Here is a 144,179-nt window from a genome sequence, read left to right as displayed (position 1 = left end):
AGGGTTTACTCAAAGAATATCCAGCTCTAGGCACATTTGGATTCAATAGCTTAAAAATATTTAAACTACTTAAGTGAGATCTTTAAGTACTTACCATTTAGATTCCAAGTGGTAGACACTGCACTGCTTTGTTTTGGGTTGTCATAAGCAGGACCAATGTTACTAAGATCCTGGAAGAAAAAACACCCAATTAAAATGAGGCTACATATGTCAACCTGGCTATGCTCATAAATAGGAGAAATTCTAATAGAATGGGAACTGAAACTGACAATTCTTTTCTTTCTTTTTTTTTTTTTTTGAGACGAGTCTCACTATGTTGCCCTCAGTAGAGTGCCATAATGTCATAGCTCACAGCAACCTCAAACTCTTAGGCTTAAGAGATTCTCTTGCCTCAGCTTCCTAAGTAGCTGGGACTACAGGTGCCTGCCACAATGCCCAGCTATTTTTTGTTGTTGTTGTAGTTGTCATTGTTGTTTACCAGGCCTGGGCCAGGTTGGAACCCATCAGCCCCAGTGTACATGGCTGATGCCCTAACCACTGAGCTACAGGTTGCTGAGCTCCTGAAACTGATGATCCTAAAGGAGTCCCAAACTTGGACGCTTCAGAGATGAGCAAGCATCCTTACTGGCACATGTGAGGCAGGCCAAGTGTAAGGATCAGAACAGTTTAAGAACAGCAATGACTGGTAACCAACCAATCACCAGGGTAAAGGGGGTGGAGGGTGCACAGCAAACTGGAGATCAGGAGCAGTGTAGTCAGACATCAACACAGTACAAGAGACAGAGTCTATATTTCTATGTGAAATCCTGAATTTTCAAAGCTAACAAATCACATATTTTAAGACACAGCCGAGGACCAGGCCTGGTGGCTCACACCTATAATCCTATCACTCTGGGAGGCTGAAGAGGGAGGATCCCTTGAGCTCAGGAGTTTGAGACCAGCCTGAGTAAGAGCAAGACCTCATCTCCACCAAAAATAGAAAAACTAGCTGGGTGCTGTGGTGGGCACCTGTAGTTCCAGGCACTTGGGAGGCTGAGGCTAGAAGACTTCTTGAGTCCTGGAGTTTGAGCCATGATGCCACAGCATTCTACCCACAGTGACAGAGTGAGAGTCAGTCTGAAAAAAGAGAGAGAGAGAGGGAGAGAGAGAGTTGCCTGTGTCTCAAGGGAGTAGGGCGCCGGCCCCATATGCCAGAGGTGGTGGGTTCAAACCCAGCCCTGGCCAAAAAAAAAAAAAAAAAAAGACACAGCTCAAAGATTTGACTTTTTGAGTTGCCAAAGTGATCTGTGTTGAATAGAGTAGAAATTTTCTTTCTCCTGTTATGTTAGATATGCAACACCAATACTTCACAGTAAATTTTTCTTTGCAACAAAGAATGTTTTCAAGTGCAAAATTTGAGATAATGGGAAGATTAGAAAAAGTTTGGTATGGCATTTTTACATGTCACTAAGTGAGGAAATTAAAGGTAAAAATATAAAAGTGAGTTGATTTGTATAAAGTTGTAACATTTAGGGGAAGACCCAGAACTAAACACTAGTCCCCTGCTTCAAGGTGAGTACTCTTTCTACAAGTCATCAATAACCATTTATTTGGAGTCCATCATGTGATGGACACATAATGCCAGTATGTTATGTGGCAGTTATACAAATGTAAATAAAACCTGATTCCCTATCCCCTTGAGGCTTAAAAATCACAAGGAAATATTAAGTGTAGTAACATACCTGATCCAAAAGTCCAAATTTGGGGTAATCTTCTTCTGGGTCTTTGCTCCCAGGATCTGGGTGTTCCTTTACCAAAAATACATCTCTTTCTTTACTCTAAAGAGTCTAAAAGGAAGGAGTGTTTCAGTGTTAATAAAATTTTATACTTAAAATGAACCGCATGTGGTGGCTCTTGCTTCAATCCTACTAGCGCTCTAGCCGGGCGTGTGGTGGGTACCTGTAGTTTCATTTAAGGCAAGAGAATCATTTAAGCCCAAGAGTGGGAGGTTGTTGTGAGCTGTGATACCATGGAACTCTACCCAGGGTGACAGCTTGAGACTGTCTCAAAAAAAAAAAATCCTACTAGGGAGAAGAATCACTTGAGGCCAATAGTTCAAGACTAGCCTAGGCAAAATGGCAAGGCCTGGTCTCTACAAAAAAAAAAAAAAAAAAAAAAAAGGAGAAAAGAATGAATCATCAACCACCAATTCCAAAAGTCAATTACTCTTGCTAGACACTTGGGGAGTTAATTATAACAACAACAACAACAACAAAAACGTCAATTCCTACATATAAGTCTCCAATAAAGACAGCATTGTTTTTCCCTCTGATTAGAAGATTAACACATGATGATCAAAAAATTCAAACAACAGATAAAGAGAGCCCAAGTCTTTCATAATCCTCACCTACCCATACATGCACATCACAGAAATAAGCATGTGAACAATTTGCTGTTGACTTCTTGCCAGGTATTCTAATTCTAAAGACAACATTGTTTAAAACAAGGATTTTTTTAAAACAAAAAACTTAAAGAAAAACAAAAGGTCACCAATTCCAATATAAAATAGTACTTGCAAAAGTGCAGTGGAAAAAAATTTCAGTCCATAAAACTACTGTGAGCATAGGAGATGCTCACTTAAGACAATACAGTCTTAAGTGATACAGGCCAGGTGCGATGGCTCATGCCTATAATCCCAGCACTCTAGGAGGCTGAGGTGGGTAGATTGCTTGAGCTCATGAGTTTGAAACCAGCCTGAACTAAAGCAAGACCCCCATCTCTGCTAAAAACAGAACACCTGAAGCAAGAGGATCACTTGAACCCAAGACTTGGAGGTTGCTATGAGCTATGATGCCACGGCATTCTACCCTGGGTGATGGCTTGAGACAGTCTCAAAAAAAAAAAAAGTGCTGAAAGATAATTAGCAACTCCCTGATTTAGTTTGTGAAAACTATAAAAATTTACAATTAGCCATATGTCATACTCAAAGATTTAATACTGGTCAGGCACACTGCCTCAAGTTTATAATTGTAGCACATTGGAAGGCTGAAGAGGGAGTATCTCTTAAGCCCTGGATTTTGAGATCAGCCTGACCCAGACTTTAAAAAAAATAAAAAAAAATTAGCCAGGCATGATGGCACACACCTGTAGTTCCAACTACTTTGGAGGCTGAGGCAGGTGGATTACTTGAGCTCAGGAGTTTGAGTTTGCAGTGAGTTATGATGATGCCACTGCACTCAAGCCCAGGAAAGAGAGAAACCATCTTCCATTACCATGCAAAAGGATAAAAAGATTTAATATTAAATTGTTCTCATTTTTTTCTTTTTTCTTTTTTTTTTTTTTTTTTAATTGAGACAGAGTCTCACTTTGTCACTTTTGGTAGAGTGCTCCGGTGTCATAGCTCACAGCAACCTCAAACTCTTGGGCTTGTCATAGCTCACAGCAACCTCAAACTCAAGCGATTAACTTGCCTCAGCCTCCCTAAGTATCTAGGACTACAGGCACCTGCTACAACGCCTGGCTATTTTTTTGTTGTTGTTTGGTTTAGCAGGCCCAGGCAGGGTTCAAATTTACCAGCCCCAGAGCATGTGGCCAGCACCCTAAACACTGAGCTACAGGCACCCAGCCTTCTTTCTTTCTCTCGCTCTGTTCCTCTCTCTCTCTCTTTGTACCCCTCAGTAGAGTGCCATGGCAGTCATAGTTCGCATCAACTTTAACCTCTTGGACTCAAGGACTCTCTTGCCTCAGCCTCCCGAGTAGCTGGGACTACAGGCACTCACCACACACATGACTTTTTACAGACGAAGTCTCACTCTGTCTGGAGCTCAGGCAATCCACCTGCCTCAGCCTCTTAAGTAGTAGGATTACAGGAATGAACTTTGTAGCAGTATTAAGGCAAAGAGAAGCAAGAGCTAGGCTCGGAACAATCTGTAAGCATGAGAAACACCTGTGACCTTGGTGATTACTCTCCTTAACGCAAGAACAGGAGAGCCTGAGAGACACACACTATACTAGTAGCACAAGCAGTGTCCACACCTGGGGCATACAGAGCCACTGGACGAGCGTATCAGTGCTGGGGGGAAGGCGGCCGCGGGTTCTGCTGCGACTCCGCCTCCAGCTCCTCCCCTTGGCTCTGCTTCCAGCTTGGAGGACGCCTGTTTGGCGTTCCCCTCCTGAGGAGACTGCTGTGCGTTAGGGGCTTGGGCATCTCGGGTTCCTTCTACAAAGACTCTCTCTCTCTCCCTCTCTCTTGCTTCCTCCCACTGTCGCTCGCTCTCCCTGCCTGAGACAGCAGCACAGTAGTCCATGTCTGGACAGTAGATTAGCCGCCGAAGACAGGCCAGTCCTGGTGTTTACGGCTCTGGCAAGTGGTGGCCCAGATGGGACTGTAGACAGCCACCAGCACAACTTCTTTTTTAAAAGATTGGGCATAGCAGTCTTAATGAGTAGATTTTTAGTTTAGATACTACCATCAACTATTACTTGTAAGTTATTGTACAACTTCTATTATATTTTAGATAACATATATAAACATAAATAGAACTTCTGTTATATTTTAGATAACAGAAGTACATTATTTTCACAATTCAGTAATTGTCCTCTCCTTTTTATGACAGGCAACTCTGAGTACCTTGAAATAGGCTCACAGAGCAAAGAACATAATGAATAAGCCTGAAGTTAATCAGAAACTCACCAAAAAACTCTTATTAAGGTAATTGTGAATTTTTGTGAAGCAATGCAACCTTTGACAAATATGAAAATAAAGAACTGAAACACATAATTGGTTTTTTATTCTTTGTGGTTTTTTTTTTTTTTTGCCCTTGGTGGTGTGCTGTGGTGTCATAGCTCACAGTAACCTCAAACTTTTGGTCTGAAGTGATTGTCTTGCCTGAGCCTCCCAAGTAGCTGGGACTACAGGCACCTGCCACAAAGCCCAGCTATTTTTTGAGACGAGGTCTCTCTCTGACTCAGGCTGGTCTTGAACTTGTGAGCTCAGGCAATCCACCTGCCTTGGCCTCCCAGAGTGTTAGGATCACAGGCATGAGCCACCTTGCCCAGCAACTCCTATTATTAAATAGGATTTGTTAAATTGCCTGTGAAAGGCTTTTTTATTTTTTTTTCAGTTTTTGGCTGGGGCTGGGTTTGAACCCGCAACCTCCAGTATATGGGGCTGGTGCCCTAATCCTTTGAGCCACAGGAATCAATGTCAAACATTTTAGATGTGATAGTGGTCTTAAATGCTCTTAACTCTAAAGAATATATGCTGAAGTGAACAGACAAAATGATATGGGATTTGCTTCCAAATAATCCTGAGTCTGAGGAAGAAGTGGCCAATCTTTTATTATTATTATTAAATCATAGCTGTGTACATTAATGCACTTATGGGGTACAACATGCTGGGTTTATATACAATTTGAAATACTTTCAAACTGGTTAACAAAGCCTTCACTGCACTTTCTTTCTTTTTTTTTTGTAGAGACAGTCTCACTTTACTGCCCTCAGTAGAGTGCTGTGGCGTTACACGGCTCACAGCAACCTCCAGCTCTTGGGCTTATGTGATTCTCTTGCCTCAGCCTCCCGAGCAGCTGGGACTACAGGTGCCCGCCACAATGCCCGGCTATTTGCACTTTCTTAATTATTGTGTTTAGGCATTTATACTCTACACTTAGTAGATTTGACATGTACCTTTGTAAAATGCACCATAGGTGTGGTCACACCAATTGCTCTCCTGCCACCCATCCTCACCCCTCCCTACTCACTTTCCCCTTCATCTTGGGCTGTAGTTGGGTTATAGCTTTCATATGGAAGTGTGTTTGCTTACATATTGGTTTCATAGTAGAGCTGAGTACATTGGATACTTTTTCTTCCATTCATGAGATACTTTACTGAGAAGAATATATTCCAGCTCCATCCATGTAAACATAAAAGAGGTAAAATCTCCATCATTTTTAAGGCTGCATAATATTCCATGGAATATATATACCACAATTTATTAATCCATATGTAGGTTGATGGACACTTATGCTTCTTCCATGACTTAGCACTTATGAATTGGGCTGCAATAAACATTCTGTTGCAAATATCTTTGTTATAAAGTGATTTTTGTCCTCTTGATATATATCTAGTAGCGAATCTGTTTTTGTTTGTACCCTATGTGTTGGCAAATGTGCTGGGTAAAACAAGGGGCAGATTATACTGTTCTCTTTATTTATTTTTTAAGAGACAGAGTCTCACTATGTCACCCTTGGTTGAGTGCCGAGGCAACATAGCTCACAGCAACCTCTAGGTCCTGGGCTTAAGTGATTGTCTTATCTCAGCCTCCCAAGTAGCTGAGACTACAGGTGCCTACCACAATGCCAGGCTATTTTCTCTTGCAGCTGTCATTGTTGTTTAGCTGGCCTGGGTTGGGTTCGAACCCACCAGGCTTGGTGTATGTGGCTGGCACCATAACCACTGTGCTATGGGCACTGAACCACCCAGCTATGTTTTCTTGCACTTGTCATGTTTACCTGGTCCTGGCAGGGTTCGAACCTGCCAGCCTCAGTGTATAAGGCTGGCGCCATAACCATTGGGCTATGCACACTCAGCCTCTCTTTACTTTTGTATGTGTTTTAAAAAATTTTATTAAGGAAAATTTTAAGGTAAGGAAAAATGATTTTTTTTTTTTTTGAGATAGTGAGATGGATGCTGGCGGCCTCACAGCAGCCTCAGACCACCACCCATAAGACCAGGGGGCTGGGTAGGAGGGAGGGGAAAAAGAGGTAAATGAAATGATGTCAAGCACTATCACTCTAGATCGGGCCAGAACAAAGCAAAGATAAGAGTTAACAAGCCTAAGTGCTATGACAAATTGTTTTACTTATCTGCAAGTTGCCAGATCTGCTTTATGTTACCTTTATGTTATCTATCTGCTAAATTGCAAGGTCTGCTTCTGTAAAAAGGGTTATCATGGTCCCACACTTGCTTCTTGCTTCTTTTGCCAACTTTCAGCCCACCTTTTTGCTTCCTTTGCCAATTTTCAGACTATCAAAACCCCAATTTCAGGCCCTTCAGCGCTCTCTCACTTAGTCTGCCTTAGACTTTGCTGAGACAGCCCTGCAGCTAATAAAAGAGTCCTTTTTGAACTCCAAATTTGAGTCAGTGGTCTTTATCTTGCACCATAACAATAGAGTCTCACTATGTCACCCTCAGTAGAGTGCTATGTTGTCACAGCTCACCGCAACCTCAAACTCTTGGGCCTAAGTGATTCTCTTGCCTCAGCCTCCCTAGTAGCTGGGACTACAGGCACCCACCACAACGTCCAGCTATTTTTTGGTTGTAGATGTCATTGTTGTTTGACAGACCCGGTGTATGTGGCTGGCACCCTAGCTGCTGAGCTATAGGCATTGAGCCCCTGAAACAACCTGTTGACTGTATTTTGACTATGACCTGTCACATGAGGTCACATGTAGAATTTTCTACTTATGGTATCATGTTATTACTTAAAAAGTTTTAGGTTTTTGGAACATTTTTGATTTCACATTTTTGGGGTAGGGAGGCTCAGCCTATACCTACCCAGGTGTATAGTTCTTGTAGGAAAGGCAGGGCATATACTTGATTAATTTCTTTTATTTGTGAATTATGAGAGTGATTAAGTGTTTTTCTAGTTTTTTTTAGTGTCTTTATTACCTCAAGATTTAAAGTCTTTGTTTAATCTCTTGCCATTATTATCCTTGTTGATACCCAAGTTGTCTGCTGTTTGACTAATGGTTACCTCTTCAAGTAGGTTCTTGAGTCATTTTCCAACTAGCCTGGTAGGCTTTGTTTGCTTCCTTCCTATCGTGTTTGACAAAATGACCCAGGTTCTTGTTGAATACTTCTTGCCCTAGGGGTAGCATCAGACACTTCTTCTTTTTTATTTTCCTTTTTCTTTTCTTTTCTTTTATTAAATCATAGCTGTGTACATTAATGTAATCATAGGGCACCATACACTAGTTTCATAGACCATTTCACACATTTTCATCACACTGGTTAACATAGCCTTCCTGGCATTTTCTTAGTTATTGTGCTAAGACATTTACATTCCACATTTACTAAGTTTCACATATACCCTTGCAAGATGCACCACAGGTGTAATCTCACCAATCCCCCTCCCTCTGCCCACCTTCCCTGTACTACCCCTCCCTTTCCCCCTTCCCCCTATTCTTAGGTTGTAACTGGGTTATAGCTTTCATGTGAAAGCCATAAATTAGTTTCATAGTAGGGCTGAGTATATTGGATACTTTTTCTTCCATTCTTGAGATACTTTACTAAGAAGAATATGTTCCAGCTCCATCCATGTAAACATGAAAGAGGTAAAGTCTCCATCGTTCTTTAAGGCTGCATAATATTCCATGGTGTACAAATAACACAATTTATTAATCCATTTGTGGATCGATGGGCACTTGGGCTTTTTCCATGATTTAGCAATTATGAATAGAGCTGCAGTAAACATTCTGGTACAAATATCTTTGTTATAATGTGATTTTTGGTCCTGTGGGTATATGTCTAGTAGAGGAGTTATAGGATTGAATGGCAGCTCTATTTTTAGAACTCTAAGTGTTCTCCATATACCTTTCCAAAAGGAATGTATTAATTTGCATTCCCACCAGCAGTGTAGAAGTGTTCCCTTTTCTCCACATCCATGCCAACATCTCTGGTCTTGGGATTTTGTGATATAGGCTAATCTTACTGGAGTTAGATGAATCTCAAAGTAGTTTTGATTTGCATTTCTCTGATGATGAGCATTTTTTCATATGTCTGTAGGCAACACGCCGGTCTTCTTCAGAGAAGTTTCTCTTCAAATCCCTTGCCCAGCCTGCAATGGGATCCCTTGTTCTTTTCTTGCTAATGCGTTTGAATTCTCTGTGGATTCTGGTTATTAAACCTTTGTCAAAGACATAACCTGCAAATATCTTCTCCCATTCTGAGGGCTGTTTGCTTGCTTTACTTACTGTGTTCTTGGCTGTGCAGAAGCTTTTTAGTTTGATCAGGTGCCAGTAGTGGATTTTTGAATCTGCTTCAATTGCCTGGGGGGTCCTCCTCATAAAATAATTCCCCAGACCGATTTCTTCAAGGGTTTTCCCTGCACTTTCTTCTAGTATTTTTATAGTTTCATGTCTTAAGTTTAAATCATTAATCCAGTGAGAGTCTATCTTAGTTAATGGTGAAAGGTGTGGGTCCAGTTTCAGTCTTCTACAGGTTGCCAGCCAGTTCACCCGGCACCATTTGTTAAATAGGGAATCTTTTTCCCACTGAATGTTTTTAATTGGCTTGTCAAAGATTAAATACCGGTAAGTAGCTGGATTCATCTCTTGGTTCTCTATTCTGTTCCAGACATCTACTTCTCTGTTTTTGTGCCAGTACAATGCTGTTTTGATCACTATCGATTTGTAGTATAGTCTGAGGTTTGGTACCGTGATTCCTCTTGCTTTGTTTTTATTTCTGAGTAATGTCTTGGCTATTCGAGGTTTTTTCTGATTCCATATAAAACGAAGTATTGTTTTTTCAAGATCTTTAAAGTATGACAGTGGAGCTTTAATAGGGATTGCGTTAAAATTATATATTGCTTTGGGTAGTATGGACATTTTAACAATGTTCGTTCTTCCCAGCCATGAGCATGGTATATTTTTCCATTTGTTAACATTTTCAACTATTTATTTTCTTAAAGTTTCATAGTTCTCTTTATAGAGATCTTTCACGTCTTTTGTTAGATAAACTCCCAAATATTTCATCTTCTTTGGCACTACTGTGAATGGAATAGAGTCCCTAACTGATTTTTCAACTTGACTATTTTTGGTATATATAAAGGCTACCAATTTATGAATGTTGATTTTGTAACTTGAAACGCTGCTGTATTCCTTGATCACTTCTAAAGGTTTTTTAGTAGAATCTCTGGTGTTTTCCAGATATACAATCATATCATCTGCGAAGAGCAAAAGTTTGATCTCTTCTGACCCTATAGGGATACCCTTGATCACTTTTTCTTCCCTAATTGCGGTGGCTAAAACTTCCATTACAATGTTAAAGAGCAATGGAGATAATGGGCAGCCTTGTCTGGTTCCTGATCTGAGCGGAAATGATTTCAATTTAACTCCATTCAGTACGATATTTGCTGTGGGTTAGCTATAGATGGCTTCTATCAGTTTAAGAAATGTCCCTTCTATACCAATTTTCTTAAGTGTTCTGATCATGAAGGGATGCTAGATACTATCAAAAGCTTTCTCTGCATCGATTGAGAGAATCATATGGTCTTTGTTTTTTAATTTGTTTATGTGCTGTATTATACTTATAGATTTACAGATATTGAACCAGCCTTAAGACCCTGGGATAAAACTGACTTGGTCATGATGCATAATTTGTTTGATGTGTTGCTGGATTCTGTTTGTTAGGATCTTGTTGAATATTTTTGCATCTATATTCATTAGTGATATCAGTCTATAGTTTTCTTTTCATGTTGGGTCTTTTCCTGGTTTGGGGATCAGGGTGATGTTTGCTTCATAGAACATATTAGGTAGTCTTTCTTTTTCTACCTTTTGGAACAGGTTGAGTAATATAGGTACTAATTCCTCTTTAAAGGCTTGGTAGAGTTGTGACATGAAACCATCTGGTCCCGGGCTTTTCTTTTTAGGGAGATTTTGTATGGTTGATGTTATTTCAGAACTTGATATGGGGCTGTTCAACATTTCCACTTGATTTTGGCTAAGTTTTGGAAGGTGATGTGCTTCCAGGTGTCTGTCAATTTCCTTCAGATTTTCATATTTCTGAGAATAAAGTTTCTTGTAATATTCATTAAGGATTTTTTGAATTTCTGAGGAGTCTGTTGTTATTTCGGTTTTGTTGTTTCTGATTGATGAGAATTTTACTCTTTTTTTCCTGATTAGGTTTGCCAAAGGTTTATCTATTTTATTGACCTTTTCAAAAAACCAACTTTTTGATTTATTGATCTGTTGTATAATTCTTTTGTTTTTGATTTCATTTAATTCTGCTCTGATTTTGGTTGTTTCCTTTCTTCTACTGGGTTTGTGGTTGGAATGTTCTTCCTTTTCCAGTTGCTCGAGATGTTCCATTAAGTTGTTAACTTCTTCTCTTTCCATTCTATTGAGGAAGGCTTGCAGTCCTATAAATTTCCTTCTTAGGACTGCCTTTGTGGTATCCCAGAGGTTCTGATAATTCGTGTCTTCATTGTCGTTTTGTTTCAAAAATTTGGCAATTTCCTTCTTGATCTCATCTGTAACCCAGCTGTCATTCAGCATAAGGTTATTTAACTTCCACGTTTTTGTTTGAGTATGTAGATTCCCATTGTTACTGAGTTCAACTTTTATTTCATGGTGGTCTGAGAAGATGCAAAGAATAATTTCTATTCCTTTAAATTGACTGATGTTAGAATTGTGACCTAAGATGTGATCAATTTTGGAGTAAATTCCCTGGGCTGATGAGAAGTATGTGTATTCAGTTTTGTTGGGATGAAATGTTCTGTAGATGTCTGCTAAATCCAAAAGTTGGATGATTAGTTTTAAATGGAAAATTTCTTTGCTCAGCTTCTTATTGGAGGATCGATCCAACACTGCCAAAGGAGTGTTGAAATCTCTGACTATTATGGAGCTGGAGGAAATCAAGTTGCTCATGTCTGTTAGAGTTTCTCTTATAAATTGAGGTGCATTCTGGGTGGGTGCATAGATATTAATAATTGAAATCTCATCATATTGAGTATTACCCTTAACAGATATGAAGTGACCATTCTTATCCTTCCTTACTTTTGTTGGTTTAAAGCCTATTGTATCTGCAAATAAAATTGCAACACCTGCTTTTTTCTGATTACCATTTGCCTGAAATATGGATGACCATCCTTTCACTCTGAGTCAATATTTGTCTTTTTTTTTTTTTTTTTGTGGAGACAGAGTTTGACTTTATTGCCCTCGGTAGAGTGCCCTGGCGTCACACAGCTCACAGCAACCTCCAACTCCTTCAGCTTAGGCGATTCTCCTTCCTCATCCTCCCGAGTAGCTGGGACTACAGGTGCCCGCCCCAATGCCTGGCTATTTTTTTGTTGCAGTTTGGCCAGGGCTGGGTTGAACGTGCCACCCTCGGTATATGGGGCCAGCGCCCTGCTCACTGAGCCACAGGCATTGCCCTCTATATTTGTCTTCTAAGTTAAGATATAATTCTTGTATGCAACAAATATCTCGCCTGAATTTTTGTATCCAGTCCGCTAACCTATGGCTCTTTAGGGGACAGTTTAAGCCGTTCACATTAATGGAGAATATTGATAAGTCTGGTAATATTTTGGGTATTGAGTTTTTCAAATGTCCAGTGGACATTTTTAATCCTTTCACCAGTGTGGAAGTTGGAGTTTGATCAGCAGTTTCTGAGTGAGTTTGCTTTTGTGGTAGAGGATTGGGTTGGTCATTATGGATTATATGTCTGAGGATTTCCTGAAGAGCTGGTTTGGTTATGGCAAATTTCTTCAACGTATGAATGTCATTGAAGTATTTAATTTCTCCATCATAAATGAAACTCAGTTTAGTTGGATACAGGATCCGGGGTTGAAAGTTATTTTGCTTTCGGAGATTAAAAGTCGATGACCACCCTCTCTGGCTTGAAAAGTTTCATCAGAGAGATCTGCAGGCATTTTAATATTCTTCCCATTGTAGGTAGTGGCTTTCTTACGTCTGGCTTCTTTGAGAATCTTCTCTTTCATATTAACTTTAGTGAAGTTAATTATGATATGCCTGGGGGATGTCTTATTGGGGTTGAGTCGTGCTGGGGTTCTGAACCTGTCTGCTATCTGAATTTCAGAATCTCTAGGCATGTCTGGAAAATTCTCTTTCATTATTTCATGGAGAAGGACCTCTGTGCCTAGCGAGGCTACTTCATTGTTTTCAGGGATTCCAATCAGTCAGATATTAGACTCCTTTGAATTATCCCAGAGCTCTCTGAGAGAATCATCCATTTTTGCTCTCCATTTCTCTTCCTCTTTGAGAGTTTGGTAGCATTCAAAGGCTTTGTCTTCAATGTCAGAAATCCTTTCTTCTGCTTGCTCCACTCTTTTACTGAGGGATTCTACTGTATTTTTCATATCTTTGAAGGCTGCAAATTCTTGCTTCAGTGTGTCTAAGTCTTAGGTGGTTTCATCTTTAAATTCGTTAAATTCTTGAGACAACTTTTGAATTTCTTCTCGAATTCCTAATTCCCCATTTTATTAATCTTGTTTGCAATCCAAATTCTGAATTAGATTTCTGACATCTCAGCCACTTGTTTGTGATTGGGATCTTCAATTATATCTGCCATATATTTCCTTGGGGGCGTTGATCTATTCTTGTTATTCATGTTACCAGAGTTTTTCCACTGATTCTGCCCCATGATTGTTTAAATCCCTTTGATTTTTCCCCTGGAGCTTTGTCAAGGACCTGTACAGTGCTGTGGCCTTAGAAACTGGGGCCCTGTTTGGTGTGGTGGGGCTAATTGTTTCTGTATTGTTTTTGGTGGGTTTCTGTTTGACCCTAGTGAAACAGTTACTCTGGGTTGAAGTCTCAGCTGTGGAGAAATACCAGCAATTAAGTCACCTCGTGCAACACAGGCAACAATTGGAAAAGGACAATCAAACCTTCCTACAACCACACACCCAGGGCACCACCTGAATAGACCTCATATGATTGGCTCAGTTCAAAATGTCCAAGTTAATTGTCTCAGTCAGCACCTGTCTTGGGTGGGAGAGTTTAAGAGGTCTCTGGGAACTGGATCACAGGGGTCTGGTGACTACTTTGATAATGGCTTGCTCCAGTGCTTTGTGGAGTCAGGAGGAGCCACCCAGCAAATAGATCAGTTTGGGAAGGTTGATACCTCCTTCCCTACCCCCTCTGTCACACCCAGTCACTGCTAGCCCCACAGGGCTTTGACCCGGTCAGTTGTCTGCAGTGAGCAGATACTCCAGATGTTTGGACCTGCCTAAATCATAGGGAAGTCTGTATCTGCTCGTCTAGGCCACTGCTCTCTGCCTCTATCCAGCAGTGTGTGGTGAGGCCTGTCAACCTTGGGCACTTGATGGAGGCTGGGGGTGTTCACTCAGTTCCAACCCACTCTTAGTTTATGTTACTGGCAGAACAGAACAACTCTGTGGTAGTTTGTTTCTGACCCTGCTAAATTCCTCTGCAGAGGAGAGGCTGATTTGAGTTCCCAGAACCTGTGCCTTATGCCCTGTCTTTACTCTTGCAGGTTTGTATTTGCAGCACGATTAGTTGTCAGCTGTGGCCTCTTGGTCTCCTTTGTCTATAGGCTGATGTTCCCCTGAGGGCTGGGTGCGTATTAGGCTCAGTAAAATGGTCCTTTGCATCAGCCCCACCCTGGTAGTTTCCTGCTCTGCATGTGAGTTTTCTAGTCCCCATGTTCCACCCATGCCAGTACCACCTCAGGCAAACCCTTTAGTCACGGGGCCTGTGTTTCAGTCCCAGGTCTGTTCCATTGTGTTTGCCATCTGAGAAGATGCCCGGCCTCATCTGGTTGCCCAGGGAGACAGTAGAAATGGCTACGGGATATCTGGGAGTGGGCTTTGTTATTGTTAAAGACAGCTGCTGCTCTGCACCTCGAGGCAATGCCACTCCAACATGATTCCCTCTTAGCCGACCGTCATCTCCTCACTCCTGTGCTGCAGAATAAGCACTCTCCAGCTTCAGTCCAGGTCCTTTCTACACCTCTCGAGAAATCACCCAAGAATCTGGACTCCTGGGGGGCAGTCTTCCAGACCTCAGAGTGAGAGTGGAGTGGTGTGCTGGGAGCTCAGAGTTGAAGGTAGTAACACCAAGCTCATTGAGAGCAAATGAGCAAATAAACAGATACAAAGCCTACTAGACACAAGCTCATAGATACAGAAAGAGACAGAGGCACATAGACATACAGTGAACACCCATGACAAAAGCAACATTAAAACAACTGCAATAAAAATTGAGCAAATAAACAGATACAAAGTCTACTAGACACAAGCCCATAGATACAGAAAGAGACAGAGGCACATAGACAGACAGACAACACCCATGACAAAAGCAACATTAAAACAACTGCAATAAAAATAGAGCAAATAAACAGATACAAAGGCTACTAGACACAAGCCCATAGATACAGAAAGAGACAGAGGCACATAGACAGACAGACAACACCCATGACAAAAGCAACATTAAAACAACTGCAATAAAAATAGTGATAATGGGTGAGTCTGGGGAGATAGGACTCCAGGCGTCTCTGGCTGGTGGGAACTGCCTATCATCACTCCTATGAGGATACAGGGAGTCAGCGAGAGACTTCTGGACCCCAAGAGGAGGACTAAAACAGTGGAAAACCGGCAAGTGGTCGCGTGTGTTCAACCCGTCTAAACCCGCCCACAACTTCCACAGGCACAAGAACTTAAAGAGCAAGAGGAAGTGAAAGGAAAATTAGGGCAAGGAAACAGATAAAAGAAATCACTCATGAGGAAGAATCAGCAGAAAACTCCAGGCAACATGAAGAACCAGTCCAGAACAACCCCGCCAAGGGACCATGAGGTAGCTACTGCAGAGGATTCCACCTATACAGAAATGTTAGGAATGACAGAAAGGGAATTTAGAATACACATGTTGAAAACAATGAAAGAAATGATGGAAACAATGAAGGAAACTGCTAATAAAGTGGAAAATAACCAAAAGGAAATCCAAAAACAGAATCAAATCAGAGATGAACGATATGAAGAATATAAAAAGGATATAGCAGAGCTGAAGGAAATGAAACAGTCAATCAGGGAACTTAAAGATGCAATGGAAAGTATCAGCAACAGGTTAGACCATGCAGAAGAAAGAATTTCAGAGGTAGAAGACAAAGTTTTTGAGATAACTCAGATAGTAAAAGAGGCAGAAAAGAAGAGAGAGAAAGCAGAACGTTCACTGTCAGAATTATGGGACTTTATGAAACGTTCCAACATACGAGTTATAGGAATTCCAGAAGGGGAAGAAGAATGCCCCAGAGGAATGGAAGCCATACTAGAGAATATTATAAAAGAAAATTTCCCAAACATCACCAAAGATTCTGACACACTGCTTTCAGAGGGCTATCGGACCCCAGGTCGCCTCAACTCTAACCGAGCTTCTCCAAGACACATTGTGATGAACCTGTCCAAAGTCAAGACAAAAGAAAAGATTCTGCAAGCTGCCAGGAGTAAGCGCCAGTTGACCTACAGGGGCAAATCCATCAGAGTGACCTCAGACTTCTCTAATGAAACTTTCCAAGCAAGAAGACAATGGTCATCTACCTTTAATCTACTTAAACAGAACAATTTTCAGCCCAGAATTCTGTACCCTGCTAAGCTAAGCTTCAAAATTGATGGAGAAATCAAATCATTTACGGATATACAAACATTGAGGAAATTCACCACAACAAGACCAGCTCTACAGGGAATACTTCAACCTGTTCTGCACACTGACCACCACAATGGATCAGCAGCAAAGTAAGAACTCAGAAATCAAAGGACAGAACCTAACCTCCACACTGATGCAAAAGATAAAACTAAGCAATGGACTCTCACCAAATAAGACGAATAGAATACTACCACACTTATCAATTATCTCCATAAATGTTAATGGCTTGAATTCCCCACTGAAGAGACATAGATTGGCTGACTGGATTAAAAAACACAAGCCATCCATTTGCTGTCTGCAAGAAACACACCTGGCTTCAAAAGACAAATTAAAGCTCCGAGTAAAGGGTTGGAAGACAATTTTTCAGGCAAATGGAATTCAGAAGAAAAGAGGAGTTGCAATCTTATTTTCAGATACATGTGGATTTAAAGCAACTAAAGTCAAAAAAGACAAAGATGGTCACTTTATATTGGTCAAGGGAAAACTACAACAAGAAGACATTTCAATTCTAAATATCTATGCACCAAATTTAAATGCTCCCAGATTCTTGAAACAGACCTTACTCAGTCTGAGCGATATGATATCTGATAATACCATCATAACAGGGGACTTTAACACACCTCTTACAGAGCTGGACAGATCCTCTAAACAGAAATTAAACAAAGATATAAGAGATTTAAATGAGACCCTAGAACAATTATGCTTGATAGACGCATATAGAACACTCCACCCCAAAGATAAAGAATATACATTCTTCTCATCACCCCATGGAACATTCTCCAAAATTGATCATATCCTGGGACACAAAACAAATATCAACAGAATCAAAAGAATTGAAATTTTCCCTTGTATCTTTTCAGACCATAAGGCACTAAAGGTGGAACTCAACTCTAACAAAAATGCTCGACCCCATCCAAAGGCATGGAAATTAAACAATCTTCTGTTGAATAACAGATGGGTGCAGGAAGAAATCAAACAGGAAATCACTAACTTCCTTAAGCATAACAACAATGAAGACACAAGCTACCAAAACCTGTGGGATACTGCAAAAGCAGTTTTGAGAGGAAAATTCATCGCTTTAGATGCCTACATTCGAAAAACAGACAGAGAGCACATCAACAATCTCACAAGAGACCTTATGGAATTGGAAAAAGAAGAACAATCTAAGCCTAAACTCAGTAGAAGAAAAGAAATCTCCAAAATCAAATCAGAGATCAATGAAATTGAAAACAAAAGAATCATTCAGAATATTAATGAAACAAGGAGTTGGTTTTTTGAAAAAATAAATAAAATAGATAAACCATTGGCCAGACTAACTAGAAATAGAAAAGTAAAATCTCTAGTAACCTCAATCAGAAATGATAAAGGGGAAATAACAACTGATCCCACAGAGATACAAGAGATCATCTCTGAATACTACCAGAAACTGTATGCCCAGAAATTTGACAATGTGAAGGAAATGGATCAATATTTGGAATCACACCCTCTCTCTAGACTTGGCCAGGAAGAAATAGAGCTCCTCAACAGACCAATTTCAAGCACTGAGATCAAAGAAACAATAAAAAAGCTTCCAACTAAAAAATGCCCTGGTCCAGATGGCTTCACTCCAGAATTCTATCAAACCTTCAAGGAAGAGCTTATTCCTGTACTGCAGAAATTATTCCAAAAAATTGAGGAAGAAGGAATCTTCCCCAACACATTCTATGAAGCAAACATCACCCTGATACCAAAACCAGGAAAAGACCCAAACAAAAAGGAGAATTTCAGACCAATCTCACTCATGAATATAGATGGAAAAATTCTCAACAAAATCCTAGCCAATAGATTACAGCTTATCATCAAAAAAGTCATTCATCATGATCAAGCAGGCTTCATCCCAGGGATGCAAGGCTGGTTCAACATACGCAAGTCCATAAACGTTATCCACCATATTAACAGAGGCAAAAATAAAGATCACATGATCCTCTCAATAGATGCAGAAAAAGCATTTGATAAAATCCAGCATCCTTTTCTAATTAGAACACTGAAGAGTATAGGCATAGGTGGCACATTTCTAAAACTGATTGAAGCTATCTATGACAAACCCACAGCCAATATTTTACTGAATGGAGTAAAACTGAAAGCTTTTCCTCTTAGAACTGGAACCAGACAAGGTTGTCCTCTGTCACCTTTACTATTCAACATAGTGCTGGAAGTTCTAGCCAATACAATTAGGCAAGACAAGGAAATAAAGGGAATCCAAATGGGAGCAGAGGAGGTCAAACTCTCCCTCTTTGCTGACGACATGATCTTATACTTAGAGAACCCCAAAGACTCAACCACAAGACTCCTAGAAGTCATCAAAAAATACAGTAATGTTTCAGGATATAAAATCAATGTCCACAAGTCAGTAGCCTTTGTATACACCAATAACAGTCAAGAGGAGAAGCTAATTAAGGACACAACTCCCTTCACCATAGTTTCAAAGAAAATGAAATACCTAGGAATATACCTAACGAAGGAGGGGAAGGGCCTCTATAAAGAAAACTATGAACTCCTCAGAAAGGAAATAGCAGAGGATATTAACAAATGGAAGAACATACCATGCTCATGGATGGGAAGAATCAACATTGTTAAAATGTCTATACTTCCCAAAGCAATCTACCTATTCAATGCCATTCCTATCAAAGTACCTACATCGTACTTTCAAGATTTGGAAAAAATGATTCTGCGTTTTGTATGGAACCGGAAAAAACCCCGTATAGCTAAGGCAGTTCTCAGTAACAAAAATAAAGCTGGGGGCATCAGCATACCAGATTTTAGTCTGTACTACAAAGCCATAGTGCTCAAGACAGCATGGTACTGGCACAAAAACAGAGACATAGACACTTGGAATCGAATTGAACACCAAGAAATGAAACTAACATCTTACAACCACCTAATCTTCGATAAACCAAACAAGAACTTACCTTGGGGGAAAGACTCCCTATTCAATAAATGGTGTTGGGAGAATTGGATGTCTGCGTGTAAAAGACTGAAACTGGACCCACACCTTTCCCCACTCACAAAAATTGACTCAAGATGGATAAAGGACTTAAATTTAAGGCACGAAACAATAAAAATCCTCAAAGAAAGCATAGGAAAAACACTGGAAGATATTGGCCTGGGGGAAGACTTCATGAAGAAGACTGCCATGGCAATTGCAACAACAACAAAAATAAACAAATGGGACTTCATTAAACTGAAAAGCTTCTGTACAGCTAAGGTGACGATAACCAAAGCAAAGAGACAACCCACACAATGGGAAAGGATATTTGCATATTTTCAATCAGACAAAAGCTTGATAACCAGGATCTATAGAGAACTCAAATTAATCCACACGAAAAAAGCCAACAATCCCTTATATCAATGGGCAAGTGACATGAATAGAACTTTCTCTAAAGACGACAGACGAATGGCTAACAAACACATGAAAAAATGTTCATCATCTCTATATATTAGAGAAATGCAAATCAAAACATCCCTGAGATATCATCTAACCCCAGTGAGAATGGCCCACATCACAAAATCTCAAAACTGCAGATGCTGGCGTGGATGTGGAGAGAAGGGAACACTTTTACACTGCTGGTGGGACTGCAAACTAGTACAACCTTTCTGGAAGGAAGTATGGAGAAACCTCAAAGCACTCAACCTAGACCTCCCATTTGATCCTGCAATCCCATTACTGGGCATCTACCCAGAAGGAAAAAAATCCTTTTATCATAAGGACACTTGTACTAGACTGTTTATTGCAGCTCAATTTACAATCGCCAAAATGTGGAAACAGCCTAAATGCCCACCAACCCAGGAATGGATTAACAAGCTGTGGTATATGTATACCATGGAATACTATTCAGCCATTAAAAAAAATGGAGACTTTACATCCTTCGTATTAACCTGGATGGAAGTGGAAGACATTATTCTTAGTAAAGCATCACAAGAATGGAGAAGCATGAATCCTATGTACTCAATCTTGATATGAGGACAATTAATGACAATTAAGGTTATGGGGGGGGAAGCAGAAAGAGAGAGGGAGGGAGGGGGGTGGGGCCTTAGTGTGTGTCACACTTTATGGGGGCAAGACATGATTGCAAGAGGGACTTTACCTAACAATTGCAATCAGTGTAACTGGCTTATTGTACCCTCAATGAATCCCCAACAATAAAAAAAAAAGAAAAAAAAAAAAAAAAAAAAAAAAAAAATCAAGTTATATAACCTAAATACATACAATTTTTATTTGTCAAGTATACATCAATAAAGCTTGAGAAAATTCAAAAAAAAAAAAAAAAAAAAAAAATAGTGATAATGATAAAATAATTGAAAAAAAGAAAAAGAAAAAAACTGGTGTTCATAGAAAAGTTAAAAGAGAAGAAAGGAGCAATTAAAAATAGAAAAAAGAGAAATAAAAAATATATCTATATGAAAAGCATTAATAAAAAATTAACAAAAGCTCCTGAAAGAAAATGGTGAGGAAAAAACAGAACAAAAGAAAAAAAAAAAAAAAGAAAGAAAAAAAGAAAAAAAAAGGCACCAACCACAAAAATATTATTCTCGTATGTAGAAATATACATCTATATGTATGATGTAGGGATCATCTTTCGAAGGAATATATTCATACTTTCTGGACACCCGGTGTCACTGTGAGTGGTTTCCAGGCTTATACCCAATTCACAGTTTAGCCCATCGCCATTTGGGAGTTTCTGTAAAAGTTTGTCACCTAAGTATTGTGTAACCTTGGCTGTTCTTCTCCAGACAGCACTTGCGACCAACCTTCCCACTCAGTGCAGGAGTCCACGCTTCTCAAATCTTTCCACTCTGCTCCCGGGTTCTCCTGCAAACTGGCAACTGCAATCGGCTGTGGGTGAGGGTGCTGCTGGGTTCGCGCGGTTGCGGCGGTCCTGTGGTTGTAGCTGGTTCCCACGGCTGGAGCACTCGGGGACCTTATTCTGAGTTTTATGGTTCAGAGTTTCCCTTTTGGATCAGGACCTGCCAGTTCACCGTGCAGCCTGAACTGCCAACCCCCTCCAACATTCTTCACCAGAAATGCTTCAGTCTATTCAGGTCTGGGGGAAGGTTCCCGCCCTTTTGGGTAGTTCAAAATGTCTGTTTCTTGGGTGGGATCACTTCCCTTCAATTTTACATCAGGCTACCCAGCTCCCCGTGGTTTTGAGTGGCTCTCCTTTTGGATGCCTCCCTCAGTTCAGGAATAAATATTCATCAATTGGGTTTTGTCAGCATTTGCAAGCTGCTGTCCTCCATAAGGGAGGGGCCTGCTGGCCAGCACGGCCAAGCAGGGAAGAATCTCTAAAACAGAGTCTGTGGTTTTAAATTATCCCTCATATATAGCAATCTGCCAATTCACTGGACATCTCCAGCTGTCCATCCACACCAATAATCCACACATGGGGAAGGTCCAGACCCCCTTTCCTCTCACCTGATGGCTTGGGAGAGGTGGGCTACATGTCCGTCCTGTCTACCATCATGCTCCGCCTCCGCATCAGACACTTCTCTAAGGAATCTTGGCTCCTTTTAGTGTGAAATGCTCCAAGCTTGGTATGGTTGTTGTGTTTTTTCTTGAGAAGCCTGTATTTTCACAATGAGTGCATTTAAAGGAGTTTGAAAGCCATCAAAAGACTTTATTTCTAAATAATTTAATGTTGATTTGAAAAATATAGTTATAACTTATCATACTTCTTTGTGTTTTAGAAAACATAAAAACACTAACTTATGTTTTATTTGTTGTATATCCTTCTCAAACTGAATGAAAAGTACTAAATTGACATCTACCTCATTCTTCTTGTGTTAGAGTGCCTGAAGAGAGATGTTGCTGCAGTCCATGAGAAAAATGGAGGGTACATTTCTGAAAAAATTTTTAGGTAACTTCTTGCTATAGAGTTAATTTCCAAGAATAGGCATTCTTCGCAGTTTTTCTCAATGGTTGCCTCTTTTTTTTTTTTTTGAGATAGTCTCATTTTATCACCCTCCATAGAGTGCCATGGCATCACATGACATTTAGAAATTCCTGTGCTCCAGTGATACTCCTGCTCAGCCTCCTGATTAGCTGAGGGTAGAGGTGTCTGTCTTGATGCCCGGCTATTTTTTTTTTTTTTTAGTAGTTTTGCTTAGCTCAGGCTGGTTTTTTTTTTTTATTGTTGGGGATTCATTGAGGGTACAAGAAACCAGGTTACACTGATTGCATTTGTTAGGTAAAGTCCCTCTTACAATCATGTCTTGCCCCCAAAAGGTGTGGCACACACGTGTCCACCCCCCTCTCTTTTTCCCTCTCTCTACTCTTGCTTTCCCTACCCCTCCCTCCTTCTTTCTCTCTCTGCTCTCCCCTTCCCCCACCCCCACTGTGTCCTTAATTGTCCTCATATCAAAATTGAGTACCTAGACAAAGATGATCACTTTATATTTGTCAAGGGAAAAATAGAACAATAAGACATTTCTTTTTTTTTTTTTTTTGTAGAGACAGAGTTTCACTTTATTGCCCTCGGTAGAGTGCCGTGGCATCACATAGATCACAGCAACCTCCAACTCCTGGGCTTAGGCGATTCTCCTGCCTCAGCCTCCCGAGTAGCTGGGACTACAGGTGTCCGCCACAATGCCTGGCTATTTTTTTGTTGCAGTTTGGCCGGGGCTGGGTTTGAACCCACCACCCTCTGTATATGGGGCCAGCACCCTGCTCACTGAGCCACAGGTGCTGCCCCAAGAAGACATTCCAATTCTAAGTATTTATGCACCCAATTTCAATGCTCCCAGATTTTTGAAACAGACCTTACTCAGTCAGAGCAATATGATATCCTATAATATCATGGTAACAGGGGACACCAATAACAGTCAAGATGAGAGGCTAATTAAGGACACAACTCCCCTTACCATAGCTTCAATGAAAATGAAATACCTAGGAATATACCTAACAAAGGAGGTGAAGGACCTCTATAAAGAAAATTATAAAACCCTAAGAAAGGAAGTAGCAGAGGATATTAATAAATGGAAGAACATACTATGCTCATGGCTGGGAAGAATCAACATTGTTAAAATGTCTATACTTCCCAAAGCAATCTACCTATTCAATACCATTCCTATTAAAATACCAACATTGTTCTTTCAAGATTTGGAAAAAATGATTCTGCGTTTAGTATGGAACCAGAAAAAAACCTGTATAGCTAAGGCAGTTCTTGGTAATAAAAATTAAGCTGGGGGCCATCACCATACCAGATTTTAGGCTGTACTACAAAGCCATAGTGGTCAAGACAGGGTGCTATTGGCGCAAAATAGAGACATAGACATTTAGAATCAAATAGAAAACCAGGAAATGAAACTAATATCTTACAACCACCTAATCTTCAATAAACCTAACAAGATCATACCTTGAGGGAAAGATTCCCTATTCAATAAATGGTGCTGGGAGAACTGGATATCCACATGTAAAAGACTGAAACTGGACCCACACCTTTCTCCACTCCTAAAAATTGGTTCAAGTTGGATAAAGGACTTAAATTTAAGGTGTTCAAATATTCGAGTGATAGGTATCCCAGAAGGGGAAGAAGAATGCCCCAGGGAAATGGAAGCAATACTAGAGAATATTATAAATTAAAATTTCCCAAATATCACCAAAGATTCTGACACAATCCTTTCAGAGGGATATCAGACCCCAGTCAACTCAACTCTAAACAAGCTTCTCCAAGACACATTGTGATGAACCTGTCTAAAGTCAAGAAAAAAGAAAAGATTCTTCAAGCTGCCAGGAGGAAGCACCAGTTGACCGACAGGGGCAAAGCCATCTGGGTGACTGCAGTCTTCTCTAATGAAACTTTCCAAGCAAGACGACAATGTTCATCTCCCTTTAATCTACTTAAACAGAACAATTTCCATCACAGAACTCAGCAATTAAAGGACAGAACCTAGCTTCCACAGTGATGCAAAAGATAAAACTAAACAATGGTCTCTCACAAAATAAGATGAATAGAATACTACCATACTTATCAATTATCTCAATAAATGTTAATGGCTTGAATTTCCCACTGAAGAGGCATAGATTGGCTGACTAGATTAAAAAACACAGCCCATCCATTTGCTATCTGCAGGAAACATACCTAGCTTCAAAAGACAACTTGAAACTCTGAGTTAAGGGTTGGAAGACAATTTTTCAGGCAAACAGAATTCAGAAGAAAAGAGGAGTTGCAATCTTATTTGGAGTCCATTGCTTAGTTTTATCTTTTGCACCAGTGTGGAAGCTAGGTTCTGTCCTTTAATTACTGAATTCTTACTTTGCTGTTGATCCATTGTAATGGTAAGTGTGTAGAACAGGCTGAAGTATTTCCTGTAGAGCTGGTCTTCTGGTGATTTCCTCAATGTTTGTATATCAGTAAATGATTTGATTTTTCTGTGAATTTTATTTATTTTTTTTAATTTTTTTTTAATTTTTATTAAATCATAGCTGTGTACCTTAATATGATCATGGGGCACCATACACTTGGTTCATAGATCATTTGACACATTTTCATCACACTAGTTAACATAGCTTTCATAGCATTTTCTTATTTTGCTAAGATCTTTACATTCCACATTTACTAGGATTCACATATACCCTTGTAAGATGCACCGCAGGTGTAATCCCATTAATCCCCCTCCTTCCACCTCTCTCCCCCCTCCCTCCCCTCCCTTTCCCCCTTCTCCCTATTCTTAGGTTGTAACTGGGTTATAGCTTTCATGTGAAGGTCCTACATTAGTTTCATAATAAGGGTGAGTACATTGGGTACTTTTTCTTACATTCTTGAGACTTTACTAAGAAGAATATGTTCCAGCTCCATCCATGTAAACATGAAAGAGGTAAAGTCTTCATCTTTTTTTAAGGCTGCATAGTATTCCATGGCGTACATATACCACAATTTGTTAATCCATTCGTGGATCTATGGGAACTTGGGCTTTTTCCATGACTTAGCAATTATAAATTGGGCTGCAATAAAAATTCTGGTACAAATATCTTTGTTATGGTGTGATTTTTGGTCTTCTGGGTACATGCCCAGTAGAGGGATTACAGGATTGAATGGCAGATCTATTTTTAGATCTCTAAGTGTTCTCCATATCTCTTTCCAAAAGGAATGTATTAATTTGCATTCCCACCAGCAGTGGAAGTGTTCCCTTTTCTCCACATCCACGCCAACATCTGTGGTCTTGGGATTTTGTGATGTAGGCTAGTCTCACTGGAGTTAGATGATATCTCAAAGTAGTTTCGATTTGCATTTCTCTGATGATTAAAGATGATGAGCATTTTTTCATATGTCTGAAGGCCGTGCACCTGTCTTCTTCAGAGAAGTTTCTTTTCAAGTCCCTTGCCCAGCCTGCGATGGGATCCCTTGTTCTTTTCTTGCTAATGACTTTGAGTTCTCTATGGATTCTGGTTATTAAACCTTTGTCGGAGACATAACCTGCAAATATCTGCTCCAATTCTGAGGGCTGTTTGCTTGCTTTATTTACTGTGTTCTTGACTGTGCAGAAGCTTTCTAGTTTGATCAAGTCCCAATATGTATTTTTGAAGCAGCTTCAATTGCCCGGGGGGTCCTTCTCATAAAAAACTCGCCCAGACCGATTTATTCAAGGGTTTTCCCTGCACTCTCTTCTAGTATTTTTATAATTTCATGTCTTAGGTTTAAATCTTTAATCCAGTGAGAGTCTATCTTAGTTAATGGTGAGAGGTGTGTGTCCACTTTCAGTCTTCTACAGGTTGCCAGCAGGTTCACCCAGCACCATCTGTTAAATAGGGAATCTTCCCCACTGAATGTTTTTAATTGGCTTGTCAAAGATTAAATACCAGTAAGTAGCTGGATTCATCTCTTGGTTCTCTAATCTGTTCCAGACATCTACTTCTCTGTTTTTGTGCCAGTACCATGCTGTTTTGATAACTATTGATTTGTAGTATAGTCTGAGGTCTGGTAGCATGATTCCTCCTGCTTCGTTTTTATTCTTGAGTAATGTCTTGGCTATTCGAGGTTTTTTCTGATTCCATATAAAATGAAGTATTGTTTTTTCAAGATCTTTAAAGTATGACAGTGGAGCTTTAATGGGGATTGCATTGAAATTATATATTCCTTTGTGTAGTATGGACATTTTAACAATGTTGATTCTTCCCAACCATGAACATGGTATATTTTTCTATTTGTTAACATTCTCAGCTATCTCTTTTCTTAGAGTTTCATAGTTCTCTTTATATAGATCTTTCACATCCTTTGTTAGATAAACTCCCAAGTATTTCATCTTCTTTGGCACTACTGTGAATGCAATAGAGTCCATAATTGTTTTTTCAACTTGATTGTTTTTGGTATACATAAAGGCTACCGATTTATGAATGTTGATTTTGTAAACTGAGACACTGCTGTATTCCTTGATCACTTCTAAGAGTTTTTTATAGAGTCCCTAGTATTTTCCAGATATACAATCATATCATCTGCGAATAGCGAAAGTTTGATCTCTTCTGACCCTATGTGGATACCCTTGATCGCCTTTTCTTCCGTAATTGCTGTGGCTAAAACTTCCATTGCAATGTTAAAGAGCAATGGAGACAATGGGCAGCCTTGTCTGGTTCCTGATCTGAGTGGAAATGATTCCAATTTAACTCCATTCAATATGATATTGGCTGTGGGTTTGCTGTAGATGGCTTCTATCAGTTTAAGAAATGTCCCTTCTATACCAATTTTCTTAAGTGTTCTGATCATGAATGGATGTTGGATGTTATCAAAAGCTTTTTCTGCATCAATTGAGAGAATCATATGATCTTTGTTTTTTAATTTGTTTATGTGCTGAATTACATTCATAGATTTACGTATATTGAACCAGCCTTGAGACCCTGGGATAAAACCTACTTGGTCATGATGTATGATTTGTTTGATATGTTGCTGCATTCTGTTTGTTAGAATCTTGTTGAATATTTTTGTATCTATATACATTAGTGATATTCGTCTGTAATTTTCTTTTCTTGATGGGTCTTTTCCTGGTTTGGGGATCAGGGTGATGTTTGCTTCATAGAACGTGTTGGGTAGTCTTCTTTTTCTACCTTTTGTAACTGGTTGAGTAATATAGGTACTAATTCCTCTTTAAAGGTTTGGTAGAATTCTGACGTAAAACCATCTGGTCCCGGGCTTTTCTTTTTGGGGAGATTTTGTATGGTTGATGTTATTTCAGAACTTGATATGGGCCTGTTCAACATTTCCACTTGATTTTGGTTAAGTCTTGGAAGGTGATGTGCTTCCAATTAATGGTCAGTTTCCTTCAGATTTTCGTATTTCTGAGAGTAAAGTTTCTTGTAATAGTCATTAAGGATTTTTTGGATTTCTGAGGAGTCTGTTGTTATTTTGTCTTTGTTATTTCTGATTGACGAGATTAGAGATATTACTCTTTTTTTCCTGATTAGGTTGGCCAAAGGTTTATCTATTTTGTTGACCTTTTTAAAGAAAAAGGTTTTTGATTTTATTAATCTGTTGTATAATTCTTTGTTTTCAATTTCATTTAGTTCTGCTCTGATTTTGGTTATTTCTTTTCTTCTACTGGATTTGGGGTTGGAGTGTTCTTCCATTTCCAGTCTCTTGAGATGTCCCATTAAGTTGCTTACTTCCTCTCTTTCCGTTCTCCTGAAGAAGGCTTGCAATGATATAAATTTCCCTCTTAGAACTGCCTTTGCGGTGTCCCAGAGGTTCTGATAGTTCGTGTCTTCAATGTCGTTTTGTTCAAGAAATTTGGCAATTTCCTTCTTGATCTCATCTCTGACCCCGCTATCATTCAACATAAGGTATTTAACTTCCATGTTTTTGTATGTGTATGCAGATTCCTGTTCTTACTCATCTCAAGTTTTATTCCATGATGGTCCGAGAAGATGCATGGAATAATTTCTATTCCTTTAAATTTACTGAGATTAGACTTGTGACCTAAGGTGTGATCGATTCTGGAGTAAGTTCCGTGGGCTGATGAGTAGTATGTGTATTCAGTTTTGTTGGGATGAAATGTTCTGTAGATGTCTCCTAAATCTAAATGCTGGATGGTTAGATTTAAATATAGAATTTCTTTACTCAGCTTTTTGTTGGAGGATCGATCCATCACTGCCACAGGAGTGTTAAAATCTCCGAATATTATAGAGTTGGAGGAAATCAAGTTGTTCATGTCTGTTAGAGTTTCTCTTATAAATTGAGGTGCATTCTGGTTGGGTGCATAGATATTCATAATTGAAATCTCATCATATTGAGTCTTACCCTTAACAAATATGAAGTGACCATTTTTGTCCTTCCTTACTTTTGTTGGTTTAAAGCCTATTGTATCCGCAAATAAAATTGCAACTCCTGCTTTTTTCTGGTTACCATTTGCCTGAAATATGGATGACCATCCTTTCACCCTGAGTCTGTATTTGTCTTTTAAGTTAAGATGTGACTCTTGTATGCAACAAATGTCTGGCCTGAGTTTTTGTATCCAGTCAGCTAACCTATGTCTCTTTAGAGGGCAGATTAAGCCATTCACATTTATGGAGTGTATTGATAAGTTTGGTGAAATTTGCAGTATTTAGTTTTTCAAAAGTCCAGTGGGTATTTTTATCCTTTTGCCATTGTGGAAGTTGGAGTTTGATCCGAAGTTTCTGAGTGAGTTTAGTTTTGTTGTAGAGGATTGTGTTGGTTATTATGGAGTATAGGTCTGAGAATATCCTGAAGAGCTGGTTTGCTTATGGCAAATTTCTTTAGCATATGTATGTCATTAACCTATTTAATTTCTCTGTCATAAATGTAACTCAGTTTACCTGGGTACAAGATCTGGGGTTGAAAGTTATTTTGCTTGAGGAGATTAAACATTGATGACAACCCTCTTCTGGCTTGAAAAGTTTCAGCAGAGAGATCTGCAGTCATTCTAATGTTCTTACCTTTAGGTAATAGATTTCTTTCACCTGGCCGCTTTGAGAATTTTCTCCTTCATATTAACTTTAGTGAAGTTAATTATGATATGCCTGGGGAATGTCTTATTGGGGTTGAGTCGTGCTGGGGTTCTGAAGCTATCTGCTATCTGAATTTCAGGTTCTCTAGGCATGTCTGGAAAATTCTCTTTCATAATTTCATGCAGAAGGGCCTCTGCGCCCATTGAGGCCACTTCATCTGTTTCAGGAATTCCTATGAGACAGATATTTGCCTTCTTCGAGTTATCCCAGAGCTCTCTGAGAGAGTGATCCATTTTTGCTCTCCATTTCTCTTCCTCTTTGAGAGTTTGGGAGCGTTCAAAGGCTTTATCTTCAATGTCGGAGATCCTTTCTTCTGCTTGGTCCATTCTGTTGCTAAGGGATTTTACTGTATTTTTCATATCTTTGAGGGCTGCAAATTCTTGTTTCAGTGTGTCTAAGTCTGTGGTGGTTTTGTCTTTAAATTCGTTAAATTCTTGAGACGGCTTTTGAATTTCTCCAAGAATTCCTAATTCCATTTTGTTAATCTTGTTTGCCATCCAAATTCTGAATTCGATTTCTGACATCTCAGCCAGTTGTTTGTGAATGGGATCTTCAATTACATCTGCCGTATCTTTCCTTGGGGGGGTTGATCTATTCTGGTTATTCATGTTACCAGGGTTTTTCCACTGATTCTGCCCCATGATTGTTTTACTGGCTTTGATTTTCCTCTGGTGTTTTGTTAAGGACCCGTACAGTGCTGTGGCCTTAGAAACTGGGGCCCTGTTTGGTGTAGAGGTGCTAAGTGGTTGTGTCTTGTTTTCAGCTGGTTTCTATGTGACCCTGGTGAAACAGTTACTCTGCGTTCAAGTCTCAGCTGTGGATAAATACCAGCAATTAAGTCACCCCACCCATCATAGGCAACAAATGGAAAAGGAAAATCAAACCTTCCTACAACCACACACCCAGGGCACCACCTGGATAGTCCCCAGGTGAGTGACTCAGTTCAAAATGTGCAAGTCAATTGTCTCAGTCAGCAGCTGCCTTGGGTGGGAGAGTTCAAGAGGTCCCTGGGAACTAGATCACAGGGGTCTGGTGACTGCTCTAAAATGGCTTGCTCCAGTGCTGCGTGGAGTCAGGAAGAGCCACCAGTAACTAGATCAGTCTGGGAAGATTGATGCCTCCTTCCCCACCTTGCAGCTCTGTCACACCCAGTCGCTGCTAGCCCCACAGGGCTGTGACCCAGTGAGTTGTCTGCAGTAAGCAGATATCCAGGCGTTTGCACCTGCCTAAGTCACAGTGTAGTCTGTGTCTGCTCGACTAGGCCACTATTTCTGTCTTTTTCCAGCAGGGGGTGGTTTGGCCTGTCAACCTCGCGCACTTGATGGAGGCTAGAGGTGTTCACTCAGTTCCAGCCCCATCCTTAGTTTATGTTACTGGGTGAAGGGAAGAACCCTGTGGGAGTTTGTTTCTGAACTTGCCAGATTCCTCTGCAGAGGAGAGGCTATTCGAGTTCCCAGACCCTGTGCCTTAGGCCCTGTCTTTAGTCCTGCGGGTTTGTATTCGCAGCACAATCAGTTGTTGGCTGTAGCCTCTTGGCCTCCTTTGTCTATAGGCTGGTGATCCCCTAAGGGCCAGGTGCGTCTTAGGCTCAGTAGAGCAGTCCTCTGTATCAGCCCCACCCTGGGAATTTTCCGGCTCTGTGGGTGTGTTTTCTAGTCCCCGTGTTCCACCCAGGTCTGTACTGTCTCCTGAAAACCCTTTACTCACGGGGCCTGTGTTTCAGTCCCAGGTCTGTTCCATGGTGGTTGCCATCTGAGAAGATGCTCGGCCTCACCTGGTTGCCCAGGAAGACAGGAGGAGAGGCTATGGGTTATCTGGGGGTGGGCCTTGTTATTGCTGAAGATGGCTGTTGCTCTGCACCTCGGGGCACCACCGCTCCAGTGTAATTCCCTATCAGCCGACCATCATCTTCTCACTCCTTTGCTACAGAGTCAGCACTGGCCATCTGCAGTCCAGGTCCTGTCTGCACCTCTTGAGAGTTCACCTAAGAATCTGGACTCTTGGGGAGGCAGGTCTCCAGATCACAGAGTGAGAGTGGAGGGGAGTGTTAGGAGCTCAGTGTTTCAGGTCGTAACACCAAGCTCATTGAGACCAAATGAACAAATAAACAGATACCAAGGTTACCAGGCACATGGGCCCATAGATACAGAGACAGACAGGACACATAGACATACAGGCAACAGCCATGACCACAGCAATATCAGAACAACTGCAATAAAAATAGTGATAATCATAAAATAATTGAAAGAAAGGAAAAAAAGAGAGAAAAAAGTGGTGTTAGAAGGAATGTTAAATGAGAAGAAAGAAGAAATTAAAATTAGAAGACATATAAATAAAAGATATAGCTATATAAAAAGTAATAATAAAAAATTATTGAAATCTCCTCTAAGAAAATGGTGAGGAAAAAACAGACAAAAACAAAACAAAACAAAACAAAAAACCCCACAAAAACCAAAACCAAACCAAAACAAAACAAAAAAAAGGCACCAACTATAAAAATATTCTTGTGTGTAGAAATATACCTATAAATATCTATATGTCTGCTGTAGGGATCAACTTTCATAGGAATATATTCATACTGCGATATACTTTCTTGACACCAAGTGGCACTGTGAGTGGTTCCGAGACTTATACCTGATTTACAGTTTATACATTAAGATGGTAACCACCTTCCATGGCCGATAGCCATTTTGGAGTTTCTGTAAAAGATTGTCACCTAAGAATTGTGCAACCTCAGCTGTTCTTTTCCAGACAGTACTTGCGACCAACTTTCCCACTCAGTGCAGGTGTCCACGCTTCCTAATTCCCTCCACTCTGTTCCCAGGTTCCCCTGCAAACTGGCGACTGCTATCGGCCATAAGGGGAGCAGTGCTGAGTTAGCGCTTTCCTTGGTGGGCTCCTGGCTCTATCTCCTGTAATTGGTTCCCGCGGTTTCAGCAGCCAAAGCCGGTCCTCAGCTTCAGTAGCTTCGCGGCTCCAGAAGCCAAAGCTGGGTCCTAGGCATCAAGCCGGTTCCTGTGGTTGGAGCGCTCGGGGGATTTATTCTGAGTTTTATGGATCAGAGTTTCCCTTTTCAATGGGCGCCTGCCAGTTCGCCACACAGCCTGAACCGCCAGCCCCCTCCAACTCCTGGGGGAAAGGTGCCCGCCCTTTTGGGTAGTTCAGAATGTCTGTTTCCCGGGCAGGATCCCTTCCCTTCAATTGTCCAACAGTTTGCCCAGCTCCCCTTGGTTTTGAGTGGCTCTCCTTTCAGAAGCCTCCCTCAGTTCAGGATTAATTATTTGTCAATTGGATTTTGTCAGCATTTACAAGCTGCTGACCTCCATAGGGGAGGGGCCTGCTGACCGGCAAGGCAGAGCAGGGAAGAATCTCTACAACAGAGTCTGTGATTTTAAATTACCCCTCATATATAGCAAACCGCCAGTTCACTGGGCGTCTCCAGCTGTCTGTCCACTCCAATAATCCACACATAGGGAAGGTCCAGACGGCCTTTCCTCTCACCTGGTGGCTTGGGAGAGGTGGGCTACACGTCCGTCCTGTCCGCCATCATGCTCCGCCTCTTTCTGTCAATTTTAAAGCTTAGCTTAGCAGTATAGAATTCTGGGCTGGAAATTGTTCTGTTTAAGTAGATTAAAGGGAGATGACCCCTGTCTTCTTGCTTGGAAAGTTTCATTAGAGAAGACTGCAGTCACCCTGATGACTTTGCCCCTGTAGGTCAACTGGTGGTTCCTCCTGGCAGCTTGAAGAATCTTTTCTTTTTTCTTGACTTTGGACAGGTTCATCATAATGTGTCTTGGAGATACTCGGTTAGAGTTGAGTTGACTGGGGTCCAATGTCCCTCTGAAAGCAGTGTGTCAGAATCTTTGGTGATATTTGGAAATTTTTAATTTATAATATTCTCTAGTATTGCTTCCATTTCCCTGGGGCATTCTTCTTCCCCTTCTGGGATACCTATCACTCATATGTTTGAATGCTTCATAAAATTCCAAATTCTATCAGTGAACGTTCTGCTTTCTCTCTCTTCTTTTCTGCCTCTTTATCTGAGTTATCTCAAGAGCTTTGTCCTCTACCTCTGAGATTCTTTCCTCTGCATGGTATAGTCTGTTGTTGATACTTTCTATCGCATCTTTAAGTTCCCTAATTGACTGCTTCAGTTCCTTCAGCTCTGCTATATCGTTTCTATATTCTTCATATCATTCATGTCTTATTTGATTCTGTTTTTGGATTTCCTTTTGGTTATTTTCCACTTTATCAGCAGTTTCCTTCATTGTTTCCTTCATTGTTTTCATCTGTATTCTAAATTTCCTTTCTGTCATTTCTATCATTTTTTTATAGGTGGAATCCTCTGCAGTAGCTACCTCATAGTCCCTTGGGGGGTTGCTCTGGACTGGTTTTTCATGTTGCCAGGATTTTTCAGCTGATTCTTTCTCGTGAGTGATTTATCTATTTTTTTGCCCTAATTTTCCTTTCACTTCCTCTTGCTCTTTAAGTTGCCATGCCTCTGGACCAGGGTTTCAATGAGTTTTATACCTAGTTGCAGGGAAGCTGTTACTCTGCCACCGTCTTGCTCCTCTCCTTAGCTCAGGCTGGTCTTGAACTTCTGAACTCAAGGGAACTTTCTTCCTCCTAGGATTACAGATGTGAGTCACCTTGCCCAGCTCCTATGTAACTATAGTACAGTATCAAAGCTGGGAAATTGACATTGGTACAATGTGAGAGTAGATTTGTGTAACCACTGCACAAGTGTAGATCTGTGTAACTGCCGATACAGTCAAGATGCAGAACTATACTATTATCACAAAGATCTCTCTCAAGAATCCTTAGTAGGCTTGGCGCCCATAGCACAGTGGTTATGGCTTTGGCCACATACATCAGGGCTGGCATGTTAAAACCCAGCCTAGCTCTGCTGAACAACAATGACAATTACAACAAAAAATAGCCAGGCATTGTGGTGGGTGTCTGTAGTCCCAGCTACTTTGTAGGCTGAGGCAAGAGAGTTCCTTAATCCGAATAGTTTGAGGTTGCTATGAGCTGTGATGCCACAGCACTCTACTGAGGGTGATGTAGTGAGACTCTGTGTCAAAGAAACAAAAAAAAAATTCATTTTTGTATTTATCCTTGAAGATGTAGGGAGGACGACTTTTACAGAACATTTTTACAAAATTAATAATGATAAAACATTTAGATCTAATTAATAGTCAGAAGCAGCTTAGTGTAATCTTTCACTGAACTTTTTGATATATATTAACGTTAAGGCTGGGAGTGGTGTCTCATTCCTGTAATCCCAGCACTCTGGGAGGCTGAGGCAGGTGGATTGCCCTGACATCACAGGTCTGAGACTAGCCTAAGCAAGAGTGAGACCCCATCTCTAAAAAAATTGATGAGTGTTATGGGTGTCTATAGTTCTAGCTACTTGGGAGTCTGAGGGAAGAGAATCACTTGTGCCCAAGAGCTATGCTGCCATGGCATTCTACTGAGTGTGACAAAGTGAGATTCCTTCTTTCTTTTTTTTTTTTTTTTGAGACAGAGTAAGACTCTGTCTCTAAACATTGCCAGGTGTTGGGGTAGATTCCTGTAGTGCCAGCTACTTGGGAGGCTGAGGCAACAACAGAATCACCTCAGCCCAAGAGTTGAGGTTTCTGTGAGCTGTGATGCCATAGCACTCTACTGGGGGCAACAAAGTAAGACTCTGTCTCAAAAAAAGAAAAAAAAGGATATTAACATTACATGATCTCTTTAGTAGTACATAAACCATACGTAAACTCAGTTGTTTTCTGTGTATTGGTACTTTTCGAATTGTCATGATGTGGTATATTCTGCTGGTTCATACGCTAACTTTACAAATGTATTGTATGAATATCACAAGTTATTAAATACTTTTTATTTTTTCTATGTGACTTCAGGTTCTTTTTTTTTTTTGCCATATCTAGTTGGCAAAAAAAAAATCAGTTTGTAAATTTGTGCTCAGTTTTTAAACTTTTTTTTTCTATTTATCCCTGTTCTTCAGATATATGGTAGAACTTTTGTAAGTTGACCACCAACTGGTCAACATGTGGAGCTAGGCCTCAGTATATATGTGGTGCATGTCTGGTCTGTAAAAATTAGATCAATGTAAGGAGGTGGTCCACTAAGGAGGTTCTACCATACTTCTTTATAATAAACTAACTACAGTGTTTCATTATATTTTTCAATTGTTTCATTGTACCAATGTCCTGTTTCTAGTGGGCATGTGCGTGCGCGCATGCGCATGCACACACACACACACACACATATTGAGACAGAGTCTCACTATATTACCCTGGGAAGAGTGCCATGGAGTCACAGCTCACTGCAACCTTAAACTCTTGGGCTTAAGAGATTCCCTTGCCTCAGCCTCCCAAGTAGCTGGGACTATAGGTGCCCACCACAATGCCTGGCTATTTGTTTGTTGTAGATGTCATTGCTGTTTGGCAGGCCCAGGCTGGGTTTGAACCTGCCAGTTCTGGTGTATGTGGCTGGCACTGTAACCATGGTGCAATGCTCAGTGACCCTCTCTTTGCTTTTGTATGTTTTAAAAACTTTTATTAAGGAACATTTCGAGGTAAAGAAAAAAATATATATATATTTTTTGAGATTGAGTCTCACTATGTCACCCTTGGTAGAGTGCCCAGGCATTACAGCTCACAGCAGCCTCAAACTCTTGGGCCTAAGTGATTCTCTTGCTTCAGCCTCCCAAGTAGCTGGCACTACAGGTAGGCACCCGCCACAACACCCAGCTATTTTTGGGGTATAGATGTCATTGTTGTTTGGCAGGCCCAAGCTGGGTTCGAACCCGCCAGCTCCAAGTGTATATGGCTTGCTGCTGAGCTACAGGCACCAAGCCCACTTTTCTATTTTTATGCTTTGATTTTTATTTAAGAATCACTTTTTATATTTTAAGTTTGAAAATTACAGCTAGATAGGAAGAATGAGTTCTATTGTATTGCAGCAGTGTGAATATGTTTAGCTATAACTTACATATAGTTTTTAGAAGCTAGAGGGGAGGATTTTGAATGTTCATTACCCTAATTTGATTATTATACATTGTATACCTGTATGGAGGTATTACTCAGTATTCCTTAAGTATGTACAGTTATTACATGTCAACTAAAAATAAAAGGGCAAGTATTTTATGTTTGGCATCAGAATGCTCTTGGTTTCTAGAATACCCTACTTAAAATATGTAAAACAGCAAGGGGACTTAATGGATTTTAAGTGTGAAAAGTTCAGAGAGAGTGAATTTCAAACTTATTTAAACTCTTGGCCTCAAGCAATCCACTTGGCTTGGCCTCCCAAAGTGCTGAGATTACAGGCCTGAGCCACCATGCCTGGCCCTTTCAAGGTTATTTGATCCAATATCTCAAGGGTACAATTTCTGTCTCTTCTCACCACTGTCATACTGTCCTGATCGGTGGCTTTCTCCAAAGCTGGCTTTCAGACTCAGCACCTGTAACACAGTGATTACATCACCAGCCACATACACAGAGGATGGTGGGTTTGAACCCAGCCCAGGCCTGCCAATGAACAATGACAACTGCAACAAAAAATTAGCCAGGTGTTCTGGCAGGCAACTGCCGTTCCAGCTACTTGGGAGGCTGAGGCAGGAGAATCGCTTAAGCACAAGAATTTGAGGTTGCTGTGAGTTATGATGCCACAGCACTTTACTTAGGGTGACATAGTGAGAGTCTGTCTCAAAATAAAAAAAAAAGGAAAAGCTGACTTTCATCAGGGATTGGCCAGAGCATAGCAGGTACATGCTATCTTTTTTTTTTTGTGGTTGAGACAGAGTCTCACTATGTCACCCTGAGTACAGTGTCATGGTGTCACACACAGCTCACAGTGACCTCAAACTCTTGGGCTTAAGCGATTCTCCTGCCTCAGCCTCCCAAGTAGCTGGGACTACAGGCTACCACCAGCTATTTTTTTGTTGCAGTTGTCATTGCTGTTTAGCTGGCCCTGGCCGGTTTTGAACCTGCCAGACTGGGTGTATATGGCAAGCACCCTACCCACTGAGCTATGAATGCCACCCGTACATGCTATCTTATCCATGTCTAGCCTAGATGAGAAGCTGCCTGTCCTTTACCTATGAAAACTGGTCAAGTGCATGTCAAGTAAAGGCCCGAGTTGTCCATCTATGAAACAATTGCTCTCAAGAAAGTTGAAATTTACTTTATTTATTGTCTTTAGCCAGCAAGGTTTTGTCCCTGGATCTGGGAATACGATCAGACTCACCAGAACAGCGTAATCGGCACAGTTAGGGGAAGGTCATTTCCCAAAGGAAATATGGGTGCTGGAAATGGGTGCTTCAAAGGCAATAAATAAATGTCTTCTACAAATAGCTTTGCTCTTCGATTTCCTATTAGTAGTCAAATATTGACACCTTATGGACTGTCTGATTTTCTTATTTTCTGCTATTTATCTCTTTGAGGTTTTGTTTTGCTTTTCAGGAACAATTTTTTTTTTTTTATTTTTGGGGATTCATTGAGGGTACAATAAGCCAGGTTACACTGATTGCAATTGTTAGGTAAAGTCCCTCTCGCAATCATGTCTTGCCTTCATAAAGTGTGACACACACCAAGGCCCCACCCCCACACTCCTTCCCTCTTTCTTTCCCCCCCATAACCATAAATGTCATTAATTGTCCTCATATCAAAATTGAGTACATAGGATTCATGCTTCTCCATTCTTGTGATGCTTTACTAAGAATAATGTCTTCCACGTCCATCCAGGTTAATACAAAGGATGTAAAGTCTCCATTTTTTTTAATAGATGAATAGTATTCCATGGTATACATATACCACAGCTTGTTAATCCATTCCTGGGTTGGTGGGCATTTAGGCTGATTCCACATTTTGGCGATTGTAAATTGAGCTGCAATAAACAGTCTAGTACAAGTGTCCTTATGATAAAAGGATTTTTTTCCTTCTGGGTAGATGCCCAGTAATGGGATTGCAGGATCAAATGGGAGGTCTAGCTTGAGTGCTTTGAGGTTTCTCCATACTTCCTTCCAGAAAGGTTGTACTAGTTTGCAGTCCCACCAGCAGAGTAAAAGTGTTCCCTTCTCTCCACATTCACGCCAGCATCTGCAGTTTTGAGATTTTGTGATGTGGGCCATTCTCACTGGGGTTAGATGATATCTCAGGGTTGTTTTGATTTGCATTTCTCTAATATATAGAGATAATGAACATTTTTTCATGTGTTTGTTAGCCATTTGTCTGTCGTCTTTAGAGAAAGTTCTATTCATATCTCTTGCCCATTGATATATGGGATTGTTGGCTTTTTTCATGTGGATTAATTTGAGTTCTCTATAGATCCTAGTTATCAAGCTTTTGTCTGATTGAAAATATGCAAATATCCTTTCCTATTGTGTAGGTTGTCTCTTTGCTTTGGTTATTGTCTCCTTAGCTTTACAGAAGCTTTTCAGTTTAATGAAGTCCCATTTGTTTATTTTTGTTGTTGTTGCAATTGCCATGGCAGTCTTCTTCATGAAGTCTTTCCCCAGGCCAATATCTTCCAGTGTTTTTCCTATGCTTTCTTGGAGGATTTTTATTGTTTCATGCCTTAAGTTTAAGTCCTTTATCCATCTTGAATCAATTTTTGTGAGTGGGGAAAGGTGTGGGTCCAGTTTCAGTCTTTTACATGTAGACATCCAGTTCTCCCAACACCATTTATTCGTTCCCCCAAGGTAAGTTCTTGTTTGGTTTATCAAAGATTCGGTGGCTGTAAAATGTTAGTTTCATTTCTTGGTTTTCAATTCGATTCCAAGTGTCTATGTCTCTGTTTTTGTGCCAGTACCATGCTGTCTTGAGCACTATGGCTTTGTAGTAGAGACTAAAATCTGGTATGCTGATGCCCCCAGCTTTATTTTTGTTACAGAGAACTGCCTTAGCTATACGGGTTTTTTTCCGGTTCCATACAAAATGCAGAATCATTTTTTCCAAATGCTGAAAGTACGATGTTGGTATTTGGATAGGAATGGCATTGAATAGGTAGATTGCTTTGGGAAGTATAGACATTTTAACAATGTTGATTCTTCCCATCCATGAGCATGGTATGTTCTTCCATTTGTTAATATCCTCTGCTATTTCCTTTCTGAGGATTTCATAGTTTTCTTTATAGAGGTCCTTCACCTCCTTCGTTAGGTATACTCCTAGGTATTTCATTTTCTTTGAAACTATGGTGAAGGGAGTTGTGTCCTTAATTAGCTTCTCATCTTGACTGTTATTGGTGTACACAATGCTACTGACTTGTGGACACTGATTTTATATCCTGAAACTTTACTGTATATGTTGATGACTTCTAGGGGTCTTGTGGTTGAGTCTTTGGGGTTCTCTAAGTACAAGATCATGTCGTCAGCAAAGAGGGAGAGTTTGACCTCCTCTGCTCCCATTTGGATTCCCTTTATTTCCTTGTCTTGCCTAATTGTATTGGCTAGAATTTCCAGCACTATGTTGAATAGTAAAGGTGACAGAGGACAACCTTGTCTGGTTCCAGTTCTAAGAGGAAAAGCTTTCAGTTTTACTCCATTCAGTAAAATATTGGCTGTGGGTTTGTCATAGATAGCTTCAATCAGTTTTAGAAATGTGCCACCTATGCCTATACTCTTCAGTGTTCTAATTAGAAAAGGATGCTGGATTTTATCAAATGCTTTTTCTGCATCTATTGAGAGGATCATGTGATCTATATTTTTGCCTCTGATAATATGGTGGATAACATTTATAGACTTGCGTATGTTAAACCAGCCTTGCACCCCTGGGATGAAGCATACTTGATCATGATGAATGACTCTTTTGATGATAAGCTGTAATCTATTGGCTAGGATTTTGTTCAGAACTTTTGCGTCTATATTCACGAGTGAGATTGGTCTGAAATTCTCCTTTTTGTTTGGGTCTTTTCCTGGTTTTTTTATCAGGGTGATGTTTGCTTCATAGAATGTGTTAGGGAACATTCCTTGTTCCTCAATATTTTGGAATAATTTCTGCAGTACAGGAATAAGCTCTTCCTTGAAGGTTTGATAGAATTCTGGAGTGAAGCCATCTGGAACAGGGCATTTTTTGGTTGGAAGCTTTTTTATTGTTTCTTTGATATCAGTGGTTGAAATTGGTCTGTTCAGGAGCTCTATTTCTTCTTGGCTGAGTCTAGGGAGAGGGTGTGATTCCAAATATTGATCCATTTCCTTCAGATTGTCAAATTTCTGGGCATAGAGTTTCTGGTACTATGCAGAGATGATCTGTTGTATCTCTGTGGGATCAGTTGCTATTCCCCCTTTATCATTTCTGATTGAGGTTACTATAGATTTTACTTTTCTATTCCTCATTAGTCTGGCCAATGGTTTATCTATTTTATTTATTTGTTCAAAAAACCAATTCCTTGTTTCATTAATTTTCTGAATGATTCTTTTGTTTTCAATTTCACTGATCTCTGATTTGATTATGGATATTTCTTTTCTTCTACTGAGTTTAGGCTTAGATTGTTCTTCTTTTTCCAATTCCATAAGATCTCTTGTGAGATTGTTGATGTGCTCTCTTTCTGCTTTTCGAATGTAGGCATCTAAAGCGATGAATTTTCCTCTCAAAACTGCTTTTGCAGTATCCCACAGGTTTTGGTAGCTTGCGTCTTCATTGTTGTTATGCTCAAGGAAGTTAATGATTTCCTGTTATATTTCTTCTTGCACCCATCTGTTATTCAACAGAAGATGGTTTAATTTCCATGCCTTTGGGTGGGGTTGAGCATTTTTGTTAGAGTTGAGTTCCACCTTTATTGCCTTATGCTCTGAGAAGATACAAGGTAAAATTTCAATTCTTTTGATTCTGTTGATATTTGTTTTGTGTCCCAGGATATGATCAATTTTGGAGAATGTTCCATGGGGTGATGAGAAGAATGTATATTCTTTATCTTTGGGATGGAGTGTTCTCTATGCGTCTATCAAGCACTGTTGTTCTAGGGTCTCGTTTAAATCTCTTATATCCTTGTTTAATTTCTGTTTAGAGGATCTATCCAGCTCTGTAAGAGGAGTGTTAAGGTCCCCTGTTATTATGCTATTATCAGATATCATATAGCTCAGACTGAGTAAGGTCTGTTCAAGAATCTGGGAGCATTTAAATTGGGTGCATAGATATTTAGAATTGAAATGTCTTCTTGTTGTAGTTTTCCCTTGACCAATATAAAGTGACCATCTTTGTCTTTTTTGACTTTAGTTGCTTTAAATCCACATGTATCTGAAAATAAGATTGCAACTCCTCTTTTCTTCTGAATTCCATTTGCCGGAAAAATTGTCTTCCAACCCTTGACTCGGAGCTTTAATTTGTCTTTTGAAGCCAGGTGTGTTTCTTGCAGACAGCAAATGGATGCCTTGTGTTTTTTAATCCAGTCAACCAATCTATGTCTCTTCAATGGGGAATTCAAGAGATTAACATTTATTGTGATAATTGATAAGTGTGGTAGTATTCTATTCGTCTTATTTTGTGAGAGTCCATTGCTTAGTTTTATCTTTTGCAACAGTGTGGAGGTTAGGTTCTGTCCTTTAATTTCTGAGTTCTTACTTTGCTGCTGATCCATTGTGGTGGTCAGTGTGCAGAGCAGGTTGAAGTATTTCCTGTAGAGCTGGTCTTGTGGTGAATTTCCTCAATGTTTGTATATCTGTAAATGATTTGATTTCTCCATCAATTTTGAAGCTTAGCTTAGCAGGGTACAGAATTCTGGGCTGGAAATTGCTCTGTTTAAGTAGATTAAAGATAGATGACCATTGTCTTCTTGCTTGGAAAGTTTCATTAGAGAAGTCTGCGGTCACTCTGATGGATTTTCCCCTGTAGGTCAACTGGCGCTTACTCCTGTCAGCTTGCAGAATCTTTTCTTTTGTGTTGACTTTGGACAGGTTCAGCCCAATGTATCTTGGAGAAGCTCAGTTAGAGTTGAGGCGACCTGGGGTCCGATAGCCCCTCTGAAAGCAGTGTGTCAGAATCTTTGGTGATATTTGGGAAATTTACTTTTATAATATTCTCTAGTATGGCTTCCATTCCTCTGGGGCATTCTTCTTCCCCTTCTGGGATTCCTATAACTCGTATGTTGGAACGCTTCATAAAGTCCCATAATTCTGACAGTGAACGTTCTGCTTTCTCTCTCTTCTTTTCTGCCTCTTTTACTATCTGAGTTATCTCAAGAACTTTTTCTTCTACCTCTGAAATTCTTTCTTCTGCATGGTCTAACCTGTTGCTGATAGTTTCCATTGCGTCCTTAAGTTCCCTGATTGACTGTTTCATTTCCTTCAGGTCTGCTATATCCTTTTTATATTCTTCATATCTTTCATCTCTTATTTGATTCTGTTTTTGAATTTCCTTTTGGTTATTTTCCACTTTATTAGCAGTTTCCTTCATTGTTTTCATCATTTCTTTTATTGTTTTCTACATGTGTATTCTAAATTCCCTTTCTGTCATTCCTAACATTTCTTTATAGGTGGAATCCTCTGCAGTAGCTACCTCATGTTCCTTTGGCGGAGTTGTTCTGGACTGGTTCTTCATGTTGTCTGGAGTTTTCTGCTGATTCTTCCTCATGAGTGATTACTTTTATCTGTTTCCTTGCCCTAATTTTCCTTTCAGTTCCTCTTGTTCTTTAAGTTCTCGTGCCTGTGGAAGTTGTGGGCGGGTTTAGACGGATTGAACACATGCGACCACTTGCTGGTTTTCCACTGTTTTATTCCTCCTCTTGGGTTCCAGAAGTCTCTTGCTGACTCCCTGTGTCCTGTCAGGGTGATGATAGGCAGATCCCACCAGCCAGAGATGCCTGGATTCCTATCTCCCCAGACTCACGGTGCCCAGATGCAAGGAAGCTGTTACTCGGCTGCCATCTTGCTCTGCCTCGTTTGCTTTTCAGAAACAATTTAATGGGCTTTACAGAATACTCAAAGTTCATCCATGAATGCTTAAGATGTGGTAGAGTAACAATATAAAATTATAGGTTAGGTAACAGTTTACCATGACTAAAGGAGGTTTTGTTAGTGCTTTAGGATTGAAAAATAGCTAGCAAGGTGTGTAGTCCTCGCTATAATCTTTAGAAATGATATTGTTTATTGGCCTTCATATTTTGATGTTTTTTTAGCTTAAGAAACATTAGTTTTGAGTTGTTAATCTCATGACTGAAAAGATAGTATTTGCTTTCTAATAAACCTGAGGTATAATCTGAAACAAAGTTCCTTCTGGAAAAGCTCTTAGAATTACAACACTCATTATAGTCAGAGAAGGGCCAGAAAAGATATGGTTAACATTTAAAACAGGGTGAAGCTGTATTTACTCCAAGTCTAATAAGTATTTTAAAACCATATCAAAAGCATCATATCAGCTCAGCACCTGTGTCTAGGGTGCCAGCCACATACACCTCGGTTGGCAGGTTCGAACCCAGCATGGGCCTGCCAAAACAACAATGACAACTAGAAAAAAAAAAGAAGAAAAGAAATAGCCAGGCATTATGATGAATGCCCGTGGTCCCAGCTACTTTGGAGGTTGAGGCAAGAGAATCGCTTAAACCCAAGAGTTTGAGGTTACTGTGAGCTGTGATGCCATGGCACTCTACCAAGGGCAACATAGACTCTGTCTCAAAAAAAAAAAAAGATCATATCCATACAACAGCTTTCAGTATAAGAATAGCCTTTCAAGGTGGAGAGCAAGATGGCGGCCGAGTAACAGCTTCCTTGCATCTGGGCACCATGAGTCTGTGGAGATAAGACTCCAGGCATCTCTGGCCGGTGGGATCTGCCTATAATCATCCCTTTGAGGATACAGGGAGTCAGTGAGAGACTTATGCACCCCAAGAGGAGGACAAAACAGTGGAAAACTGGGACGGGAACTTAAAGAACAAGAGGAAGTGAAAGGAAAATTAGGGCAAGGAAACATAAAACAAATCACTCATGAGGAAGAATCAGCAGAAAACTCCAGGCAACATGAAGAACGAGTCCAGAACAACCCCTCCAAGGGATCACGAGTTAGCTACTGCAGGGGATTCCACCTATGAAGAAATGTTAGGAATGACAGAAAGGGAATTTAGAATACACATGTTGAAAACAATGAAAGAAATGATGGAAAGAATGAAGGAAACTGCTAATAAAGTGGAAAATAACCAAAAGGAAATCCAAAAACAGAATCAAATAAGAGATGAACCATATGAAGAATATAGAAACAATAAGGCAGAGCTGAAGGAACTGAAGCAGTTAATTAGGGAATTTAAAGATGCAATGGAAAGTATCAGCAACAGGTTAGACCATGCAGAAGAAAGTATTTCAGAGGTAGAAGAAAAAGTTCTTGAGATAACGCAAATAGAAAAAGAGGCAGAAAAGAAGAGAGAGAAAGCAGAGCATTCACTGTGAGAATTATGGGACCTTATGAAGCATTCCAACATACCTGTTATAGGAATCCCAGAAGGGGAAGAAGAATGACTCAGAGGAATGGAAGCCATACCAGAGAATATTATAAAAGAAAATTTCCCATAAATCACCAAATATTCTGATACACTACTTTCAGAGGGCTATCGGACCCCAGGTCGCGTCAACTCTAACCAAGCTTCTCCAAGACACATTGTGATGCACCTGTCCAAAGTCAAGACAAAAGAAAAGATTCTGTAAGCTGCCAGAAGTAAGTGCCAATTGACCTACAGGGGCAAATCCATCTGAGTGACTGCAGACTTCTGTAATGAAACTTTCCAAGCAAGAAGACAATGGTCATCTACCTTTAATCTACTTAAACAGAACAATTCCCAGCCCAGAATTCTGTACCCTGCTAAGCTAAGCATTAAAATTGACGGAGAAATCAAATCATTTATGAATATACAAACATTGAGGAAATTCACCACAACAATACCAGCTCTACAGGAAATACTTCAACCTGTTCTACACACTGACCATCACAATGGATCAGCAGCAAAGTAAAAACTCAGAAATTAAAGGACAGAACCTAACCTCCACACTGATGCAAAAGATAAAACTTAGCAATGGACTCTCACAAAATAAGATGAATAGAATACTAGCACACTTATCAATTATCTCAAAAAATGTTAATGGCTTGAATTCCCCACTGAAGGGACATAGATTGGCTGACTGGATTTAAAAAACAAGCCATCCATTTGCTGTCTGCCAGAAACACACCTGGCTTCAAAAGATAAATTATAACTCCGAGTCAAGGATTGGAAGACATATTTTCAGGCAAATGGAATTCAGAAGAAAAGAGGAGTTGCAGTCTTATTTTCAGATACATGTGGATTTAAAGCAACTAAAGTCAAAAAAGACAAAGATGGTCACTTTACCTTGGTCAAGGGAAAAATACAACAAGAAGATGTTTCAATTCTAAATATTTATGCACCCAATTTAAATGCTCCCAGATTCTTGAAACAGACCTTTCTCAGTCTGAGCAATATGATATCTGATAATACCATTATAACAGGGGACCTTAAAACTCCTCTTACAGAGCTGGACAGATCCTCTAAACAGAAATTAAACAAAGATATAAGAGATTTAAATGAGACCCTAGAACAACTGTGGTTGATAGACGCATATAGAACACTCCATCCAAAAGATAAAGAATACACATTCTTCTCATCACCCTATGGAACATTCTCCAAAATTGATCATATCCTGGGACACAAAACAAATAGCAGAATCAAAAGAATTGAAATTTTACCTTGTATCTTCTCAGACCCTAAGGCACTAACAGTGGAACTCTAAAAAAAACGTTCAACCCCACACAAAGAGATAGAAATTAAACAATCTTCTGTTGAATAATAGATGGGTGCAGGAAGAAATGAAACAGGAAATCATTAACTTCCTTGAGCATAACAACAATGAAGAAACGAGCTACCAAAACCTGTGGGATACTGCAAAAGCAGTTTTGAGAGGAAAATTTATCACTTTAGATACCTACATTTGAAACGCAGAAAGAGAGTGCATCAACAAACTCACAAGCCATCTTATGGAGTTGGAAAAAGAAGAAAAATCTAAGCCTAATGTCAGTATAAGAAAAGAAATCTCCAAAATCAAATCGGAGATCAATGAAATTGAAAACAAAAGAATCATTCAGAAAATTAATGAAATAAGGAGTTGGTTTTTTGAAAAAATTAATAAAATAGATAAACCATTGGCCAGACTAATGAGAAATAGAAAAGTAATATCTCTAGTAAGCTCAATCAGAAATGATAAAGGGGGGGGAGGCGGAGCAAGATGGCGGCCGAGTAACAGCTTCCGTGCATCTGGGCACCGTGAGTCTGGGGAGATAGGACTCCAGGCATCTCTGCCTGGTGGGAACTGCCTATCATCACTCCTATGAGGATACAGGGAGTCAGCGAGAGACTTCTGGACCCCAAGAGGAGGACTAAAACAGTGGAAAACCGGCAAGTGGTCGCGAGTGTTCAATCCGTCTAAACCCGCCCACAACTGTAAGTTCAGTAGCAGCGAGACTGCAAACCAGAAAGGCCTTAACTGTGAACTGTTTTGGTGTCTTTGGACTTGGCACTCAGCTGAACTGCACTCAGCTGAACTGAGCGGGAGTGCGGAGAACTTTGGCCGTTGTCTAGGGCCCCAGTCTGAGCCGCTGAGCCAGACGGAGCTAATAGTGTTTGGCGGTGGGTCACATGGAACCATTGTCAGTGACCTGCCCCGGCAAGCTCCGCCCTCAGGGTCGCAGGGCTAGAAACGGGTGGGAGCTGGTAACCCAGCAACCAAGTAGCCTAAGGGTGGGCTCTGAGCCGCATTGCAGCCCTAACCCTCAGGGGCAGAGTGAGACCGGTTTTGGCACACATGGTAAGTGGATAGCCACTTCAGCAGTGATTCGAGCGAGAAAGCTGTGAAAGCTTCTGCTCAGCAAGTTTACAAGTTGAAAGTGACTTTTAAGTGGGCTGAAGAGAGATTTAGGGTGTCTACCTGCTGGGTTTTCAGAAATCAGCAGCCTCCAGTCGTATCAGAACTGTGATTAACATCTCATACCCCAGAAGACCACGTGTTGCCCAGCCAATATTCAATAACATATACAAACTGCTTTGTTTTTGGTTGTGTATTTTTTCTTTTTTGGTTGTTTTTTTTTTGTTTATTTTGACGTTATTGATGTTCTTTTGTTTTTTAATTTTAATCTTTTCCTTACAGATCCCTTTTTCTTTCTCAATTTTTCTAGTTTAATTATAATTTCCCATTGCTGCCTTTTTCAATAACTAGAACTTCATTTTTGCTAGTGTTTCTACCGCTATCATTTGGTTTTTCACCCAATTTTATCCCCATAAAGATTTCTGTTTGCTTGTTTTGGTTTGATTTATAGCATTTTTGTCTTTCCTCTCTACTTGGTGGAGGTGGGGTACTGTGTCTGATCAGGTTAGCAAAGAGCCGCTGACCTCAAGGGAACCACCCAACTGGGCACCCCCAGAAGGTGGGGTTTTTTAAGGTTGTGTCAAAGTACCCTACTGTACACCTATATTGCCCTGTCTCCCTCTTTCTGTGCCTCTCTTCTTTTTGTCAATATTCCTTATACCCAACCCCTCACCTTTCTCTATCTTTCTTTTTTTTCTTATCACTCGGTCCTCCTTTCTTTCATCCCTTTTTTGCTCTTCAACCTTCTCACCCTTCTGGTCCTGTAACCCTTAGTCCACAGGCACAAGAACTTCAAGAGCAAGAGGAAGTGAAAGGAAAATTAGGGCAAGGAAACAGATAAAAGAAATCACTCATGAGGAAGAATCAGCAGAAAATGCCAGGCAACATGAAGAACCAGTCTAGAACAACCCCACCAAGGGACCATGAGGTAGCTACTGCAGATGATTCCACCTGTAAAGAAATGTTAGGAATGACAGAAAGGGAATTTAGAATATACATGTTGAAAACAATGAAAGAAATTATGGAAACAAGGAAGGAAATTGATAATAAAGTGGACAATAACCAAAAGGAAATCCAAAAACAGAATCAAATAAGAGATGAACGATATGAAGAATATAAAAAGGATGTAGCAGAGCTGAAGGAAATGAAACAGTCAATCAGGGAACTTAAAGATGCAATGGAAAGTATCAGCAACAGGTTAGACCATGCAGAAGAAAGAATTTCAGAGGTAGAAGACAAAGTTCTTGAGATAACTCAGACAGTAAAAGAGGCAGAAAAGAAGAGAGAGAAAGCAGAACGTTCACTGTCAGAATTATGGGACTTTATGAAGCGTTCCAACATACGAGTTATAGGAATTCCAGAAGGGGAAGAAGAATGCCCCAGAGGAATGGAAGCCATACTAGAGAATATTATAAAAGAAAATTTCCCAAACATCACCAAAGATTCTGACACACTGCTTTCAGAGGGATATCGGACCCCGGGTCGCCTCAACTCTAACCGAGCTTCTCCAAGACACATTGTGATGAACCTGTCCAAAGTCAAGACAAAAGAAAAGATTCTACAAGCTGCCAGGAATAAGCGCCAGTTGACCTACAGGGGAAAATCCATCAGAGTGACCGCAGACTTCTCTAATGAAACTTTCCAAACAAGAAGACAATGGTCATCTACCTTTAATTTACTTAAACAGAACAATTTTCAGCCCAGAATTCTGTACCCTGCTAAGCTAAGCTTCAAAATTGATGGAGAAATCAAATCATTTACAGATATACAAACATTGAGGAAATTCGCCAGAACAAGACCAGCTCTACAGGAAATACTTCAAGCTGTTCTGCACACTGACCACCACAATGGATCAGCAGCAAAGTAAGAACTCAGAAATTAAAGGACAGAACCTAACCTCCACACTGATACAAAAGATAAAACTAAGCAATGGACTCTCACCACATAAGATGAATAGAATACTACCACACTTATCAATTATCTCAATAAATGTTAATGGCTTGAATTCCCCACTGAAGAGACATATGTTGGCTGACTGGATTAAAAAACACAAGGCATCCATTTGCTGTCTGCAAGAAACACACCTGGCTTCAAAAGACAAATTAAAGCTCCGAGTCAAGGGTTGGAAGAAAATTTTTCCGGCAAATGGAATTCAGAAGAAAAGAGGAGTTGCAATCTGATTTTCAGATACATGTGGATTTAAAGCAACTAAAGTCAAAAAAGACAAAGATGGTCACTTTATATTGGTTAAGGGAAAACTACAACAAGAAGACATTTCAATTCTAAATATCTATGCACCCAATTTAAATGCTCCCAGATTCTTGAAGCAGACCTTACTCAGTCTGAGCAAAATGATATCTGATAATACCATCATAACACGGGACTTTAACACACGTCTTACAGAGCTGGACAGATCCTCTAAACAGAAATTAAACAAAGATATCAGAGTTTTAAATGAGACCCTAGAACAACTGTGCTTGATATACGTATAGAGAACCCTCCACCCCAAAGATAAAGAATATACATTCTTCTCATCACCCCATGGAATATTCTCCAAAATTGGTCATATCCTGGGACACAAAACAAATATCAACAGAATCAAAAGAATTGAAATTTTACCTTGTATCTCTTCAGACCATAAGGCACTAAATGTGGAACTCAACTCTAACAAAAATGCTCAACGCCACCCAAAGGCATGGAAATTAAACAGCTTCTGTTGAATAACAGATGGGTGCAGGAAGAAATAAAACAGGAAATCATTAACTTCCTTGAGCATAAGAACAGTGAAGACACAAGCTACCAAAACCTGTGGGATACTGCAAAAGCAGTTTTGAGAGGAAAATTCATCGCTTTAGATGCCTACATTCGAAAAACAGAAAGAGAGCACATCAACAATCTCACAAGAGATCTTATGGAATTGGAAAAAGAAGAACAATCTAACCCTAAACTCAGTAGAAGAAAAGAAATATCCAAAATCAAATCAGAGATCAATGAAATTGAAAACAAAAGAATCATTCAGAAAATTAATGAAACAAGGAGTTGGTTTTTTGAAAAAATAAATAAAATAGATAAACCATTGGCCAGACTAATGAGGAATAGAAAAGTAAAATCTCTAGTAACCTCAATCAGAAACGATAAAGGGGAAATAACAACTGATCCCACAGAGAAACAAGAGATCATCTCTGAATACTACCAGAAAATCTATGTCCAGAAATTTGACAATGTGAAGGAAATGGATAAATATTTGGAATCACACCCTCTCCCTAGACTTAGCCAGGAAGAAAGAGACCTCCTGAACAGACCAATTTCAAGCACTGAGATCAAAGAAACAATAAAAAAGCTTCCAACCAAAAAATGCCCTGGTCCAGATGGCTTCGCTCCAGAATTCTATCAAACCTTCAAGGAAGAGCTGATTCCTGTACTGCAGAAATTATTCCAAAAAACTGAGGAAGAAGGAATCTTCCCCAATACATTCTGTGAAGCAAACATCACCCTGATACCAAAACCAGGAAAAGACCCAAAGGAAAAGGAGAATTTCAGACCAATCTCACTCATGAATATAGATGGAAAAATTCTAAACAAAATCCTACCCTATAGATTACAGCTTATCATCAAAAAAGTCATTCATCATGATCAAGTATGCTTCATCCCAGGGATGCAAGGCTGGTTTAACATACGCAATTCCATAAACGTTATCCATCATATTAACAGAGGCAAAAATAAAGATCACATGATCCTCTCAATAGATGCAGAAAAAGCATTTGATAAAATCCAGCATCCTTTTCTAATTAGAACACTGAAGAGTATAGGCATAGGTGGCACATTTCTAAAACTGATTGAAGCTATCTATGACAAACCCACAGCCAATATTTTACTGAATGGAGTAAAACTGAAAGCTTTTCCTCTTAGAACTGGAACCAGACAAGGTTGTCCTCTGTCAACTTTACTATTCAACATAGTGCTGGAAGTTCTAGCCAATACAATTAGGCAAGACAAGTAAATAAAGGGAATCCAAATGGGAGCAGAGGAGGTCAAACTCTCCCTCTTTGCTGATGACATGATCTTATACTTAGAGAACCCCAAAGACTCAACCACAAGACTCCTAGAAGTCATCAAAAAATACAGTAATGTTTCAGGATATAAAATCAATGTCCACAAGTCAGTAGCCTTTGTATACACCAATAACAGTCAAGATGAGAAGCTAATTAAGGACACAACTCCCTTCACCATAGTTTCAAAGAACATGAAATACCTAGGGATATACGTAACGAAGGACGTGAAGGACCTCTATAAAGAAAACTATGAACTCCTCAGAAAGGAAATAGCAGAGGATATTAACAAATGGAAGAACATACCATGCTCATGGATTGGAAGAATCAACATTGTTAAAATGTCTATACTTCCCAAAGCAATCTACCTATTCAATGCCATTCCTATCAAAGTACCTACATCGTGCTTTCAAGATTTGGAAAAAATGATTCTGCGTTTTGTATGGAACAGGAAAAAACCCCGTATAGCTAAGGCAGTTCTTAGTAACAAAAATAAAGCTGGGGGCATCAGCATACCAGATTTTTGTCTGTACTACAAAGCCATAGTGCTCAAGACAGCATGGTACTGGCACAAAAACACAGACATAGACACTTGAAATCGAATTGAACACCAAGAAATGAAACTAACATCTTACAACCACCTAATCTTCGATAAACCAAACAAGAACATACCTTGGGGGAAAGACTCCCTATTCAATAAATGGTGTTGGGGGAACTGGATGTCTACATGTAAAAGACTGAAACTGGACCCCCACCTTTCCCCACTCACAAAAATTGATTCAAGATGGATAAAGGACTTAAACTTAAGGCATGAAACAATAAAAATCCTCCAAGAAAGCATAGGAAAAACACTGGAAGATATTGGCCTGGGGAAAGACTTCATGAAGAAGACTGCCATGGCAATTGCAACAACAACAAAAATAAACAAATGGGACTTCATTAAACTGAAAAGCTTCTGTACAGCTAAGGAGACAATAACCAAAGCAAAGAGACAACCCACACAATGGGAAAGGATATTTGCATATTTTCAATCAGACAAAAGCTTGATAACTAGGATCTATAGAGAACTCAAATTAATCCACATGAAAAAAGCCAACAATCCCATATATCAATGGGCAAGAGATTTGAATAGAACTTTCTCTAAAGATGACAGACGAATGGCTAACAAACACATGAAAAAATGTTCATCATCTCTATATGTTAAAGAAATGCAAATCAAAACAACCCTGAGATATCATCTAACCCCAGTGAGAATGGCCCACATCACAAAATCTCAAAACTGCAGATGGTGGCGTGGATGTGGAGAGAAGGGAACACTTTTACACTGCTGGTGGGACTGCAAACTAGTACAATCTTTCTGGAAGGAAGTATGGAGAAACCTCAAAGCACTCAACCTAGACCTCCCATTCGATCCTGCAATCCCATTACTGGGCATCTACCCAGAAGGAAAAAAATCCTTTTATCATAAGGACACTTGTACTAGACTGTTTATTGCAGCTCAATTTACAATCGCCAAAATGTGGAAACAGCCTAAATGCCCACCAACCCAGGAATGGATTAACAAGCTGTGGTATATGTATACCATGGAATACTATTCAGCCATTAAAAAAAGTGGAGACTTTACATCCTTCCTATTAACGTGGATGGAAGTGGAAGACATTATTCTTAGTAAAGCATCACAAGAATGGAGAAGCATGAATCCTGTGTACTCAATCTTGATATGAGGACAATTAATGACGATTAAGGTTATGGGGGGGACAGCAGAAAGAGGGATGGAGGGGGGGTGGGGCCTTAGTGTGTGTCACACTTTTTGGGGGCAAGACATGATTGCAAGAGGGACTTTACCTAACAATTGCAATCAGTGTAACTGGCTTATTGTACCCTCAATGAATCCCCAACAATAAAAAAAAAAAAAAGAAATGATAAAGGGGAAATAACAACTGATCCCACACAGATACAAGAGATCATCTCTGAATACTATCAGAAACTCAATGCCCAGAAATTTGACAATGTGAAAAAAATGGATCAATATTTGAAATCACACCCTCTCCCTAGATTTAGCCAGGAAGAAATAGAGCTCCTGAACAGACCAATTTCATGCACTGAGATTAAAGAAACAATAAAAAAATCTTCCCACCAAAAAATGTTCTGGTCCAGATGGCTTCACACCACAATTCGATCAAACCTTCAAGGAAGAGCTTATTCCTATATTGCAGAAATTATTCCAAAAAATCGAAGAAGAAGGAATGTTCCCCAACACATTCTATGAAGCAAACATCACCCTGATATCAAAACCTGGAAAAGATCCAACCCCCCCAAAAAATAATAATTTCAGACCAATCTCACTCATGAATATAGATGCAAAAATTCTCAACAAAATCCTATCCAATAGAATACAGCCTATCATCAAAAAAGTCATTCATCACGATCAAGTAGGCTTCATCCCAGGGATGCAAGTCTGGTGTAACATATGCAAATCCATAAACATTATCCACCATATGAACAGAGGCAAAAATAAAGATCATATGATCCTCTTAACAGATGCAGAAAAAGCATTTGATAAAATCCAGCATCCTTTTCTAATTAGAACACTGAAGAGTATAGGCATTGGTGGCACATTTCTAAAACTGTTTGAAGCTATCTATGACAAACCCACAGCTAATATTTTACTGAATGGAGTAAAACTGGAAGCTTTTCCTCTTAGAACTGGAACCAGACAAGGTTGTCCTCTGTCACCTTTACTATTCAACATAGTTCTGGAAGTTCTAGCCAATACAATTAGGCAAGACGAGGAAATAAAGGGAATCCAAATGGGAGCAGAGGAGGTCAAACTCTCCCTCTTTGCTGACGACATGATCTTATACTTAGAGAATCCCAAAGACTCAACCACAAGACCCCTAGAAGTCATCAACAAATACAGTAAAGTTTCAGGATATAAAATCAATGTCCACAAGTCAGTAGCCTTTGTGTACGACAATAACAGTCAAGATGAGAAGCTAATTAAGGACACAACTCCCTTCACCATAGTTTCAAAGAAAATGAAATACCTAGGAATATACCTAACGAAGGAGGTGAAGGACCTGTATAAAGAAAATTATGAAATCCTCAGAAAGGAAATAGCAGAGGATTTTAACAAATGGAAGAACACACCATGCTCATGGATGGGCAGAATCAACACTGTTAAAATGTCTGTACTTCCCAAAGCAATCTACCTATTCAATGCCATTCCTATCAAAATACCAACATCGCACTTTCAAGATTTGGAAAAATGATTCTGCGTTTTGTATGGAACTGGAAAATAACCCATATAGCTAAGGCAGTTCTTAGTAATAAAAATAAGGCTGGGGGCATCAGCACACCAGATTTTAGTCTGTACTACAAAGCCATAGGGGTCAAGACAGCATCGTACTGGCATAAAAATAGAGACATAGACACTTGGAATCGAATAGAAAACTAAGAAATGAAACTAACATCTTACAACCACCTAATCTTTGATAAACCAAGCAAGAACATACCTTGGGGGAAAGACTCCCTATTCAATAAATGGTGTTGGGAGAACTGGATATCCACATGTAAAAGACTGGAACTGGACCCACACCTTTCCCCACTCACAAAAATTGATTCAAGATGGATAAAGGACTTAAATTTAAGGCATGAAACAATAAAAATCCTCAAAGAAAGCATTGGAAAAACACTGGAAGATATTGGCCTGGGGAAAGACTTCATGAAGAAGACTGCCATGGCAATTGCAACAACAACAAAAATAAACAAATGGGACTTCATTAACCTGAAAAGCTTCTGTACAGCCAAGGAGACTACAACCAAAGCAAAGAGACAACCTACACAATGGGAAAGGATATTTGCATGTTTTGAATCAGACAAAAGCTTGATAACTAGGATCTATAGAGAACTCAAATTAATCCACATGAAAAAAGCCAACAATCCAAAATATCAATGTGCAAGAGAAATGAATAGAACCTTCTCTAAAGAAGACAGACGAATGGCTAATAAACATATGAAAAAATGTTCATCATCCCTGTCTAGTAGAGAAATGCAAATGAAAACCACCTTGAGATACCATGTAACCCCAGTGAGAATGGCCCACATCACAAAATCTCAAAACTGCAGGTGCTGGCGTGAATGTGGAGAGAAGGGAACACTTTTACACTGCTGGTGGGACTGCAAACTAGTACAACCTTTCTGGAAGGAAGTATGGAGAAACTTCAAAGCACTCAAGCTAGACCTCCCATTCGATCCTGCAATCCCATTACTGGGCATCTACCCAGAAGGAAAAAAATCCTTTTATCATAAGGACACTTGTACTAGACTGTTTATTGCAGCTCAATTTACAATCGCCAAAATGTGGAAACAGCCTAAATGCCCACCAACCCAGGAATGGATTAACAAGCTGTGGTATATGTATACCATTGAATACTATTTTCTATTAAAAAAAATGGAAACTTTACATCCTTCATATTAATCTGGTTGGAAGTGGAAGACATTATTCTTAGTAAACCATCACAAGAATGGAGAAGCATGAGTCCTATGTACTCAATTTTGATATGAGGACTATTAATGACAATTAAGGTCATGGGTGGGGGGAGGAAAAGCAGAGAGAGGAAAGGAGGGAGGGTGTGGGGCCTTTGTGTGTGCCACACCTTCTGGGGGCAGGACAAGATTGCAAGAGGGACTTTACCTAGCAAATGTAATCAGTGTAACCTGGCTTATTGTACCCTCAATGAATCCCCAACAATAAAATATATATAAATATATATATAATAGCCTTTCAAATATCTCATTATATAACAAAACTATTTCTAATAAAGAGCTAATGTATTTAATCAAAAGACTGTTAGAATTTTCTCTTACACCTCTGTTTTAGTTTTTCTTTTGATGAATAATATCTTTAGTTAATATATTGAGGAGATTTGCATTTGTAGTAGATTCTTTGTCATGTAAGCATAACGTGGAATAGAAAATTGTTGGTAGTGATGAAGGAACTGGACAAGCAAAAGATAGGCATTCACTTTAATCAGATTCAGGAAAGTGGTTCTAGAGGCCTATGAGATTTGTGTTTGGCAAGCAGTGATATGACTTGATTTTTTTGGTTCTTTATTTTTATCAGTGGTTCTCAACCTTCCTAATGCCATGATCCTTTAATACAGTTCCTCACGTTGTGGTGACCCCAACTATAAAATTATTTTCATTGCTACTTCATAACTGTAATTTTGCTACTGTTACAAATCGTAATTCAAATATCTGATATGCAGGATGTCTTAGGCTACCCCTGTGAAAGGGTCGTTCAACCCCCAAAAGGGTGGTGACCCACAGGTTGATAACTGCTGGTCTTTATCTTCTAATATTTCTGTTCTATTTTATTCCTACTCTCCTTTTTAGTTTCTAAAAAATCTTGTTCTTTGTCCTATTTACCATTTTTTTAAAAAAATTATCTAGTATTGGGTGGTGCCTATGGCTTAAAGGAGTAGGGCTCCAGCCCCATATGCCAGAGGTGGTGGGTTCAAACTCAGCCCTGGCCAAAAACTGCCAAAAAAATAAAATAAATAAAAATAAAAATCTAGTATCCTGTTTTTTTTTTTTTAACAGGTACAGTATATGCCTTATCTCAGAAATTATTAATGTTATTGAAGGTTTTTCTCCCCGTCTTTCCTTTGGGATTCCCCCGCCCCTGTCTGTTGTGATATCTCTCATTTGTGTTTATTTTCTTCAAATATTTGGTGATTTTTGTCTGGCAGTGAAAATGATTAGAAACTTTGTGCATGGTTGAGGCTTGTGCACTTGTGAGTTCACTGTAGTGTGAAAAAGTGTGGACCTCAGGGTTAAGTATGGACTTATATCAAATGTCATTCTTTGTTGGAGGTTTTTTCTTTTGTATAGATCTTCTAGTTTTTTCCTGAGAAGCCCAGTTTTCCACTTTAGAGGTTATTCTGGCTGCTGATGTTCTTAGTTTAGAGCGGGCCTAGGGGGACTGAGGATCCCACCAGTATGTAGATTTATACTTAAAATGCCTATTTGCACCCCTAAACCTTACTCCTGTCCTCCATTGTGTCTAGTAAAAGTGAAGCTGAAAGTTCTAGTTCAGTTCCTGTACACTGGTGGCTCCAATGAAGTTGGAAGTTTGGGAGGAATGATGGTGGTGGTGGTAAACCTTGTCCCCCCAAAGCACATTTTTAAAAAATAGATTTATTTTTTTCTCCATCTTTTTATTCCCCTCCCCTTTCCCAGCCACTGTTTCTTTGTTGTTTTTGTTTTTTGATTCAGAGCCAGAAGCTGTTGCATCGCAGCTCACAGCAACCTCCAACTCCCGGGCTCAAGTGATTCTCATCCGCCTCCCAAGCAGCTGGGAGTACAGGCACCCACCACAAGGGCCAGCTATTTTTTGGTTGCAGCCATCATTGTTGTTTGGCATGCAGGCACTGGATTGGAACCCACCAGCTCAGGTGTATGTGGCTGTCGCCTTAGCCGCTTGAGCCATAGGCACCAAGCCCCTCCAAAGCACATTCGGCAATACCAGAGACATTTTTAGATTGTTATGACTGGGATATTGCTAAACATGCACAGGACATCCCCACAGCAAAGAAATATCTTATTTAAAGTTATCAGTTGTGCTAAGGCAGAGAAACTCTGCCCTAGAGAATAATCGCTTGATTAACCCTCATAGGGTTTATGTGGTGGTGTGATAGTGTATATGTGCAAGGGTCAGGGGTATAATTAGTCTGTACACATATTTTAATTTAGGCCTCCTGTTTTTAGCCCTTTATTTCACCCCCTCTTCTGTGATATCTGATACCTTCCAGTCTCAGGTCTTCCCAGCGTTCTATGGGGAGCATTTATATTCCATATCCGTGATTACAAACATTTAAGTTGTAGTCCCTCCCTCTCTACTTTGAGTTATAGTCCTCTGCTGGCTTTCTAGCTTTGCAGATTTGATACACATATGATTTACCCCTTATATATAGGAAATCTTGGTTTCAGAGTGGAAGTTAAAGGAAAAATGTAACACAAAGACATTTGTTCTTTGCAATTTCTATTTGTTTGTGACACTTAGGCATCATTATTATGATGGCAATAAATGGTGGAGATGAGTTCGTGTAATGATTGTAATTGTGTTAGAATAAATTTTATGTGGGTTAGGGAAAAATTAACTATTAAACTTACATTAGACTTTATTTTAGAGCCACAAATGGAAAATTAACTGTTCAAGAAGAACAGATTGTGGAACTGATTGAAAAAATTGGTGCCTTTGGGGAGAACCTAAGTAGGGTAAGCATTTAAAACAGCATTCAATGTTACATGGGAAGCAAACACTGTAAGAAACTTTTAGGGCAGCGCCTGTGGCTCAGTGAGTAGGGCGCTGGCCCCATATGCCGAGGGTGGTGGGTTCAAACCCAGCCCCGGCCAAACCGCAACAACAAAATAGCCGGGCGTTGTGGCGGGCGCCTGTAGTCCCAGCTGATCGGGAGGCTGAGGCAAGAGAATCGGGTAAGCTCAAGAGTTAGAGGTTGCTGTGAGCCATGTGACGCCACGGCACTCGACCCCAGCGCGGTACAGTGAGACTCTGTCGCTACAAAAAAAAAAAAAAAGAAAGAAACTTTTAGAATGTGAAGGACCTGATACAGTTTCCTTCTTTAAGATTTTTTCTGGCTGACCTTATACCAAAAGTAAGTTGGGATCAAGATTTTACTATCATTAATGATAATGAAAACGCCTAATGAATGCAATATTTTCATTTTTGTTGTCTAGCTACAAAATAGTGAGTGCCAAGGCATTTTTGTTGACATAATTATCAGAGGAAGGGATACATATATTGAGAGAGAAAGGATATTAAGTAAAAGTGATAACTAAGTTAGACAACAGACTGGACCCTTCGATGCTTCTTTTACATTAATACATTTGCGTTAAAATCCATAGTGTTGGAAGGAAACTGAAGAATTGGTATCCCTATACCAGACCTGTTATCTAATCTCACAGTTTAGAATAAGTTTACAGGAAGAAGGCAGGTGCCATATAAAATAGCTGGTCACTTGTTATAACTTTGGATGAAGTAATTTTTTTCATTTTTCTAATATCACATTATGAGTTAGCCAAATGTCTTAACAACAAGATCAGCCTTTTTAAATTCTTAATGTTTAACATATTTAGGTTACAGAGCTGTAATCTAATTGAAGTTGAACTTGACCTAATTGCAGTTGAACTTGACCAGTGTAAGAATGACCTGTAAAATAAGACACAGAAAATTGAAAGCACTCAAAAACATTTGCAAGAAACTAAACTACAACTTGTTAAAGAAGAATACATCACATCAGTTTAGGAAAGTACTGAAGAGAAATTTCATGATGCTTCTGCAAGGTTTGTCCTTTGTTTTCATTTGTACATGCATTAAGTATTAAAGAAATTTAACTTCTTAACAATTAAATTAAACATATTAGAGAATGGGTAAAAGTAACTTTCTATGCTTAAGTGTTAATTGTGAGTTTTTAAAATTCATTCCAAATGATTTTTCTGTCAATTTAAAAATCATTATTTTACTCTTTCATCTACTTTTTTCTCCCTGGAAATTCTGACTTCAGAAAAAACTAGTCCTGGAGTCTTGAAAATGGAACATGACTTTGTAGTATATTATGTGGACTTGTAGAATAATGATGCTGTGGTGCTTTTTCTTTGTGGTGATGATTGAACCTAATGAGTCATGAAGGATTTAGTACTTTCTAATAATGGAAGATTTTGAGAGTCTTTAATTTCTTTTTTGCGGGGGGCTGGGTTTGAGCCCGCCACCTCCATTATATGGGGCTGGCACCCTAATCCTTTGAGCCACAGGCACTGCCCGAGTCTTTAATTTCTTATTAGGTGTACTTTTGAGGAAGTGGTAAAAGATAATAGGGAAAAAATTTTTCAGGAAGCATATTATTGCAATAAATTGGCAAAACCATTTTTCCTTACTTGCATAAATGGCTACCAGTGGGGAAATAAACATTCCTGGGCATCTAAATAAATTAAAGCATGAGATTAAATACTTCTTCTGATACAATGTCTAAAATTTACTAGTTCTTGTCAAGAGAAATTCTTATGTAGCACAGATATTTTCATTAGATTGCTTTTGACATGTCTATCTTATCAACATTTATTTTTTTAAATATTATAGAGCAGTTGAAGAAACTACAAAAGACGTGTCTGGTCTCCATTCCATACTGGATTGGAAGAAGGTAGTTGATCAAGACAGTGCAGAAGCTCAGGATATTTTTGGCAAAAACTTAGTCTATTTAGTAATATGGAAGAATTAATTAAGGACGGCAGCTCAAAATAAAAAGCCATGCTATCAGTTCACAAGCCCTTGTTTGGTAAGTTAAAAAGTAAAACATTTATATTCTAATGCTTTGTGTGTTTAGTGTATAATTTCAAAACTGATAATTTAATTTTGTAAAACTTAGGTGACCGTGCCTCTAATACCCTCCCCAGTGCATTCACTATCTATTTAGACTAGAGATTAATTCTTTTACTATCTTTGAATTATAACAAATCTTAGGGTCCCCCCCCCCGTTTTCTACAAAATGCTGTTTGTTAAATGATTAAGAGTGTATTTATAAAAGTCCTCTTTATTCCTGATCCTAGCCCATTCCCTATAGATACTACTGTTAAATTTCCTGGGTCTCTTTCTAGTTTTCTGTACACAAATGTATTTCCTTTCTTTTCCTTTTTATTTCAGATTAATATAAGGGTAGAAATGATTAGGTTACATTGTTTGCATTTGTTAGATAAGGTCCAAGTTGTAGTTGAGCTCTTCACCTAGGAGGTGTGCCATAAATCCCTACATTGTACCAAATCCCCCTCCCTGCTTCCCTCTTCCCTCCCTCTTTCCCCTTCCCCAACTTTATTTTCTTTGGGGAATGTCTACCTCGAAGGTTTGTTATAGACTGTCTTGTGTATGTATCATCTTTTTTGAGACAGAGTCTGAAGTTTTTGCCTTGGGTAGAGTGTTGTGGCATCAGAGCTCACAGGAACCTCAAACTCCTGGGCTTAAGCAATTCTCTTGCCTCAGCCTCCCAAGTAGATGGGACTACAGGCACCCAGCACAATGCCTGGCTATTTTTTGGTTGTAGCTGTCATTGTTGTTTGCCAGCCGCGGGCTGGATTTGAACCTGCTACCTCCAGTATATGTGGCTGGCACTCTAGCTGCTGAGGTATAGGTGCCAAGCCTGTATCATTATTGCATTCTATTTCTCTCTCTCTCTCTAAATATATATATATATATATAACAATACTTATTAAACATTTTTCAAGTAAGTACCACAACTGTTAGCTGACCCTTTGACTTGATTCAGTGCTTATATGACACTATATATATATAAAACTCTTCAGTATAATTTACTATAAAATACTATCCTCTGTATAGAAAATTTGTAGATCCAGAAATGTAAAAATAAAAATATCACCTAGGCTCTAGTCACACTAAGCAACCACTACAAATTTAGGTATTGATTTATAGTTTCTCTTTTCTTCTGTGATCTTTTCCTACTGTATTATATTAGGAATAGTGATAGTAATTATTGAAACGTTAGTTTTGGTTAGAGATTAATTTTAAAATATTCTAGTTCTTGGTTTGCTGGGAGTTATAGTTAAGTGTCTGATACACTTACAAATATGTCAAGGTCCTACAGAACACTATAGAACATGTATAAACATATATTTAACATATTTCCTTTCTTATGTAGTGAGCCAATTATTTTAAGCTTACTTGTTATTGCAAATTCCTCAAGGATATAATTTTGCTAAACTCTTTAAAATGGCTTGAGCACTATTTAAGTACATTTGTGTCAGAGTTTACCTCATTTTTTTTTGTTATAGGTAATCTACTGTCTTCCAGTGTCTCTGCATTAGACAGCATTACTACAGTAGCACTTGGATCTCTCAGATCTATTCCAGAAAATGTGTCTACTCATGTTTCTCAGATTCTGAAAATGATATTAAAAGAATAATTATTAGCAGCAGAAAGTAAAACTGTGCAACAAGAATTGATTGTTAGTATACCTCTGAAAATATTTTTTGGAGAATGACATTTGATAAGTCTTGGAAAAACAATGTTGACTGTTATTCTGTCATCTTAAGCTTTGCTAGACACTAATAGACATATCACTATGAGACATATCACTATGTTTATATTTTTAAAGACAAATTTCTCTACTTTTTTTCTTACCTGATCTCCAAATGTATATAACTAACATTTGCAAATTTTTCCACTCATATCTTATAACATAAGAAGTAGGCATTATTGGTGATCTTTCTAATGAATAAAGGGAAGACTTTATAATAACCACATGATTTCAGCAGACCCATGGCTTGTTTATTTGTTGGCCTAGAAAGTGATGTTATCCTTTTCCCAAGGGTCTTGGACCCAAACAAAAGGGGATATTGAATACTTACTTTTAAAACTACAGTAATATGTGATAGTAATATGTAATAGTGATCCAAGAAAAATAACTTTTAGAATTCTAGGAATAATTCTTGGGGTTAGATCTGTGTGGCCATGCCATTCTGGGGCTTAACTGTAAAGCTTTTCCCCCCACAGTTCTATGGAAGTCACTCATCTAATCATACTTAATATTATTCCATACTGTCATGGTTTGTCTAAGTTCTTGTCTGTATCACCTATTTTCTATGCATAGGCTCTCTGCCTCATTTTCGGAGTTTAACAATACTTATTAAACATTTTTCAAGTAAATACCACAACTGTTAGCTGACCCTTTGACTTGATTCAGTGCTTATATGACACTATTTGATAGTATTTTTAAGCACTCAAATTTGACAAAGTTAAAAGCTATTCTGTTAATACCAACTTTGAAAATTGATTTATTCACTAAATGGTGGTCTCTATATACAGGAATACTTTGGACATGTTGCATGTTTGGTTTTAGACAATCACACTAAAGTGAAAATTGCAATAAAGTGTTATACTACACTGCAGTCTATTTAAGTATGCAATAACATTATATCTTAAAAAGCATTGTACATGCCTTAATTAAAAAATACTTTATTAATAGAAAATGCTGGGAGAGAATCCAGATGGCGGCCGAGTAATAGCTTCCCTGCAACAGGGCACAGTGAGTCTGGGGAGATAAGACTCCGGGCATCTCTGGCTGGTGGGATCTGCCTATAATCATCCCTTTGAGGATAGGGAGTCAGCAAGGGACTTCTGGACCCCAAGAGGAGAACAAAAACAGTGCAAAACTGCCAAGTGTTTGTGTGTGTTTGATCGACCTAATTCTGCCAACAGCTGTAAGTATAAGCAGCAGTGAGACTGGAAACTGGAAAGGCCTTACCTGTGAACTGTTTCAGTGTTTTTGGAATTGGCACTCAGTTGACTGCCTTAGGGAGAGCTTGAGCAGGAGTGCAGAGAACTTTGGGCATTGTCTAGGGCCCCAGACTGAGCTGCTGAGCTGGACGGACCTAATAGTGTTCGGCTGTGGGCCGCAGGGAGCCATTGTGAGAGAACTGCCCCGGCAAGCTCCGCCCTCAGGGTCACAGATCAAACATCGGGGGGAGCTAGTAACCTAGTGACTGAGCAGACTAAAGGTGGGGACTGAGCTGCCTTACAGCCTTAATGCTCAGGGGCAGAGTGAGACCAGTATTGGCACACTGGAGCCTCGGGCTGTTGCCCTGGGTAGAGTGCTGTGGCATCACAGCTCATAGCAACCTCAAACTCCTGGGCTCAGGGCTGCCCAGACCTCCATAAGCACTGCACCATGACCACCGACCCACGACCCGCACCTCTGCGTGCCCTGACCAGGAACTGTGGGAGCCATGCAACCCTGCATCCTTCCTCCTGTACGCTCCCTGCCTCCACACTGGCCACTCATCTGGCCAGGGACTCTATTAGCCATATGCCCTCTGGAGGCCTCCCTGCCTCTGTGTAGAGCCCTTCTACTGGCCAGAGACTGCGGGAGCCTTGGGCCCTCTGTGCCAAAGTCACTGGGTGCCAGGCACTCCCAGAACCATGCACACCACCTCCTGCCCTGTTGCTGGATCTGGGTATGTTACACTCCAGAGCTAATTCCACAACCAGAACTCAATGAATGGGGCAACCCCAGAGAAACTACACAGGGTCACTCCCTACAAAGATCCAGCAACAATAGAGTGATCCTTCTGGGGTCTAATCTTGGAGCGACACCTCCCCAACTCCAAGGACGGCCAGAGGCAACGGTGAAAAACAATCATGAGGCAAAATCAAAACTCTGGCAATATGAATAATCAGATTAGATCAACTCCCCCAAGGATCAATGGGGGCAGACACAGCACAAGATCCCATGCACAAACAAATAGTTGGGATGTCAGAAATCGAATTCAGAATCTGGATAGCAAATAAGATCAGATTAGAATTCCAAGCAGTAACCCAAAAGGCATCTCAAGAATTCAACGAATTCAAAGACCAAATGCCCAAAGATTTTCACACATTGAGACAAGAAGTTCAGCCCTAAAAGATGTGTGAAACACAGTAGAATCCCTCAGTAACTAAATGGAGCAAGCAGAAGAAAGGATTTCTGACATTGAAGACAAAGCTTTCAAACGCTCCCAAACTCTTAAAGAGGAAGAGAAATGGAGGGCAAAAACAGATCACTCTCTCAGAGAGCTCTGGGATAATTCAAAGAAAACCAATATTCATTTTATAGGTATCCCTGAAAGCAATGAAGTGGCTTCACAAGGCACAGAGACTCTTCTCTATGAGATTATGAAGAAGAACTTTCCAGACATGACAAGAGATCCTGAAATTCAGATACCAGATAGCTTCAGAACTCCAGCATGACTCAACCCAAATAAGACATCCCCCAGGCACATTATAATCAATTTCACTAAAGTTAATATGAAGGAGAAAATTCTGAAAGCAACCAGATGAAAGAAAACCATCATCTACAAGGGTAAGAATATTAGAATAACTACAGAGCTCTCTGCTGAAACCTTTCAAGCTACACAAGGATGGTCATCGACTTTTAATCTCCTAAATCAAAATGACTTTCAACCCAGGATCCTGTACCCAGCTAAACTGAGTTTCATTTATGATGGAGAAATTAAGTACTTCAATGACATTCACATGTTGAAGAAATTTGCCATAACTAAACCAGCTCTCCAGGATTTTCACAGACCTATCCTCCATAAAGACCAGCATAATCCTCCACCACAAAAGTAAACCCACCCAGAAAATTTTGATCAAATTCCAACTTCCACAGTAGCAAATGGATTAAAAATGTCCACCAGACTCCAAAACACTTATCAATATTCTCAATTAATGTGAATGGTTTAAATTGTTTTCTAAAGAGGCACAGGTTGGCTGACTGGATACAAAAAGTGAAGCCAGATATCTGCTGCATACAAGAATCACATCTTGGACTAATTGGGATTGGAGAGGCCGAGTTTGGCTGGGGCAAGGTTTGAACCCACCACCTCCAGTATTTGGGGAAGGCACCCTAGTCCTTCATCCACAGGCGCCGCCCCTGAGCATTTATTGTTTCTGATGAGAATCAGCTGTTGATTGTATCCCTTATATACATGCATCTTCTACAGATGGCCAATGGGGATTTCTTTGAAAAGTATCAAGGAATTGGGGGGGGATAGCAAGATGGCAGCCGAGTAACAGCTTCCTTGCATCTGGGCACCGTGAGTCTGGGGAGACAGGACTCCAGGCATCTCTGGCTCGTGGGATCTGCCTATCATCACCCCTGTGAGGATACAGGGAGTCAGAAAGAGACTTCTGGACCCCAAGCAGAGGACTAAAACAGTAAAGAAACAGCAAGTGGTCACGTGTGTTCAATCGCTCTAAACCCTCCCGCAACTGTAAGTTCAGTAGCAGCGAGACTGCAAACCAGACAGGCCTTACCTGTGAACTGTTTTGGTGTCTTTGGATTTGGCACTCAGCTGAACTGCCTTGGGGAGAGCCTGAGAGGGAGTGTAGAGAGCTTTGGCCATTGTCTAGGGCCCCAGTCTGAGCTGCTGAGCCAGACGGAGCTAATAGTGTTTGGCTGTTGGCCACAGGGAGCCATTGTGAGTGATCTGCCCTGGCAAGCTCTGCCCTCTGTTGCAGAGCTAGAATTGGGTGGGAGCTGGTAATCCCGCGACCGAGTAGCCTAAGGGTGGGGTCTGAGCAGCCTTGCAGACCTAAACCTCAGGGGCAGAGTGAGACTGGTTTTGGCACACTGGGTAAGTGGATAGTCACTTCAGCAGTGATTCCAGCGACAAGCACTTTCCTGGGAAAGCTTCTGCTCAGCAAGTTTATAAGTTCAAAGTGCCTTTTAAGTGGGCTAAAGAGAGATGTAGGGTGTCTACCTGCTGGGGTTTGAGAAATCAGCAGCCTCCAGTCGTATCAGAACTGTGATTAACATCTCATACCCCAGAAGACCATGTGCTGCCCAGACAATATTCAACACCATATACATACTGCTTTGCTTTTGGTTGTGTTTTTTTTTTTTGGTTTTGATATTTTTTTGTTTATTTTGATGTTGTTGATGTTTTGTTTTTTAATTTCAACCATCTCCATAAAAATCCTTTTTCCTTCTCAATTTTTCTAGTTTAATTATAATTTCCAATTGCTGCCTTTTTCAATAACTAGAATTTCATTATTGCTAGTGTTTCTACCAACATTATTTGGTTTTTCACACAATTTTATCCCATAAAGTTTTCTGTTTGCTTGTTTTGGTTTGATTTATAGCATTTTTGTCTTTCCTCTCTATTTGGTGGAGGTGGGGTACGGTGTGTGATTAGGTTAGCAAAGAGCCGCTGATCTCAAGGGAACCACCCAACTGGGCACCCCCAGAAGGTGGTTTTTTTTTAAGGTTGTGGCACAGTACCCTACTGTACACCTGTATTGCTCTGTTTCCCTCTTTCTGTGCCTCTCTTCTTTTTGACAATATTCATTTTACCCAACACCTCTCCTTTCCCTACTTTTTTTTTCCTTATCACTCGGTCCGCCTTTCTTTAATCCCTTTCTTGCTCTTCAACCTTCTCAAACGTCTTGTCCTGTACCAAAAGGACTCATTGAACCCTTAGTCCAAAGGCATGAGAACTTAAAGAGCAAGAGGAAGTGAAAGGAAAATTAGGGCAAGGAAACAGATAAAAGAAATCATTCATGAGGAAGAATCAGCAGAAAACTCCAGGCAACATGAAGAACCAGTCCAGAACAACCCCCCTAATGAGATAGCTACTGCAGAGGATTCCACCTACAAAGAAATGTTAGGAATGACAGAAAGAGAATTTTGAATACACATGTAGAAAACAATGAAAGATGATGGAAACAATGAAGGAAACTGCTAATAAAGTGGAAAATAACCAAAAGGAAATCCAAAACGGCATCAAATAACACATGAACGATATGAAGAATATAAAAAGGATATAGCAGAGCTGAAGGAACCGGAACAGTCAATTAGGGAATTTAAAGATGCAATGGAAAGTATCAGCAACAGGTTAGACCATGCAGAAGAAAGAATTTCAGAGGTAGAAGACAAAGTTCTTGAGATAACTCAGATAGTAAAAGAGGCAGAAAAGAAAAGAGAGAAAGCAAAACATTAAATGTCAGAATTATGTGACTTTATAAAACGTTCCAAAATACAAGTTATAGGAATCCCAGAAGGGGAAGAAGAATGCCCCAGAGGAAAGGAAGCCATACTAGAGAATATTATACAAGAAAATTTCCCAAACATCACGAAAGATTCTGACACACTGCTTTCAGAGGGATATTGGACCCGACGTAACCTCAACTCTAACCGAGCTTCTCCAAGACACATTGTGATGAACATGTCCAAAGTCAAGACAAAAGAAAAGATTCTGCAAGCTGCCAGGAGTAAGCGCCAGTTAACCTACAGGGGCAAATAAATCAGAGTGACTACAGACTTCTGTAATGAAACTTTCCAAGCAAGAAGACAATGGTCATCTGCCTTTAATCTACTTAAACAGAAGAATTTCCAGCCCAGAATTCTGTACCCTGCTATGCTAAGCTTAAAAATTGATGGAGAAATCAAATCATTTATCGATATACAAACATCGACGAAATTCGCCACAACAAGACCAGCTCCACGGGAAATACTTCAACTTGTTCTGCACACTGACCACCACAATGGATCAGCAGCAAAGTAAGAACACAGAAATTAAAGGACAGAACCAAACCTCCACACTGATGCAAAAGATAAAACTAAGCAATGGACTCTCACCAAATAAGACGAATAGAATACTACCACACATATCAATTATCTCAATAAATGTTAATGGCTTGAATTCCCGACTGAAGAGACATAGATTGGCTGACTGGATTAAAAAACACAAGCCATTCATTTGCTGTCTGCAAGAAACATACCTGGCTTCAAAAGACAAATTAAAGCTCCGAGTTAAGGGTTGGAAGACAATTTTTCAGGCAAATGGAATTCAGAAGAAAAGAGGAGTTGCAATCTTATTTTCAGAAACATGTGGATTTAAAGCAACTAAAGTCAAAAAAGACAAAGATGGTCACTTTATATTGGTCAAAGGAAAAAAACAACAAGAAGACATTTCAATTCTAAATATTTATGCACCCAATTTAAATGCTCCCAGATTCTTGAAACAGACCTTACTCAGTCTGAGCAATATGATATCTGATAATACCATAATAACAGGGGACCTTAACACTCCTCTTTCAGAGCTGGACAGATCCTCTAAACAGAAAGTAACAAGGATATAAGAGATTTAAATGAGACCCTAGAACAACTGTGCTTGATAGACGCATATAGAACACTCCATCCCAAAGATAAAGAATATACATTCTTCTCATCACCCCATGGAACATTCTCCAAAATTGATCATATCCTGGGACACAAAACAAATATCAACAGAATCAAAAGAATTGAAATTTTACCTTGTATCTTCTCAGAGCATAAGGCACTAAAGGTGGAACTCAACTCTAACAAAAATGCTTGACCCCACACAAAGACATGGAAATTAAACAATCTTCTGTTGAATAACAGATGGCTGCAGGAAGAAATAAAAAAGGAAATCATTAACTTCCTTGAGCATAGCAACAATGAAGACACAAGCTACCAAAACCTGTGGGATACTGCAAAAGCAGTTTTGAGAGGAAAATTCATCGCTTTAGGTGCGTACATTCGAAAAACAGAAAGAGAGCGCATCAACAATCTCACAAGAGATCTTATGAAATTGGAAAAAGGAGAACAATCTAAGCCTCAACTCAGTATAAGCAAAGAAATCTCCAAAATCAAATCAGAGATCAATGAAATTGAAAACAAAAGAATCATTCAGAAAATTAATCAAACAAGGAGTTGGTTTTTTGAAAAAATGAATAGAATAGATAAACCATTGGCCAGACTAACTAGAAATAGAAAAGTAAAATCTCTAGTAACCTCAATCAGAAATGATAAAGGGGAAATAACAACTGATCCCACAGAGATACAAGAGATCATGTCTGAATACTACCAGAAACTCTATGCCCAGAAATTTGACAATGTGAAGGAAATGGATCAATATTTGGAATCACACCCTCTCCCTAGACTGAGCCACGAAGAAATAGAGCTCCTGAACAGACCAATTTAAAGCACTGATATCAAAGAAACAATAAAAAATCTTCCAACCAAAAAATGCCCTGTTCCAGATGGCTTCACTCCTGAATTCCATCAAACCTTCAAGGAAGAGCTAACTCCTATACTGCAGAAATTATTCCAAAAAATTGAGGAAGAAGGAATCTTCCCCAACACATTCTATGAAGCAAACATCACCCTAATATGAAAATAAGAAAAGACCCAAACAAAAAGGAGAATTTCAGACGAATCTCACTCATGAATATAGATGCACAAATTCTCAACAAAATCGTAGCCAATAGATTACAGCTTATCATCAAAAAAGTCATTCATCACGATCAAGTAGGCTTCATCCCAGGGATGCAAGGCTGGTTTATCATATGCAAGTTCATAAACGTTATCCACCATATTAACAGAGGCAAAAATAAAGATCACATGATCCTCTCAATAGATGCAGAAAAAGCATTCGATAAAATCCAGCATCTTTTTCTAATTAGAACACTGAAGAGTATAGGCATAGGTGGCACATTTCTAAAACTGATTGAAGCTATCTATGACAAACCCACAGCCAATATTTTACTGAATGGAGTAAAACTGAAAGCTTTCCTTCTTAGAACTGGAGCCAGATAAGGTTGTCCTCTGTCACCTTTACTGTTCAACATAGTGCTGGAAGTTCTAGCCAAAACAATTAGGCAAGACAAGGAAATAAAGGGAATCCAAATGGAAGCAGAGGAGGTCAAACTCTCCCTCTTTGCTGATGACATGATCTTAGAGAGCCCCAAAGACTAAACCACAAGACTCCTAGAAGTCATCAGAAAATACAGAAATGTTTCAGGATATTAAATCAATGTCAACAAGTCAGTAGCCTTTTTGTACACCAATAACAGTCAAGATGAGAAGCTAATTAAGGACACAACTCCCTTCACCATAGTTTCAAAGAAAATGAAATACCTAGGAATATACCTAACAAATGAGGTGAAGGACCCGTGTAAAGAAAACTATGAACTCCTCAGAAAGGAAATAGCAGAGGATATTAACAAATGGAAGAACATACCATGCTCATGGATGGGAAGAATCAACATTGTTAAAATGTCTATACTTCCCAAATTATTCTAACTATTCAGTGCCATTCCTATCAAAATACCAACATCGTACTTTCAAGATTTGGAGAAAATGATTCTTCGTTTTTTATGGAACCATAAAAACCCCCTATAGCTATGGCAGTTCTTACTTACAAAAATAAATTTGGGGGCATGAGCATACCAGATTTTAGTCTGTACTACAAAGCCATAGTGGTCAAGACAGCATGGTAGTGGCACAAAAACAGAGACATAGACAGCTGGAATCGAATAGAAACCCAGAAATGAAACTAACATCTTACAACCACCTAATCCTCCATAAACCAAACAAGAACATGCCTTGGGGGAAAGACTCCCTATTCAATAAATGGTGTTGGGAGAACTGGATGTCTACATGTAAAAAACTGTAACTAGACCCACACCTTTCCCCACTCACAAAAATTGATTCAAAATAGACAAGGGACTTAAATTTAAGACATGAAACAATAAAAATCCTCAAAGAAAGCATAGGAAAAACACTGGAAGATATTCGCCTGGGGAAATACTTCATGAAGAAGACTTCCATGGCAATTGCAACAACAACAAAAATAAACAAATGGGACTTCATTAAACTGAAAAGCTTGTGTACAGCTAAGGAGACAATAACCAAAGCAAAGAGACAACCTACACAATGGGAAAGGATATTTGCATATTTTCAATGAGATAAAAGCTTGATAACTAGGATCTATAGAGAACTCAAGTTAATCCACTTGAAAAAAGTCAACAATCCCATATATCAATGGGCAAGATACATGAATAGAACCTTCTCTAAAGATGACAGACGAATGGCTAACATACACATGAAAAAATGTTCATCATCTCTATATATTAGAGAAATGCAAATCAAAACAACCCTGAGATATCATCTAACCCCAGTGAGAATGGCCCACATCACAAAATCTCAAAACTGCAGATGCTGGCGTGGATGTGCAGAGAAGGGAACACTTTTGCACTGCTGGTGGGACTGCAAACTAGTACAACCTTTCTGGAAGGAAGTATGGAGAAACCTCAAAGCACTCAAGCTAGACCTCCCATTCGATCCTGCAATCCCATTACTGTGCATCTATCCAGAAGGGAAAAATTCCTTTTATCATAAGGACACTTGTACTAGACTGTTTATTGCAGCTCAATTTACAATCACCAAGATGTGGAAACAGCCTAAATGCCCACCACCTCAGGAACGGATTAACAAGCTGTGGTATATGTACACCATGGAATACTATTCAGCTATGAAAAAAATGGAGAGTTTGCATCCTTTGTATTAACCTGGATAGAAGTGGAAGACATTATTCTTAGTAAAGCATCAAAAGAATGGAGAAGCATGAATCCTATGTCCTCAATTTTGATATGAGGACACTTAATGACAATTAAGGTTATGGGAGGGGAAGCAGAAAGAGGGACAGAGGGAGGGGGGTGGGGCCTTTGTGTGTGTCACACTTTATGGGGGCAAGACTTGATGGCAATAGGGACTTTATCTGACAATTCCAATCAGTGTAACCTGGCTTATTGTACCCTCAATGAATCCCCAAAAATAAAACAAACAAACAAACAAAAAAAAACGGAAAAAAAAAAAAGAATCACATCTTACATTAAAAGACAAATATAGACTCAAGGTGAAGGTATGGTCATTGAAAATGGAAATCAGAAAAAAGCAGGTGTTGCAATGTTATTTGCAGATGCAATAGGCTTTAAACCAACGAAAATAAGGAAGTATAAGGACACTTCATATTTGTTAAAGGTAATACTCAGTATGATGAGATTTCATTTATTAATATTTATGCACCCAACCCGAACGTACCCCAGTTTATAAGGAGAATCTCTAAGAGACATGAGCAACTTGATTTTTTCCAGTTCCATAGTACTTGGAGATTTTAATACCCCTTTAGCAGTGCTGGATAGATCCTCCAAAAAGAAGCTCAGCAAAGAAATTTTAGATTTAAATGTAACCATTCACATCTGGACTTAACAGACATCTACATAACATTTCATCCCAATAAAACTGAATACACATTCTTCTCATCAGCCCATGGAACATACTCCAAACTTGACCAAATCCTAGGCCACAAATCTAACCTCAGCAAATTAAAAGAAAATAGAAATTATTCCTTGCATCTTCTCAGACCATCATGGAATAAAAGTTGAACTCAATAAGAACAGGAACCTGCATACCCATACAAAAACATGAAAGCTAAACAACCTTATGCTGAAAGATAGTTGGATTATAGACGAGATTAAGAAAAAAACCACCTCATTTTTGGAACAAAACAACAATCAATACACGAATTACCAGAACCTCTAGGATACTGCAAAGGCAGTCCTAAGAGAGAAATTTATAGCACTGCAAGCCTTCCTTAAGGAAACACAAAGACAGGAAGTTAATAACTTAATGGGACACCTCAAGCAACTGAAGAATGAAGAACACTACAAACGCAAACACAGCAGAAGAAAAGAAATAATCAAAATCAGAGCAGAATTAAATGAAATTGAAAATAAAAGAATTATACAACAGATCAATAAATGCAAAAGTTGTTTTTTTTAAAGATCAATAAAATTGATAAACCTTTGGCCAAACTAACCAGGAAAAAAAAGAGTAAAATCTCTAATTTCATTAATCAGAAATGGTAATGATGAAATAAAAACAGACCCCTCAGAAATTCAAAAAGTCCTTAAAGAATACTATAAGAAACTCTACTTTCAGAAATATGAAAATCTGAAGGAAATTGACCAATATTTGGAAATACACCATCTACCAAGGCTTAGTGAGAATAAAATGGAAATACTGAACAGGCCTATATCAAGTTCTGAAATAGCACCAATTATACAAAATGTCCCTAAAAAGAAAAGCCCAGGACCAGATGGCTTTCCATCAGAATTCTTCCAAACCTTTAAAGAAAAACTAGTACCTGTATTACTACAACTCTTCCAAAATATAAACAAGGAAGGAATATTACCCAACACATTCTACGAAGCAAACATCACCTTGATCCCCAAACCAGGGAAAGACCCAACAAGAAAAGAAAATTATAGACCAATATCACTAATGAATATTGATACTAAAATACTCAATGAGATCCAAACAAACAGAATCCAACAACACATCAGAAAAATTATACACCATGACCAAGTGGGATTTATCCCAAGGTCTCAAGGCTGTTTCAATATATGTAAATATATAAATGGAATTCAGTACATAAAAAAACTAAAAAATAAGTACCATATGATTCTTTCAATTGATACAGAAAAAGCTTTTGATAATATCCAGCATCCCTTTGTGAGCAGAACACTTAAGAAAATTGGTATGAAAGGGACATTTCTTAAACTGATAGAGGCCATCTACAGCAAACCCACAGCCAATATCGTATTGAATGCAGTTAAATTGAAATCATTTCCTCTTAGATCAGGAACCAGGCAAGGTTGCCCATTGTCTCCATTGCTGTTTAACATTGTAATGGAAGTTTTAGCCATTGCAATTAGGGAAGAAAAGGCAATCAAGGGTATCCACATAGGGTCAGAAGAGAATGAACATTCACTCTTCGCAGACGACATAATTGTATATCCGGAAAACACTAGGGATTTTACTATAAAACTTTTAGAAGTGATCAAGAAATACAGTGATGTCTCAGGCTACAAAATCAACACCCATAAATCTGTAGCCTTTATATATACCAACAATAACCAAGCTGAAAACACAGTCAAGGACTCTATTCCTTTCACTCTATTCTTTCAAAGAAGATGAAATATTTGGGAGTTTATCTAACAAAGGATGTGAAAGATCTCTATAAAAAGAATTATGAAACTTTAAGAAAAGAAGTAGCTGAAGATTTTTACAGATGGAAAAACATACTATGCTCATGGCTGGGAAGAATCAACATTGTTAAAATGTCCATACTACCTGGTGGCGCCTGTGGCTCAAGGAGTAGGGCGCCGGTCACACATGCCAGAGGTGGCAGGTTCAAACCTATCCCCGGCCAAAAAAAACCAAAAAAAAAAAAAAAAAGTCCATACTACCCAAAGCAATATATAATTTTAATGCGATTCCCATTAAAGCTCCATTGTCATAGTTTAAAGATCTCAAAAAAATAATACTTCATTTTATATGGAATCAGAGAAAACCTCGAATAGCCAAAACATTACTAGAAAGAAAAATACAGCAGGAGGAATCACACTACCAGACCTGAGACTGTACTTTAAATCAATAGTGATCAAAACAGCATGGTATTGGCACAATAACAGAGAATTAGATGTCCAGAACAGAATAGAGAACCAAGAGAGGAATCCAGCTGCTTACCATTATTTGATCTTTGACAAGCCAATTCAAAACATTCAGTGGGGAAAATATTCCCTATTTAGCAAATGATGCCGGGGGAACTGGCTGGCAACCTGTAGAAGATTGAAACTGGACCCACAATTTTCACCATTAACTAAGGTAAACTCTCCCTGGATAAAAGATTTATTTATTTATTTATTTTATCTTAAATCATAGCTGTGTACATTAGTATGATCATGGGGTACCATACACTTGGTTCATAGACCGTTTAACACATTTTCATCACACTAGTTAACATAGCCTTCCTGGCATTTTCTTAGTTATTTAGCTAAGACCTTTACATTCCACATTTACTAAGATTCATATATACCCTTGTAAGATGCACTGCAGGTGTAATCCCATCAATCCCCTTTACTCCACCTACCTACCCCCTCCCTCACTTCCCTTTCTTTCTTCCCCCTATTCTTAGCCTTAACTGGGTTATAGCTTTCATGTGAAAGTCCTAAATTAGTTTCATAGTAAGAGTGAGTACATTGGGTACTTTTTCTTCCATTCTTGAGACACTTTACTAAGAAGAATATGTTCCAGGTCCATCCATGTAAACATGAAAGAGGTAAGGTCTCCATCTTCTTTAAGGCTGCATAGTATTCCATGGTGTATATATACCACAATTTATTAATCCATTCGTGGATCGATGGGCATTTGGGCTTATTCCATGACTTAGCAAATATGAATAGGGCTGCAATAAACATTCTGGTACAAATATTTTTATTACGATTGATTTTTGAACTTCTGGGTATATGCCCAGCAGAGGAATAACAGGATTGAATGGCAGATCTATTTTTAGATCTCTAAGTGTTCTCCATATATCTTTCAAAAAGGAATGTATTAATTTGCAATCCCACCAGCAGTGCAAAAGTGTTCCCTTTTCTCCACATCCACGCCAACATCTGGTCTTGGGATTTTGTGGTATTGTCTAGTCTCACTGGAGTTAGATGATATCTCAAAGTAGTTTTGATTTGCATTTCTCTGATGATTAAATATGATGAGCATTTTTTCATAGGACTGAAGGACGCGCGCCTGTCTTCTTCAGAGAAGTTTCTCTTCAAGTCCCTTGCCCAGCCTGCGATGGGATCCGTGTTCTATTCTTGCTAATGCATTTGAGTTCTCTGTGGATTCTGGTTATTAAAACTTTGTGGGACACATAACCTGCAAATATCTTCTCCCATTCTGAGGGCTGTTTGCTTGCTTTACTTACTGTGTTCTTGGCTGTGCAGAAGCTTTTTAGTTTGATCAAGTCTCAGTAGTGTATTTTTGAAGCTGCTTCAATTGCCCGGGGGGTCCTTCTCATAAAAAACTCGCCCAGCCCAATTTCTTCAAGGGTTTTCTCTGCACTCTCTTCTAGTATTTTTATAGTTTCATGTCTTAGGTTTAAATCTTTAATCCAGTGAGAGTCTATCTTGGTTAATGGTGAAAGGTGTGGGTCCAGTTTCAGTCTTCTACAGGTTGCCAGCCAGTTCACCCAGCACCATTTGTTAAATAGGGAATCTTTTCCCCATTGAATGTTTTTAATTGGCTTGTCAAAGATTAAATAATGGTAAGTAGCTGGATTCATCTCTTGGTTCTCTATTCTTTTACAGACATCTACTTCTCTGTTTTTGTGCCAGTACAATGCTGTTTTGATCAATATCAATTTGTAGTATAGTCTCAGGTCTGGTAGTGTGATTCCTCCTGATTTGTTTTTATTTTTGAGTAATGTCTTGGCTATTCGAGGTTTTTTCTGATTCCATATAAAACAAAGTATTCTTTTTTCAAGATCTTTGAAGTACGACAGTGGAGCTTTAATGGGGATTGTGTTGAAATTTTATATTGCTTTGGGTAGTATGGACATTTTAACAATATTGATTCTTCCCAGCCATGAGCATGGTATGTTTTTCCATTTGTTAACATTCTCAGCTATCACTTTTCTTAGAGTTTCATAGTTCTCTTTATATAGATCTTTCACATCTATAGAAAAGTTAGATAAACTCCCAAATATTTTATCTTCTTTGGCACTACTGTGTATGGGATAGAGTCCTTAATTGTTTTTTCAACTTGACTATTGTTGGTATATGTAAAGGCTACCGATTTATGAATGTTGATTTTGTAACCTGAGACTCTGCTGTATTCCTTCATCACTTCTAAGAGTTTTATAGTACAGTCCCTAACATTTTCCAGATATACAATCATATCTGCGAAGAGCAAAATTTTGATCTCTTCTGACCCTATGTGGATACCCTTGATCGCCTTTTCTTCCCTAATTGCGGTGGCTAAAACTTCCATTACAATGTTAAAGAGCAATGGAGACAATGGGCAGCTTTGTCTGTTTCCTGATCTGAGTGGAAATGATTCCAATTTAAGACCATTCAATATAATATTGGCTGTGGGTTTGCTGTAGATGGCCTCTATCAATTTAAGAAATGTCCCTTCTATACCAATTTTCTTAAGTGTTCTGGTCATGAAGAGATGTTGGATGTTATCAAAAGCTTTTTCTGCATTGATTGAGAGAATAATATGGTCTTTGTTTTTTCATTTGTTTATTTGCTGAATTACATTTATTGAACCAGCCTTGAGACCCTGGGATAAAAACGACTTGGTCATGATGTATATTTGTTTGATATGTTGCTTGATTCTGTTTGATAGGATCTTGTTGAATATTTTTGCATCTATATTCATTAGTGATATTGGTCTATAATTTTTTTTTCTTGTTGGGTCTTTTCCTGGTTTGGGGATCAGGTGATGTTAGTTTTATAGAAGTGTTGGGTAGTCTTCCTTCTTTTTATACCTTTGGAACAGGTTGAGTAATATAGGTACTAATTCCTCTTAAAAGGCTTGGTAGAATTATGGCGTGAAACCATCTGGTCCCAGGCTTTTCTTTTTGGGGAGGATTTGTATGGTTGATGTTATTTCAGAATTTGATAAGGGCCTGTTCAACATTTCCACTTGATTCTGATTAAGTCTTGGAAGGTGACTTGCTTCCAAGTATCAGTCAATTTCCTTCAGATTTTCATATTTCTGGGAGTAAAGTTTCTTGCAATATTCATTAAGGATTTTTTGGATTTCTGGGCAGTCTGTTGTTATTTCATTATTGTCATTTCTGATTGATGAGATTAGAGATTTTACTCTTTTTTTCCTGATTAGATTGGCCAAAGGTTTATCTATTTTGTTGACCTTTTCAAAAAACCAGCTTTTTGATTTATTGATCTTTTGTATTATTCTTTTGTTTTCAATTTCATTTAGTTCTGCTCTGATTTTGGTTATTTCTTTTCTTCTACTGGGTTTGGCGTTGGAGTGTTCTTCCATTTCCAGTTGCTTGAAATGTCCCATTAAGTTGTTAACTTTCTCTCTTTCTGTTCTCCTGAGCAATGCTTGCAGTGCTATGAATTTCCCTCTTAGAACTGCATTTGCGGTGTCCCAGAGGTTCTGATAGTTTGTGTCTTCATTGTCGTTTTGTTCCAAAAATTTGGCAATTTCCTTCTTGATCTCATCTCTGACCCAGATATCATTCAGCATCAGGTTATTTAACTTCCATGTTTTTGTATGAGTATGCAGATTCCTGTTCTTACTCAGCTCAAGTTTTATTACATGGTGGTCTGAGGAGATGCATGGAATAAATTCTATTCCTTTAAATTTGCTAAGGTTAGACTTGTGACCTAAGATGTGATCAATTTTGGAGTAAGTTCCATGGGCTGATGAGAAGTGTGTGTATTCAGTTTTGTTGGGATGAAATGTTCTGTAGATGTCTGCTAAATCTAAATGCTGGATGGTTAGATTTAAATCTAAAATTTCTTTACTCAGCTTTTTGTTGGAGGATGGATCCATCACTGCCAAAGGAGTGTTAAAATCTCAGACTATTAAGGAGTTGGAGGAAATCAAGTTGCTCAAGTCTGTTAGAGTTTCTCTTATAAATTGGGGTGCATTCTGGTTGGGTGCATATATATTAGTAATTGAAATCTCATCACATTGAGTCTTACCCTTAACAAATATGAAGTGACCATTCTAGTCCTTCCTTACTTTTGTTGGTTTAAAGCCTATTGTATCCGCAAATAAAATTGCAACTCCTGCTTTTTTCTGGTTACCATTTGCCTGAAATATGGATGATCATCCTTTCACTGTGAGTCTGTATTTGTCTTTTAAACTAGGATGTGACTCTTGTATGCAACAAATATCTGGCCTGAGTTTTTGTGTCCAGCTAACCAATGTCTCTTTACAGGGCAGTTTAAGCCATTCACATTAATGGAAAATATTGATAAGTTTGGTGAAATATTGGGTATTGAGTTTTTCGAAAGTCCAGTGGACACTTTTAATCCTTTTGCCATTGTGGAAGTTGGAGTTTTATCCGAAGTTTCTGAGTCAGTTTACTTTTGTAGTAGAGGATTGGGTTGGTCATTATGGAGGAGAGGCCTGAGAATATCCTGAAGAGCTTGTTTGGTATGGCAAATTTCTTCATGTCATTAATGTATTCATGTCATATGAATGTCATTAATGTACTTTATTTCTCCATCTTAAGTGAAACTCAGTTTTGCTGGATACAAGATCTGGGGTTGAATGTTATCTTGCTTTCGGAGATTAAAGGTCGATGACCACCCTCTTCTGGCTTGAAAAGTTTCAGCAGAGAGATCTGCAGTCATTCTAATGTTCTTCCCTTTGAAGGTAATAGTTTCTTTCGCCTGGCCGCTTTGAGAATTTTCTCCTTCATATTAACTTTAGTGAAGTTAATTATGATATGCCTAGGGAATGTCTTATTGGGGTTGAGTCGTGCTGGGGTTCTGAAGCTATCTGCTATCTGAATTTCAGTTTCTCTAGGCATGTCTGGAAAATTCTCTTTCATAATTTTATGCAGAAGGACTTTTGTGCCCAGTGAGGCCACTTCATCGGTTTCAGGAATTCCTATGATTTGGATATTTGCCTTCTTCGAGTTATTCCAGAGCTCTCTGAGAGAATGATTTGTTTTTGCTCTCCATTTCTCTTCCTCTTTGAAAGTTTATGAGCGTTCAAATGTTTTATCTTCAATGTCAGAAATCCTTTCTTCTGCTTGGTCCATTCTGTTGCTGAGGGATTCTACTGTATTTTTCATATCTTTGAGGGCTGCAAATTCTTGCTTCAGTGTGTCTAACTCTTTGGTGGTTTTGTCTTTAAATTCGTTAAATTCTTGAGACAACTTTGGAATTTTTCCACGGATTCCTAATTCCGTTTTAATAATCTTTTCTGCAATCCAAATTCTGAACTCGATTTCTGACATGTCAGGCAGTTGTTTATGAACGGGATCTTCAATTACATCCGCCATATCTTTCCTTGGGTGGGTTGATCTATTCTGGTTATTCGTGGTACCAGAGTTTTTCCGCTGATTCCACCCCATGGCTGTTTTATTCCCTTTGATTTTTTCCCCTGGGTCTTTGTTGAGGGCATGTACAGTGTTGTGGCCTGAGAGACTGGGGCTCTATCTGGTGTGGTGGGGCTAAGTGGTTTTGTCTTATTTTCAACTGGTTTCTTTTTGACCCCAGTGAAGCACTTACTCTGGGTTGAAGTCTCAGCTCTCTGAGTCGACCCCACCCTGGAAGCTTCCCAGGTCTGTGAGTCACCTCAGGCAAATATTTGACTCACAGGTGGCTTCCTCTGGTTGCCCAGGGAGACAGGGGTTGTGGCTTTAGCCACCTCAGGGAATTGCCACTCTGATGTTGGTCCCTCCCAGCCTCCCTCCCGTGCCCCAGAGTCAGCACTGACCAGCCACAGTCGGGCACTGTCCACACCCCATCTTTTCCCCAAGAATCTGGACTCCCAGGGGGACAGGCCTCCATATCTTAGAGTGGGGGTGGAGGGGAGCACCGGCAGCACCCTGCCACCGCTCAGGCCTCCAGATCTCAGAGTGAGGGTGTGGAGGGAGCGCTGGGAGCCCAGAACTGCTGGTAGCGAGCACTCTGTTCCACTCAGTTTTTTGCCCGGCACCACCGCCACTCAGGCCTCCAGATCTTAGAGTGAGGGCAGGGAGGGAGCCCTGGGAGACCAGAGCTGCTGGCAGTGAGCACGCAGTTCCACTCAGTTTTTTGCCCAGCACCGCTGCCGCTGAGCCCTCCAGATCACAGTGTGAGGGTGGGGAGGGAGTGCTGGGAGCCCAGAGCCACAGGCAGCAAGTACTCAGTTCCACTCAGTTTTATGCCTGGTTGTATTGCTGCCCAGGGAGAGCTGGGAGTTCAGAGTTGCATGCAAAGGATACTTACAGTTTTATACAGTTTTATGCCTGGCAAGAGAACGCCTTGGCAACCTACTAGGGTGGGTATGTCCAGATTTCAGTAGGTCTGTCCTGTGGAGTGTAGTGGGAGGGCGTTTGATTTCTGCCTGTTTGTTTGTGGGGCTCTTAAACCAATCAGATGGGGAATGGGTACTCCCATCCGCTTGGTGATGCGATTTGTATCTTTTGTTTGCATCCTTGTGGTTGCAGCTCTCCTCAGCGGGGCTGATGTGTGTTCTTCGACTTTCTCTCTTGGTTCTGCTCAAATCCATCAGGTTACTTGCTAAATTTTCATCCCTTAACTCTCCTTCAGGATGAGAGCCTCTGTGGAAAGCTGGCTTCAGTCCGCCATCTTGTCTCCTACCTCCTTGGATAAAAGATTTAAACTTAAGACATAAAACTATAAAAATACTTGAAGAAAGTGCAGGGAAAACTCTTGAAGGAATCGACCTGGGTGAATATTTTATGAGGAGGACTCCCCAGGCAATTGAAACAGTATCAAAAATACACTACTGGGACCTGATCAAACTAAAAAGCTTCTGCACAGCCAAGAACATAGTAAGTAAAGCAAGCAGACAGCCCTCAGAATGGGAGAAAATATTTGCAGGTTATACCTGCAATAAAGGTCTAATAAGCAGAATCCACAGAGAACTCAAACGTATTAGCAAGAAAAGAACACATGATCTCATCTCAGGGTGGGCAAGGGACTTGAAGAGAAACTTCTCTAAAGAAGACAGATGCACGATCTACAAACACATGAAAAAAAGCTCATCATCCTCAATTATCAGAGAAATGCAAATCAAAACTACTTTGAGATATCACCTAACCCCAGTAAGAGTAGCCCACATAAGAAAATCCCAAAACCAGAGATGTTGGCATGGATGTAGATAAAAGGGCACACTTCTACACTTCTAGTGGGAATGCCCACTAATACCTTCCTTCTGGAAGGATGTTTGGAGAATACTTAGAGACCTAAAAATAGACCTGCCATTCGATCCTATAATTCCTTTACTAGGTTTATACCCAGAAGACCAAAAATCATAATATAACAAAGACATCTGTACCAGAATGTTTATTACAGCTCAATTCATAATTGCTAAGTCATGGAAAAAGCCCAAGTGCCCATCGACCCACGAATGGACTAGCAAATTGTGGTACATTTATATCATGGAATATTATGCAGCCTTAAAGAAAGATGGAGACTTACCTCTTTCATGTTTATATGGATGGAGCTGGAACATATTCTTCTTGACAAAGTATCTCAGGAATTGAAGAAAAAGTATCCCATGTACTCAGCTCTACTATGAAGCTAAATTTTATCTTTCACATGAAGGCTTTAACCCAAGTACAGCACAAGACTATGAGGAAAGGGCCAATCAAGGGGAAGGGAGGGGGGAGGTTAGGGTGGAGGGAAGGTAATGGGTGGGGCCACACCTACGGTGCATCTTAGAGTGGGTACAGGAAAAACTTACTAAAGGCAGAATACAAATGTCTTCATACAATAACTAAGAAAATGCCATGAAGGCTACGTTGAACAGTTTGATGAGAATATTTCAGATTGTATATTAAACCAGCACATTGTACCCCTTGATTGCACTAACATACATAGCTATGATTTAACAATAAAAAATAAAAAATAAAAATAAATTGGGAGGAGAGCATGGGATATACAGGATAAATAATGCCTTAAGCTTATGAGTAGGAACATATGAGTTAAATAGATACCTCTGAATAAGATTGTAGATTTTCATCAGAGAAATGCAAATTAAAACTATCCTGAGATATCCTCTAACTCTAGTGAGAATGGCCCACACCACAAATTCTCAAAACTGCACATTCTGGCATGGATGTAGAGAGAAGGGAACACTTTTACATTGCTGATAGAACTGCAAACTAATACAACCTTTTTGGAAGGAAATATGGAGAATCCTCAAAGAACTCAAATTAGACCACCTATTTGATCCTGCAATCCCATTACTAGGCATCTACCCAGAAGAAAAAATAATCCTTTTATCATAAGGAAATTTTCACTAGACTGTCACAGCTCAGTTTACAATTGCCAAATGTGGAAACAACCTAGGAATGAATTAACAAGCTATGGTATATTTATAGCATAGAATACTATTCGGCCATTAAAAAGATGGGAACTTTACAACTTTTGTATTAACCTGGATGGAGATGGAACACATTCTTCTTAGTAAAGCATCATAAGAATGGAAAAATAAGAATCCAGTGTACTCAATTCTAATATGAAGGCAATAGATGAACTAATACAAGGAGTAAAGTAGGGGAATGAGTGAGTGAGGTGTGGAGAGGAGGGAGGGGAATGGGAGTCATGGTGTATGGCATGCCTCTTGGTTGTGGGACACAATGATAAGAGAGACTTTATCTAACAAAAAAAGAAAAGGAAAGAACATGCTGAGGCTTATCTCAGTCATTAACAAGTCATAATGTTTTTGCTGCTGGAGGGCCTTGCCTCAATATTGATGGCTGCTGATTGAACAGGGTGGCTGTGACAATTTCTTAAAAGGAGACTATAACGAAGTTTGCTGCCTTGATTGCTGTTTCTTTTATGAAAGTAGTATATGATGCTCTTTGATAGTATTTTACCCACAGTTTGGAATATTAAAATGTTATCAATTTTTCATTCTTCTGAATTCATTTTTCATTCTTCTGAATTCTTCTGACTTCTTTTTCATTAGACAGTTAAGAAATTATTGTACTTTAAGTGACAATTTCCTTTGCTTTTTTTTTTGAGACAAAGTCTTACTGTCTCCCGTGGTAGAGTTCTGTGGAGTTGTAGCTCACAGCAACTTCAAACTCTAAGGCTCAAACGATCATCCTCTTGCCTCAGCCTCCCAAGCACCTGGGACTAAAGGTACTTGCCACATCTCCCAGCTACTTTTTAGAGATGGGGTCTTGCTCTTGCTCAGACTGGTCTTCAACTCCTGAGCTCAGGCAATCCACCTGCCTTGGCCTTCCAGAGTGCTAGGATTACAAGTGTGAGCCAGTGCTCCCGACCTAAGTGGCAGTTTTCTTCTCTCTCAACAGAATCTTATTCTTGCTCCAGGCTAGAGTGCCATGGATCAGCCTAGCTCACAGCATCCTCAAAATCCTGAGTGCAAGGTATTCTTCTGCTTCAGGCTCCCGAGTAGCTGGGAATATAGGCGCCCACTACAATGCCTAATTTTTCCATTTTCTGTGAAAGCAAGGTCTCACTCTTGCTGAGGCTCGTCTTAAACTCCTGAACTTAGGGGATCTTCCTGTCTCATGCTAGGATTACAAGGTGAACCACTTTACCCAGCCTCTAAGGGACCATTTTCTTAATTAGTACTGGAGGCAGGACAACTGACTTATTCTGAATATAAACTCTAGAAATACAGATATATCTCTGTGGGCTACTAAGCATGGACTATGGAAACTTAGAATTTTAATGTGCATGTGTAGTTACTAAACTATTTTAAGATATTATCATTTAACCAGTTAGGTTTATGAAAATAAAAATATTCTTCTTTAACACTCTATTTTCAAAACCAGAATGTACTTAAGACTGACCTTCTAAGTTCGCTGGAAATTATTTTATCCTCCACTGTGGTGTCTACATTGAAAATCAATAGTCAGCTAAAGCATAGATTTAAGATCTCATTGACTGTGGCTGATAAGATAACAAATGTTATGTTCTTAACATCTAAAAATTGACATGTTATTTGAGAAGGAAACTAATTTTCCTTTTTTCTTCCAAGCTAGAAGATCAGAAAAAGGAACTGGATGGCTTCCTCAGTATACTTTGAAATAATCTACATGAACTACAAGAGAATACAATTTCTTCCTTGGTTGAATCACAGAAACAATGTGGAATCTTTTTTTTTTTTTTTATTAAATCATAGCTGTGTATATTAATGTGATCATGGGGCACCATACCCTGGTTTCATAGACTGTTTGACACATTTTCATCACATTGGTTAACATAGCCTTCCTGGCATTTTCTTAGTTATTGTGCTAAGACATTTACATTCCACAACAATGTGGAATCTTAACTGAAGACCTAAAGACAATAAAGCAAACCCATTCACAGGTATCTTTTTTTTTTTGAGACAGAGTCTTACTAGGTCCCCCTAGGTAGAGAGCTGTTGCATCACAGCTCACGGCAACCTCAATCTTTTTGGGCTTAAGCGATTCTCTTGCCTTAGCCTCCAAAGTAGATGGGACTACAGGTGCCCACCACAATGCCTGGCTATATTCACAGCTATCTTGTTTAAGTGACTTGGAGAATATAAAAGAAAATTTTAATCTATGTTACACAATCTGAATGTTGTAAAACTAATTTAGAACCGTGCAAATACCATAGCCACTGTTGGCTATAATGGTAATGAATATAAAACAATTGACAATACTTCTTTTGATCAGCTAACATTTAAGGACTTAGTACAGCTAGAACCCTATGCTGAAGCACAGTATGATAAACAAAACTTGATATTTCCTCACATCAAGGTGAAAGATGAATATGGAGAAACATACCCTTGTAGGAAAATGGTTATAGCATTTAACATGTAGCTACTATATAACTTGGTAGGGTGACATGGATAGTTACTACCTTTCATTAACTAAGATCTGAATTCTTATTGTTTATGTCTCATTGATGACATTTAAAATGTAAATTAATGTGCTTTTAATTATTCTTGATTGGTTATAAATGTAAATCATGATTTATCTTCCTTCCTCAGCATATGAAGCTTTAAAACAAATCTAAATCTTCAAGCCATAAGTTATAAATGTTTGGTATCTGAAATACAACTTCTGGTATTCTAAATATTTTGTAATGAATATTTGATCAGTAAAACTGTTGACATGACATAGTGAGAAGTAAAGAGTTCTTTTTCTTTGGAAAATGAAAGGGAAGGAATTCATATCACTATCACTTGAAACAAGAGAAGGAAACACTTCTAAGACTTTAAGGTAATACTTTAAAATAACATTGCTAATTTTTCTAGTTGATAAGTATAAAACTTTCAGAAAAATGATTAACAACCAAAGTTAGTAAAAATAATAGTATATATATACTATATATATATATATATATTTTTTTTTTATACAGAGTCTCACCATGTCACCCTTGGTAGAGTGCTGTGGTGTCACAGCTCACAGCAACCTTAAACTATTGGGCTCAAGTGATTCTCTTGCCTCAGCCTCCCAAGCAGCTGGGACCACAAGCAACTGCCAAAATGCTTGGCTTGGAGCATGATGGCAGACAGGACAGATGTGTAGCCCACCTCTCCCAAGCCACCAGGTGAGAGGAAAGGCAGTCTGGACCTTCCCTGTGTGTGGATTATTGGAGTGGACAGACAGCTGGAGATGCCCAGCAAACTGGCGGATTGCTATATATGAGGGGTAATTTAAAATCACAGACTCTGTTGTAGAGATTCTTCCCTGCTTGGCCGTGCCGGCCAGCAGGCCCCTCCCCTATGGAGGTCAGCAGCTTGTAAATGCTGACAAAACCCAACTGACAAATAATTATTCCTGAACTGAGGGAGGCATCCGAAAGGAGAGCCACTCAAAACCACGGGGAGCTGAGCAAACTGTTGGACAATTGAATGGAAGGGATCCTGCCCGGGAAACAGACATTTTGAACTACCCAAAAGGGCGGGCACCTTTCCCCCAGGCATTGGAGGGGGCTGGCGGTTTAGGGTGCGTAGGGAACTGGCAGGCGAAAATCCAAAAGAGAAACTCTCAACTATAAAACCCAGAATAAGTCCCCTGAACACTCCAACCCTGGGACCCAGCTTGAAGCCACAGACCCAGCTTTGGCTGCTAAAGCCGGGAAGCTACTGAAGCCACGGACCCGGCTTTAGCTGCTGAGGCCATGAACTTGGATTTAGCCCCGGGAGCCAGCTACAACAGATAAAACCGCAAGCCCTCCAATGACCACGCGAACTCAGCACCACTCCTCCTACAGCCGATTGCAGTCACCAGTTTGCAGGAGAACCTGGGAACAGAGTGGAAAGACTTGAGAACCATGGACACCTCCACTGAGTGGGAAGGTTGGTCGCAAGTGCTGTCTGGAAAAGAACAGCCGAGGTTACACAATTCTTAGGCAACAAACTGTTGCAGAAATTCCAAAATGGCGATCAACCAGGGAAGGTGGTTACCATGGTAACAGTATAAACTGTAAATCAGGTATAAGCCTCGGGATCACTCACAGCTCCACCTGGTGTCCAGAAAGTATATTGCAGTATGATATATTCCTACGAAAGTTGATCCCTACAGCAGATATATAGATAAATATAGGTATATTTCTACACACAAGAATATTTTTGCAGTTGGTGGCTTTTTTTTTTGGTCTTAGTGTTCTTTTTTGTTTGTTTGTTTTGTTTTTGTCTGTTTTTCCCTCACCATTTTCTTAGAGGAGTTTTTGATAAATTTTTATTATTAATTTTTATATAAATATAATTTTTCTTTCTTTTTTTTTTTTTGTAGAGACGGAGTCTCACTTTATGGCCCTCAGTAGAGTGCCGTGGCCTCACACAGCTTACAACAACCTCCAACTCCTGAGCTTAAGCGATTCTCTTGCCTCAGCCTCCCAAGTAGCTGGGACTACAGGCACCCGCCACAACGCCCGGCTATTTTTTTGGTTGCAGTTCAGCATGGGCCAGTTTGAACCCACCAACCTCAGTACATGGGGCCGGCACCTTACCGACTGAGCCACAGGCACCACCCTATATTTTTATGTCTTCTAATTTTAATTTCTTCTTTCTTCTCATTTAACATTCCTAATAACACCACTTTTTCATCTCTATTTTTTTCCTTTCTTTCAATTATTTTACGATCTTCACTATTTTTATTGCAGTTGTTCTTATATTGCTGTTGTCGTGGCTGTTACCTGTAAGTCTATGTGTTTCCATCTGTCTCTGTATTTATGAGCCCGTATGCCTGGTAAACTTTGTATCTTTTTATTTGTTCATTTAGTTTCAATCAGCTTAGTGTTATAACCTGCAACTCTGAGCTCCTCACACTCCCTTCCACTCTCACTCTGTGATCTGGAGACCTGCCCCCCCAGGGGTCCAGATTCTTGGGTGAACTCTCGAGAGGTGCAGACAGGACCTGGAGTGCAGCTGGCCAGTGCTGACTCTATAGCAAAGGAGCAAGAAGACGACGGTCGGCTAAGAGGAAATTACACTAGAACAGTGGTGACCCGAGGTGCAGAGCAACATCCGTCTTCAGCAATAACAAGGCCCACCCCCAGATATCCCATAGCCAATCCTCCTATCATCCTGGGCAACCAGATGAGGCTGAGCATCTTCTCAGATGGCAACCACCATGGAACAGACCTGGGACTGAAACACAGGCCCCGGGAGTAAAGGGTTTGCCTGAGGCAGCACTGACCAGGGTGGAACACGGGGACTAGAAAACACACCCGCAGAGCTGGGAAACTCCAGGGGTGGGGCTGATCCAGAGGACCACTTGACTGAGCCTAAGACGCACCTGGCCCTCAGGGGATCACCAGCCTATAGACAAAGGAGGCCAAGAGGCTGCAGCCGACAACTGATCGTGTTGTGAATACAAACCCACAGGACTAAAGACAGCACCTGAGGCACAGGTTCTAGGAACTCAAATCAGCCTCTCCTCTGCAGAAGAATCTAGCAGGATCAGAAGCAAACTCCCACAGTGTTGTTCTGTTCACCCAGTAACATAAACTAAGGGTGGGGCTGGAACTGAGTGAACACCTCCAGCCTCCATCAAGTGCCTGAGGTTGACAGGCCAGACCATCCCCTGCAAGATAAAGACAGAAAGCAGCAGCCTAGATGAAAAGACACAGACTACCCTGTGACTTAGGCAGGTGCAAACGCCTGGAGTATTTGCTTACTTCAGACAACTCACTGGGTCACAGCCCTGTGGGGCTAGCAGCGACTGGGTGTGACAGAGCTGCAAGGTGGGAAAGGAGGCATCAATCTTCCCAGACTGATCTATTTACTGGGTGGTTCTTCCTGACTCCACGCAGCACTGGAGCAACCCATATTAGAGCAGTCACCAGACCCCTGTGATCCAGTTCCCAGGGACATCTTGAACTCTCCCACCCGAGGCAGCTGCTGACTGAGACAATTGATTTGGACCTTTTGAACTGAGCCACTCACCTGGGGACTATCCAGGTGGTGCCCTGCATGTGTGGTTGTAGGAAGGTTTGATTTTCCTTTTCCATTTGTTGCCTGTGGTAGGTGGAGTGACTTAATTGCTGGTATTTCTCCACAGCTGAGACATCAACCCAGAGTAACTGTTTCACTAGGGTCAAATAGAAACCAGCTGAAAATAAGACAGAACCACTTAGCGCCTCTACACCAAACAGGGCCCCAGTTTCTAAGGCCACAGCACTGTACGGGTCCTCGACAAAACACCAGGGGAGAAATCAAAGGGAGTAAAACAATCATGGGGCGTAATCAGGGGAAAAACTCTGGTAATATGAATAACCAGAATAGATCAACCCCCCTAAGGAAAGATACGGCAGATGTAATTGAAGATCCCATTCACAAACAACTGGCTGAGATGTCAGAAATCGAACTCGGAATTTGGATGGCAAACAAGATTAACAAAATGAAACTAGGAATTCGTGGAGAAATTCAAAAGCTGTCTCAAGAATTTAACGAATTAAAGACAAAACCACCAAAGACATAGACACACTGAAGCAAGAATTTGCAGCCTTCAAAGATATGAAAAATACAGCAGAATCCCTTAGCAACAGAATGGACCAAGCAGAAGAAAGGATCTCCGACATCAAAGATAAAGCCTTTGAACGCTCCCAAACTCTCAAAGAGGAAGAGAAATGGAGAGCAAAAATGGATCACTCTCTCAGAGAGCTCTGGGAAAACTCAAAGAAGACAAATATTCGACTCATAGGAATTCCTGAAACAGATGAAGAGGCTTCACTGGGTGCAGAGGCCCTTCTGCATTAAATTATGAAAGAGAATTTTCCAGACATGCCTAGAGAACCTGAAATTCAGATAGCAGATAGCTTCAGAACCCCAGCACGACTCAACCCCAATAAGACACTCGCCAGGCAAATCATGATTAACTTCACTAAAGTTAATATGAAGGAGAAAATTCTCAAAGCGGCCAGGAGAAAGAAAACTATTACCTTCAAAGGGAAGAACATTGGAATGACTGCAGATCTCTCTGCTGAAACTTTTCAAACCAGAAGAGGGTGGTCATCAACGTTTAATCTCCTCAAGCAGAATAACTTTCAACCCGGGATCTTGTACCCAGCTAAACTGAGTTTCACTTAAGATGGAGAAATTAAATACTTTAATGACATTCATATGTTAAAGAAATTTGCCATAACCAAACCAGCTCTTCAGGATATTCTCAGACCTATCCTCCATAATAACCAACCCAATCCTCTAATACAAAAGTAAACTCACTCAGAAACTTCTGATCAAACTCCAACTTCCACAATGGCAAAAGGATTAAAAATGCCCACTGGGCTTTTGAAAAACTCAATACCCCAAATTTCACCAAACTTATCAATACTCTCCATTAATGTGAATGGCTTCAACTGCCCTCTAAAGAGACATAGGTTAGCTGACTGGATACAAAAACTCAGGCACGACATTTGTTGCATATAAGAGTCACATTTTAACTTAAAATGCAAATACAGACTCAGAGTGAAAGGATGGTCATCCATATTTCAGGCAAATGGTAACCAGAAAAAAGCAGGTGTTGCAATTTTATTTGCGGATACAATACGCTTTAAACCAACAAAAGTAAGGACGGACAAGAATGGTCACTTCACATTTGTTAAGGGTAAGACTCAATATGATGAGATTTCAATTATTAACATCTATGCACCCAACCAGAATGCACCTCAATTTATAAGAGAAACTCTAACAGAAATGAGCAACTTGACTTCCTCCAACTCTATAATAGTCAGAGATTTTAACACTACTTTGGCAGTGATGGATCAATCCTCCAACAAAAAGCTGAGTAAAGAAATTTTAGATTTAAATCTAACCATCCGGCATTTAGATTTAGCAGACATCTACAGAATATTTCATTCCAACAAAACTGAATACACATACTACTCATCAGCCCACGGAACTTACTCCAAAATTGATTACATCTTAGGTCACAAGTCTAACCTCAGTAAATTTAAAGGAATAGAAATTATTCCATGCATCTTCTTGGACCATCATGGAATAAAACTTGAGGTGAGTAACAACAGGGATCTGCATAGTCATACAAAAACATGGAAGTTAAATAACCTTATGCTGCATGATAGCTGGGTCAGAGATGAGATCAAGAAGGAAATTGCCAAATTTCTTGAACAAAACGACAATAAAGACACGAACTATCAGAACCTCTGGGACACCACAAAGGCAGTTCTAAGAGGGAAATTTATAGCACTGCAAGCCTTCATCAGGAGAATGGAAAGAGAGGAAGTAAGCAACTTAATGGGACATCTCAAGAGACTGGAAATGGAAGAACACTCCAACTCCAAATCCAGTAGATGAAAAAAATAACCAAAATCAGAGCAGAACTAAATGAAATTGAAAACAAAAGAATAATACAACAAACAGATCTGATACAAACAGATCAATAAATCAAAAAGCTGGTATTTTGAAAAGGTCAACAAAATAGATAAACCTTTGGCCAACCTAATCGGGAAAAAAAGACTAAAATCTCTAATGTCATCAATCAGAAATAAGAAAGACAAAATAACAACAGACTCCTCAGAAATCAAAAAAATCCTTCAGGAATATTACAAGAAACTTTATTCTCAGAAATATGAAAATCTGAAGGAAATTGATGGTTACTTGGAAGCACGTCACCTTCGAAGACTTAACCAAAATCAAGTGGAAATGTTGAAGGGGCCCATATCAAGTACGGAAATAACATCAACCATACAAAATCTCCCCAAAAGTAAAGCCCGGGACCAGATGGATTTACGTCAGAATTCTACCAAACCTTTAAAGTGGAATTAGTACCTATATTACTCAACCTGTTCCAAAAGGTAGAAAAAGAAGGAAGACTACGCAACACGTTCTATGAAGCAAACATCACCCAGATCCCCAAACCAGGAAAAGACCCAACAAGAGAAGAAAATTATAGATCAATATCACTAATGAATATAGATGCAAAAATATTCAACAAGATCCTAACAAACAGAATACAGCAACGTATCAAACAAATCACACATCATGACCAAGTCCGTTTTATCCCAGGGTCTCAAGGCTGGTTCAATATACGTAAATTCATAAATGTAATTCAGCACACAAACAAATTAAAAAACAAAGACCATATGATTCTCTCTATTGATGCAGAAAAAGCTTTTGATAAGATCCAACATCCCTTCATGATCAGAACACTCAAGAAAATTGGTATAGAAGGGACATTTCTTAAACTGATAGAGGCCATCTACAGCAAAGCACAGCCCTATAATATTGAATGGAGTTAAATTGGAATCATTTTCACTCAGATCAGGAACCAGACAAGGCTGCCCATTGTCTCCATTGCTCTTTAACATTGTAATTGATGTTTTAGCCACGGCAATTAGGGAAGAAAAGGCGATCAAGGGTATCCACATAGGGTCAGAAGAGATCAGTCTTTCTCTCTTCGCAGATGATATGAGTGTATATTTGGAAAATACTAGGGACTCTACTACAAAACTCTTAGAAGTGATGAAGGAATACAGCAGCATCTCACGTTACAAAATCAACATTCATAAATCGGTAGCCTTTATATATACCAACAATATTCAACTTGAAAAAACAGTTCAGGTCTCTATCCCATTCACAGTAGTGCCAAAGAAGATGAAATACTTGGGAGTTTATCTAACAAAGGACGTGAAAGATCTATATAAAGAGAAATATGAAACTCTAAGAAAAGAGATAGCTGAGAATGTTAACAAATGGAAAAATATCCCATGCTCATGGTTGGGGAGAATCAACATTGTTAAAATGTCCATACTACTCAAAGCAATATATCATTTCAACGCAATATCCATTAAAGCTCCACTGTCATACTTTAAAGATCTTGAAAAAGGAATACTTCATTTTATATGGAATCAGGAAAAAACTCGAATAGCCAAGACATTACTCAAAAATAAAAACAAACCAGGAGGAATCACGCTACCAGACTTCAGACTATACTACAAATCGATAGTGATCAAAACAGCATGGTACTGGCACAAAAACAGAGAATTAGACGTCTGGAACAGAGTAGAGAACCAAGAGATGAATCCAGCTAATTACCGTTATTTAGTCTTTGACAAGCCAATTAAAAACATTCAATGGGGAAAAGATTCCCTATTTAACAAATGGTGCTGGTGAACTGGCTGACAACCTGTAGAAGACTGAAACTGGACCAACATCTTTCACCATTAACCAAGATAGACTCTCACTGGATTAAAGATTTAAACCTAAGACATGAAACTATAAAAATACTAGAAGAGAGTGCAGGGAAAACCCTTGAAGAAATTGGGTTGGGTGAGTTTTTCATTAGAAGGATGCCCCGGGCAATTGAAGCTGCTTCAAAAATACACTATTGGGACTTGATCAAACTGAAAAGCTTCTGCACAGCCAAGAACACAGTAAGTAAAGCAAGCAAACAGCCCTCAGAATGGGAAAAGATATTTGCATTTTATGTCTCCGACAAAGGTTTAATAACCAGAAGCCACAGAGAACTCAAACGCATTAGCAAGAAAAGAACAGGGGATCCCATCGCAGGCTGGGCAAAGGACTTGAAGAGAAACTTCTCTGAAGAAGACAAGTGCATGGCATTCAGACATATGAAAAAATGCTCATCATCTTTAATCATCAGAGAAATGCAAATCAAAACTACTTTGAGATATCATCTAACTCCAGTGAGACTAGCCCACATCACAAAATCCCAAGACCACAGATGTTGGAGTGGATGTGGAGAAAAGGGAACACTTGCACTGCTGGTGGGAATGCAAATTAATACATTCCTTTTGGAAAGAGATATGGAGAACACTTAGAGATCTAAAAATAGATCTGCCATTCAATGCTGTAATCCCTCTACTGGGCATATATCCAGAAGACCAAAAATCACATCATAGCAGAGATATTTGTATCAGAATATTTATTGCAGCCCTATTCATAATTGCTAAGTCATGGAAAAAGCCCAAGAGCCCATCGATCCACGAATGGGTTAATAAATTGTGGTGTATGTACACCATGGAATATTATGCAGCCTTAAAAAAGATGGAGACTTTACCTCTTTCATGTTTACATGGATGGAGGTGGAACATATTCTTCTTAGTGAAGTGTCTCAAGAATGGAAGAAAAAGTACCCAATGTACTCACCCTTATTATGAAACTAATGTGGGACCTTAACATGAAAGCTATAACCCAGTTACAAGCTAAGAATAGGGAGAAAGGGGAAAGGGAGGGGAGGGAGGGGGGAGGTAGGTGGAGGGAGGGGGATTAATGGGATTACATCTGCGGTGCCTCTTACAAGGGAATATGTGAATCCTAGTAAAAGTGGAATGTAAAGATCTTAGCAAAATAACTAAGAAAATGCCACGAAAACTATGTTAACTAGTGTGATGAAAATGTGTAAACGGTCTATGAACCAAGTGTATTGTGCCCCATGATCATACTAATGTACACAGCTATGATTTAATAAAATAAATAAATAAATAAATAAATAAAAAACAAACAAAATGCTTGGCTTTTCTCTCTCTCTCTCTTTTTTTTTCAATTAAGTCATAGCTTTGTACATAATGCAATCATAGGGCACTGTACACTGGTTTTGTATACAATTTGACATATTTTCATCACACTGGCTAACATAGCCTTCCTGGCATTTTCTTAGTTATTGCGTTAATTCATTTATATTCTACATTTACTAAGTTTCACATGTACCCTTGTAAGATGCACCATCGGTGTGGTCCCACCAGTCACCCTCCCACCTCCCATCCTCCCCTCTCCCCTCCTTTCCCCTTTACCCGTATTCTTAGGTTATAATTGAGTTATTGTTTTCATATGAAAACTATAAATTAGTTTCATAGTAGGGCCGAGTACATTGGATACTTTTTCTTCCATTCTTGAGATACTTTACTAAGAAGAATATGTTCCAGCTCTATCCATGTAAACATGAAAGAGGTAAAGTCTCCATCTTTCTTTAAGGCTGCATAATATTCCATGTGTACATATACCACAATTTATTAATCCATTCGTGGGTTGATGGAAATTGGGCTTCTTCCATGATTAGTAATTATGAATTGGGCCTCAATAAACATTCTGGTACAAATATCTTTGTTATAATGCGATTGTCTTCTGGATATATACCTAGTAGAGGAATTATAGGATTGAATGGCAGATCTATTTTTAGATCTCTAAGTGTTCTCCAAACATCTTTCCAAAAGGAGTGTATTAATTTGCATTCCCACCAGCAGTGTAGAAGTGATCCCTTTTCTCCACATTTGTGCCAGCATCTCTGGTTTTGGAATTTTGTGATGTGGGGTAATCTTACTGTAGTTAGATGATATCTCAAAGTAGTTTTGATTTGTACTTCTCTGATGGTTAAGGATGATGAGCATTTTTTCATGTGTCTGTAGGCCATGTGCCTGTCTTTTTCAGAGAATTTTCTCTTCAAGTTCCTTCCCCAGCCTGTGATGGGATCACTTGTTCTTTTCTTGCTTATATGTTTGGGTTCTCTATGGATTCTGGTTATTAAACCTTTGTAGGGGACATAACCTGCAAATATCTTCTCCCATTTTGAAGGCTGTCTGCTTGCTTTACTTACTGTGTTCTTGGCTGTGCAGAAGCTTTTTAGTTTCATCAGGTCCCAGTAGTGTATTTTTGATGCTGCTTCAATTTTCAGGTGGGTCCTCCTCATAAAATATTTGCCCTGGCCAATTTCTTCAAGAGTTTCCTTGCACTTTTTTCTAGTATTTTTATAGTTTCACGTCTTAAGTTTAAATCTTTAATCCAGTGAGAGTCTATCTTAGTTAATGGTGAAAGGTGTGGATCCAGTTTCTGTCTTCTAAAGGGCAGAAGCCAATTCACCCATCACCATTTGTTAAATGGGGAATCTTTTCCCCACTGAATGTTTTTAATTGGCTTGTCAAAGATCAAATAACAGTAAGTAGCTGGGTTCTTTTCTTGGTTCTGTATTCTGTTCCATACAGCTACCTCTCTGTTTTTGTGCCAGTACCATGCTGTTTTGATCACTATTGATTTATAGTATAGTCTGAGGTCTGGTAGCATGGTGCCTCCTGCTTTGTTTTTATTCTGAGTAATATCTTAGCTATTTGAGATTTTTTATAATTCCATATAAAGTGAAGTATTTTTTTGTGACCTTTGAATTATGACAGTGGAACTTTATTAGGGATTGCACTAAAATTGTATATTGCTTTGGGTAGTATAGACATTTTAACAATATTGATTCTTCCCAGCCATGAGCATGGTATGTTTTCCCATTTCCACCTTCAGCTATTTCTTTTCTTAGAGTTTCATGGTTCTCTTTATAGAGATCTATCACGTCCTTTGTTAGACAAACTCCCAAATATTTCATCCTTTTTGGCACTACTGTGAACGGAATAGAGTCCTTGACTGTTTTTGCAGCTTGACTATTGTTGGTATATATAAAGGCTACCAATTTATGAGTGTTGATTTTGTAACCTGAGATGCTGCTGTATTCCTTGATCACTTCTAAGAGTTCTGTAGTAGAATCCCTGGTGTTTTCCTGATATATAATCATATCTTCTGCAAAGAGTGATAGTTTGATCTCTTCTGACCCTATATAGATACCCTTGATCACCTTTTCTTCCCTAATTGCAATGGCTAAAAATTCCATTACAATCTTAAAGAGAAGTGGAGACAATGGGCAACCTTGCCTGGTTCCTTATGTGAGTGTAAATGATTTCAGTTTAACTCCATTCAATATAATATGGGCTGTGGGTTTGCTGTTGATGGCCTCTATCATTTTAAGAAATGTCCCTTCTGTACCTATTTTCCTTTTTTATTATGTCTTTTGTACATAGATCATAAATACATTTATGCCAATTTCAGTGTGTTAATTATTTGTACTAATTGGAATGCTCACATCATACTAATCAGCATAGCTTTCACCTCATTTACCCAATTATAGCATTAGGACATTTGTGTTCTACACATGATAGAACCAACTTGTATGTGCAATGTGCTCCATAATTGTGGTCCCCCTACTATCACTCCCTCCCCCTCAACATCCCTCTTCCTCCCCTTCCCTCCTTCATCCTGTGTTTTAATTTTCCAGCACCATCCGTGTAACATAAAGGAGGTAAAGTCTCCATATTTTTTACTGCTGCATAGTATTTCATGTTATACATATACCACAATTTACTAATCCATTCATGGTTCGATGGGCACTTGGGCTTCTTCCACGACTTGGAAATTATGAATTGAGCTGAAATGAACAATCTGGTGCAAATATCTTTATTGCCAAATGATTTTTGGTCCTTTGGATATACACCTAGAAGAGGAATTGTAGGATCAAATGGCAGGTCTACACTTAGATCCCTGAGTGTTCTCCAGACTCCCTTTCAAAAGGATCATACTAGCTTGCATTCCCATCAGCAGTGCAGAAGTGTTCCCTTTTCTCCACATCCATGCCAACATCTGTTGTTTTGGGATTTTGTGATGTGTGCCTCTCTTCCTGAAGTTAGATGGTATCTCAGAGTAGTTTTGGTTTGCATTTCTCTGATGATTAAAGATGATGAGCATTTTTTCATGTGTCTGTAGGCCATGCACCTGTCTTCTTCAGAGAAGCTTCTGTTCATGTCTCTTGCCCACAATGAAATGGAATCACTTGTTTTTTGCTTAGTAATATGTTTGAGTTCTCTGTGGATTCTGGTAATTAGACCTTTGTCAGTAAGCTTGCAAAAATCCTCTCCCTTTCTGAGGGCTGTCTATTTGCTTTACTTAGTGTGTTCTTGGCAGTGCAAAGCTTTTTAATTTTATCAGATCCCAGTACTGTATTTTTGATGTTGCTTCAATTGCCCGAGGTGTCTTCCTCATGATGTAATCTCCCAGGCCAATTTTCTCAAGCATTTCCCCTGCACTCTCTCTAAGAATATTTATAGTTTTATGTCTTAGGTTTAAGTCTTTTAACCAGGGAGAGTCCATTTTTGTTAGAGAAGAAAGGTTTGGGTTCAGTTTCAGTCTTCTACAAGATGCCAGCCAATTCATCCAGCACCATTTATGAAATAGGGAATCTTTCTCCCTATTTATATTTTTAATATGCTTATCAAAAATCAAATGATGATAAGTGTCTGGGTTCACCTCTTGGTCTTCAGTTCTGTTCCATACATCTACCTCTCTATTTTTGTGCCAGTACCATGCTGTTTTTATCACTATCAATTTATAATATAGGCTGAAGTCTGGAAGTGTGATTCCTCCTGATTTGTTTTTATTTCTGAGTAATGTCTTGACTATTTTTTTTCTGTTTCCATATAAAATGAAGTAATAATTTTTCCAGTTCGTTAAAATATGAGAGAGGTGCTTTAGTAGGGATTGCGTTAAATCTGTAAATTGCTTTAGGTAGTATAGACATTTTAATGTTGTTGATTCTTCCCAGCCATGAGCATGGTATGTTTTTCCATTTGTTAACATATTCAGCTATTTCTTTTCTCAGAGTTTCATAGTTCTCTTTATAGAGATTTTTACATCCTTAGTTAGATACACTCCCAGATATTTCATCTTCTTTGGCACTATTGTTAAGCGAATAGAATCCTGTATTGTTTTTTCCCCTTGATTATTGTTGGTGTATATAAAGGATAAAGACTTATGAGTGTTAATTTTGTATCCTGAGACGTTGCTGTATTCCTTGATCACTTCTAGGAGTTTTGTAATTGATTCCCTGGGGTTTTCCAGATATATAATAATATCATATGTACAGAGTGACAGTTTGATCTCCTCTGGTCCTATTTGGATCGCTTGATTGCCTTCTCTTGCCTGATAGTGGTGGCTAAGACTTCCATTACAATGTTAAAAAGCAGTGGAGGCAGTGGGCATTCTTGCCTGGTTCCTGATCTGAGTGGAAATGATTTCAATTATACTCCATTCACTGTGATATTGGCTGTGGATATGCTGTAGATAGCCTCTATCAGTTTAAGAAATGTTCCTTCTGTACCTATTTTCTTAAGTGTTCTGATCAAGAAAGGATGCTGGATATTGTCAAAAGCTTTTTCTGTATCAATTAAGAGAATCATATGGTCTTTTTTAAAAATTTGTTTATGTGATGTATTATATTTATGGATTTAAGTATATAGAACCATCCTTGGGACCCTGGGATGAAACCCACATGGTCGTGGTGTATAATTTGTTTGATGTGTTGTTGGATTCTGTTTGCTAGGATCTTATTGAATATTTTTGAATAAGAATGAATGAATGAATCAATCAATATTTTGATTCATTTGAATGAATTTTGAATGAATTAATATTTTGATTGAATGTTTGAATTCAATATTTCTTTTGAATGAATCAATATTCATTAGAGATATTGGTCTATAATTTTCTTTTCTTGTTGGATCTTTTCCTGATTTGGGTGTCAGGGTGACATTTGCTTTGTAGAATGAGTTGGGAAGTATTCCTTCTTTTTCTATGTTTTGGAAAAGATTAAGTAATGTAGGTATTATTTCCTCTTTAAAGGTTTGGTAGAATTCTGATGTGAAGCCATCTCATCCCAGGCTTTTCTTTTTGGGGAGATTTCTTATAGTTGATGCTACTTCAGAGCTTGTTATAGGCTTGTCCAACATTGTCGCTTTTTTCTGGCTAAGTCTAGGAGGATGGCATGTTTCCAAGTATTGATCTATTTCCTTCAGATTTTCCTACTTCTGAGAGTAGAGTTTTATGTAGTATTCATTAAGGATTTGTTGAATTTCTGAGGAGTTTGTTGTTCTTTGACCTTTATCATTTCTGATTGATGAAATTAGTGATTTCACTCTTCTACTTCTGGTAAGGTTAGCCAATGGTTTATCTATTTTATTGACCTTTTCAAAAAACCAACTCTTTGATTGGTTGATCTGTTGTATGATTCTTTTGTTTTCAATTTCATTTAGTTCTGTTCTAATTTTAGTTATTTCTTTTCTTCTGCTGGGTTTAGGGTTGGAAAGTTCTTCCTTTTCCAGTTGCTTGAGATGTCCCATTATGTTATTTACTTCCTCTCTTTCTGTTCTCTTTAGAAAGGTTTGCAACATTATAAATTTTCCTCTTAGGACTGCCTTTGCGGTATCCGAGAGGTTCTGATAGTTCATTTCTTCATTATTGTTTTGTTACAAAATTTTGGTAATTTCCTTCTTAATCTCATCTATGACCCAGCTATCATTCAGCATGAGGTTATGTAATTTTCATGTTTTTGCATGCATGTGGAGATTCCTGTTGTTACTGAGTTCAACTTTTATTCTGTGATAGTCTGAGAAAATACGAGGAATGATTTATATTTTTTAAATTTGCTGAGGTTAGACTTGTGACCTAAGATGTGATCAATTTTGGAGGATGATCCATGGGCTGATGAGAAGAATGTGTATTCAGTTTTGTTAGGATGAAATGTTCTGTAGATGTCTATTAGACGCAAATGTTGAAAGGTTAAGTTTAATTGTAAAATTTCTTTGCTTAGCTTCTTTTTTGAGGATCTATCCAACACTGCCAGAGGAGTGTTAAAGTTTCCAACAATTATGATGTGGGGGGAAATCAAGTTGCTCATGTCAGTTAGAGTTTCTCTTATAAATTGAGGCACATTCTGGTTGGGTGCATAAATGTTGATAATTGAAATTTCATTATGTTGAGTGTTGCCCTTAACAAATAAGTGACCATTATTGTCTTTTCTTACTTTGATTGGTTTAAAGCATATTGTATCTGCAAATAAACGCAACACCTGCTTTTTTCTGATTTCCATTTGCTTGAATTATAGATGATCATCCCTTCACCCTGAGTCTATGTTTATCTTTTAAGGTAAGGTGAGATTCTTGAATGCAACAGATGTGTGGCCTGAGTTTTTCTATCCAGTCAGCCAACCTGGGTCTTTTTAGAGGGAAATTTAAGCCATTCACATTAATTGAGAATAATGATAAGCCAGACAGAGTTTTGGGTATTGAGTTTTTCAAAAGTCCAGTGGACATTTTTAATCCTTTGCCACTGTAGAAGTTAGAATTTGATCAAAAGTTTCTGAGTGAGTTTACTTTGGTGGTGGAGGATTGTGTTGTTCATTAGTTCAGGATAGGACTGAAAATGTCCTGAAGAGCTGGTTTAGTTATGGCAAATTTCTTCAACGTGTGAATGTCATTAAAGTATTTAATTTCTCCATCATAGATGAAACTCAGTTTAGCTGGATACAGGATCCTAGGTTGAAAGTTATTTTGTTTAAGGAGATTAAAGGTCGATGACCACCCTCTTCTGGCTTGAAAGTTTTCAGCAGAGAGATCTGCAGTCATTCTAATGTTCTTCCCCTTGTGTGTTATGGTTTTCTTACGTCTTCCAGGTTTCAGAATTTTATCCTTCATATTAACTTTAGTGAAGTTAATTATAATGTGTCTATGAGAATTTTTATTTGGGTTGAGTCATGCCAGTGTTCTAAAACTGTCTGCTATCTGAATTTCAGAATCTCTTGGCATGTCTGGAATATTGTCTTTAATTATTTCATGAAGCAATGCGTCTGTATCTTTTGCAGCAACCTCATAACTTTCAGGTATTCCTATAAGGTGAATATTAGACCTCTTTGAATTATCCCAGAGCTCTCTGAGAGAATTATCCATTTTTGTTCTCCACTTTACCCCTCTTTTAGTGCTTGGGAGTGTTCAAAAGCTTTTTCTTCAATATCGGAGATCCTTTCTTCTGCCTGCTCTATTCTGTTACTGAGGGATTCTACTGTATTTTTTAGATCTTCGAGGGCTGCAAATTCTTGCTTCAATGTGTCAAAATCTTTGGTCATTTTGTCTTGAAATTCATTGAATTCTTGAGACATCTTTTGAATTTCTGCTTTAAATTCTTTTCATAATTTCCTCCATTTTGTTGATCTTATTTGCTATCCAAACTCTGAATTCAATTTCTGACATCTCAGCCAATTGTTTGGGAATGGAATCTTGTACTGTGTCTGCTTTATTGTTTCTTGGGAAAGTTGATCTACTCTGGTTGTTCATGTTGCCAGAGTATTTCCACTGATTCCACCTCATGATTGTTCTTCACTGTTGGCTCGGTGGTCAGGTAAGGTGAGATTGGATTGGGGTTTCCTGGAGTTGTGGTTGACCAGCCCTTTGTTAAGGATCTGGGACTGATGACTGCAGATTTTTTTCCCTTTAGCTTTGCAAAGGACCTGTAAAGTATCAAAGTCTGAAGCTGGGGAAACCTGCTTGGTGTGGTGGGGTTAGGTGGCTCAGTCTTGTATTCAACTGGTTTTTGTCTGATTCTGGTGGATCAGTGACTCTGGTTAAGTCTTAGCTGTGAAGAAATACAAGCAACTAAAAAAACGCACCTCCCCATACAACAACTGGAATGGGAAAATCGACCCTTCCTGTTACTACACAACCAGGGTATCACCTGAGAGTGTTCTTGGGTGATTGTCCCAAGTTAGGGGTTCCAAGCCAATTGACCCAGTCAGTATGAACTCTCAGGTGGGAGAGTTTGAAAGTCTCCAGTGGCTAGATAGCAGAGGTCTACTGGTTGCTCAGATTTAGCTCTTTCCAGTGCTCGACGGAGTCAGAAAGGCCCACCTGGTAGCACAGTAGGACCAGGGGGGTGAGTTTATTTCTCCACTTTGTTCCTTTTTCATGCCCAATCACTGGTGACCCTGCAGGGCTGCAGTCCTGCTCCCTGCAATAATGTGATGTGCCAGGGCTTAGCGCCTATCAGATTCAAAGGAAGGTCAATGCCCTTGAGGTCTGGCCACTGCCCTCAGCTACCAGCTGGCCACCAGCCAGCTCGGGGAGGTGAGGCCTGCCTGACTCAGGTGTTCAATAGCCACTGGTGAGTGTTCCACTTGGGCTCAGTCTAATCCTGGGGGAACCAGGCCAGAAAATGCTTATCTCCCTCAGCCACCACGCCTTTGCCCCTGCCACTCTGCAGCATCAGTATCCCTATAGAGTGAGTTCTGGTTTTCTCTGGCAGTGCACAGAGTTGGGGGGGTGGGTGTTTTTCCTAGATTATACCTGGCATGATCACTCTATTGTTGCTGAATTTTTGTGGGAAGAGCGCCTGCACAGCTCCTCTGAAACTGCCAAAGCCAGGGGATTTTGGCTATAGGAGCAGCTCCTGGAACGTGCTGCACATGGATCTGGAAGCAGGGTGTGGTACGCTGAACGCGATTCTGGCAGTGTCCAGTGCCCGGTACCTTCATGAAGGAGAACACTACTCCACTGGAGAGTCTGGTCAGGCGGGGGCCTGAGGTGTAGGCAGGGTGAGCACAATGCGTGGCTTCAGTGGCTCAATGGCTCAGCAGTCTCCGGATGGGCAGCACTTGGCCTCAGGGGTCTCTGGACAGGCGTGGAACATGGCCTCAGCAGTCTCTGGCTGGGCAGAGCATGGTGCTCAGCCACAGCAGTCTCTGGTCAGGCAGGTGTTGTGCAGAAGCTCGGAGGGCAGGGGCAGGGCTCAGGATCCACGGTCCGGCTTGGAGACAGGGAGGCTGCTAGGGACTGGCTGGGCAGGGGATGGGGCACTTGGTCATGCAGGCTGTGTGTGGGGGGTGCTCCTTAGTCCCTGCAGGGGTTAGGGATCTGGTTTATTCAGTGAGGGTGGAAAGGTGGACTGGAAGTTCAAAATGGCAGGGAAAATGTTAGTTCAATTTTTCTTTTTGGTAAGAGAATATTCAGAGTCACCACAGAGTCCCTCTGGAGGAAGTAGTCCCCACTTCCTACTGCTCTCACTCGTGGGTTGAGACAAGAGATCCTTAGTTCACTACTCACCTGTAGAAAACCCACAGGAGCAAACAAAGAGCGAAAGGAAAAGGAAAAAAGAATCTGCAGCTTTCTTGGGGGAGGTGTTGGAAACTTTTCCTTTCGGTTGAGTTTTGTACCTCAAGATTGTTGTCTTGGAATCGCAGCTTGCCTCAGCAGGGTTGACCTGCAGTTATCTCTCTTCTCTCTCGGTTGGGCTCTGTCTTCAGCTGAATTGGATACTTTCTGCACGTTATCTTTCTCTCTGGACAGGAGCTTCTGTCAGAGGCTGCTTCCAGTCGGCCCTCTTGCCCTGATCTCCCTATACCTATTTTCTTAAGTGTTCTGATCATGAAGGGATGCTGGATATTATCAAAAGCTTTTTCTGCATCAATTGAGAGAATCATATCTTTGTTTTTTAATTTGTTTATGTGCTGAATTATATTTATAGATTTACATATATGGAACCAGCCTTGAGACCTTGGGATAAAACCCACTTGGTCATGGTGTATAATTTTTTTGATGTGTTGCTGGATTCTGTTTGTTAGGATCTTGCTGAATATTTTTGCATCAATATTCATTAGTGATACTAGTCTATAATATTCTTTTCTTGTTTGGTCTTTTCCTGGTTTGGGGATCAGGGTGATGTTTGCTTCATAGAATATGTTTTGTAGTGTCCCTTCTTTTTCTATATTTTGAAAAAGGTTGAGTAATATAGGTACTAGTTCCTCTTTAAAGGTTTTATAGAATTGTGACATGAAGCCATCTGGTTCTGGGTCTTTCTTTTTAGGGAAATATTGTATAGTTGATGCTATTTCAAAACTTGATATAGGCCTGTTCACATTTCCACTTGATTCTGGCTAAGTCTTAGAAGGTGACGTGCTTCCAAGTATAGGTCAATTTCCTTCAGACTTTCATATTTCTAATAAAGTTTCTTGTAACATTCATTAAGGATTTTTTGAATTTCTGAGGAGTCTGTTGTTATTTCATCTTTGTCATTTCTGATTGAAGAAATTAGAGATTTTACCCTCTTTTTCCTGGTTAGGTTAGCCAAAGGTTTATCTATTTTATTGACCTTTTCAAAAAACCAACTTTTTGCTTTATTGATCTGTTGTATAATTCTTTTTTTTTTTTTTACAATTTAATTTAATTCTGCTCTAATTTTGGTTATTTATTTTCTTCTACTGGGTTTGGGATTGGAATGATCTTCCTTCTCCAGTTGCTTGAGATGTTCCATTAAGTTGTTAACTTCCTCTCTTTCCATTCTCTTAAAGAAGGCTCGAAGTGCTATAAATTTCTCTCTTAGAACTGCCTTTGCAGTATTGCAGAGGTTCTGATAATTCATGTCTTCATTGTCATTTTGTTCCAAAAATTTGGCAATTTCCTTCTTAATCTTGTCTAAGACCCAGGTATCATTCAGCATAAGGTTATTTAGCTTCCATGTTTTTGTAGAGTATGCAGATTCCTGTTGTTACTGAGTTCAACTTTTATTCCAAGGTCATCCAAGAAGAGGCAAGGAATAATTTCTAGTCCTTTGAATTTACTGAGGGTAGACTTGTGACCTAAGATGTGATTGATTTTGGAGTATGTCCATGGGCTGAAGAGAAGAATGTGTGTTCAGTTTTATTGGGATGAAATGTTCTGTAGATGTCTGTTAAACCAAATGTTGGATGGTTAGGTTTAAATCTAAAATTTCTTTGTTCAGCTTCTTATTGGAGGATCTATCCAACACTGCCAAAGGACTGTTAAAATCTCTGACTATTATGGAGCTGGATGAAATCAAGTTGTTCATGTCTGTTAGAGTTTCTCTTATAAATTGAGGCACATTTTGGTTGTTTGCATAAATATTAATAATTGAAAAATTATCATATTGAGTATTACCCTTTTTTTACGACAAACAAGGATTTATTTCAGAAATATAAGCATTTAAAAATTAATCATCATAATTCACTATATTAGAAGAACAAAAAAGAAAAAAGCATGTGGTCATTTCAACAAATGCAGGAAAATTATTTGACAAAAATTCAATACACATTTATGATCAAAATTCTCAGAAAACTAAGAAGAGAACTTTCTTCGTCTGATAAAGGGCATCTATGAAAAACCTACTGCTAACATTACACTTAATCATTAAAGACTGAATATTTTTCATTAAGATCAGGAACAAGACAAGAAGTCCACTCTTAACATTTCTTTTTTTTTTTTTCTTTTTTTTCTTTTATTGTTGGGGATTCATTGAGGGTACAATAAGCCAGTTACACTGATTGCAATTGTTAGGTAAAGTCCCTCTTGCAATCATGTCTTGCCCCCATAAAGTGTGACACACACTAAGGCCCCACCCTCCTCCCTCCATCCCTCTTTCTGCTTCCCCCCCCCATAAACTTAATTGTCATTAATTGTCCTCATATCAAGATTGAGTACATAGGATTCATGCTTCTCCATTCTTGTGATGCTTTACTAAGAATAATGTCTTCCACTTCCATCCAGGTTAATACGAAGGATGTAAAGTCTCCATTTTTTTTAATAGCTGAATAGTATTCCCTGGTATACATATACCACAGCTTGTTAATCCATTCCTGGGTTGGTGGGCATTTAGGCTGTTTCCACATTTTGGCAATGGTAAATTGAGCTGCAATAAACAGTCTAGTACAAGTGTCCTTATGATAAAAGGATTTTTTTCCTTCTTGGTAGATGCCCAGTAATGGGATTGCAGGATCGAATGGGAGGTCTAGGTTGAGTGCTTTGAGGTTTCTCCACACTTCCTTCCAGAAAGGTTGTATTAGTTTGCAGTCCCACCAGCAGTGTAAAAGTGTTCCCTTCTCTCCACATCCACGCCAGCATCTGCAGTTTTGAGATTTTGTGATGTGGGCCATTCTCACTGGGGTTAGATGATATCTCAGGGTTGTTTTGATTTGCATTTCTCTAATATATAGAGATGATGAACATTTTTTCATGTGTTTGTTAGCCATTCGTCTGTCATCTTTAGAGAAAGTTCTATTCATGTCTCTGGCCCATTGATATAAGGGATTGTTGGCTTTTTTCATGTGGATTAATTTGAGTTCTCTATAGATCCTGGTTATCAAGCTTTTGTCTGATTGAAAATATGCAAATATCCTTTCCCATTGTGTAGGTTGTCTCTTTGCTTTGGTTATTGTCTCCTTAGCTGTACAGAAGCTTTTCAGTTTAATGAAGTCCCATTTGTTTATTTTTGTTGTTGTCGCAATTGCCATGGCAGTCTTCTTCATGAAGTCTTCCCCCAGACCAATATCTTCCAGTGTTTTTCCTATGCTTTCTTGGAGGATTTTTATTGAACCATGCCTTAAATTTAAGTCCTTTATCCATCTTGAATCAATTTTTGTGAGTGGGGAAAGGTGTGGGTCCAGTTTCAGTCTTTTACATGTAGACATCCAGTTCTCCCAACACCATTTATTGAATAGGGAGTCTTTCCCCCAAGGTAAGTTCTTGTTTGGTTTATCGAAGATTAGGTGGTTGTAAGATGTTAGTTTCATTTCTTGGTGTTCAATTCGATTCCAAGTGTCTATGTCTCTGTTTTTGTGCCAGTACCAAGCTGTCTTGAGCACTATGGCTTTGTAGTACAGACTAAAATCTGGTATGCTGATGCCCCCAGCTTTATTTTTGTTACTAAGAACTGCCTTAGCTATACGGGGTTTTTTCCGGTTCCATACAAAACGCAGAATCATTTTTTCCAAATCTTGAAAGTACGATGTAGGTACTTTGATAGGAATGGCATTGAATAGGTAGATTGCTTTGGGAAGTATAGACATTTTAACAATGTTGATTCTTCCCATCCATGAGCATGGTATGTTCTTCCATTTGTTAATATCCTCTGCTATTTCCTTTCTGAGGAGTTCATAGTTTTCTTTATAGAGGTCCTTCACCTCCTTCGTTAGGTATATTCCTAGGTATTTCATTTTCTTTGAAACTATGGTGAAGGGAGTTGTGTCCTTAATTAGCTTCTCCTCTTGACTGTTATTGGTGTATACAAAGGCTACTGACTTGTGGACATTGATTTTATATCCTGAAACATTACTGTATTTTTTGATGACTTCTAGGAGTCTTGTGGTTGAGTCTTTGGGGTTCTCTAAGTATAAGATCATGTCGTCAGCAAAGAGGGAGAGTTTGACCGCCTCTGCTCCCATTTGGATTCCCTTTATTTCCTTGTCTTGCCTAATTGTATTGGCTAGAACTTCCAGCACTACGTTGAATAGTAAAGGTGACAGAGGACAACCTTGTCTGGTTCCAGTTCTAAGAGGAAAAGCTTTCAGTTTTACTCCATTCAGTAAAATATTGGCTGTGGGTTTGTCATAGATAGCTTCAATCAGTTTTAGAAATGTGCCACCTATGCCTATACTCTTCAGAGTTCTAATTAGAAAAGGATGCTGGATTTTATCAAATGCTTTTTCTGCATCTATTGAGAGGATCATGTGACCTTTATTTTTGCCTCTGTTAATATGGTGGATAACGTTTATAGACTTGCGTATGTTAAACCAGCCTTGCATCCCTGGGATGAAGCCTACTTGATCATGATGAATGACTTTTTTGATGATAAACTGTAATCTATTGGCTAGGATTTTGTTGAGAATTTTTCCATCTATATTCATGAGTGAGATTGGTCTGAAATTCTCCTTTTTGTTTGGGTCTTTTCCTGGTTTTGGTATTAGGGTGATGTTTGCTTCATAGAATGTGTTGGGGAAGGTTCCTTCTTCCTCAGTTTTTTGGAATAATTTCTGCAGTACAGGAATAAGCTGTTCCTTGAAGGTTTGATAGAATTCTGGAGTGAAGCCATCTGGACCAGGGCATTTTTTGGTTGGAAGCTTTTTTATTGTTTCTTTGATCTCAGTGCTTGAAATTGGTCTGTTCAGGAGGTCTATTTCATCCTGGCTAAGTCTAGGGAGAGGGTGTGATTCCAAATATTGATCCATTTCCTTCACATTGTCAAATTCCTGGCATAGAGTTTCTGGTAGTATTCAGAGATGATCTCTTGTATCTCTGTGGGATCAGTTGTTATTTCCCCTTTATCGTTTCTCATTGAGGTTATTAGAGATTTTACTTTTCTATTTCTAGTTAGTCTGGCCAATGGTTTATCTATTTTATTTATTTTTTCAAAAAACCAACTCCTTGTTTCATTAATTTTCTGAATGATTCTTTTGTTTTCAATTTCATTGATCTCTGATTTGATTTTGGATATTCCTTTTCTTCTACTGAGTTTATTCTTAGATTGTTCTTCTTTTTCCAATTCCATAAGATCTCTTGTGAGATTGTTGATGTGCTCTCTTTCTGCTTTTCGAATGTAGGCATCTAAAGCGATGAATTTTCCTCTCAAAACTGCTTTTGCAGTATCCCACAGGTTTTGGTAGCTTGTGTCTTCATTGTTGTTATGCTCAAGGAAGTTAATGATTTCCTGTTTTATTTCTTCTTTCACCCATCTGTTATTCAACAGAAGATTGTTTAATTTCCATGCCTTTGGGTGGGCTTGAGCATTTTTGTTAGAGTTGAGTTCCACCTTTAGTGCCTTATGGTCTGAAAAGATACAAGGTAAAATTTCAATTCTTTTGATTCTGTTGATATTTGTTTTGTGTCCCAGGATATGATCAATTTTGGAGAATGTTCCATGGGGTGATGAGAAGAATGTATATTCTTTATCTTTGGGGTGGAGTGTTCTATATGCGTCTATCAAGCATAGTTGTTCTGAGGTCTCATTTAAATCTCTTACATCTTTGTTTAATTTCTGTTTAGAGGATCTGTCCAGCTCTGTAAGAGGAGTGTTAAAGTCCCCTGTTATTATGGTATTATCAGATATCATATTGCTCAGACTGAGTAAGGTCTGTTTCAAGAATCTGGGAGCATTTAAATTGGGTGCATAAATATTTAGAATGGAAATGTCTTCTTGTTGTAGTTTTCCCTTGACCAATATAAAGTGACTATCTTTGTCTTTTTTGACTTTAGTTGCTTTAAGTCCACATGTATCTGAAAATAAGATTGCAACTCCTCTTTTTTTCTGAATTCCATTTGCCTGAAAAATTGTCTTCCAACCCTTGACTCGGAGCTTTAATTTGTCTTTTGAAGCCAGGTGTGTTTCTTGCAGACAGCAAATGGATGGCTTGTGTTTTTTAATCCAGTCAGCCAATCTATGTCTCTTCAGTGGGGAATTCAAGCCATTAACATTGATTGAGATAATTGATAAGTGTGGTAGTATTCTATTCGTCTTATTTGGTGAGAGTCCATTGCTTAGTTTTATCTTTTGCATCAGTGTGGAGGTTAGGTTCTGTCCTTTGATTTCTGAGTTCTTACTTTGCTGCTGATCCATTTTGGTGGTCAGTGTGCAGAACAGGTTGAAGTATTTCCTGTAGAGCTGGTCTTGTTGCGGCGAATTTCCTCAATGTTTGTATATCCGTAAATGATTTGATTTCTCCATCAATTTTGAAGCTTAGCTTAGCAGGGTACAGAATTCTGGGCTGAAAAGTGTTCTGCTTAAGAAGATTAAATGTAGATGACCATTGTCTTCTTGCTTGGAAAGTTTCATTAGAGAAGTCTGCGGTCACTCTGATGGATTTGCCCCTGTAGGTCAACTGGCGCTTACTCCTGGCAGCTTGCAGAATCTTTTCTTTTGTCTTGACTTTGGACAGGTTCATCACAATGTGTCTTGGAGAAGCTCGGTTGGAGTTGAGGCGACCCGGGGTCCGATATCCCTCTGAAAGCAGTGTGTCAGACTCTTTGGTGATGTTTGGGAAATTTTCTTTTATAATATTCTCTAGTATGGCTTCCATTCCTCTGGGGCATTCTTCTTCCCCTTCTGGGATTCCTATAACTCGTATGTTGGAACGCTTCATAAAGTCCCATAATTCTGACAGTGAACGTTCTGCTTTCTCTCTCTTCTTTTCTGCCTCTTTTACTGTCTGAGTTATCTCAAGAACTTTGTCTTCTACCTCTGAAATTCTTTCTTCTGCATGGTCTAACCTATTGCTGATACTTTCCATTGTATCTTTAAGTTCCCTAATTGACTGTTTCAGTTCCTTCAGGTCTGCTATATCCTTTTTATATTCTTCATATCGTTCATCTCTTATTTGATTCTGTTTTTGGATTTCATTTTGGTTATTTTCCACTTTATTAGCAATTTCCTTCATTGTTTCCATCATTTCTTTCATTGTTTTCAACATGTGTATTCTAAATTCCCTTTCTGTCATTCCTAACATTTCTGTATAGGTGGAATCCTCTGCAGTAGCTACCTCATGGTCCCTATTTGGGGTTGTTCTAGACTGGTTCTTCATGTTGCCTGGAGTTTTCTGGTGATTCTTCCTCATGAGTGATTTCTTTTATCTGTTTCCTTGCCCTAATTTTCCTTTCACTTCCTCTTGCTCTTTAAGTTCTTGTGCCTGTGGAAGTTGTGGGCGGGTTTAGACGGATTGAACACACGCGACCACTTGCCGGTTTTCCACTGTTTTAGTCCTCCTCTTGGGGTCCAGAAGTCTCTCGCTGACTCCCTGTATCTTCATAGGAGTGATGATAGGCAGTTCCCACCAGCCAGAGATGCCTGGAGTCCTATCTCCCCAGACTCATGGTGCCCAGATGCAAGGAAGCTGTTACTCGGCTGCCATCTTGCTCCGCCTCCCCTTGAGTATTACCCTTAACAAATATGAAGTGACCATTCTTGTTTCTTTACTTTTGTTGGTTTAAAGCCTATTGTATCTGCAAATTGATTTGCAACACCTGATTTTTTCTGATTTCCATTTGCCTGAAATATCGTTGACCACCCCTTCACCCTGAGTCTATATGTATCTTTTAAGGTAAGATGAGATTCTTCTATGCAGCAGATATCTGGCCTGAGTTTTTGTATCCAGTCAGCCAACCCGTGCCTCTTTATAGGACAATTTGAACCATTCACATTAATTGAGAATATTGATAGGCCTTTCGAAAGTCCACCGGACTTTGTGACTGTTAAATTGGAATTTGATCAAAAGTTTCTGGGTGAGTTTACTTTTGTGGTGAAAGATTATGCTGGTCTTTATGGAAGATAGGTCTGAGAATATTCTGGAGAGCTGGTTTAATTATGGCAAATTTCTTCAACATGTGAATGTCATTAAAGTATTTAATTTCTCCATCATAAATGAAACTCAGTTTAGCTGGATACAGGATTCTGGGTTGAAAGTTATTTATTTTAGGAGGTTAAAAGTCGATGACCATCCTCGTCTAGCTTGAAAGGTTTCAGCTGAAAGATTTTCAGTTATTCTAATACTATTCCCCTTGTAAGTAATGGTTTTCTTTCATCTGACTGCTTTCAGAATTTTCTCCTTCATATTAACTTTAGTGAAATTGATTATGATGTGTCTGGGGGATGTCTTATTCGGGTTGAGTCATGCTGGAGTTCTGAAACTGCTATCTGAATTTCAGAATCTCTTGGCATGTCTGCAAAGTTCTCTTTCATAATCTGATGAAGAAGAGACTGTGTGCCTTGTGAAGCTACTTCATTTTTGGTGATCCCTATAAGGCGAATATTGGTTTTCCTCGAATTATTCCAAAGCTCTCTGAGAGAGAGATCTATTTTTGCCCACCATTTCTCTTCCTCTTTGAAAATTTGGTAGCATTCAAAAGCTTTGTCTTCAGTGTCAGAAGTCCTTCCTTCTGCTTGTTCCATTCTGTTTCTGAGGGGTTCTACTGTATTTCTCAGATCTTTGAGGGCTTCATCTTCTTGTCTCAATGTGTCAAAATCTTTGGTCATTTGGTCTTTGAATTCGTTGAATTCTTGAGAGATCTTTTGGATTGTTGCTTGGAATTGTAATTAGATCTTATTTGCTACCCAGATTCTGAATTCAGTTTCTGACATCTCAGTCATTTGTTTATGCATGGGATCTTGTACTGTGTCTGCCTTGTTGTTCCTTGGGGGAGTTGATCTACTCTGATTATTCATATTGCCAGAGTTTTCCCATTGATTCTTTCTCATGATTGTTTTTCACTGTTGCCTCTGGCCATCCTCAGATTTGGGGTGGAGTCTCCCTGAGATTAGACCCTGGCTGGATCACTCTATTATTGCTGAATCTTTGTAGGGAGTGACCCTGTGTAGCTCCTCTGAAACTGCCCCAGCCAGGGAGTTCTAACTGTGGGAGCATCTCCCAGAGTGTGGCCCTCCCGTATCCAGCAGCAGGGCAGGGGGATGGTGCTCATTCTGGGAGTGTCTGGTGCCTGGTGACTTTGGCACAGAGAGCCCAATATTCCAGCAGTCTGTGGCCAGGACAAGGGCTCCGTGCATAGACAAGGAGGGTTCTGGAGGGAGGGTGCAGGTTGCGTGGCTACCACAGTCCCTGGCTAGATGGGTGGGCCAGTGTGGAGGCAGGAAGGGTATGGGAGGGAGGTCACAGTTTGTGTGGCTACTGGAGTCCCTGGCCAGGTCAGCTGGAAGCCTGGTGGGTGCCCAGCACGGGTGTGGGTCACTGACTGGCGCGGGCACCAGCAGAGTCTTGTGGCTGGGGCTGGTGTGGGCTGCGGGCTAGTGTGGGTGCTGGCGGAGTCCCCTGGGCAGGGTGTGTACAGGCCGCTGGCTCACTCAGGTGCCAACAGAGCCCCCTGGCCACAGTGGGCACGGGTGCCGGCAGAGTCCCCTGGTCGCAGTGGGTGTGGGTCACGTCGGTGCTGGTGGAGTCCCCTGGTCATGGCGGGCGTGGGTCACTGGTCACGCAGGCACCAGCAGAGTCCCCTGGCCTTGGTGGGCATGGTTTGCTGGCTTGTGTGGGCACTGGCAGAGTCCCTGGTGGGGGTTGTGGGTGGGGGGGAAGGGGGAATCTGCGCAACTCCGGGTTCTCTTGCTGGGGGAGAGCTTGGTCCAGCAGATGGGGGAGGGGTACCACTCAAGAACCTCTTCCCTCAGTCTCAGCAGAGGTTAGACTTCTGGTTCATCAGGTAAGGGGGGAATGGTGTACTGGAAGTTCAGAATGGCAGGGAAGACTTTAGTTCAGTTTTTATGCCTAGTGAGAGAGTGTTCAGAGTTATAGCAGGGTCCCTCTGAGGAAGTAGTACCCACTTCCCACAGCACTCACCTGTTGGGTGAGACAAGAGGTCCACAGTTCACTGTTTGTCTGTAGAAAACCCGCAGGAGCAAATGAAGAGATGACTTTTTAAAATGACATAATGTTTATGATTTCTTTATGTATTAGGCAAAGGAAGCTGCTTCATAACAGAATCATGGACTGATTGGAAGATTTAGGGGTAGACCAGAGGCTGTAGGAGATGACCCAAAGTGACATAGTTTAGTAGGAGGAATACAAGTGGACAAATTTCATTTTAATAACTGTATAATTAAATACTGTAAAAGATACAAATCAAAACATCAAATATGGAGGAGGACTGGGAAAGTTTTCATGAGGAAAGATGATCTTTTCAAAGGTCATTTAGTGGCAGATGTGATGTCAGTCTGCTGTGAAAAGACACTGGCCAAAGCATCATTCATCAATGTAGAAGATTCATATATTCATAAGACATTGGGCTTTGGAGCCAGACACCTGTGTTGAAATCTGCCACCTTAGAGCTGTGTGATCTTGAGAAATTATATATCCTTTGAGTCATAGTTTCCCATTTCGACAATCTCATTCTCTTTTTGTAGGAAATCTAATGATATAATCAACCAAACAACTTTTCAAAGTAAGAAATTTTGTGCTGATTCAGATGGCTTGTCACAGGAACTCAGACATTTTAAGAAAGAAGGTACAAAATTGGTTGAAACAATGTGACAAACTGAGTAGCAACCTGGAAAAAATATCTCAAGAGACTGATGAGAGATGTGAGTCTCTGAATATAAGCACAATTTGTTTTCCTGAACATTGGGCATCTTGCTTAAATAAAAGGGAAGAAGAACTTCAGAACTTAGTAGAGGTACTAACTTTGTAACTGAAAACCCTATTTGGGGGTAGAATAGTAGTAATAAGAAGATTAAATATTCCTAGCTAAGAACTGGCTTCAAAACAACTGATATCTGAAGATATAGTGATTTAGGATCAGTGCCCATAGCTCAGTGAGGAGGGCACCAGCCACATACACTGGAGCTGGTAGGTTTGAATCCAACCCGGGCCTGCCAAACAACTGCAACAAAAAACTAGCTGGGCATTGTGGCGGGTACCTGTAGGGCCAGCCACTTGGGAGGCTGAGGAAAGAGAATTGCTTAAGCCCAGGAGTTGGAGGCTGCTGTGAGCTGTGATGCCATAGCACTCTACCCAGGGTGACAGCCTCAGATTCTGTCTCAAAGAGAAATATATACAATGATTTAAACTTCTAAGTATAATACTTGGTGTGCTTAATACTTAGTCTTGTTTCATGTTTGGTATAAATGTCTTCTAGATCTTGCCATTAATTTAACACTTGTCCAATTTCTTTCTAACATCTATCCTTGGCTTTTTACTTATTTCTTCAGGGATGTGAACCCTGTCTTTTGATACAGAATACCTTTCACTTTTACTTTTCTCTTTTCTTTTTTAATAGGTTCTTCAAACCTATTATTCTTTAAGTATTTAGGATATTGGTGCCTCAAAGGATACTTGATAAGTTTGTGGATTTGCTTAAACTTAATACTCGTATGACTTGGTTTTTTCTTTCTATGCAATAGAAGATTTTACTAATATTCTCAGGAAGTAGGTACAAAGAAGAAGTATTTTAAGCCATTTTCCCTAAAAGGACCTAGAGTTCATGGCAATATAGCTAACTTCAAATTTGAGGCAGGAAATGTATAAGAAATGAGGCTAGAGATCTTGTCATACCAGAAAGTAAGGAAGCTATTAAACATTACTGGAATTGTATCAAAAGGACTTAGTAGCCAACTGCCCCCATTCAAAGGTGGTATAATTTGGGTATCAAAAAGAATAATTGCCATAATAGATTAAAACATATCAAATATATTAAAGCTGATCAATTTGTACAAATTTCATAGGGATCCTTTGAATCATGCTATGTAAGCAATGCATTCTTCTGAAAACTGGTCAATAAAGAGGAATAATACAGTACCCATCCATTTGTCCTGAAGGAACCATATCTTGGTTCAACAGGGTAATTAACCAAGATTATACAGTAATATAATAAGTAAGATTATTACTGGATAATCTTGGTTACCATAAATTCTCAACTAATAAAATGAAGAAGAAATGATAGAATTAAAATATCACTATTTTACAACCCCTAATGAAATATGGGGATTATTAATGGCCCTGTGGATATTAATGACTGCTTAAACCTGTTGATCTAAAGCTAATGGTGAACTTTACAATTAATACAGTAATCATAACTGAACCCACTGATTTTTTTTTGAGACAGAGTCTCACTTTGTCACCCTCAGTAGAGTACTGTGACATCATACATCACAGCAACCTCAAACTCTTGTGCTCAAGTGATTCTCTTGCCTCAGCCTCCTGACACAATGCCCAGCTATTTTTAGAAACAGGGTCTCACTTTTGCTCAAGCTGGTCTTGAACTCAGGCAATCCACCTACCTCAGCCTCTCAGAGTGGTAGGATTACAGGTGTGAGCCACTGAGCCTGGCTGAACCCACTGATTAATCTTGACACAAGCAGATATTATGTGCTTTCAGTATCACCCATGAAATATTCTTGCTAAAATATTGAATGTGAATTAGATCAAGCCTTTAGATCTAACCAGTTTATAGAAGATATGAGGCTGGGTACAGTGGCATATACCTGTAGTCCAAGCTACTCAGGAGTCTAAGGAAGGAGGACTGCTCAAGCCCAGGAGTTTGAGGCTGCAGTGAGCTATGATTGTGCTATCCCATTTTAGCCTGGGCAACAGAGCAAAATTATGTCTCAAAAAACACAAGAAAAAGAAAATACAGCATAGAGATGCAATTGACCACATCCAGAATTTAAGATAGTCAATAGAGACCTGGCTTCTTTAACGATAAAGTTTTTTTTTTAATTTTTGTTTTTTGAGATAGAGTCTCACTTTGTCACCCTTGTTAGACCACCATGGCATCACAGGTCACAGCAACCTCAAACTGTTGGGTTCAAGTGATTCTCTTGCCTCAGCCTCCCAGCCTCCCAAGTAGCTAGGACTACAGTTGTCTGCCACAATGCCCAGCTATTTTTTAGAGCTGGGGTTTCACTCTGGCTTAGGCTGGTCTTGAAACTTTGAACTTAGGCAATCCACCCACCATGGCCTCTGAAGTGCTGGGATTATAGGCATGAGCCACCATGCCTGGCCAACAATACAAGTTTTTTTAAAGAGAAAAAATATAAGGAAGGATACCTATAGATCAAAAGAGACTTTAAAACGAGAGAGAGAGATTTAAGACTAGAAGGTGTTAAGTCCTAATTTGCCTGAGACAGTCCTTGTTGTGTTGGGGCAATTAATAAGAATGGCCCCTTTCACTCTAAAATGTTTGGATGACAAATTAATTAGTCAGCTACTTACAACTTAACAACCAAATCTAGTGATGAATTCAAACAAACCAAATTAACACACATTTGAGACAATCAGTTAACTTTGAACACTGACTAGACATTTGATATGAAGGAATCAATGTCAAATGTTTTAGATATGATAATTTTTTTTTTTTTGAACAGAGTCTCAAGCTTTGGCCCTGGGTAGAGTGCCATGGTGTCACAGCTCATGGCAACCTCAAACTTTTGGGCTTAAGTTATTCTCTTGCCTCAGCCTCCCAAGTAGCGGGGACTACAGGCACCCATCACAATGCCTGGCTATTTTTTGGTTGTAGTTGTTGTTTGGCAGGCCTGGGCTGGATTTGAACCCACCAGCTCCGGTGCGTGTGGCTGGCGCCCTAGCCTTTGAGCTACAGTCGCCCAGCCAATAATGGTCTTAAATGTTGTTAACTCTAAGAGATATATGCTAAAGTGAATGGAAATGAAATGATATGGGATTTGCTTCCAAATAATCCTGGGTCTGAGGAGGAAGTGGCCAATCTTGTTTGATTTGTACCCTATGTGTTGGTAAATGTGCTGGGTAAAACAAGGGGCCAATTATACTGTTCTCTTTGCTTTTGTATGTGTTTTTAAAACTTGTATTAGGGAAAATTTCAAAGCAAGGAAAAATGACATTTATAAATTTTTTTTCTTGAGACAGAGTCTCACTCTTATGTCCATGCTTGGGTACCATGGTTTCAGCCTAGGTGACAGCAACCTTAACCTTCTGGGTTCAAGCGACTTCCAAGTAACTAGGACTACATGTGTCCACCACAATGCCCAGCTAATTTTTCTTTTCCTTTTTCTTCTTTGTTTTTTGAGGTAGGTTCTGACTCTGTCTTTCCAGGTAGAGTGCTGTGGCATTATTATAGCTCATAGCATCCTCAGGCTTAGGTGATCCTCTTGCCTCAGCCTCCAAGTAGCTATGATTACAGGTGCCTGCCATGACACCATGCTAGTTTTTCTTTCTTTCTTTCTTTCTTTTTTTTTGAGACCAGAGTCTCACTAAGTCACCCTCAGTAGAGTGCCAGGGCATTACTCCTCACAGCAACCTCAAACTCTTGGGTTCAAGTGATTCTCTTGCGTCAGCCTCCCAAGTAGCTGGGACTACAGGAACTCGACACAGCATTCAGCTATTTTTGTTGTTATTGTTGTTGTTGTAGTTGTCATTGTTGCTTAGCTGGCCCAGGCTGGGCTTGAAACCACTAGCCTTGGTGCATGTGGCTGCGCTGTAACCAATGTACTATGGGCGCCAAGCCTAGTTTTTCTATTTTTAGTAGAGACAAGGTCTTGCTTTTGCACAGGCTTGTCTTGAACTACTGAACTCAAGCAATCTGCCTGCCTTGGCTTTCCATAGTGCTTGGATTACAAGTATGAGCTACACCTGGCCAAAAAATGACATTGAATAAAGCATTGATGACTTTAATTTTAGTAATGAGAAAACTTAATTTGTATCATATACAGTTATAAACCAACATTGTGAGGCTTCATATTTGGAGATCATGAAAAAATTAAGTGAACATAAAGCAACTAACGAGAACCAGCAAAACATTTTTCTAGATCATATAACTATTGATAAAGAAAGATTGATAGCACAAAATCTAGAACTTAGTGAAAATATAAAAGTTGGTTTGACTAAGCTTAATTTTTTTCTGCAACAGGATCTGAAACTGGATGTTTCAACAGGTACTTTAAAAGAGAAATAAAATTGTTAATTTTTTTAAATTAAATCATAACTGTGTACATTAATGCGATCATGGGGCACCATACACTGGTTTTATATACCATTTGACATATTTTATCACACTGGTTAACATAGACTTCCTGGCATTTTCTTAGTTATTGTGTTAAGACATTTATATTCTACATTTACTAAGTTTCACATGTACCCTTGTAAGATGCACCGCAGGTGTAATCCCACAAATTGTCTGTTTTTTAATTTATTTATTTTTTTGAGACAGAGTCACACTTTGTCACCCTTGTTAGAGTTCCATGACATAATAGCTCACAGAAACCTCAAACTCTTGGTCTCAAGCAATTCTCTTGCCTTAGCATCCAAGTAGCTGGGACTACAGGCCTCCTGCCACAATATCCAGCTATTGTTAGAGATAGAGTCTCACTCTTGCTCAGGCTGGTCTCGAACCTGTGAGATTTGGCAATCCACCCTCCTCAGTCTCCCACATTGCTAGGATTACAGGCATGAGCCGCCTTGCCCAGCCTCCATTCTCTAGTTTTTAACCATTATCCCTTGTGTCATCCAATTCCTGTCCTCATTTATTCAATACAGAATAAAAAAGGTGTCAGCCACAGTTGCAATCCAATTCCTACTACCCCCTAACCCTCTCCCAAAGTACCCCAAACCCATGCAGCCCTACCAATACCTGACTCATCCAACTGAGGACAGCTACTGCCCTATGTAGCCAAAAGCAGTTTTAAAAGACAGATCATTGCCCCCATCACACCTTTTAACAAGAGTTTGGAATGGTAGGAGGCCTAATGCAGCCACACATAAACCCTTTTCCCCTCCCATCCTCCTTCTCTCCTCCTAATACAGACACAAAGAATCTGATTAGGCCATGCCCAGAGAAATTCACACCAAAAGATCCTAAGCTGAGAGGCAACAGGTAGAATATGCTCTCCCCACAGGCACACATAAAAGTGGTCTCTACTGTTCTTTGCTCTCCCCTTTCAACAGAGCTGACCTCAACTTCTTTCCTATTGTGCTTTTGTCTATAAGCACAATTACTTACACCTTTCATATATGACTCCCATGGAATTTTAGTCTCTGAAGAGTGTCTTTCACAGAACATTTTAAATACTGATTTTGTCCACTTTGTTAATTTATCAAAAAAAGGTGCATTTTTTGGATGTCATATCTAAAACTTCATTGCTAATCCCACAGTTACAAAGAGTACCCCTTTATTTGGGTCTACAAGTGTTACAGTTTTTACTTAACAATTCTACCATTCATTTTGAGTTTATTTTTGGGTAATCTATGAAGAAAGCCAGGATCCATTTTTTTTCAAATTTTATTACTTATTTATTTATTGTTAAATCATAGCTGTGTATATTTGTGCAGTCAAGGGGTACAATGTGCTGTTTTCATATACAATCTGAAATATTCTCATCAAACTGTTCAATGTAGCTTTCATGGCATTTTCTTAGTTATTGTATGTAGACAGTTGTATTCTGCATTTAGTAGGTTTTGCCTCTACCCATCCTAAGATGCACCATAGGTGTGGCCCCACCCATTACTCTCCCTCCCTGACTTCCCCCCTCCCTTGCCCTCTCTTGGCCCTTTCCCCATATTCTTGAGCTATAGTTAGGTTATAGCCTTCGTATGAAAGCTATAAATTAGCTTCATAGTAGGGCTGAGTACATTGGATACCTTTTCTTCCATTCTTGAGATACTTTGCAAAGAAGAATATGTTCCAGCTCCATCCATGTAAACATGAAAAGGGTAAAGTCGCCATCTTTCTTTAAGGCTGCAGAATATTCCATGGTATACCTGTACCTCGGTTTGCTAGTCCATTCGTGGGTTGATGGGCACTTGGGCTTCTTCCATGACTTAGTAATTATGAATTGGGCTGCAATAAACATTCTGGTACAGATGTCTTTGGTATATTGTGATTTTTGGTCTTCTGGATATATACCTAGTAAAGAAATTATAGAATCAAATGGCAGGTCTATTTTTAGATCTCTAAGTATTCTCCAAACATCCTTCCAAAAGAAACATTAGTGTGCATTCCCACCAGTAGTGTAGAAGTGTGCACTTTTCTCCACATCCACACCAACATCTCTGGTTTTGGGATTTTGTTATGTGGGCTACTCTTACTGGGGTAAGGTAATATCTCAAAGTAGTTTTGATTTGCATTTCTCTGATAATAAAGGATGATGAGCTTTTTTTCATGTGTCTATAGATCGTAATAGCTGTCTTCTTTAGAGAAGTTTCTCTTCAAGTCCTTTGCCCACCCTGAGATGAAATCACTTGTTCTTTTCTTGCTAATATGTTTGAGTTCTCTGAGGATTCTGGTTATTAAACCTTTATCAGAGGTATAATCTGCAAATATTTTCTCCCATTCTAAGGGCTGTCTGCTTGCTTTACTTACTATGTTCTTGGCTGTACAGAAGATTTTCAGTTTGATCAGGTCACGGTAATGTATTTTTGATATTGCTTCAATTGCCTGGGAAGTCCTCCTCATAAAATATTCACCCAGGTCGACTCCTTTAAGAGTTTTCCCTGCACTTTCTTCAAGTATTTTTATAGTTTCATATCTTAAGTTTAAATCTTTTATCCAGTGAGAGTCTATCTTAGTTAATGGTAAAAGGTGTGGGTCCAGTTTCAGTCTTTTACAGATCGACAGCCAGTTCACTCAGCACAATTTGTCAAATAGGGAATCTTTTCCCCACTGAATGTTTTTTTTTTTTTATTGTTGGGGATTCATTGAGGGTACAATAAGCCAGGTTACACTGATTGCAATTGTTAGGTAAAGTCCCTCTTGCAATCATGTCTTGCCCCCATAAAGTGTGACACAAACCAAGGCCCCTCACCCCCGTCCCTCTTTCTGCTTCCCCCCCATAACCTTAATTGTCATTAATTGTCCTCATATCAAAATTGAGTACATAGGATTCATGCTTCTCCATTCTTGTGATGCTTTACTAAGAATAATGTCTTCCACTTCCATCCACGTTAATACGAAGGATGTAAAGTCTCCATTTTTTTTAATGGCTGAATAGTATTCCATGGTATACATATACCACAGCTTGTTAATCCATTCCTGGGTTGGTGGGCATTTAGGCTGTTTCCACATTTTGGCGATTGTAAATTGAGCTGCAATAAACAGTCTCGTACAAGTGTCCTTATGATAAAAGGATTTTTTTCCTTCCGGGTAGATGCCCAGTAATGGGATTGCAGGATCGAATGGGAGGTCTAGGTTGAGTGCTTTGAGGTTTCTCCATACTTCCTTCCACAAAGGTTGTCCTAGTTTGCAGTCCCACCAGCAGTGTAAAAGTGTTCCCTTCTCTCCACATCCACACCCGCATCTGCAGTTTTGAGATTTTGAGATGTGGGCCATTCTCACTGGGGTGAGATGACATCTCAGGGTTGTTTTCATTTGCATTTCTCTAATATATAGAGATGATGAACATTTTTTCATGTGTTTGTTAGCCATTCATCTGTCATCTTTAGAGAAAGTTCTATTCATGTCTCTTGCCCATTGATATATGGGATTGTTGGCTTTTTTCATGTGGATTAATTTGAGTTCTCTATAGATCCTAGTTATCAAGCTTTTGTTGGATTGAAAATATGCAAATATCCTTTCCCATTGTGTAGGTTGCCTCTTTGCTTTGGTTATTGTGTCCTTCACTGTACAGAAGCTTTTCAGTTTAATGAAGTCCCATTTGTTTATTTTTGTTGTTGTTGCAATTGCCATGGCAGTCTTCTTCATGAAGTCTTTCCCCAGGCCAATATCTTCCAGTGTTTTTCCTATGCTTTCCTTGAGGATTTTTATTGTTTCATGCCTTAAATTTAAGTCCTTTATCCATCTTGAATCAATTTTTGTGAGTGGGGAAAGGTGTGGGTCCAGTTTCAGTCTTTTACATGTAGACATCCAGTTCTCCCAACACCATTTATTGAATAGGGAGTCTTTCCCCCAAGGTATGTTCTTGTTTCATTTATCAAAGATTAGGTGGCTGTAAGATGTTAGTTTCATTTCTTGGTTTTCAATTCGATTCCAAGTTTCTATGTCTCTGTTTTTGTGCCAGTACCATGCTGTCTTGACCAACAAGGCTTTGTAGTACAGACTAAAATCTGGTATGCTGATGCCCCCAGCTTTATTTTTGTTACTAAGAACTGCCTTAGCTATACGGGGTTTTTTCCGGTTCCATACGAAACGCAGAATCATTTTTTCCAAATCTTGAAAGTACGATGTTGGTATTTTGATAGGAATGGCATTGAATAGGTAGATTGCCTTGGGAAGTAGAGACATTTTAACAATGTTGATTCTTTCAAGCCATGAGCATGGTATGTTCTTCCATTTGTTAATATCCTCTGCTATTTCCTTTCTGAGGATTTCATAGGTATCTTTATAGAGGTCCTTCACCTCCTTCATTAGGTATATTCCTAGGTATTTCATTTTCTTTGAAACTATGGTGAAGGGAGTTGTGTCCTTAATTAGCTTCTCATCTTGACTGTTATTTGAGTATATAAAGGCTACTGACTTGTGGACATTGATTTTATATCCTGAAACATTACTGTATTTTTTGATGACTTCTAGGAGTCTTGTGGTTGAGTCTTTGGGGTTCTCTAAGTATAAGATCATGTCGTCAGCAAAGAGGGAGAGTTTGACCTCCTCTGCTCCCATTTGGATTCCCTTTATTTCCTTGTCTTGCCTAATTGTATTGGCTAGAACTTCCAGCACTACGTTGAATAGTAAAGGTGACAGAGGACAACCTTGTCTGGTTCCAGTTCTAAGAGGAAAAGCTTTCAGTTACTCCATTCAGTAAAATACTGCCTGTGGGTTTGTCATAGTTAGCTTCAATCAGTTTTAGAAATGTGCCACCTATGCCTATACTCTTCAGTGTTCTAATTAGAAAAGGATGCTGGATTTTATCAAATGCTTTTTCTGCATCTATTGAGAGGATCATGTGATCTTTATTTTTGCCTCTGTTAATATGGTGGATAACGTTTATGGACTTGCGTATGTTAAACCAGCCTTGCATCCCTGGGATGAAGCCTACTTGATCATGATGAATGACTTTTTTGATGATAAGCTGTAATCTATTGTCTAGGATTTTGTTGAGAATTTTTCCATCTATATTCATGAGTGAGATTGGTCTGAAATTCTCCTTTTTGTTAGGGTCTTTTCCTGGTTTTGGTATCAGGGTGATGTTTGCTTCATAGAATGTGTTGGGGAAGGTTCCTTCTTCCTCAATTTTTTGGAATAATTTCTGCAGTACAGGAATAAGCTCTTCCTTGAAGGTTGGATAGAATTCTGGTGTGAAGCCATCTGGACCAGGGCATTTTTTGGTTGGAAGATTTTTTATTGTTTCTTTGATGTCAGTGCTTGAAATTGGTCTGTTCAGGAGCTGTATTCCTTCCTGGCTAAGTCTAGGGAGAGGGTGTGATTCCAAATATTTATCCATTTCCTTCACATTGTCAAATTTCTGGGCATAGAGTTTCTGGTAGTATTCAGAGATGATCTCTTGTATCTCTGTGGGATCAGTTGTTATTTCCCCTTTATCATTTCTGATTGAGGTTACTAGAGACTTTACTTTTCTATTTCTCGTTAGTCTGGCCAATGGTTTATCTATTTTATTTATTTTTTCAAAAAACGAACTCCTTGTTTCATTAATTTTCTGAATGATTCTTTTGTTTTCAATTTCATTAATCTCTGATTTGATTTTGGATATTTCTTTTCTTCTACTGAGTTTAGGCTTAGATTGTTCTTCGTTTTCCAATTTCATGAGATCTCTTGTGAGATTGTTGATGTGCTCTCTTTCTGTTTTTTGAATGTAGGCATCTAAAGCGATGAATTTTCCTCTCAAAACTGCTTTTGCAGTATTCCACAGGTTTTGGTAGCTTGTGTCTTCATTGTTGTTATGCTCAAGGAAGTTAATGATTTCCTGTTTTATTTCTTCCTGCACCCATCTGTTATCCAACAGAATATTGTTTACTTTCCATGTCTTTGGGTGGGGTCAAGCATTTTTGTTAGAGTTGAGTTCCACCTTTAGTGCCTTATTATCTGAGAAGATACAAGGTAAAATTTCAATTCTTTTGATTCTGTTGATATTTGTTTTGTGTCCCAGGATATGATCAATTTTGGAGAATGTTCAATGGGGTGATGAGAAGAATGTATATTCTTTAACTTTGGGGTGGAGTATTCTATATGCGTCTTTCAAGCACAGTTGTTCTAGGGTCTCATTTAAATCTCTTATATCTTTGTTTAATTTCTGTTTAGAGGATCTGTCCAGCTCTGTAAGAGGAGTGTTAAAGTCTCCTGTTATTATGGTATTATCAGATATCATATTGCTCAGACTGAGTAAGGTCTGTTTCAAGAATCTGGGAGCATTTAAATTGGGTGCATAGATATTTACAATTGAAATGTCTTCTTGTTGTATTTTTCCCTTGACCAATATAAAGTGACCATCTTTGTCTTTTTTGACTTTAGTTGCTTTAAATCCACATGTATTTGAAAATAAGATTGCAACTCCTCTTTTCTTCTGAATTCTATTTGCCCGAAAAATTGTCTTCCAACCCTTGACTCGGAGCTTAATTTGTCTTTGAAACCAGGTGTGTTTCTTGCAGACTGCAAATGGATGGCTTGTGTTTTTTAATCCAGTCAACCAATCTATGTCTCTTCAGTGGGGAATTCAAGCCATTAACATTTATTGAGATAATTGATAAGTGTGGTAGTATTCTATTCGTCTCATTTGGTGAGAGTCCATTGCTTAGTTTTATCTTTTGCATCAGTGTGGAGGTTAGGTTCTGTCCTTTAATTTCTGAGTTCTTACTTTGCTGCTGATCCATTGTGGTGGTCAGTGTGTAGAATAGGTTGAAGTATTTCCTGTAGAGCTGGTCTTGTGGTGAATTTCCTCAATGTTTGTATATCCGTAAATGACTTGATTTCTCCGTCAATTTTGAAGCTTAGCTTAGCAGGGTACAGAATTCTGGGCTGGAAATTGTTCTGTTTAAGTAGATTAAAGGTAATCGACCATTGTCTTCTTGCTTGGAAAGTTTCGTTAGAGAAGTCTGCCGTCACTCTGATGGATTTGCCCCTGTAGGTCAACTGGAGCTTACTCCTGGCAGCTTGCAGAATCTTTTCTTTTGTCTTGACTTTGGACAGGTTCATCACAATGTGTCTTGGAGAAGCTCGATTAGAGTTGAGATGACCTGGGGTCCGATATCCCTCTGAAAGCAGTGTGTCAGAATCTTTGGTGATATTTGGGAAATTTTCTTTTATAATATTCTCTAGTATGGCTTCCATTCCTCTGGGGCATTCTTCTTCCCCTTCTGGGATTCCTGTAACTCATATATTGGAACGCTTCATAAAGGCCCATAATTCTGACTGTGAACGTTCTGCTTTCTCTCTCTTCTTTTCTGCCTCTTTTACTATCTGAGTTATCTCAAGAACTTTGTCTTCTACCTCTGAAATTCTTTCTTCTGCATGGTCTAACCTATTGCTGATACTTTCCATTGTATCTTTAAGTTCCCTAATTGACTGTTTCAGTTCCTTCAGCTCTGCTATATCCTTTTTATATTCTTCATATCATTCATCTCTTATTTGATTCTGTTTTTGGATTTCCTTTTGGTTATTTTCCACTTTATTAGCAGTTTCCTTCATTGTTTCCACATTTTTTTCATTGTTTTCAACATGTGTATTCTAAATTCCCTTTCTGTCATTCCTAACATTTCTTCATAGGTGGCATCATCTGCAGTAGCTACCTCATGGTCCCTTGGCGGGTTTGTTCTGGACTGGTTCTTCATGTTGCCTGGAGTTTTCTGGTGATTCTTCCTCATGAGTGATTTCTTTTATCTGTTTCCTTGCCCTAATTTTCCTTTCACTTCCTCTTGCTCTTTATGTTCTCATGCCTGTGGACTAAGGGTTACAGGACCAGAGGGGTGAGAAGGTTGAAGAGTAAAAAAGTGATGAAAGAAAGGAGTACTGAGTGATAAGAAAAAAAAAAGAAAAATAGAAAAAGGGGAGTGGGTGGGTAAAAGGAATATTGACAAAAGAAGAGAGGCACAGAAAGAGGGAGACAGAACAATATAGGTGTACAGTAGGGTACTTTGACACAACCTTAAAAAAAAAGCCACCTTCTGGGTGTGCCCAGTTGGGTTGTTCCCTTGAGGTCAGCAGCTCTTTGCTAACCTGATCAGACACAGTACCCCACCTTCACCCAGTTGAGAGGAAAGACAAAAATGCTATAAATCAAACCAAAACAAGCAAACAGAAAACTTTACGGGATAAAATTGGGTGAAATACAAAATACTAGCAGTAGAAACACTGGCAAAAATTAAGTTCTAATTATTGAAAAAGACAGCAATGGGAAAAATTATAATTAAACTAGAAAAATTGAGAAAGAAAAAGGATCTGTATGGAAGAGGTTGAACTTATAAAACAAAACAACGTCACCAACATTAAAATAAACAACAACAACAAAAAAAAAACAACCAAACCAAAAAAAAAAAAAAAAACACAACCAAAAACAAAGCAGTATGTATATGTTATTGAATATTGTCTGGGCAACACATGGTCTTCTGGGGTATGAGATGTTAATCACAGTTCAGATACGACTGGAGGCTGCTGATTTTTCAATCCCCAGCAGGTAGACACCCTAAATCTCTCTTCAGCCCACTTAAAAGGCACTTTCAACTTGTAAACTTGCTGAGCAGAAGCTTTCCCAGGAAAGTGCTTGTTGCTGGAATCACTGCTGAAGTGGCTATCCACTTACCCAGTGTGCCAAAACTGGTCTCACTTTGCCTCTGAGGGTTAGGGCTGCAAGGAGGCTCATACCCCACCCTTAGGCTACTTGGTCGCTGGGTTACCAGCTCCCACCTGATTCTAGCACTGCGACCCTGAGGGCGGAGCTTGCTGGTGGAGATCGCTCACAATCGCTCCCTGTGACCCACCGCCAGACAGCATTAGCTCCGTCTGGCTCAGCGGCTCTGACTGGGGCCCGAGACAACGGCCAAAGTTCTCCGCACTCCCACTCAGGCTCTCCCCAAGGCAGTTCAACTGACTACCAAGTCCAAAGACACCAAAACAGTTTACAGGTAAGGCCTTTCTGGTTTGCAGTCTCGCTGCTGCTGAACTTACAGTTGCGGGCGGGTTTAGACCAATTGAACACATGCGACCACTTGCCGTTTTTCCACTGTTTTAGTCCTCCTCTTGGGGTCCAGAAGTCTCTCGCTGACTCCGTGTATCTGCACAGGGGTGATGATAGGCAGATCCCACCAGCCCGAGATGCCTGGAAGTCAATCTCCCCAGACTCACGGTGCCCAGATGCAAGAAAGCTGTTACTCGGCTGCCATCTTGCTCCGCCTCTCCCCCACTGAATGTTTTTAATTGGCTTGTCAAAGATCAAGTAATGGTAAGTAGCTGGATTCAGCTCTTGGTTTTTTATTCTGTTCCAGACTTCTACTTCTCTGTTTTTGTGCCAGTATCATGCTATTTTGATCACTATTGATTTATAGTACAGTCTCAGGTTTGGTAGTATGATTCCTCCTGCTCTATTTTTATTTCTGAATAATGTTTTGGCTATTCAAGTTTTTTTCTGATTCCACATAAAATGAAGTATTATTTTTTCAAGATCTTTAAAATATGTCAATGGAGGTTTAATAGGAATTGCATTAAAATTATATATTGCTTTTGGTATATAGAATTTTTAACAATGTTGATTCTTCCCAGCCATGAGCATGGTGTGATTTTTCCATTTGTTAACATCTTCAGCTATTTCTTTTCTTAACGTTTCATAGTTCTCTTTATAGAGATCTTTCACATCCTTTGTTAGATCAACTCCCAAATATTTCATCTTGTTTGGCACTACTGTGAAAGGAATAGAGTCCTCGACTGTATTTTCAGTTTGGCTATTGTTTGTATTCATAAAGGCTACAGATTTATGGGTGTTGATTTTGTAGTCTGAGACATGGCTATATTCCTTGATCACCTCTAAAAGTTTTGTAGTAGAATCCCCAGTGTTTTCCAGATATACGATCATATCATCTGCGAAGAGTGAAAGTTTGATCTCTTCTGACCCTATGTGGATGTCCTTGATCGCCTTTTCTTCCCTAATTGCAATGACTAAAACTTCCATTACAATGTTAAAGAGCAAGGGAGACTATGGGCAGACTTGCCTGGTTCCTGATCTAAGTGGAAATGATTTCAATTTAACTCCATTCAATATGATATTGGCTGTGGGTTTGCTGTAGATGGCCTCTATCAGTTTAAGAAATGTACCTTCTTGTTTGGTGCCTGTGGCTCAAAGGAGTAGGGCACCGGTCCCATATGCCAGAGGTGGTGGGTTCAAACCCAGCCCCAGCCAAAAACTACAAAAAAAAATTAAGAAATGTCCTTTTTATACCAATTTTCTTAAGTGTTCTGATAATGAAGGGATGCTGGATATTATCAAAAGCTTTTTCTGCATCAATTGAGAGAATCATATGGTCTTTATTTTTTAATTTGTTTATGTGCCGAATTACATGTATAGATTTATGTATATTCAACCAGCTTTAGACCCTGGGATAAATCTCACTTGGTCATGGTGTATAATTTTTTTGATGTGTTGTTGGATTCTGTTTGTTAGGATCGTATTGAGTATTTTTGCATTAATATTCATTAGTGATATTGGTCTATAATTTTCTTTTCTTGTTGGGTCTTTACCTGGTTTAGGGATCAAGGTGATGTTTGCTTCATAGAATGTGTTGGGTAGTATTCCTTCTTTTTCTATATTTTGGAAGAGGTAGAGTAATGTAAGTAGTAGTTCTTCTTAAAAGGTTTGGTAGAATTCTGACGTAAAGCCATCTGGATCTTGGCTTTTCTTTTTAGGGAGATTTTGTATAGTTGATGCTATTTCAGAACTTGACATAGGTCTGTTCAATATTTCCACTTTGTTCTGGCTAAGTCTTAGTAGGTGGCGTACTTCCAAGTATTGGTCGATTTCTTTCAGGTTTTCATATTTCTGAGAGTAAAGTTTTTTGTAACATTCATTAAGGATTTTTTTAATTTCTGAGAGGACTGTTGTTATTTCATCTTTACCATTTCTGATTAATGAAATTAGAGATTTTACTCTTTTTTCCCTGGTTAGGTTGGCCAAAGGTTTATCTATTTTATTAATTTTCAAAAAACCAACTTTCGGATTTATTGATCTGTTGTATAATTCTTTTGTTTTCAATTTCATTTAATTCTGCTCTGATTTTGGTTATTTCTTTTCTTCTGCTGGGTTTGGGGTTGGAATGCTCTTTCTTTTCCAGTTGCTCGAGATTTCCCAGTAAGTTATTAACTTCCTCTCTTTCCGTTTTCTTGAGGAAGGCTTGCAGTGCTATGAATTTCCCTCTTAGGACTGCCTTTGCAGTATTCCAGAGGTTCTGATAATTCATGTCTTCATTGTTGTTTTGTTCCAAAAATTTGGTGATTTCCCCCTTAATCTCATCTATAACCCATCTATCCTTCAGCATAAGGTTATTTATCTTCCATGTTTTTGTATATGTATGTAGATTCCTGTTGGTATTGAGTTCAACTTTTATTCCATGATGGTCTGAGAAGATGCAAGGAAAAATTTCTGTTTTTTTTATATTTGCTGAGGTTAGATCTGTGGCCTAGGATGTGGTTGATTTTGGAGTGTGTTCTGTGGGCTGATGAGAAGAATGTGTATTCAGTTCTTTGGGGATGAAACGTTCTGTAATGTCTGTTAAGTCTAGATGTTGAATGGTTAAGTTTAAATCTAAAATTCCTTTGCTTAGCCTCTTTTTGGAGGATCTATCCAGCACTGCTAAAGGGGTGTTAAAATCTCCAACTACTATGTAACTGGAGGAAATCAAGTTGCTCATGTCTGTTAGAGTTTCTCTTATAAAATGAGGTGCATTCTGGTTGGGTGCATAATTATTAAAATTGAAATCTCATCATATTGAGTATTACCGTTAACAAATATGAAGTGTCCATCCTTATCCTTCCTTATTTCGGTTGTTTTAAAGCCTATTGCATCTGCGAATAGGATTGCAATGCCTGCTTTTTTCTGCTTTCCATTTGCCTGTATTATAGATGTCCATCCCTTCACCTTGAGTCTATATTTGTCTTTTTTTTTTTTAGCAAGTGTTCGAAAGTATTTATTGAATGAATGACTCAGTTATAATTTATTGAATTTATTGGTTCCCACATCTATAATCTAAGCCTATATGTGTTGTTTGCTATAGGACACATCCACTTGCTTGTAGTATGCAGAAAAGGTTTATTGTCTTCTTTCCCCTGACAGAGATAAATAAGATGGATGGATGCCATTATAGCTGATGTCCTTCCATTGCCCTACTCCTCCAGTTTGTTCCAGTCTTCTCTAACCCCTTACATCTAATATTCTTAAATGTCTTTTTTTTTATTAAATCATAACTGTATACATTGATATGATCATGGGGAATCATACACTCACTTCATAGACCATTTGACACAATTTTATCACAGTGGTTAACATAGCCTTTCCAGCGTTATCTCAGTTACTGTGCCAAAACCTTTATATTTTACATCTACCATGTTTCGCAAATACCCTGTAAGAAGCACCACAGGTGTGATCCCACCGATCCCCCTCCCTCTACGCACCCCCCCTTTCCCACTTCACGCTATTGTTCAGTTGTAACTGGGTTATAGCTTTCATGTGAGAGCCCCAAAATAGTTTCATAGTAGGGCTGAGTACATTGGGTACTTTTTCTTCCATTCTTGAGATACTTTACTAAGAAGAATATGTTCCAGCTCCATCCATGTAAACATGAAAGAGGTAAAGTCTCCATTTTTCTTTAAGGCTGCATAGTATTCCATGGTATACATATACTACAATTTATTAATCCATTCGTGGATCGATGGGCACTTGGGCTTTTTCCATGACTTAGCTATTATGAATTGGGCTGCAACAAACATTCTGGTACAAATATCTTTGTTATGTTGTGATTTTTGGTCTTCTGGGTATATGCCCAGCAGAGGAATTACAGGATTGAATGGCAGATCTATTTTTAGATCTCTGAGTGTTCTCCATATATCTTTCCAAAAGGAATGTATTAATTTGCATTCCCACCAGCAGTGCAGAAGTGTTCCCTTTTCTCCACAACCACGCCAACATCTCTGTTCTTGAGATTTTGTGATATAGGCTAGTCTCATTGGAGTTAGATTATATCTCAAGGTAGTTTTGATTTGCATTTCTCTGATGATTAAAGATGATGAGCATTTTTTCATATGTCTGAAGGCCGTGCGCCTGTCTTCTTCAGAGAAGTTTCTCTTCAAATCCCTTGCCCAGCCTGCGATGGGATCCCTTGTTTTTTTCTTGCTGATGCGTTTGAGTTCTCTGTGGATTCTGGTTATTAAACCTTTGTCAGAGATATACCCTGCAAATATCTTCTCCCATTCTGAGGGCTGTCTGCTTGCTCTGCTTACTGTGTCCTTAGCTGTGCAGAAGCTTTTTAGTTTGATCAAGTCCCAGTAGTGTATTTTTGAAGCTGCTTCAATTGCCCGCGGAGTTCTCCTCATGAAATACTCACCCAGACCAATTTCTTCAAGGGTTTTCCCTGCATTCTCCTCTAGTATTTTTATAGTTTCATGTTTTAAGTTTAAATCTTTAATCCAATGAGAGTCTATCTTAGTTAATGGTGAAAGGTGTGGGTCCAATTTCAGTCTTCTGCAGATTGCCAGCCGGTTCACCCAGCACCATTTGTTAAATAGGGAATCTTTTCCCCACTGGATGTTTTTGATTGGCTTGTCAAAAATCAAATAGCGGTAAGTAGCTGGATTCATCTCTTGGTTCTCTATTCTGTTCCAGATATCTACTTCTCTGTTTTTGTGCCAATACCATGCTGTTTTGATCACTATCGATTTGTAGTAAAGTCTGAGGTCTGGTAGTGTGATTCCTCCTGTTTTTTTTTTATTTCTGAGTAATGTCTTGGCTATTTGAGGTTTTTTCTGATTCCATATAAAATGAAGTAATGTTTTTTCAAGATCTTTAAAATATGACAGTGGAGCTTTAATAGGGATTGCGTTGAAATTATATATTGCTTTGGGTAGTATGGACATTTTGATAATGTTGATTCTTCCTAGCCATGAGCCATGGTATGTTTTTCCATTTGTTAACATTTTCAGCTATTTCTTTTCTTAGAGTTTCATAGTTCTCTTTATAGAGATGTCTCACGTCTTTTGTTAGGTAAATTCCCAAATATTTCATCTTCTTTGGCACTACTGTGAATGGGATAGAGTCCTTAACTGCTTTTTCAACTTGACTGTTGTTGGTGTATATAAAGGCTACCGATTTATGGATGTTGATTTTCTAACCTGAGACGCTGCTGTATTCCCTGATTACTTCTAGGAGTTTTGTAGTAGAGTCCCTAGTGTTTTCCAGATACACAATCTTATCATCTGCGAAGAGCGAGAGTTTGATGTCTTCTGATCCTATATGGATACCCTTGATCGCCTTTTCTTCCCTAATTGCGGTGGCTAAAACTTCCATTACAATGTTGAAAAGCAATGGAGACAATGGGCAGCCTTGTCTGGTTCCTGATCTGAGTGGAAATGATTCCAATTTAACTCCATTCAATATGATATTGGCTGTGGGTTTGCTGTAGATGGCCTCTATCAGTTTAAGGAAAGTCCCTTCTAGACCAATTTTCTTGAGTGTTCTGATCATGAAGGGATGCTGGATATTATCAAAAGCTTTTTCTGCATCAATTGAGAGAATCATATGGTCTTTGTTTTTAAATTTGTTTATGTGCGGAATTACATTTATACATTTACGTATATTGAACCAGCCTTGACACCCTGTGATAAAACCAACTTGGTCATGATGTATAATTTGTTTGTTGTGTTGCTGTATTCTGTTTGTTAGGGTCTTGTTGAATATTTTTGCATCTATATTCATTAGTGATATTGGTCTATAATTTTCTTTTCTTGTTGGGTCTTTTCCTTGTTTGGGGATCTGGGTGATGTTTGCTTCATAGAACGTGTTGGGTAGTCTTCCTTCTTTTTCTACATTTTGGAACAGGTTGAGTAATATAGGTACTAATTCCTCTTTAAAGGTTTGGTAGAATTCTGACATGAAACCATCTGGTCCCGGGCTTTTCTTTTTAGGGAGGTTTTGTATAGTTGATGCTATTTCTGAACTTGATATGGGTCTGTTCAACATTTCCACTTGAAACTGATTGAGTCTTGGAAGGTGGCGTGCTTCCAGGTATCGGTCAATTTCCTTCAGATTTTCATATTTCTGAGAATAAAGTTTCTTGTAATATTCATTAAGGATTTTTTGGATTTCTGATGAGTCTGTGGTTATTTCGTCTTTGTTGTTTCTGATTGATGAGATTAGAGATTTTACTCTTTTTTTCCTGATTAGGTTGGCCAGAGGTTTATCTATTTTATTGACCTTTTCAAAAAACCAACTTTTTGATTTATTGATCTGTTGTAGTATTCTTCTGTTTTCAATTTCATTTAATTCTGCTCTAATTTTGGTTATTTCTTTTCTTCTACTTGGTTTGGGGTTGGACTGTTCTTCCTTTTCCAGTTGCTTGAGATGTCCCATTAAGTCGTTAACTTCGTCTCTTTCCGTTCTCTTGTGGAAGGCTTGCAGTGATATAAATTTCCCTCTTAGAACTGCCTTTGCAGTGTCCCAGAGGTTCTGATAGTTTGTGTCTTCATTGTCGTTTTGTTCCAAAAAATTGGCGATTTCTTTCTTAATCTCATCTCTGACCCAGCTATCATTCAGCATAAGGTTATTTAACTTCCATGTTTTTGTATGAGTATGCAGATTTCTGTTGTTACTCAATTCAAGTTTTATTCCATGATGGTCCGAGAAGATGCATGGAATAATTTCTATTCCTTTAAATTTACTGAGGTTAGACTTGTGACCTAAAATGTGTTCAATTTTGGAGTAAGTTCCGTGGGCTGGTGAGAAGTATGTGTATTCACTTTTGTTGGGATGAAATGTTCTGTAGATGTCTGCTAAATCTAAATATTGGATGGTTAGGTTTAAATCTAAGATTTCTTTGCTCAGCTTCTTGCTGGAGGATCGATCCAACACTGCCAAAGGAGTGTTGAAACCTCCGACGATTACAGAGCTGGAGGAAATGAAGTTACTCATGTCTGTTAGAGTTTCTCTTATAAATTGAGGTGCATTCTGGTTGGGTGCATAGATATTAATAATTGAGATCTCATCATATTGAGTATTACCCTTAACATATATGAAGTGACCATTCTTGTCCTTGCTTACTTTTCATGGTTTAAAGCCTACTGTATCTGCAAATAGAATTGCAACACCTGCTTTTTTCTGATTACCATTTGCCTGAAATATGGATGACCATCCTTTCACCCTGAGTCTGTATTTGTCTTTTAAGTTGAGATGTGACTCTTGTATGCAACAAATATCTGGCTTGAGTTTTTGTATCCAGTCAGCTAACCTATGCCTCTTTAGAGGACAGTTTAAGCCATTCACATTGATGGAGAGTATTGATAAGTCTGGTGGAATTTTGGGTATCGAGTTTTTCAAAGGTCCAGTGGACATTTTTAATCCTTTCGCCAGTGTGGAAGTTGGAGTTTGATCCGAAGTTTCTGAGTGAGTTTACTTTTGTGGTATAGGATTGGGTTGGTCATTGTGGAGGATAGGTCTGAGAATATCCTGAAGACCTGGTTTACTTATGGCAAATTTTTTCAACGTATGAATGTCATTGAAGTATTTAATTTCTCCATCATAGATGACACTCAGTTTAGCTGGATACAAGATCCTGGGTTGAAAGTTATTTTGCTTTAGGAGATTAAAAGTTGATGACCACCCTCTTCTGGCTTAAAAAGTTTCAGCAGAGAGATCTGCAGTTATTCTAATATTCTTACCTTTGTACGTAATAGTTTTCTTTCGCCAGACTGCTTTGAGAATCTTCTCTTTCATGTTTACTTTAGTGAAGCTAATTATGATATGTCTGGGGGATGACTTATTGGGGTTGAATCGTGCTGGGGTTCTGAAGCTGTCTGCTATCTGAATTTCAGATTCTCTAGGCATGTCTGGAAAATTTTCTTTCATAATTTCATACAGAAGGGCCTCTGTGCCCTCGGAGGCCAATTCATCGTTCTCAGAAATCCCTATAATTCTTATATTGCTTTTTTTCAAATTATCTGAGAGCTCTCTGAGTGACTGATCCGTTTTTGCTCTCCATTTCTCTTCCTCTTTGCAAGATTGGGAGCGTTCAAAGACTTTATCTTCAATGTCAGAAATCCTTTCTTCTGCTTGCTCCATTCTGTTGCTGAGGGATTCTACTGTATTTTTCATATCTTTGAGGGCTGTAAATTCTTGCTTCAGTGTGTCTAAGTCTTTGGTGGTTTTGTCTTTAAATTCGTTAAATTCTTGAGACAACTTTTGAATTTCTCCTCGAATTCCTAGTTCCATTTTATTAATCTTGTCTGCAATCCAAGTTCTGAATTCAATTTCTGACATCTCAGCCAGTTGTTTATGAATGGGATCTTCAATTACATCCGCCATTTCTTTTCTTGGCGGGGTTGATCTATTCTGATTATTCATGTTCCCAGAGTTTTTCCACTGATTCTGCCCCATGGTTATTTTACTCCCTTTGGTTTTTCCCCTGGGACTTTATCGAGGGGCCATACAGTGTTGTGGCCTGAGAAACTGGGGCCCTGTCTGGTGTGGTGGAGCAAAGTAGTTCTGTCTTGTTTTCAGCTGGTTTCTGTTCGATCCTATTGCAACTTCTACTCTGGCTTGAAGTCTCACCTGTGTGGAAAAATCAGCAATTAAGTCACCCCGCCCGCCCACCTCTGGCTCCAGTTGGAAAAGGAGAATCAAACCTTCCTACAACCTCACACCAGGGCATCGCCTGAAAAGTCCTCAGTCTATTAGCCCAGTTCAAAAGGTCCAAATCAACTGTCTCAATTGGCATCTGTCTCGGGTGGGAGAGTTCAAGAGGTCTCTGGGAACTGGATCACAGGGGCCTGGTGACTCCTCTGACATGGCTCACCCCAGTGCAGCGTGGAGTCAGGAGGAGCCACCCAGCAAACAGAGCAGTCTGGGAAGGTTGACTTCTCCTTCCCCACTTTTCCCCTCCGTCGGACCCAGTCACTGGTATCTCTGCAGATGGCTAAACCAGTTGCCTGCAGTGAACAGACACTCCAGGGGTTTGCACCTGCCTGAATCGCAAGGAAGTCTGCCAGGCCCCCGCAGACTGCTGCTATCTAGCAGGAGGAGATGGTGCCTGACATCTTTGAGTGCTTGATGCAGGTGATGGGAAGGAGATGTTCACTCAGGCTTAGCCCCGTCCCTGATGGATGCTGCTAACAGAACAGAACAGAGGAGACAACTTTGCGGGGTTCTGTCTCTGTTCCTGCCGAAATCGCCTACAGAAGACGGGCTGTTCTGAGTTTAAACGTCTTTGCTGCTGGAGGTTTCACCTCTCTGGGTCGGCCCCACCCTGGAAGCTTCCCGGGTTTGTGAGCAGTGTCAGGAAATCCCCCGCTTACTGGTGGCCTCCTCTGGTTGCCCAGGGAGACAGGGGGTTTGGCCTGAGAATATCCAGAAGTGACCATTCTTCCGTTAAAGAAAAAACGGCTATCTATCTTCCTCCAAGGAACTGCTCCTCTGTTGTGGGCACTCAGCTGACCCTTTTCTCCTCTGTCTCGCGCCCCAGAGTCAGCACTGAGTGGCCGCAGTTTATGCTGGGTCCACACCCCTCAAGATATCCCCCAAGAATCTGAACTCTTGGGGGATAGGCCCCCAGACCCCGATTGGGAGTGGGGGGGAAGCTAGAGTTTCATTCAGTTTTACGCCCGCCCGGGGAGGGCTGTTGCACCACACCACAGGGAAGTGCCACCAAGGCTTAATTTCCCCTCTGCAGAGTGCCCTCTCCTTGCTCACGTGTCTCAGAGTCAGCGCTTACCTGTCGCAGTTCGGGCAATGTGCACTCCCCTCGAGAAATTACCCAAGGATCCGAACTCCTGGGGGATAGGCCTCCAGACCCCGAGTGAGAGTAGGGGCTCTCAGCTCTCAGCGGGGAAGCTAGAGTTTTATTCAGTTTTGTGCCCGGCCCCGTAATGTTGCCCGGGGAGTGCTGCTGCACCTAATCCGCAGGGAAGTGCCACCGAGGCGTGACTCCCCCTCAGTAGAGTGCTTTCTCCTCACCCGCATGTCTCAGAGTCAGCGCTGACCAGTCGCGGCTCAGGCACTGTGCGCTCCCCTCGAGAAATCACCCAAGGATCCGAACTCCTGGGGGACAGGTCCCCAGACCCCGAGTGAGAGTGGGGGGGAAGCTAGAGTTTCATTCAGTTTTATGGCTGGCTGTATTGATGCATGGGGAGGACTGCTGCACCGCACCACAGGGAAGTGCTGCCAAGGCGTGACTCCCCCTCAGTTAGGTGCCCTCTCCTCACTCGCATGCCTCAGAGTCAGTGCTGACCAGTTGCAACTCGGGGACAGTCCACTCCCCTTGAGAAATCACTCAAGGATCCGAACTCCTGGGGGACAGGCCTCCAGACCTCAGTGGGCGGGAGGGGAGTGTTGGGGATTCAGGGTTGCCGGCAAAGGATTTTTAAAGTTTTTTTCAGTTTTATGCCTGGCAGGAGAACGCCATGGCACCCCAGTAGGGGAGGTAGGTCCAGTTTTTAGAAGGTCTCTCCCGTGGAGTGTAGTGGGATTGCCTTTAATTTCCACCTGTTTGTTTAATTGTGGGGCTCTTGAGCTGGTCTCATTGGGGAGGGGGACTCCCGTCCGCTTGGTGGTGGATTTTGGACCTTTTGTTTGCGTCCTTGTGATCACAGCTTGCCTCAACGGTGTTGATGTGCGTTCTTCAACCTTCTGTCTTGGTGAGGCTCAAGTCCACCAGGATACTTTCTAAATTCCTGTCCCTTAACTCTCCTTCTGGACGGGAGCCTCTGTTGAAAGCTGGGTTCAGTCCGCCATCTTGTCTATTTTAAGGAACTTTTCAAAAAGCCAACTTTTTGATTTACTGATCTGTTATATAATCCTTTTATTTTCAATTTCATTTAATTCTGCTCTCATTTTTGGTTATTTCTTTTCTTCTGCTGAGTTTGGGGTTGGAATGTTCTTCCTTTTCCAGTTGCTTGAGATGTCCCATTAAGTTAACTCTCTCTCTTTCCATTCTCTTGAGGAAGGCTTGCAGTTGTGTAAATTTCACTCTTAGGACTGCCTTTGAGTTATCCCAGAGGTTATGATAATTCGTGTGTTCATTGTCGTTTTAGAAAATGAGAGAATCATATGGTCTTTGTTTTATAATTTTTTATGTGATGAATTATACTTATACATTTATGTATATTGATCCAGCCTTGAGACCCTGGGATAAAACCGACTTGGTCATGATGTATAATTTTTGACGTGTTACTGGATTCTGTTTGTTATGATCTTCTTGAATATTTTTGCATCTAAATTCATTACTGATATTGGTGTATAATTTTCTTTTCTTGTTGGGTCTTTTTCTGGTTTTGGGATCAGGGTGATGTTTGCTTCATAGAACGTGTTGGGTAGTCTTCCTTCTTTTTCTATATTTTGGAACAGGTTGAGTAATATCAGTACTAATTCCTCTTTAGAGGTTTGGTAGAATTCTGACGTGAAGCCATCTGGTCCCAGGGTTTTCTTTTTAGGGAGATTTTGTATGGTTTATGCTATTTCAGAACTGGATATAGGCCTGTTCAACATTTCTACTTGATTCTGGTTAAGTCTTGGAAGGTGACGTGCTTGCAAATATTGGTCAATTTCCTTCAGATTTTCATATTCCTGAGAATAAATTTCCTTTATTCATTAAGGAGTTTTTGAATTTCTGAGGAGTCTGTTGTTATTTTGTCTTTGTCATTTCTGATTGATGAGATTAGAAATTTTACTTTGTTTCCTGGTTAGGTTAGCCAAAGATATATCAATTTTATTGACCTTTTCAAAAAACCAACTTTTTGATTTATTGATCTGTTGTATAATTCTTTTATTTTCAATTTCATTTAATTGTGCTCTAATTTCTGTTATTTCTTTTATTCTACTGGGTTTGTGGCTGGAATGTTCTTCCTTTTCCAGTTGCTTGAGATATACCATTAAGTTGTTAACTTCCTCTCTTTCTGTTCTATTGAGGAAGGCTTGCTGTGCTATAAATTTCCCCTTAGGACCGCGTTTGCCATATCCCAGAGATTCTGATAATTCGTGTCTTCATTGTCATTTTCTTTCAAAACTTTGTCAATTTCCTTCTTAATTTCATCTCTGACATAGGTATCATTCACATAAGGTTATTTATCTTCCATGTTTTTGTATGAGTATGCAGATTCCTGTTGTTACTGAGTTCAACTTTAATTACATGGTGGTCCGAGAAGATGCAAGGAATAATTTCTATTCCTTTAAATGTACTGAGGTTAGATGTGTGAACTAAGATGTGATTGATTTCGGAGTATGTTCTGTGGGCTGATGCAAAGTATGTGTATTCAGTTTTGTTGGGACGAAACGTTCTGTAGATGTCTGCTTAATCCAAATGTTGCATGGTTAGGTTTAAATTTAAAATTTCTTTGCTCAGCTTCTTATTGGAGGATCGATCCAAAACTGCCAAAGGAGGGTTGAAATCTCCAACTATTATAGAGCTGGAGCAAGTTGCTCATGTCTTTTAGAGTTTCTCTTATAAATTGATGTGCATTCTGGCTGGGTGCATAGATATTAATAATTGAAATCTCATCATATGAGATTTCAACAAATATGAAGTGACCATTCTTATCCTTCCTTACTTTTGTTGGTTTAAAGCCTATTGTATCTGCAAATAAAATTGCAACACCTGCTTTTTTCTGATTACCGTTTGGCTGAAATATAGATGACCATCCTTTCACCTTGAGTCTATATATGTCTTTTAAGGTAAGATGTGACTCTGCTATGCAGCAAATATCTGGCCTGAGTTTTTGTATCCAGTCAGGTAACCTGTGCCTTTTTAGAGGACAGTTTAAGCTGTTCACATTAATGGAGAATATTGATAAGTCTTGTAAAATTTTGGGAATCGAGTTTTTCTAAAGTCCAGTGGACATTTTTAATCCTTTTGCCATTGTGGAAGTTGGAGTTTGATCAAAAGTTTCTGAGTGAGTTTACTTTTGTTGTAGAGGATTGGGCTGGTCATTATGAAGGATAGGTCTGAGAATATCCTGAAGAGCTGGTTTGGTTATGGCAAATTTCTTCAACATATGAATGTCATTAAGCTATTTAATTTCTTCATCATAAATGAAACTCAGTTTAGCTAGATACAGGATCTGGGGTTAAAAGTTAATTGCTTTCAGAGATTAAAAGTCAATGACCACCCTCTTCTAGCTTGAAAAGTTTCAGCAGAGAGATCTGCAGTCATTCTAATATTCTTCCCTTTGTAGGTAATGGATTTCTTATGTCTGGCTGCTTTCAGAATCTTCTCCTTCATATTAAATTTAGTTGATTTAATTATGATATGCCTGGGGGATGTCTTATTGGTATTGAGTTGTGCTGGGTTTCTGAAACTGTCTACTCTCTGAATTTCAGAATCTCTTTTCATGTCTGGAAAATTCTCTTTCACAGTTTCATGGAGAAGGGCCTCTATGCCTTGCGAGGCCACTTCATCACTTTTGGGGATTCCAATGAGGTGGCTATTAGACTTCTTCAAATTATCCCAGAGCTCTCTGAGAGAATGATCCATTTTGCTCTCCATTTCTCTTTCTCTTTGAGAGTTTGGGAGCATTCAAAGGCTGTGTCTTCAATGTCAGAAATCCTTTCTTCTGCTTGCTCCACTCTGTTACTGAGGGATTCTCCTGTTTTTTTCAGATTTTTGAGGGCTGCAAATTCTTGCTTCAGTGCATCAAAATCTTTGGTGGTTTTGTCTTTAAATTTGTTAAATTATTGAGACAACTTTTGAATTTATCCTCGAATTTCTAATTCCGACTTTTGAATTGCTGCTCGAATTTCCAATTCCAAATTTTCCTCCATTTAATTAATCTTGTTTGCAATCCAAATTCTGAATTCGATTTCTGACATCTAGGCCTGCTGTTTATGAATGGGATCTTCAGTTACATCTGCCATATCTTTCCTTGGGGGTGTTGATCTATTCTGGTTACTCATATTACCAGAGTTTTTCTGCTGATTCCACCTCATGATTGTTTTACACCATTTGATTTTTCCCCTGGAGCTTTGTCGAGGACCCGTACAGTGCTATTGTGAGAAACTGGGGTCCTGTTTGGTGTGGTGGGGCTAAGTGATTCTGTCTTGTATTCAGCTGGTCTCTGTTCAACCCTAGTGAAACAGTTACTCTGGGTTGAAGTCTCAGCTGTGGAGAAATACCAGCAATTAAGTCACCCCGCCCCCACAGGCAACAATTGGAAAAGGAAAATCAAACCTTCCTGCAACCACACACCCAGGGCCCCACCTGAATAGTCCTAGGCGATTGGCTCAGTTCTAAAGGTTCAAATCAATTGTCTTAGTCAGCACCTGTCTCAGGTGGAAGAGTTTATAAGGTCTCTGGCAACTGGATCACAGGGGTCTGGTTACTACTCAGATATGGCTTGCTCCAGTGCTCTGTAGAGTCGGGAGGACCCACCCAGTAAATAGATCAGTCTGGGAAGGTTGATGACTCCTTCCCCACCTTGCACCTCTGTCACACCCAGTCACTGATAGTCCTGCAGGGCTTTGTCCCAGTTACCGTAGTGAACAGATACTCCAGGGGTTTGCACCTGCCTGAATCACAAGGAAATCTATTTCTGCTCAGCCAGGCCACTGCGCTCTGCCTTTATCTAGCAGGAGGAGGTGAGGCCTGACAACCTCAGGTGTTTGATGGAGGCTGGGGGGTGTTCACTCAGTTCCAGCTCCACCCCTGATTGATGTTACTGACGGAACAGAACAGAACAGAACAACTCTGTGGTACTTTGTTTCTGTCCTTGCTAAATTCCTCTGCAGAATGGAAGCTGTTCTGAGTTCCCAAAGCCTGCGCCTCATTCCCTGTCTGTGCTCCTGCAGGTTTGTATTCGGTTACCTGTCAGTTCTATCCTCGTGTCTTCCTTCGTCTATAGGCTGACAATACCCTGAGGGCCAGGTGCATCTTAGGCTCAGTAAAGCGGTCCTCTGGGTCAGCCCTGCCCTGGGAACTTCCCGGCTCTGTGCATGCATTTCTAGTCCCCATGCTCCACCCAGGCCAGTATCACCTCAGGCAAACCCTTTACTCATGGGACCTGCGTTTCTGTCCTAGATCTGTTCTGTGGTGGTTGCCACCTGAGTAGATGCCTGGCCTCCTCTGGTTGCCCAGCGAGACAGGGGTTGTGGCTTCAGAATATCTGGGAGTGAGCCCTGTTCTTGCTAAAAGACAGCTGCTGCTCTGCGCCTCAGGGCACCACTGCTCTGGTCTGGTTCCCTCTTAGCCGACCATCCTTTTCTAACTCCCATGCCCCAGAGTCAGCACTGACCAGCTGCAGTTTAGGCACTGTTCACACCCCTTGAGAAATCACCCAAGAATCTGGCCTCCTGAGGGACAGGCCTCCAGACCTCAGAGTGAGAGTGGAGGGGAGTGCTGGGAGCTCAGAGTTGCAGGTAGGGAATATATACAGTTTTATGCAGTTTTATGCCTGGCAGGAGGACCCCGTGGCACCCTAGTAGGGGAGGTAGGTCCAGTTTTTAGAGGGTCTTTCCTGTGGAGTGTAGTGGGAGGACCTTTGATCTCTGCTTGTTTGTTTGTGGGGCACTCCAAGCTGTTTTCATGGGGCAGGGGAC

The sequence above is a fragment of the Nycticebus coucang genome, chromosome 10, assembly GCF_027406575.1.
Source record: "Nycticebus coucang isolate mNycCou1 chromosome 10, mNycCou1.pri, whole genome shotgun sequence".
In the NCBI taxonomy this organism is placed as follows: Eukaryota; Metazoa; Chordata; class Mammalia; order Primates; family Lorisidae; genus Nycticebus; species Nycticebus coucang.
The sequence above is the reverse complement of the archived record's forward strand: the minus strand, read 5'-3'. Positions refer to the sequence as shown.